At 38.3% G+C, this 144179-nt stretch overlaps 1 protein-coding gene across 1 annotated transcript; it reads right to left on the bottom strand.

Moving 5' to 3' along the window:
- Nucleotides 1–35807: 35807 nt before the first annotated feature.
- ADAMTS5 (ADAM metallopeptidase with thrombospondin type 1 motif 5) lies at nt 35808–119017 on the bottom strand. Its single transcript, XM_063448234.1, has 8 exons — nt 117476–119017; nt 89197–89329; nt 67332–67499; nt 48628–48911; nt 46729–46912; nt 43241–43416; nt 41484–41659; nt 35808–37487 (listed from the first exon to the last, which is right to left on the bottom strand). Exons 1-8 carry the CDS (start codon nt 118529–118531, stop codon nt 36926–36928), a joined length of 2739 nt encoding a protein of 912 aa, XP_063304304.1. The 5' UTR covers nt 118532–119017; the 3' UTR covers nt 35808–36925.
- Between the last annotated feature and the right edge of the window lie 25162 nt (nt 119018–144179).

The following is a 144179-nucleotide window of genomic DNA, read 5'->3' as shown; positions in this document are numbered from 1 at the left end:
TCCCGACTGTCCCACAAAATCATACTAATTACCCTTTCTATTTGTTGTCTGAACGAGAAAGACCTCACCTGTTTCATTTGCTCTCTGTTTTTATCTTGGTTGTTGTTTCTACATTAATTTAATTTAATTAATTTAAAGGAACACTTTGTGCTAGGAATACAATGATGTATTCCTAATACTAAAGTGTCCCTGTGATAAATAAATAGCCACAAGAGACAGTCTTGGTACTGCATTGTTTTAAATTGCACGCTTAGGGCAAGGCCGGATTAAGAGCCCATGGGACCTGGTGCTGACAATTATCATGGGCCTGAATACTGAATCTTATCAACAGAAAACACTAAAACAGTTATACCTCCCAAGCATCATGTATCTGGTTTAAGTGGAGCTGGAGAGAAACTCACAGTATATATCAGAAAACACGTACCCTATGCTAATCTCTCGCTTTCAGTTTTCAAGTAACTCTACACCCCCTAACAGCAGTGTCCAGTGAAGCAGGATTTCTGTGGGTGGGGTAAAAGGGTGGGCCACTAATGGGAATAACATAACCAGAACCGCCCAAAGGGATATGCGTGAATGCACGTCAGGCTGCCTGCCAATCATGCAGGATGACCAACCAAGGGCATACTGTGCAGACAGCACCCAGAGCTTGGCATAAATGCGTCTAATCATGCGCTAGCTCTACGCTTTCTAAGGACTGTTCCCTAGCACTCGCTGGTCCACTCCTCTCCTAACCTTCTTACTAGCAGGCAGAAGCTCCTGTTATACAGTCTGGAACAGAGAAAAAGTGTATGTAGTGAGTGTAGAAGAAAGGGAACATGCCACAGAGAGACTGAAGCAGTAAGAGCAGTTGCATAGTACGCAAAGTCAGCTTTATCTTATCTTTATCTTAAAGGGACACTATAGTCACCTGAACAACTTTAGCTTAAATAAGCAGTTTTGGTGTATAGAACATGCCCCTCACTGCTCAATCCTCTGCCATTTAGGAGTTAAATTCCTTTGTTTATGAACCCTAGTCACACATCCCTGCATGTGACTTGCACAGCCTCCATAAACACTTCCTGTAAAGAGAGCCCTATTTAGGCTTTCTTTATTGCAAGTTCTGTTTAATTAAGATTTTCTTATCCCCTGCTATGTTAATAGCTTGCTAGACCCTACAAGAGCCTCCTGTATGTGATTAAAGTTCAATTTAGAGATTGAGATACAATTATTTAAGGTAAATTACATCTGTTTGAAAGTGAAACCAGTTTTTTTTTTTGTCAATCATAGCCAGGGAAGGTGTGGCTAGGGCTGCATAAACAGAAACAAAGTGATTTAACTCCTAAATGACAGTGAATTGAGCAGTAAAATTGCAGGGGAATGATCTATACACTTAAACTGCTTTATTTAGCTAAAGTTATTTAGGTGACTATCGTGTTCCTTTAACTAATTTAATTGTCATCCAGTCCACACCATATCCCTATATCCCTCTTGAGTTTCCACACTTAAGCAAGAGCATGTGAAGAGTAGTAAAAAGAAAAATATATATATTTTTTTTCAAATTAATGGGCCTTTTTTTATAGGCATGGGCTTTGAGCTGCAGCTCCCTCAGCCCCTATGTTATTCCGGGCCTGGGGGAGAGGGACATTGCACCTAGACCAGTTCAACGAGATTAAGTAGTCTGGGTGCTTATAGGGTCCCTTTAACAATTTTTATTTTTCACACTGTAAAGCAACTAAGGCCAGCAGCAGAATGCATAAGTTTTAATACAATATTAATTCCTCTATCTTTATCTCTTGTCTCTGTTGATGTCTCTATCTGTGCATAACTCATAAACCTTAAGGTTTCACTATCCCCACATCTAAATACTATATCTGATATCAATAATTTCTCTCTGGATATAGTCTTCATCACATTTAGAAACTAGTTCTAATTAGACTTGTGCATGGCTATAACTTTCAGTTCAAACACAGTTTGTTTCAATTTCGCCCATTATTAGTTGATTCGTTTTGGACAAAATTCGCCCAATATTTTCGGTTCAGTATATTCATTTGGACGATCTCTGGCAATTTTTTTTTGTCGTTTAAAAAGCAGATAGGTCCCTTATTTGATATCCTTATGTGGGATTACCATATTTAAGAGTATTAAATTAGAGAGGGAGTTGTGTTGTGTAAATACATCCTTATTTGGCATCTTTAAATATGGAAATCTCACATAAGGGTACCAAATTAGGGAGCTATCTACTAGGCAGCTTAAAAAGATCAACTTTTTGTTTAGTATGGATCAAAAATATTTAGTAGATAAACTCCTATTATTATAGAAAAACCTTTTTATTCATTTTGGACTTTCAGCTGTTAAGAAGATGGTACCCTTATGTGGGATTGCATATTTAAGGATACCAAATTAGGGAGCTGTCGAGAGCTTTTTAGCTTGGTAGTGGTACCTTTTTAAAATATAAATTGGTAATCCCACACGAGGGTACTAATATTACACAAATAATTTAATTAATGATTTTTTTTTAATTTTGAGCAATTCATTCATCTTGTGTTTTCAAGACTGTTTTGTTCCAAACCGAAATTTGTCTAAATTTGGGCCACTTGGTTGTTCAGCCAAATTTCCAAATTTCCTAATTCTGTCCCTAAATATATATATAAAACAATTCATCCGAATAGCACGATGTCCAATCCATTTTAGTTGATTTAAAATTCTGTTTGCGGTCCCCACTGCCATTCAACACCAACTTTGTGTCACTAATTTGCAGGTTGATAGTTGTTATCAACTGAGTCAAATGGACACTACAGGCACCATTTGACCTTCATTTTGGGCTTCATAGAATTTTTTGATCAAAACAAACTTTTTCAGTCCAAAACTCTTTTTTTTTTTCCGAAAATTCTTCCAAGGCAAAAATATTTTCTTTTTTGACCAAATCAATTTGGTCAAATTAAACTTTTTCACCATGCAGACGTCTAGTGTTTTCCAAGATCTCCAAGATTTAGAAAGAGTACTTTGTCATTTTGTTGGATATCTTCATGTAAGATCCTAATATAATACATCTATTTTTTTTTAAATGTAATTATGTATATACTTTTATATGATTGGTAGTTATCACTTCTTTGTTTCAGTTTCCATATGGAGTCTGCACAATCTATTAGCGGGGGACAAAAGACTTCCTGTTTGAAATAACACCCAACATGACACCCACACTTATTATATATCATTTTGTTCAAAAGAAATAGAGCTTTCATGTCAAAGCAAATATTTATATCTGAAACAATTTAAAATAATGAAATCTAAAACATAGTGTGAGAAATGAAGACATTTTATTTTCCAAGTTCTGCATGGCATTTTAACTGTGAATGTCATAATATTTTATGCCCATATTTGTTTTCAGCCATCCCTCTCAAGTACAACAGTACCCCCCAATGGGGTTTCAGAAAGGTAAAATGTAAGGTATAGGGATTGCCCTAAGAATTTGCCAGGTTTGTTTGCTTTTAAATGTGCTAGCTTGTTTATGCCTTTGAGATCGTATGGTAGCCCAGGTATGAAAATTTCCTCATTATGAAATACCATTTGCAAGTAGACAACCCAGGGTATTCAAAATGGGGATTGTTCAGTCTTTTTTTGAGGCCACTTACCGTATATACTCGAGTATAAGCCGAGTTTTTAGCACATTTTTTGTGCTAAAAAACCCCAACTCGGCTTATACTCGAGTCAATAGTCTGTATTATGGCAATTTGCATTGCCATAATACAGTCTGGGGCTGTGGGGGCTGTCAGAGAGCGTTACTTACCTGTCCTACAGCTCCTGTCAGCTCTCTCCTCCTCCGCGCCGTCCGTTCAGCACCTCGGTCAGCTCCCAGTGTAAATCTCGCGAGAGCCGACTTACAGTGTGAGCTGACAGAGGGAGCTGCACGGACGGCGCGGAGGAGGAGAGAGCTGACAGGAGCTGCAGGACAGGTAAGTTACAGCTCTGCCAGCCCCCCCCTTCCCCCCACTGAACTACCAATGCTGGACCACCACGGAAGGAGAGCCCCCCTCCCTGCCATGTATCAAGCAGGGAGGGGGGACGAAAAAATAATAATTAGTAATAATACAAAAAATATAATAATTCAATAATAAATAATAATACAAAAATAATAATTAAATTAAATAAATAAAAATAATAATAAATAATAATAAAACAAAAAATAAATAATAAAAAAATAATAAAAAAAATTGCCCACCCCCCACCAAGGCTCTGCACCACACACACACACACACACACTGCATTCACACACACACACACTGCATTCATACACACACACTGCACTCATACACACACTGCACTCATACACACACGCTGCACTCATACACACACGCTGCACTCATACACACACTGCACTCATACACACACTGCACTCATACACACACGCTGCACTCATACACACACGCTGCACTCATACACACACGCTGCACTCATACACACACGCTGCACTCATACACACACGCTGCACTCATACACACACGCTGCATTCATACACACGCTGCATTCATACACACACTGCACTCATACACACGCTGCACTCATACACACGCTGCACTCATACACACGCTGCACTCATACACACACTGCACTCATACACACACACTGCACTCATACACACACACTGCACTCATACACACACTGCACTCATACACACACACTGCACTCATACACACACACTGCACTCATACACACACACTGCACTCATACACTCACACTGCATTCATACACACACACTGCATTCATACACACACACTGCATTCATACACACACACACTGCATTCATACACACACACTGCATTCATTATACACACACTGTAAATAAATATTCAATTAATATATTTTTTTTAGGATCGAATTTTATTTAGAAATTTACCAGTAGCTGCTGCATTTCTCACCCTAGTCTTATACTCGAGTCAATAAGTTTTCCCAGTTTTTGGGGGTAAAATTAGGGGCCTCGGCTTATATTCAGGTCGGCTTATACTCGAGTATATACGGTAATAACAAACCCTGGTAAATATTCATATTTCTTTTTCTGCATTTTTCACAGAAAAACAGCGCTTTCCCTGATGTTTTCCTCATCGTTATAGGTTTTACTGCTTTAAAACACTCATATTTGTGTCCAGCGATGTCTCTTAAGTACAACAATACTCTCCATGCATAGATTTTGCATGCTTGTGGTGCCCTAAATGTGTATTTTGAATACAATTAGGTCTTTACAGAAACACCACTATTGAAAAATACATGTTGCAGGTGTGACCCAATTAATTTGCACCGAAAAGATGGCATAACATTCTTACCCAAATCTCATTAATCAACAGTTAAAGTATGATGAAAAAAACAATAATACTTTATGTGTTGCTTTTTTTCTGTTTCAACACACAAAAGCAAGTACAAGTATAACAGCTAATTTATTATTTATATTGCCTTTCACAGTACGCAAGCATTGGTCAAAGGGCAGTTAATAAACTATAGCCCTTAAGGCATTTCTACCCTCCTTATAGTTACTTCTCTTTCAGTTTCAAGTTCTTAGAAGGCATTCTATAAATAACTTTTACATTAGCAAATCGTATTTACTTTTTGCTACATCTTACTTGGAATTATTTTGTTACAGTTTTGAAAAAAATAGCAAAGATGCAATGGTGATTCAAACTTGTTCCATTTTTTTTTTTTTTTTGTCTTGAAGTAGGTTTCTGAGAAAAATGTTTGGGAAAAAAAAAAAAAACCTTAAAGGCAGACCAACAAATTACACAATTGAACAAAATATTGAAAAACACTACTCGTGTGTTAACCTTTTTCCAGTGATGCTTCATTTTCGTAAATGTACACGAATGGTGTTGACTCAATCAGGTTCAGTTCAGCCACAACCAAGGCATAGATCGCACTGGAGAAGAAAAAAACAGAATAGCATCTACTCTCAAAGAAAATATATCTATAGAGCAAGCATAAATAAAACAAAAAAAGAGTTATCTGCGCACTTGCCCAAATCCCTATGCATATTTCAACAAATGGAGGCTATTTAGTAACTCCAATGGCCATTAGATGTAAGCCCACCTGCCACGTCAAGGCAAACCTCTAAGGTGGGTCCTACACTAACAATTCACTTGGTTTCCTTGAGCTTCAGGCAAAGAAATCTCTAATGAGACAGAGCGGGGTATTTTTCTAAACCCCTACATACTTATTAACCCTTAATAGGGGACACATGGGATGGGCAGCAGCATTGTAACACAGCTGTGTGATACAAAAGTGGATGCAAATACACAAAAATAAGTCCTGCGCTCAAACTCCCCCGATTCCTGGGTAGCAGCAATGACCATAGCACACATCATTCTCAATACATACAATAAAAAACAAAGAAAAAAAGAGTTACCTGTGCACTAGCCCAAATCCCTATGCACATTTAAATAAATGTGTTCCATTAAGTATGTAGGGGTTTAGAAAAATATTGCATTTATTAATGAATAGAGGTGATTGGTTCTCTCTAATTACATGCAGATATTCAGCATGTCTAGCTTATTTCATTATCAATTTCAGTGTCACAGCAGGAGAGATCACTCCATAACTGATATGGTTAAATCTACTGGTGGTGCTTGCCTACGTCTTATGTCTGATGTTACTAGACAGTTACATCAATTATTGAATAGCGTTTTGGCATAACTTAGATGCAACACACATAAAAAAACAAATTGAGCTCTTGTGAATCAACTTGATGAATTGCAATAAACATAAAATTTTTACTGTCAGGCCCAGTGGGCATGATTCATTGTTTTGTATTAGAATATTGTTATTCAATGTGATGTGTGTAGTAGTACATAGAATGGGTCATTAACCTAAAGTTTTGGAAGTGATTTTAGATGCAATTTTATTTTGGCGATATTATATATACCGTATATACTCGAGTATAAGCCGAGTTTTTCAGCCCATTTTTTGGGCTGAAAAACACCAACTCGGCTTATACTCGAGTCAAGGTCTGTATTATGGCAATTTGCATTGCCATAATACAGACTGGGGGGAGAGGGGGGCTGGCAGAGCTGTACTTACCTGTTCTGCAGCTCCTGTCAGCTCTCTCCTCCTCTGCGCCGTCTGGTCAGCACCTCGGTCAGCTCCCAGTGTAAATCTCGCGAGAGCCGCGGCTCTCGCGAGATTTACACTGGGAGCTGACAGAAGAGCAGAACGGACGGCGCAGAGGAGGAGAGAGCTGACAGGAGCTGCAGAACAGGTAAGTTACAGCTCTGCCAGCCCCCCTCTCCCCCCCACTGAACTGCCACTGGACCACCAGGGAAGGAGAGCCCCCCTCCCTGCCATATATCAAGCAGGGAGGGGGGACGAAAAAAAAAAAATATAAATAAAATACGAAATAATAATACAAAATTAATAATAATAAAAAAATTAATAATAACAAAAAAAAAGGGGGATAAGGACCACTATGGGAGGGGGGGGGTATAAGGACCACTATGGGAGGGAGGGGGGTATAAGGACCACTATGGGAGGGGGGGTATAAGGACCACTATGGGAGGGAGGGGGTATAAGGACCACTATGGGAGGGAGGGGGGGTATAAGGACCACTATGGGAGGGAGGGGGGTATAAGGACCGCTATGGGAGGGAGGGGGGTATAAGGACCGCTATGGGAGGGAGGGGGGGTATAAGGACCACTATGGGAGGGAGGGGAGGGATAAGGACCACTATGGGAGGGAGGGGGGGATAAGGACCACTATGGGAGGGAGGGGGGGGATAAGGACCACTATGGGAGGGAGGGGGGGGATAAGGACCACTATGGGAGGGAGGGGGGGGATAAGGACCACTATGGGAGGGAGGGGGGGATAAGGACCACTATGGGAGGGAGGGGGGGGATAAGGACCACTATGGGAGGGAGGGGGTGGGATAAGGACCACTATGGGAGGGAGGGGGTGGGATAAGGAATACTATGGGAGGGAGGGGGGGATAAGGACCACTATTGGAGGGAGGGGGGTATAAGGACCACTATGGGAGGGAGGGGGGTATAAGGACCACTATGGGAGGGAGGGGGGGTATATGGACCACTATGGGAGGGATGGGGGGGGTAAGGAACACTATGGGAGGGAGAAGGGGGATAAGGACCACTATGAGAGGGAGGGGGTGGGATAAGGACCACTATGGGAGGGGAGGGGGAAGTAAGGACCACTAGGGGAGGGGAGGGGGAAGTAAGGACCACTAGGGGAGGGGAGGGTAAGGACCACTAGGGGAGGGGTGAGTCAGGACCACTGGGGGGGGGGTGAAGGAACACGGGGGTGGGGAGGTAAGGACCACTGAGGGAGGAGGAGGGGAAGTCAGGACATATGGGGGGGGGAGGGGGCGGCAAAATTTTTTTTGCCTACGGCGGCAAATATCCTTGCACCGGCCCTGCACACACTGCATTCACACACTGCATTCATACACACACACACTGCATTCATGCACACACACACTGCATTCATGCACACACACACTGCACTCATACACACACACTGCACTCATACACACACGCTGCACTCATACACACACGCTGCACTCATACACACACGCTGCACTCATACACACACACATACGCACACACTGCATTCATTATACACACACTGTAAATAAATATTCAATTAATATATTTTTTTTAGGATCTAATTTTATTTAGAAATTTACCAGTAGCTGCTGCATTTCCCACCCTAGTCTTATACTCGAGTCAATAAATTTTCCCAGTTTTTTGGGATAAAATTAGGGGCCTCGGCTTATATTCGGGTCGGCTTATACTCGAGTATATACGGTATATATATATATATATATATATATATATATATATATATATATATATATATATATATATATAATATAATCTGGACTGAAAATATAAAAAAAATAAAAAAAAATAATTCTGGCACCCTACCCTATAAAACAAAAAAAAAATGTGTATCGGCGCTGCAATGCTGAGACTGAATCTCTATGCTGTAATCGTCTGTGACTGGATGGGAAGCGCTGTTTAGTAGATATAGCCCATTCTCCCAGTAACTGGATGACACACAGTTCTGGGAGTCAACTAACTTTTATTCTGCCCACACACAGCTTTTATTCACAGACCCCTACAAGGGGTCTCCAATACAATAAAACAGGGGTTTCAATCCCAATATCCTCTGTGCCTGAGAGATAATTCAGTGAGAAAAAAACTATAATTTAATTATCTCTCAGGTACAGAAAATCCATACAAAATTACAGTACCACAAAAGTGTACCCACCATACTCAGGAACCCCACAAAATGTACATCCCCGAAAGCTCAGATCTGAGTGTATAACATATCCAAAGATCACTCTGTTCGGTTCGGTGAAACAGTCTCTATTTGTGGAGTCCTTGTGTGAACACCATGCAAGGGTATCTCTTTATTTTGGGATACGGATGCTCCCCCTGTTCGGTAGTTCATATCTCCCGAATATCATTCGTATAGGTGGTCGGGAAATGGAACGGGTAGCGGTCTAAGTTTTACCGGCGTTCGTGCAAGTGTCTAGCCGAAAATAGTTCAAGGCACTCGACGACCAAGTACCACTGTCCACGTTCGGGAGACATGATGGGCACCATTCTTTTGTCGACCACGTGCGTTCGGTTATATGAAATGGTGGCCACCAAGGGGTTGCATTCATTAGTTACTTCCCTTGCGGTTTCGCTTTTAAGTTGCTGGTGTGAACGTTCTAATGGGGTACAGGGGTGGTCCTCGTTCGGGAGATGAATGGATATTGTTTGTATGAAATACTCCCAACGGAAAAAGGGTAAAACATACAAAATTAGGGTAAAACACACAAAATAATCAAATGACTATTTAAGTTTGCATGAATCAAATCAACGTTTTATCTTGATAAAGACCATTTTCAGTCGAAACTAATATATATAATGTCAAAGTTTAGATCTACTGTAGCCCAAACCATTATGGATAAAGCTGTTTCTCAGTGAAACTCAGAGTTACCTCTTTATTGGCAATGAGAGTTGAAACGGATAACATAGACAATGCAGTGCTGAGTGGGTTAAAACTATACCCAGGAACAGCCTAAGCTATTGTTGCCAATTAGAAACTAATTTGAGGGGTTTATCTGCTAAACTGCACTTGTATGCAGTGATGTTACTACCACAAAGGATTCTGGGTGGGAATATGCAAATTAGTCTAACAAAGAATCACATTTTTGCCTCATTCCATTTTAAACATGGATTCCTATGAGTCTGTGTTTGCTGTATGTAACAGCTTTGAAACACAGCTTAGGAAAAGATGCATTTAAATTGGTTTTCAAAACACAAACTCAAAGGAATCCATGTTTAAAATGGAATGAGGCAAACATTTGATTCTTTGTTAAACTAATTTGCATATGCCCACCCAGAATCCTTTGAGGTAGTAAACTCACTGCATATTTTTGATTTCTGTGGGAAAAGTAAGTCTTACAGCTTGACTGGTGTGCAGATTTTTGTAGACATTGACATTGTATTGACTATCCACTGACTTCAGGTGGAAGGGGTTTTCAATCACAATTTGTCCCCGCCATAACTTTTTTTGTATATATATATATATATATATATATATATATATATATATATATATATATATATATATTTATTTATCCAAACCAAGATCAGTATTTTAAATCAATCCAAGAGGTGATAGTTCGTTATTGAAAACTGTGTGTCATGTCCTGTTGTATTCTGCAGATATTTCTGGCCTTGGCTTCTGGTATCCAGTACTCTTTTTACAATTCTTGTTTAGCTTTTCTTGTTTTTTCTTGTTTTCTATTCTATGTCTGGTTTTCTTTATGCTGAGTGTTCTGGGTTCATTACTTTATTCCATTCCTGGAATTTCCAGTCTCCCAGATTCCTTTAAAGGTTTGTTTTTTTGTTGCCCCACCCATTCCTTTCCTTTGCCATTAATCCTTTTTGTTTCCGTCTGTTCCTGCAATCAGTGGTCTAATTTTTTCTGCTCCTTTCTTTGCAGTTAAGTACTGTGTGTGTTTTATTGCTGTTTATTTAGTCATGCATATCTAGACAGTTAGGACCCACCGTACTTGGAGTACTTTGGCGCAGTGGTGGGCTGCACATATCTTGGCCATTTATGTATGTCTAAATCTCCAATGTTTCTTACATATATAGTATTAGTTATGTCTCCTCTTGCTTTGTCTCATATCTCTTGTCTTGTTTTATTTTGTCTTGTATTCCCAGTTCATGTACAGTCCTGTCCAGCCTTGTCCATGTCCTGTTCATTTCCCTCATGTATTGTGTACATGTTCTGGGTTCTGCTTTCTATCCTACTCAGGTTCTGGGTTCTTCTAGTCTTGTTTTTTCTTGTTTGGTGCTTATTCTAGCCTTACCTTGTTTCTAGTACTCAATACAAATCTGCATATCATCTAGCTCCCGGCTTCTGCTAAAGCTGCATCAGGGTTTGTTTATGTGACCGCACAAACCCTGGTGCTCAACAACAGGGGGCATGTGGTTACCCTGCACCAGATCCTGATTGCCCATTTCCACAGTGAAACATCATCTACATCAGGCAGACAGGGGTCCCAGTCGTCGGACCGTCACCCGTGAAACCGTGTCAGCAACTACGTGCAAGCAGTCCAAGGAGTAGAGGGGATAATCCGGTGTCCAATGCCGAACTTATTAATAAAAAAGGTTCATCCATGGGGCATGCAAGTAGAGAGGCATCAGAGCTTTACTGAGTTGGTTGCCCCTGAATGATCCCAGAAGAGAAGGTTCAACGTATAGGAGCAGGACTAGGTACAACGGTTCAAACAATGAAATGCTACTTTTGTGAAGAAGTTAAAGCTACAGAGAAATAAGCTAGGTTATTCACCAGACTCTATAATTAAGCCTAGAAAAGAAAGCAATGTGAATAGAAGCTCATTAAATGCATAGTACAATACATAAAGTAACTTGAAGTATGTATCATTACAATATATCACATTTGGTCTCAAATTAATTGTCTGGATTCACAGAGATGATCTGACCTGGTTTATCTTTACATAAATATGTTACATTGTACATTTTCAGCCAGGTTTTCACAACATGAAGTGTCCCTCGTAAAACCCCTACCACTCCTCAGGAGGTCAGCCTAGAACCTGAGATGATCATACATTAGTATATAGCCTCTGAACCTAACAATGGAAATCCATTTTGAGAGTGAAATCAAATTTGCAATGGATCACCATTTCCTTGCCAAAAGCTCTCTTGGGACAGAAATACTAGTACTAGCATTGTAAGTATTACAGTTACTCTGCTAATTTTCTCAATTTTTGCTTGTCTGTTTTTTTAGCAAAAATTGTCATTTTTTAATTTTAAGCACTGTGGCTATTTTTTGTTCATTATAAATGTTCCTTTACTAAACACTGTCTTTGTCTTGTATAATAATCACATTACTGACAAGTTTTATATATAATGCTGTGGTTTCAGATACATTTTTGTTCATTTGTGTTTGGGGAGTTTTCCCTTTATTTTGGTTGAGGTAACCTAGAACCTCCCATTAGAGATGTCCCAAATAGTTCGCAGGCGAATAGTTCCTGGCGAACATAGCTTGTTCACGTTCGCCACGGATGGCGAACATATGCGATGTTCGGTCCGCCCCCTATTCGTCATCATTGAGTAAACTTTGACCCTGTACCTCACAGTCAGCAGACACATTCCAGCCAATCAGAAGCAGACCCTCCCTCCCAGACCCTCCCACCTCCTGGACAGCATCCATTTTAGATTCATTCGGAATCTGCATTCTTTTTTTTTTTAGATAGAAGTGTGTTATATTTGAGCATGCTAGGCTGAACGTGCGTATGTCATGGCTAGTTGCACTGAGGGTATGAGTATATAGCAGTACATTGTTGTGAAATATGGCTGTCATGTTTAGGGTGTTGCTTGCACATTATCAACTGTGTATTTATATCAGCAGCTCCACCACTAGTTATAAATCAAGTGTGAGTCGCCCCATGAGATGAGACTAGTGAATAACATAATACATGAACGGTTAAGGTAAAGGCATGTAAGGAACTACGACAATAAACTCTTTAGGAGGTGAAATAATGACATGTTTAAACGCTTGCTACTTTACGATTAGTTAATGTGCAGAGAGCAGTTCATGTGATCAAAGGCATGGTGTGGAGGATCGGCTATAGAGGGAAATGCTTGTTAGGCTGCTGTTTACTGCTTGTGCTCATCCGATCCCTTCTGGGCGCCAGGTGCAGACCCTGGGAGTCCCTGATACCTGGAACAACAAAGGCAAGTCTCTGGCTGAGTGCCGGGTTCGCGGCTTGAGGTGGTGGAAGCTTGTTTTGTCGGGTGGTCGGATCTGTCCCGGTAGTGCTTCACGTCCGGTGCGGGATTGTGGTGGCTTAAGGTGAAGGTGAGTGCTTGACGTGGGGCAGGCTCTGCATTTCTGTTTGTGCCTCCGGTCCCGTCTTCAACGCCTTTTGCGTTGGTGGATTTTAATGGGGACTGCTTCGCTTAGTTGTGGTGGAGCTTGATGGGGCTGTGGTGGAGCTTGTTGGGGCTTCCTGCTTGTTATTTGCTTCCAAAATTGATTAAAGAGTCTGTCCAGCTTAGACTCAATATCCTGCCATGCTTTGCTAGTACCAGGAGGACACGCGGCTGCCGCCATATTGGGAGAGTCGCAGATGAGTATGTCAGGATCGGGAGATCGGCCGCCTCTCCCGCCCATTGAGCACCAGGCCACACTTGCCACGCGGAGGTAAGTAAGACTCGAGTTGCTGACTGCTATTAAGCGTGTTGGGTCGGTCAGGTAGGAGCAACATTGCTGGGTCATCCCCTTCTGGGGTGAAATTCGCTTGTTGATAGCTGCTTAAAGTGAGATATTGAGCTCACACGAAGTGCGTCTTTCCCCCATGAAAGCTAGGCCCCGCCCCCTGGAAGCTGCATTCTTAGTGAGAGGAGGGACAGTGTAGCTGCTGATGATTTAATAGGGAAATCGATAGCTAGGCTAGTGTATTCAGTGTCCACTACAGTCCTGAAGGACTCATCTGATCTCTGCTGTAAGGACAGCACCCCAAAAAGCACTTTTTAGGGCTAGAACATCAGTCTGCTTTTTTTTTTTGTGTAATCTAATTGCAGTTGCCTGCCTGCCAGCATGTGTGTCAGGCTCACAGCGTATACTGTGCCCACTTGCCCAGTGCCATCACTCATATCTGGTGTCACAATAGCTTGCATTTAAAAAAAAAAAAAAAAAAAACTTTTTTGACTGTAATATAATAGCAGTCAGTTTCCTTCACACGTGTGCGTTTCAGGGCCTGCCAGGGCACAGTGTCACACCAGTGCAACTCATATCTGGTGTAACAGTAGTGTACATTTAAAAAAAAATTCAGGGGGCTTGTTGTCACCTTTCGGGGACCCTTGGTGTTGTACGTGGCTGGGTGGAGGAAGAGACCTTCAATGACATCAGTTAGGACAAGGAACGGGACATGGCTAGCTTGGTATTCAAACTTGTGCAAATGGGGAGTTTGCGGTTGTGCAAATGGACTGTTTGCGGTTGTTTGCGGTGCGTTAAACGGGGAGTTTGGTCTGTCACTGTGAAGCGGGCGTAACCCTTACACTACCTGATCGATACAACATCATACCTGATGTTTTAAAACACGTTAATCCAAACAATTTAGGAATGTTCGGTGATTTATGCCATTTATGGATTAAAACCAGACTCTGCATCAACTATGTAATTTTCCATGGGAGTTTTGCCATGGATCCCCCTCCGGCATGCCACAGTCCAGGTGTTAGTCCCCTTGAAACAACTTTTCCATCACTATTGTGGCCAGAAAGAGTCCCTGTGGGTTTTAAAATTCGCCTGCCTATTGAAGTCTATGGCGGTTCGCCCGGTTCGCGAACATTTGCGGAAGTTCGCGTTCGGAAAATTTTATGTTCGCGACATCTCTACCTCCCATATTTTAATTGTCCAGGTCGTGGCAGTCGTTACACTAAAAACAGGTGTGAGTGGTGTTAACATGTTTGTTTTTTTTAATCCTTATTTTGGGTCTAGTGCAGACAAACAGTGATTTGTAGCCCTTTCACCCTCTGAAGCAAGTCACGTGCACAGGGCCGGCCTTAGGCATTTAGACGCCCTGTGCGAAAAATCTTCACAGCGCCCCGTCCCGTCATCCATGTATGCTGTAATGTTTGTGTTGTCTGTGTATGTGATAGTAGGTGTGATGACTGTGTGTGATATGTATGCTATGTGTGATAATTGTAATGGGTGTATTAACAGTGTGTGATATGCGTGTATTGGTTGTATGTGACACACACACACACACAGAGTCAGACGGCCATACACACACACAGGAAGACATCCACACACACAGACAGTCATACACACACACACAGACACACAAAGGCAGACAGTCTCACACACACACACACAGACACACACAGGCAGACAGTCAGTCATACACACAGACAGTAATACACACAGACACACAGTCATACACACAGACAAACACGCAGACAGTCATACACACAGACAAACACGCAGACAGTCATACACACAGAGGCAGACAGTCATACACACAGAGGCAGACAGTCATACACACAGAGGCAGACAGTCATACACACAGACACACACACAGAGGCAGACAGTAATACACACAGACACACAGTGGCAGACAGTCATATACACACACACACAGGCAGACAGTCTCACACACACAGACACACACAGGCAGACAGTCAGTCATACACACAGACAATGACAGTAATACACACAGAGGTAGACAGTAATACACACAGACACACACAGTCATACACACAGACACAGACACACACAGGCAGACAGTCATACACACACACAGACACAGACAGTAATACACACACACACAGACAGTAATACACACAGGCAGAGAGTCACACTCACCTGACAATCCCACAGTTACCTGTGGAGTTCATTGTGGAGGCAGTGCAGCTCCTGGTGACTGTTTGGTGGGGAAGCAGGGACTCCTTCCTGCTTCCCCTGCAGCAGTTTTCCGGCGCTTTTAGCTCCGCCCCCGCCGCATGGTAAGCTTCGCCCCCGCTGCAAATTTGAAAAAAAAAAAAAAAAAAAAAAAAAAAAAAAAATTTTAAATCCCGTCCGGCTGTGCGGCCGCACGGCGCCCCCTGCTACATGGCGCCCTGTGCGGCCGCACAGCTCGCACACCCCTAAGGCCGGCCCTGCACGTGCATGCCTGGGGTAACCTTGTTCATGACATCGGATTCATTAATGCAGTGAATAATACAAATAAATTGGGAGCAGGTAGATTTCAGCTCCTTTCGGTTCAGATGAATTTAAGACTGTCTGAAAATGTAAACGTTTTCTCTGAAAGATATTTTATTCAAATCCTTCTGCTTTATTACTATTATTATTGGTATTTATCTAGCGCCAACTAATTCCGCAGCGCTTTGCTATATTATATATTATCAAGAGTTGGGTTATTTTAATTAATTTTGCAGTCTGTGATATTTATACATCCTGACCTGTATTTTTTTTCTCTTAGGACTGTCTTAAGAATTATAGCCTTGAGCTACTAGAATCTGTATGAATCTTTCTTTTCAATCCATCCTGCCTGCTTTGTGCTGTCTTTCAAGGTGGCCTGTTTTGTTTCTGCTAGAATGTAAGCACAAACTATGACTGCCATGACTACCCTGGAACTCCTGTGCTAAATAATGAAAACAGCTTTAAAGTTTCCACCATTTGTAGGGTCATATCCTACGTGGAACATGCATGCCTTTGTGTTTAAAAATTAGGGCATATGTTATGCAAGAATATCTGCAATCCAATTTCATATATAGAAAAATGCAGGTTTTAAATGTGTCATGTATTTGAGTCATCACCATTAAACAGAACTATACACACTTTAATTATTCTCCACGGAGGTAGTTAAAGGGACGCCCCAAGCACCACAGCTACTCCAGCTTATTGTGCTGGTTATATAGCTAGGAAACTGTTCTGGAAAACTTACCTTTTAAATCCTTGCAGTTTTCTGTTCTTTTATACCATTGGAATCCGGATGTTTTTTTTATTATTATTATTTTAAAATATAATACAAAATTAAAATGAAAAATTAAACAATTTCTGTTTTTATTACTGTCCCTTTAATGTGTGCATAGTGCCTTCAGGATAGACCACAAATAAGGGATTTAGTCAACACATTTAAAGCCTTATTTTTGCTGATCCTGAAGTTATTGACTGTGCTATTTTCTATTTTAGAGGCATTTCCAGGCATTTCCGATGTGCTCCGGGGCAGCCATGCTATTGTGTTCATTCATGAAGCAACATTGTAGCACGTAATGCTGAGAGAATGAACCTCTCTTGGAAATTAAATTTGGAATTTACAGGAACTTGAAAATCTACTTTACAAATTTACTTTACAAATTTAAATATAAAAAGGTTTTGTTTTGCTCTTTTAGTTTTCAGGGGGAAATGCTGTAAATGCTTTATATCACAGCTTGGGGATGTAATTAAGAGCACATTTTATATATGGATATTAAACTAAAAAGCACATTAATTAAAAAAAAATAAAATAAAAAATATATCATTAAATATGGGTATTGGTATCTCCGTACTATCCTGTACTGTAAATGTAACAATTGCACGTGTGTATAATGGGAATACACATTTCTCATCTATAACACTGCAACAAACTCAGTGGGGAAACCCTACGAAGTACTGGTGTTTCCCCAAAATCTAACAGATGGTTGTAACTGAAGGAAATACAAGATAATCAATGTTTTGAAAATGTAGGACATGATGAAAATAAGAATTTAAAATATATGTATATGTTTAAAAATGATTTACCTGTCAAATCTACTTGGAAGATACAGTTGTGCTCAAAAGTGTGCATACCCTTGGAGAATTGGTAATATATGTACCATTTTTAAAGAAAACACGAGTGAGCGGGCAAAACACATTTCTTTTATTTATTATTGGATTCATATTAAAATGTAGGTTATGAGAGAATGGCATAATCACAAAACAAAACATGACAAAAAAAAATAATGAAATGACCCTTTTTCAAAAGCCTGCGTACCCTTAGTTCTTAATACTATGTTTTGCCCCCTATAGCATCAATGACAGCGTGCAGTCTTTTGTAATAATTGAAGAAAAAGTGTCAGCACTGAAGGGTCTCTCTTAAATGTTGTTTGAAAAAAAGGAAAAATAGTAAAATATTTCAATTCTAAATTGCCAAGTCTTTTTACCACCTCCATAGTGGTAGATATAAAGTGTCAAAGTTAGTAACAATGTCTTTGGTGTTGTTGCCAAGAGTAAAAGTATACTTTATATCCACAGTTCAAAGTTCCTAAAAGAAAACTGCAAACAGGGTGGATTAAAAAAGTAATTTTATTTCGCTCAGTTAAAACCCTGGTAGTACACTTTAGCACATATAAAACTATTGGTTTTATATTCCATCCAAAATACCTAATTCCTCACAGAATTTAACCATATCTGAAAGGAAAGCACTTAAGGAACTAAATGATAATAAAATATTATTATAAAACCTGCAGATAAGGGTGGAGGTTGTTATTATGGATATCACGTATTATGAAGAAGAGTGCAATAGAATTTTAAAAGATACAACTACTTATCAAATTTTAACTAAAGATCCTACTAAAGATACCCCAAAAAACCTTGCAGATACTTTTAAAAAAAAGAATATGAATACGTGTTGGTCACGCATCCCATTAAACCAGTCTTCTATTTTCATAAACCTCTAGTAAGACCAATAATTTCCGGTATAGAATCACTTACTGCCAATCTATATATAGATACTCTTCTACAAACGTATGTAAATATGTCACAATCATACCTTAACCCCTTAAGGACACATGACATGTCTGACACGTCATAATTCCCTTTTATTCCAGAAGTTTGGTCCTTAAGGGGTTAAAGACAGTGGCAAACTTTTAAAACTGGTAGAAGTAAAAATCTGGCATAACATACTTTGACTTGTTACATGTGATGTTACAACATCATTATATACGGTCATTTAACACCATCTAGGTCTCCAAGCCATTCGATATATTCTTTACCAAAAAGGAGATATGTATTTAGAACAAACTGAATTTATAATAGAATGTATCAATTTTATATTAACCAACAATTTCTTTTGGCACAATAAAGAGATATATCTTCAAGTAACCGGCACAGCGATGGGGACTCAATTCACACCTAGCTACACTAATATCTTTATGACCTTTTGGGAAAATCTCCTTATTTGGAAAGGCCATGTCGAATATAGTCCTCTATAGACGCTATATTGACGACTGTTTTTTTATTCGGGAAGGAGAAGAATCTCTTTAAATAGATTTTTTACAGTATATTAACACTAATGATTTTAATTTATCTTGCACATACAAATATCATCGCAGATAAATAGATTTTTTTAGATTTGGTACTTTATGTGGAACAAATGTCTGAAAAACCAAAACTTTTTTTTTTTAAGTGTGGATGTGAACAGTTTTATTTTAATTTTAAGCTGTCATTATCTACTTCGGCTTAATAATGTCCCTTTAGGTCAATTCCGTAGGATCAAAAAGAATTTCACCGATGTGTCAGTCTACCAAACACAAATAGGAAAAATTAAACAGTTTGAAAAGAAAGAATATAATCAGGAACTCCTAAATAGGTCAATTCAAAAAAATGTACAGCCTTGATAGAAAAAACCTATTACAACCTAGAGACAAAAAAACTTCTGAAGATAATTTGAACCGTCCCCTTATTTTTTAACTATAGTTCACAATCCACACAAGTAAAAAGAATTATACAAAAAAATTGCCAATTTTTTACTTAAGGATCACATATTAGGTTCAATTTTACCCTCCAGACCAAAGATAGTTTTCAGAGGAGCTCCAACCATTAAGCAAAAAATTGTTCACAGCTTTCAAGACCCTGAAACTAAAAAAACATTCTTTAAACGAAAATAAAGGCTTTTATATATGTGGACAATGCTATATATGCAAAACCACAGGGCCACCTTATATAAAAATTACTAGTTTTAAATCAAATCAGACTAATAAGATTTTACAATATTGAGGAATGTATCACCGGTCACTCAAAACAGGTAATATATTTACTGGAATGTAAATGTGGATTCCAATATGTTGGACAAACCAAACGCATGTTAAAAACTAGACTAAGAGAACATACTTACAACATTAATAGAAAATGTGAGAACCACACTCTATCTAAACACTTTGCTGAAAGCCACAATGGTAATGCCTAAAACATGGTTCGTCAACCTGGTCCCTACCGCCCACTAGTGGGCGTTTCAGGATTCCAGGTGGGCGGTAGGGATTTACAGGTTGATCGGGCGGGCGGGTGCGAGCCGGCGGTACCCGTGCGACTGGGTACCGCCGTGACCATTTGCGGCTCCGGCCCGCCCGGTAAACCGCCGGGGCCGCCTTCCAAAGTGTCCATCGGGTGGCCCATGCTGTCAGGGCCACCCGATGGATGCGGATTGTAAGGGGGCCCGGTCAGCGCTGGGCGCTTTAACAGCGCGACCGGGCCCCCTGTGATGACATCACAGAGCTGGGAGGAAGTGATTCCCCGGTCACTCCTCCCAGCTAAAACTGAGAGCCACGCGGGAGGAACACCAGGGAGTCAGAGTGGGAACTCTGACTCCCATCCACCTGAGCCACCACTGGACCCCAGGGAAAGTCACCCTCCTGCACCTTAAAGGTAGGAAACAGGAGGGTGACTTAAATATAATGTGTGTGTGTGTGTGTGTTTGTTTGTGTGTGTGTGTCTTTGTAGGTATGTCTTGTGTGTGTGTATGTGTCTGTCTGTGTATATGTGTGTGTGTGTGTTTGTATGTGTCTTTGTATGTATGTCTTGTGTGTGTATGTGTCTGTCTGTGTATATGTGTGTGTGTGTGTGTGTCTCTGTATGTATGTGTGTCTTGTCTTTGTATGTATGTCTTGTGTGTGTGTCTGTCTGTGTATGTGTGTGTGTCTGTCTGTATGTGTCTTTGTATGTATGTCTTGTGTGTGTGTATGTGTCTGTGTGTGTGTGTCTGTATGTATGTGTGTCTTGTCTTTGTATGTATGTGTCATTGTATGTGTGTCTTGTGTCTGCATGTGTGTGTGTCTATGTATGTCTGCATGTGTGTGTGCATGTCTGTGTGTCTGTTTGTATGTATGTGTCTTGTGTGTATGTGTGCCTGTCTGTGTCTTTGTGTGTGTGTGTATGTATGTGTGTCTTGTGTGTCTGTATATGTGCCTGTCTGTGTCTGTATGTATGTCTTGTGTGTGTCGTATGTGTCTGTATGTCTTGTGTGTGTCGTATGTGTCTGTCTGTATGTATGTGTGTCTTGTCTTTGTATGTATGTGTCATTGTTTGTGTGTCTGCATGTGTGTGTGTCTATGTATGTCTTATGTGTGTGTGCATGTCTGTTTGTATGTGTGCCTGTCTGTTTGTATGTATATGCTGCGAGACTAAATATTTGATATCTGGTTCGATTTTCGTAAGGAACAAACGAAGGTCTCTTTCAGTGATATTCAGACGACTTCTCTGTTTGCGCATAATATGATTTCTCATTTGTGCGTCAGCTCATCTCCTCTCCCTCCTCAATTCCCCTCCCCACCTTTTTTTCCCCTTTTTTCTATTTTTTAACCATCCTTATAGCAATGCCCAGTAGGAAGGCTGAGCTAGGTAGCCCACTTACTATAGTCCACTATAACATACACACAAGACACACACACACACACAGGACACACACACACACACACACAGGACACACACACACACACACAGGACACACACACACAGGACACACATACAAAGACATAGACAGGCACACATACGTGTGTGTGTGTGTGTATGTGTGCCTGTCTGTGTCTTTGTATGTGTGCCTGTCTGTGTCTTTGTGTGTGTGTCCTGTGTGTCTTTGTGTGTGTCCCCTGTGTGTGTGTCTGTATGTTATAGTGGACTATAGTAAGTGGGCTACCTAGCTCAGCCTTCCTACTGGGCATTGCTATAAGGACGGTTAAAAAATAGAAAAAAAGGGGAATAAAAGGTGGGGAGGGGAATTGAGGAGGGAGAGGAGATGAGCTGACGCACAAATGAGAAATCATATTATGCGCAAACAGAGAAGTCGTCTGAATATCACTGAAAGAGACCTTTGTTTGTTCCTTACGAAAATCGAACCAGATATCAAATATTTAGTCTCGCAGCATCAACCTCAAGGATCTCATTAATCACTAGTAAAGGTAATTTCAATTTACTTTATTGTTTTCTCATTAAACGTTATAAAGTTAAAAACCTTATAAACCTGCATTAAGTAGAAATAAAAAGATAAATGTACGTACATTTATTTTTTTAAAAAACACCCCCCTTTCTTAAAAATATTCCGCATTTGCGCGAAAACTGGTGGGCGGTAAGGAAATTTTTTCAACCAAAAAGATGCATTAGTGGGCGGTAGGTAGAAAAAGGTTGACTACCACTGGCCTAAAACATTAAAGTACTGTGGGATTCAATTAGTCCACATACCATGGAGGGGAGGCAATTTAAGTAAAAAACAAGAAAAGTTCTGGATTTATAATTTAAAATCTTTACTTCCATTTGCATTAAATGCAGAAATATCCTTTGAAAAATAAAGCATAGAGTTTTGCCAATTCAATTTTAATAGTCTCTGCATGCCCTGATTTTGTTTTTGTTTTTTTAATCAATTGTTTAGGATTTTATGATGGTTTTTTCCTTTTTTACTTATATTGTATCTTCTGCAGTTTTTTGGGGGTCTTTCTTTTATCATTTGTTTAAATTGTTTAAATTGGTAATTTTCTAATGATACTTTTATCATACATATAAATATTTTCTGTATTTTTAGGCTCCTTTTAGTCTTCATTTGTCATACAATAGAAAGTGGAACACTGTGATCATCAATTCATAGGACAATTAAATTTCTTATCATTTGTATATTTTTGATGTCCAAAAATAATTTCTTTTTTGGGGTAAATATAATATGTATTTATTATTATTATATTATTATTATTATTATTATTATTATTATTATTATTATTATTATTATTATATAAATATATTATGTAGTTGTTGATCTTTTTCCTTTGCATTGCAATCACGATTTTGTAATCTGTTATGTTATTTTGTACCTCAAACTAATACTATATATACACTAACAAGGGTTAATATTCACCCTTATGTCCATATGTCATCTAAATAATTTCAAGCCAGTGCATAATGACTACTTCGGAAGACATTTATCAATTTGAGAGAATTTTATAAACTCGGGAGTCTATACATACAAAAACGCATCAAGATCGCTAATATTTTCTTAACCTTTTTTTTTATATTTTCTTTATCTTTTTTATTAAAGTAATCTCTATATTAATGTCTTTCTAACAAAGCAAATTCCCCTCTTCCAATTATCTATTTTTATTTGTTAATGTAACTTAATACAAAACAATTATGTGCTCTTTTTTCATTGTATTTTAATTCTATACAAGATTATCATTAAGAAAGCAGTGGCTTGTAATTAAAACGTAATCAGTAACAAAATGCTGAATTCATTGTCTGTTTCTCATATAATCATGCTCATAATCCCTTCTGAACATTTCAAACAAATATAACAATTGATGCTAAGATCCTATTTGCATTGATCTCATTATAATTATTTATCCTCTAATATGCTGTATGCATATGATGTTTTTAAAGATGTTGTATAAAAATGGTATATTCAGTCACATGTACTCAGATTTTATGTGAACCTTTCAATTGTATTTATTTAAGTTGGTCGTTACATGAAAAGCCCTGCCACAGAAGGGCATATGTACCTTTAACAGAAAATGATCGACATTGCAATTGTACAAGGTATATATATATCGGAAGAGAAGGATACCTCACTATTTTGACAAAACCCGCCGTGTACAAGCGAAACGCATTGATGAGCTGAGGAGAAAAGCCTTCACTCACGATTATTCACCGGTACCAGCAAAATCTTCCAGCGGTGTAAAGTCCCTCCGTTTCGGATTTCAATACTGCGGCTTGAAGAAAGGATTTCAGACCGGTCCAGTTGCTCCGATCTATACACTGCCCATCTGCATGGACTGGACTTTTCAGTGGTTATTTTAATATTTCTTGAACCACTTTTATTTTAGTTTTATATGTGCTAGGGTTTTAACCAAGCAAAGCAAAACTACTTTTTTAATCCACCCTGTTACAGTATCCTTTTAGGAACATTGAACTGTGGATATAAAGTATACTTTTACTCTTGGCAACAACACCAAAGACATTGTTGCTAACATTGACACTTTATATCCACCAATATGGAGATGGTAAAAAGACTTTAGAATTTAAGAATTTCCCAATGATTCCCTTTTTTCAAACAACATTTAAGGGAGACTCGACAGTGCTGACACTTTTTCTTCAATATTTGATTTTAAAGGCTTTTGGGAACTACCTTTTATGTGTTTAGCAGCTAAATATATTTTATCGTATAGCAGCTAAATATATTTTATCGTATATATACCGTTTTTATTTTCATTACTTCTGAATTTTTGCACTTTTTTATTGCATTGCTTTTGTTATAGTTGTTTATGAGGTCCTTAATTCTTGCAGGTAGTATAGTTGTCCATTCGTCTTGGCAAAATGACTCCAGGTCATGCAAAGTCTTTGGTCGTCTTGCATGAATCGCACTTTTGAGATCTCCCCAGAGTGGCTTGAATATTAAGATCGGGAGACTGTCATTGCCACTCCAGAACCTTCACATTTTCCTGCTGTAACCACTGGGCTTGGGATAATCAACTTGGCTTTGTGCTTAGGGCCATTGTCATGCTGGAAAGTCCAAGAGCCTCCCATGTGCAGCCTTCGTGCAGAAGAATGCAAATTATCTGCCAGTATTTTCTGATATAATGCTGCATTCATCTTGCTATAAATTTTCACAATATAGCCCGTGCCTCACCCCCCCCCCAAAAAAAAAACATCAGTGAGTCACCACCATGCTTCACAATGGGCTCTTGTTGACCCCTCTCCAAACATAGCGCTTATGGTTGTGACCATAAAGCTCTATTTTGGTCTTGTCACTCCAATTTACAGTGTGCCAGAAGCTGTGAGGCATGTCAAGGTGTTGTTGGGCATATTGTAACCGGGCTTTTTTGTGGCATTGGCGCAGTAAAGGCTTCTTTCTGGCAACTCGACCATGCAGCTAATTTTTGTTCAAGTATTGTCATAATGAGCTCCTTGAAACAACCACACTGTCTTTTTTGAGAGTAGCCTGTATTTCTCCTGAGGTTACCTGTGGGTTTTTATTTTTTGTATCCCAAACAATTCCTCTTGCAGTTGTTGCTGAAATCTTTCTTGGTCTACCAAACCTTGGCTTGGTATCAAGAGATCCCCGAATTTTCCACTTCTTAATAAGTGGTTAAACAGTACTGACTGACATTTTCAAGCCTTTGGATATCTTTTTATAACCTTTTCCATCTTTATAAAGTACCATTACCTTGTTATGCAGGTCTTTTGACAGTTAATTTCTGCTCCCCGTGGCCCAATTTCTAGCCTGCTTAGTGCATCCACGTGAGAGCTAACAAACCCATTGACTATTTATACACAGACACTAATTGCAATTTAAAAAGCCACAAGTGTGGGATTTTAAACTTTAATGGACATTTTAACCTGTGTGTGTCACCTTGTGTGTCACACAACAAGGCCAAGCATACAATGTAAACTTTTGATCATGACCATTTGGGTGATTTCTATTATCACTATGATTTTAAAAAGGAGCCAGAAATGTTGATAATAAATGGCTTCATACGAAGACATAGTTTTGCCTGATTAGTCAAATTCTCAAAATCAATGCCAAAATTTCGCAATTCCTGCCATGGTATGCAAACTTTCGAGCACAACTGTACTACTGTCACCTCAACACCATTTTTTATATAAAGAATGATCCTTTCACATTTTGAAAGAAAATAGATTCTTTGATAAATAAATAATATGTAAAAAAAAATTAGAAAAACTCAACCCTACCTTTAGTTCATGGATTCAGGATTCTCATTGATATACACACACCTTGGGTCAAAACAACAGTTAGTCTCTCTGGTCTTCCCTATTTGACTCTCTGTACAGTGTAATGACTTCATCATTGGTCTATATTAATCATTCCTGGAAATTTCATATGGACCTTAGACTGATAGGAGTTGAACTCATGGATTAATTATATTAACTAGATGTCCATGCATCTCTTTGCAGCAGGTCTACAAAGTCCTTCTAATCAACTAAACAGATACTCTATACATAGTCTATATAGTTTTTATTTTCATCACAACTGTTGTCTTCTAGGACAATGACACCTCAGTCCCCTTCAAAGGCACTCTTCAAAGGTCTCTTCGTCTGTTAAAAACACTCTGCCAAAATACTTTGTTGGAATCTCCGTCAGCTGCCTCGTCGTGTATACCTGAATCTCACTGATGGTCTGAAATCTCTTCTCTTTCAAAAGGTGGAAGGTGGAAAGTTTTGGAGAAAGGCAGAAGCTGCAGGGCGCCATATCTTTTCAACAGATTCTCGACTTTCTTTGAAGCATTTGTGTCCCACTTTTATTTGCGCTGCACTAATTGCATCATCCCGGAAAAGCCTTCCGAATCATCTGAATAGTTTCTGCGGAGGAATGTTCAAGCTTAATGAAAAATGTGATGCAGATTCGTTGCTCTACTCGCTCAGTCATTTTGAATGCGATGGCTATACAGTACACATGCTCACTCAATAGCATCGGAGCCCGAAAAACACTACATCTTAAACTGGTGGTTTCGGCTAATAGATGCTAGTCCTTTACTTGGACAAGGTAAAAAAAAAAAAAAAAATGCAATGTTTACATTTGTCTAAGGACAGAGTTCTTGTCAGACTGATAGCTACTAGAAATAGTTCCTCCTAATGATCTCCAATTTTCAAAGATCTTCACATTCAGTCCTGCAACTCTCATAATAACAAAAAAAGTCACTCAGTAAACACTATTCTAGCAACCTACTTTTCTACGCGACACCATTACCTTTTGTGTCACTATACCCCACTCCCTCTAGCATGTAAGCTCATTGAGCAGGGCCGTCAATCCCTCTGTTTCCGTGCGTCCAACTCATCTGGTTACAAATACGTGTCTGTTAGTCCACCCATTGTACAGCGCTGCTTGTGCTTTATAAATAATAATAATAATATACATATATATAAAATAAAAAAAAATCACAAAAGCATAAAGTAAAATTATAATATACTACATCTTTATTTTATTTTTTTCACTGAAACAACAAAAAATTCAAATGTCAGGGTTACACATTGTAAATACAATGTAATTGTTTTAGAAAAAAAATATGTCCATCTTTACATTTGCTACCTTGCTCATACAGTACATTTCTCCTACAGCGTTAGGTTATTGTGGTGCAAACTATTGCATATATAAAATAACATTTACTAGATGGTGCAACGATATAAACTATTAGTGGAGGTTGCAATGAGTATCATAAATTAGCACCGCTTAGTAAAGATTGGCCAAAAACGCATACCTGCCAAATGTATCTGGCTCTTAGTATCCTGCTGTTCCTGCATTTGTCATAGGTTCTTAATCTTAAAGTGTACAAACTATTATTTATTTCAGTATACCCTAAATACTGCTTACTTATATACTTTAAGGCAATCCTTTGGGTGAATACGGAAGAAATTGGGAAAGAGATAAAAAGTTAGATAGTGGAAACTCAGGTGAGAATGGAGTAGCTATTTTATGTCATTAAGCATCTGCTTCCATAAGATACAGGTTCCCTGCAATTAGAAGGAAACTCACAGTCCTCCAAATTCCCAGGAATGATAATTGCCATATTATTGCAATAATATGAACAAATTGATGGGCCGATAAATGATTACCCACTATTCGTTTCAACATGGCAAAGCGTGCCTGTAAATGTTTTTTTCTTTAGTTGTTGGAAAATATATTTTAAAAGGACACACCAGACACCATAACAACTTCATTGGAATGACGTTGTTATGGTACAAGGAGGTCCTGTGTGCTGGCTTGACTGAAGGAATGTCCAGTACCTTGTCGTTCTGCCCACAACCATCTGTCACAGTCAGAGGAAGCCTCGGAAAAGGGTGCTGCTGATAGGTTAGCAGCTCTCCTTTAAAAAAATCTAAGTATTTTTAGTATGTATTTTTAGCAATGTTGTGTGAATGAATAGCTACTGATTGTCTCAGAGCATCAGTTAGCACTCTGACCCTATCAGTGGCTCCCATGTCTGACTTCTTGATTTAGCCTTGGACTTTGGCGGATTTTGTTTAGCAGAGCAATTGGACACTGGATTCAACAGCTTGGAGTTAATTTGATAATTAACATTTTAATCCCTTGAGGAAAGCCAGCTGCCAGTGGATCTCCTCACACCATAACAACTTAATTCAATTGAAGTTGTTATGGTGGCCAGAGTGTTTCTTTAAAAATCACATTTTAATTTTATTTATACTTCAGAAGAGACAGCAATAATATATATATATATATATACATATATATATATATATATATATTCTTTTTTAATTTGCAACATCTGAAAGCAAGTTGCCACATTTTAATATATGCAAAAAATATATAGTGATACAATGCATGTTCAAGTGAAAATAATCAGGTGTTCATAAAAGTTAAAATGCTACAGTGCAATATAATTTAGTAATACATTAACACTGCTTTCTTTAGATTTATTGCGACTCCAATAACAGAGAGCAAAGCAATGCATTTACCTCTGTGGCGGGTAAAGGGTTATTTAAATCATCAATGTAACTTAGCAACAATAACAGAATTTATAAGGTGAAAATTCCAATATAGGGAAAATATTAGGTGACAGGAAAAAGGGATATGTTTAGTCTTTTATGAGGACTTATAATGCAAATTTGCAGAATATAATCCAAGACCCAATAAGTAAAAATATGCCATGCATCAGCTAGTTATATTGATATGGTGACTTTAACTGATTGATTTTCAGAAATGTTAGTTTGAATTGAAAAAGATTCACATATATAAACACAAATTATGTCAACCAACTGAATAATAAAATTTGTACATTTTTCTCTCTACCTAAAAAAACCCTCTAACGTTTTATTTTATTTTATGCCCTGCATAATCACTTATTGAACATGCTTAGTAAAAGTCCTGGCATAATTATCCTCAAAGGATTAAATATGGCCCTACTAGTTCTCCCAAAATATACATTTTAATTCCTTAAAACGATGAGCTCCTCCTCTATGAGGGGTTTACCCTAGGGTTTTGACCCAGCTCTTTTGAAACAATCTGGTTCCTTTATAAGTGGTTCAATTATATCACAACTGTCCGGGAAAATATATTTATCATTACTTTTTAAATATTTTTTCCAATGCTGTTGAAAAGTGAAAAAAGTGTCATGTACCTTTTAGGACGCATGCCTTAGTTCTCTCAGCAAATCTCACTGCCGATCAACTAGAATGGCATGCAATAAGGCTGTCGTTGGTGTCTCCACCAATTCTTCAGTGAAAAACCGAAGATCAGATTTGGAATCTGTATAAATGACTTTTCTAGAGAATATAGGAAAACAACTTTCTCTCACTTTGGGAAGAGTCAAGATTGCTGCCAACATGATCAGCATCTATGCTTCAAATTCAACTATACAGCTTTAAGAAAAACGTTAAAATGTTTCCCCATCTTAAAATGTGCACGTTCTTTCCACCTTCTTAGAGCATTGAAAAAAATTAATAAAATGTTTTATTTTGATTTTTTGACACTTTGTCGTGATACTCTAATGATTAAATAGAACAGTCTACAGTTGTTACATTGTTATTTAGAGTGATTTAGTAGAGATTATACAAAGCAAAAAGTTGCAGAACAGGTTGGATGGAATACATATTTGTGTGCAATCCACTATAACTTAGTAACCATTATATTACGTTGCTTTACTTGTGATCCGTTAAAACTTGAATGTCTTCTACAGCCACACAATTGTTAAAGTGTTTGTCAAGCAATTTTTCTTTGTAAGTACCCAATATAAATCAAATAAAGTTAAAGTATGAGGCTACAGTTTGGTTACGCAAACATTGAATACTAGACAATCCTGAGAATTTGTCTCAAGTAGTCTGAATGAAGGGTGTGCTATACGTTCCAGTATTTAATTGAGTGTTAATCAGTTTATTGGCTATTAGTACACCTTTCGTACAGTGTATTTCTTATTACACCCGAGCCAGTTAATGCTATTATAAATTTGTACATACTATTTTTTCCCAGGTGTTATGCGTCCTGGGAAAGAGAGGTTAAAGGGTATCTAAAGTACTAGAATAGTGAGTGACCTGTGTATTAAACTGCATAAATCATTTTTAGAGGTTACCGTTTTTATATAAGTTGGGCAATACTCCTGAAGCCAAAAGATGGGCATTTTTAAAATGTTGCTAACTGTCCATCAACTGGAAACAATGGGGGAGATTTATCAAAGTTTTGTGTTATAAAAAGTGATACAGTGATGTAATAGAGAAGAATTCAACAATGGAATGTACCTGCTGGTTCCACTAATTACCGTGGTGATGGTCCCACTTTTACTATATCATTTCATCATTTTTTGGCTAAGGGCAATACAAAAAGTTCTGCCTTGATGTATGTGGAATTCATATGCCGCAACAAGTTAGTCTATCAATTAATGAGTTATCCCTTAGAGGTGCTTTTATTGATTTCTTCAAAGCATTAAGCTTCATGTAAAAGATTTAGGTCCAGGAAAACATTTTTGATCTGTTAACCGTAGCCGCATTATATGTGGCCAACGTCAGCATTGCTTCTCAAATGATAACGAAGCTCTAAACATTAAATTAGCTGTCAGCATATAAAACAATTCTTTAATTGAAGATTGAATTTTAATTAAAAACATTTTTTTTCGCCGAAGCAGTGTTTCCATGTTTTGGACAGCATTTGAATCTTAAAAAAAGAGAGCAAATTCTGCTAAAACTCAAATGTCTGTCTTATCGCACTAGATTTTGAATTTCCAAACTAAAATAAAAAGTTCCAAACTAAAGACACATTGCCATTTATTTAATGTTTCCCAGAATAAAAAATAAATAAAATAAAAAAATAAAAAAAACATGAATTGGCTGAACTTTTCTTTAAAACCTCCTTATTTTATTTGATTTATATAAATATGGGGCCACTTGATAGGATCACAATGGGACAGAGCTTGATATATATTTGTACGAGCTTTTCAAACTTTAACTTTATAACATAGCACACAGTTTAAAGGTCAAATATGTGTAACTCGCATACATTTAATTTGCCAATCAGTAGGATTGCCTAAATACATAATCTGCAGCAGTCTTAACTGTATATAATTCATAAATGCCCAAGTTAAAAAAAAAAAAACAGTTATTTTTGTTTATCTTGTGATGTTGCAACTGGCTCAAATATGCATTTTCACATTTAATAGACATATGCAACTGTACATGTGTGAGAACTAACTTACAGTTGAGCTAGTTCTGTTATTGGTGAATATTTCAATACATTTATATTTATACAGACATATATCTTATATGTGTACACAATGTACATATACACAAATAATATATCAGATCTATGCATTAATAACAAAGTACACAAGCCGGTAATTCCTCTGAGTGCAGTACATTATGTGTGTGTGTGTTTATGTATATACGCACTCTTTTAATCAAATATAGAAATACTGAAATTCTATGAAAGGATATTTTATTTATTCTACGTTTGCATCTGATTAATATCAGATATTACATTCTTAGAAAAATAAAAAATAAAATAAAAGTTTATATATCTCCGATAACTTATTACCTTTAGTAACAAATATAATTTTCTTGTTGGGAAGAAAATTAATCTATATTTTTATTAAAAAATATATATTTGTTCTGGCGCCAACAATCTACAGTGTAAATATACTGTTAGCAACATGTTTTTTTTCACAATAGGGAAGTGGGTTTTGAGAATGGTTTATGTTTAAAGTCTACAATTTATACTTTTAAATATTTTTGTTTCGAACATGATGTCCATTATGGCATGTATTTTTGACCTGTACTGTATATATGTATGACCAACATTGCCATAATCAGATATGCTGGTAGGACACTAGTCTGTTATCTCCCCCAAATCCAAGCACAAAATAGATTGCAAGCACTGTAGGACCTACAATAATTGAATGGCTAGTTGTCAACAACAGTGCTGGGCAAAATATACCAGTCAGCAAGAATTCTATATCTTATGATGGTCCCACTGTTAATATTTGCTTTAAAATTGCTCTTTATACAAAAGACGTACAATGTCTGTGTGCAATGGTGACCATCTTGTCAATTTTGCAGACTATAAAATACTGGCCCTTTAAACCCTTCTAAAGCATGGGACATTCTTACAAAAATAAATGGCCAACTCAAAGTGGAAAGAGCTTTTAAAGCTTAAAAACAATCTGTACAATGAAGAACAAAGAAGAGCAGGTCTTTACGTGACTAAATATATATTATTTTGTAGAAAATGTATTTAATGACTGGCTTTTAGGAGTTTAACTACTTCAAAGATTGAGGGAGAAGCTTTGTTTATGAACAGTTCTCAAGTCACATTTACATTAGTCGGTTGAAAAGGGATAGAAAAAAACTAAAAATGTTGTTGATACAATTTCTTCCGTATAGTTCTTTTCAAGGTGAAAAACGAGAAAGCAATCTAATAGGGGCATAAGAGGATAAAAGCTAGAAGGGTCGAAGGAGTTGTAGAAATTGCTTATTGTACACACGCTGTCTGCCAACTAAGTCTATCCTACTTTTAAAGCCAGTTTATTTGTATGGGTTAAGCTCTTAAGCGCCATGTTCCACATTACAACTAGGAGGCAATTCTAATACTTTAGTATGGCATTTAACTTGGAGAAAATATAATACTGTGGGAATGGAAATCCGAGATGACTTCTTTGAATGTTCGTAGGTTAAAGTTTAACATTTGGGTTTATTCAGTAAATTGTGAATTGACAAAGCACATGCACAATATGGGTCAAAATGGTTAGTAGTAAAATTCATTCAATTTAGTTGTATTATTTTTTTTCAATTCAGACTTTTTTAATGTGAACTTTGCAAGTCAAGTTGTAAACCCAAGACCATTTAGCATTCATATAATAGTTCCTAACATGGTAATCGTCAGAAACCGAATATGAATTCAACATCAACTTCAAATTTTGTGATACAATTGACAAATCGAAAACATAACTGATTTGTTTTCAAATGTGTCTATTGTCAGCTAAAATGAGAAATTAACTTTGAATTCCCTATAACCGACACTTTATTGAATAACACTATGTGAATACAACCCCATAGTCTAATCTATACCATAAGTGTTCCGGATAACCTGACATTTATAAAGAAAATATAAGGATGATATATTCAGCAGTTCGATGTAGACCATTAACATAAAAAAAAAACATTGTTTACTACCTCTTTTCAAAGAGCAGACAAGCTTCTGTCAGAATATAGCTATATTATGAGAATATATATTATTTACAGTTTATATACATACATTTTTTTTATATTGAAAAGCTTTCTGTAAAACATAAAAAAGCAACCAGTGCTACACATTATGTAAACTCACACAGTGAACTATCAACACACACATACACGAAAAAAGCATAAATAATACAAAGACAAGAGTAACACATGGTAAAACCAGAGCGTATTGTACAATAGGTATCTGCGTTAAATAAAAAATAAATAAATGTATTACAGAATTTCAAATACCAATTGTAGAAATAATAAATTACTTTTTTTTCAGTGCTGTTCTTTTGTTCAAATCTCAATTTTTTTACATTTTTTTGTTTTGTTTTTCTGCAGGTTTTTTTTTTTTTTTTTAATGGAAATGCATTTAATTATTAATTTAGACAACGTTTCCACAGGGAGACTTTAAGGGTGTTAAGAAATAACAAAATGCCCAAGAGCTTGTATTTAACAATTATTATATATAATACAATCAAAAAAGAAGTCTAAACATCTGTTCACTAAATACTGAGTAATGATAAGTTGAGTAGCATTATGAAAATAGCAAAGTAATTTTTTTTTTTTTTTTTTTTACAATATCCAAATTAGATAATCTGGAGATGTTTCCCATTTATGGATTTTGGAATTGTAAATTTTACAATTTGATTATCAACTCACCACCCTGTTTAGTGGACATCATTTCTACTGTACTTTTCTGTTTCATACCAGGAATGTAATCTGGAATAATTTTGGGAACTTAAAGGGAAATTCCTTATCCTTTGAGAATATCTGAATGTTTGAGAACACACTTGACTAAGAATCATAGAAATGGTGCTCTTAATTATTTTAAAATGTATTTATTGACGTGATGCCAGGGTTATGCTAAAAGAAAAATGAAAAAAAAAAATAAGATATTTATATACATATACTCATGGACATTAGCTCCACCCTCTTGATTGCTACTTCTAAGAGGAAGTGGGGAGATGTAATAAGGCAACACATACAGCTGTAGGTTTCGTAGAAACCTACACAGCCTTTTTCTTATGCAAAAGAAGAATAAGAGTGAGCAAGCTAGAAGTGGTTACTGATTCACATATCAGAATTGTGAATGGAAACCATTTCCTAAGTCATCAAAAATATTAACATTTAATGCCCTCGTATTAGTGAATATCAATAAAATTAAATAAAGTTTATTTCCTACGTAATAAAGAATGGCCATTCTAAATGTGATGCCTATTATTATTGACTATATCTGGTGTAGCAATAATTTGTGTTAAGGAGAATAAACTTCATCAAGGTAAACACAATCCCTTTCTTTGTCTTCTGTACGTGAGGCAGTCAATGTTACTCACAAATAATTGCCAGGAATCTATTTGAAGCAGCACTGAAGGATTTGTAGCTAATTTTATAATGGTTCTCAAGTAGTTCATCTGCAGTTCAGCTGCTTTTAAATATTTTTCCCAAAGTTGACTAGACGCCTACATACAATTAAGATAAAAGATACAGAATGATTTCGCCCTGGAACCTAAAATATCATACAATGCACGATTATGTAGACTGTATATCGAAACAAGCAGGGTTATTGACTAGGATAATAATTCAACGAGAATGTAAAACTTAAAGCCAAAATAGTCAAACCGGAAACATTCTCCAAGCCATCTTGGCATCCAGTTCAATTATGAAGACCTTGAATTTGAAATTCACTCTGTAATCACGTTGAATTCTCACTTTAATGAATAACCCTGCAACTGATTATTTAAAAAAACTCTAAGTGCCAAAAACACTACACCTTAATGTAGTGGTTTTGGTGCAAAGACAAGTAGGGTTACAAACGTCAATACTTACATGTGTCTCTGCAATCTGATAAATATAAGTATTGCCGTTTGTGAGAAACGGCAATGTCTCCATGAGACAACCACAAGAGACACTTCCAAGTAAAGTCTTTCAATAAGTTGACGTAATCAAATTCTGTGAATGCATTGTATAGAAAAGATCTGGATTCAGTACTCTCAATGAAAAGCTCTGCTTGGCAGCATGTGTTAATTGTCAAGGTGCCAACATTTTTCTTTGAGAAGCATTAGACTGGTCCATTATTATCTGTCAGGTTTTCAGTAAAACTCTGACATAACAAGGAAAATTACATTTAATAAAATTTCATCCCTAAATAAATTGTAAAAGCAAAAAAAAAAAATGTGAATATATTTATTTATTTAATTTTTTTTTTAAATTATTATTTTTTTTATTTTTTTTTTATTATTTATTAAACCAATAGTTCTGGAGAAGTTATTCCACTGTCATTCATCCAAATTCCAAGTTTAGTGAATACTTTTATGTATAGGATAATCTTTTAATCAAAAAGTATGTTCTTTTCATGGAAAGTAGTTGGCTTTACCTATGATTTTTGGGCATGTTTGGGTAGACAAGAAAACAACACATGGATTCTGTAACCCACGATTCACCAATAATAACACAGTATTATCTGCAGAAAAACAAATACCAGTACTGGATCCTTTAGTATAAAAATATGTAACTATTTCAGCACAAAAGATATGTATATACCTCGATGTTCAATGTACATCAGGACTATTAAAAATGGTGGTGTAGAACTTCCTCCATGATAGAAATGATTGAACTACAAATCTTTGTTATGTTATTTGTTGTTCAACAATGTATCTGCACTAAGTTAAATTCAACACCATAAAAATAAATTGTTTGCTTTTTCCCACCCAAGCACTATTTTTATGAAGCTCCACCACCACCACTGTCAGATGTTTTACAGCAATCACTTGGCAGTTTTGCTTTTTTTTGGATGCCATTATAAGTAATTTTTTTTCCAGTCCACTTACATGTAACTCTGATTGGAAATTTAGAAAAGTCCTTAAGAAAGGCATCACACTTTCTATAATGAAAATCTGCTGTCTCACATTCATTGTTGTGGTACTCTTTTTTTTTTCTTTCGTTTTTTTTTTGTTTGTTTTGTAAAAACGATCAGTTAATAAAGAGTAGCAAGCTCTTGTTTTCCAGTAAATATCTACAGCCAGAACACAGTTGGTTAGAGCAGCTGCAGTAATACTTTGGTCAGTCACTGTGCTTAAATAAAGTATGGACACATCAAATGACATATATTTACAAAAAAACACCACAATTATAACCTACTGCATGCCATCCACAAGAACAAGTTAAAAGATATTCCTTAAGGTGTTCTTTGCAAGAGGTAGGTGACATAAGAGGGATTACTTGAAATATCCCAGGAACCTCCAATGCGTGATTTTTTTTGCAATAATCCTCTTGGTATTGAGGGTTGCACAGGTCAAATGGACTTAATGCAGCACATGTTTTACATCAATGTCTTCTTCTATACCCCAAATACCGTATAGCACTTGAGTCGTTTTGGTAGAATTCCACCATACTAACTTACATATGTCTTACTATGTTTACTGTAAAACAGTACTACAGTACTGTGTGGTTTAAGACATGGTAAATCCTTTGGTTAACACTTTTTCAACAAGCACTGCTTAAATGCCGAAGGTCTCTGAGACAGAAGACACCCTTTCGCTAATTTCCCATGTCCATCTTGACATTGGACAGTCCTGGTATGCCAGCCAGTGTCACATGTTCTAGAACATGAGAGCCAAGGTCCAGTCACCCACTGTGGCTGTGTTATCTTTGGAACTACATTGTTTATGTTGTTTATGCTGTTTGTGGTAAGCGCTTCTTTCGCAGGTACGAAGAAACTGTAACGCACATCTATTGGTTTACTAGCATCCGTTGCAAGGAGCTGTACTACAAGAGGCTCCTTTGTGGAAGAGTGTCCCATCGAATGCAACATGTCATCGGCATGACTCCAGCCACTGTAGTTCATAACAAAACCATCCATTTCGATGATAGTTTCTGATGTAGATATCATGTATTTACCATTTATAATATATTCTCCTGTTTTCTTTTTTAATGCCAGGTACGCAGTGAACCTTGTCTGGTCTTTGCCTTTGTACTGGCGAACCTTGATATGTGTAGCACCTTCTGGAATCTTCACCACATCAGTATACCCTTTACTGAAAGATAAAAGGTTACTTGTTAATGTTACTCATATTAAACTGTAGGGTCCTCATAAAAACAAAACATATACATTTAACGAAAATTAGCTGCAGTAACATATTGCATTTTAAATAGTTTAACATCATCATGTCAGAATAATGTTTATTGTAATACCAGTAGCTTAGTAGAAAGTGAGCTCTTGAATTGGATACCTTTTTAATAGTTTTCTAATGCAATTCTGACTTTGTTGCTGACCCTATTAAGGTACTGTTGCTTTCTGCAGTTTAGATCATAGAAGGGTATGGAATAGACAGGATTAATATCAAGACTAGCTATAGACACAGAATTCTCAATGTCCCCCCAATTAAAGGGACAATATAGGCACCCAGACCATTGCAGCTCATTGAAGTGGTCTGGGTGCAGTGTCCTAAGTCCCTTAATCCTGCAAATGTAAATATTGCAGTTTTTAATAAACTGCAATAAGTACCTATGAAGATTAACTCCACCTCTAGTGGCTGTCTACTTTTGGTAGCCTAACTAACACTGGATGTCCTCACGTTATGCATGAGGACTTCCAGAGTGATGCAATCCCCCTAGTAGAGCATTCTACATGCTTTCCTATGGGGGAAGTTCTAATGCGAGTGCGGCCATAGCCATGCATGCACATTAGGTCCCCTTTGCCAGCTAATGTCATTGGGGGAGGAGCAGAGGCAGAGCCTGAACTAGCACCGAGGGGCATCAGCTATAGAGCCAGGAAAACAACTTTGTTTTTATAGCACTATAGTTTCCCTTTAACCAAATTACAAACAATTAACAAACAAATACGTTATTTACCTGTCAAATCCTACTCTGATTTTTGTCCTAACCTGTTTGTCAAATTAGGACTGTTATGTATATAATTTTTACTATTTTATTAATATTTTATTATTATTTTGCTATTATTATGTATGTGTAATATTCATATTAATTACATTAACAATGTAATTGCTTATGTCACTTTATGCAAATAAATCTGTACAGAAAACAATGTTCTGTATATTTTGTTTTGTATTCAATGGAGACTGCCTACCTATTAATGCCTGATATTTGTGTTACAAGATCACTGAAGTAGGTTTACAGTCTAATTCATTTAGATGCTTTTAGCATACATGACATACAACCACATAATAAAATAGCAAGATTTCAGAATGAGTGACTGCACTAACCTCTGATTGGAGTAAGTACAAAAGGAATGCTTTTAGTGGAAATCTTTGAATTTTATTAGAAAAGACAGGCTTTAAATTATAGACTTACTTCCATCATGTCTGAGACGTCTGAGACGTTTTTGTAAAAGAAGTTATTTGAGCATTTATTTATTTATCATGCTAAAACAATCCTTTATAGTCTTGTTTTATTATCATTTTTATTTCAACTAATTAACATGTTCATTCTGGTAAGTGATGAAGCCAACTCCCTTGATAGAAAAGTCCCCCTTTGAAATATGTTTTCCATTCTAATTAATAGAATGAAACTTTGTAGCGTATGCAATTATTACGTCAAATAATATTTAAACTATTACATGTGTATTCAATAAACAGTGAATTTGCTAAATGATGCCCATAACTGCCAGACTAAATATATTTTGGTGAACGTTAGAAGTTTGCTATTTTAGATTATAATTAGCAAATTTGTGTTTTAGTTCTTTATAATTAGCTTAGATTAGTCGACTGGTCCTTTCTGCCCCTTTCTTTTACAAATAGACAATGTAAGTTAAATTGGCTCTATCATCCCACAATCAACCTACAATCCAAAATGAGTATGTAATAAAGATAAAATATCTACTAAATACTCACATTCACTGTGTTGGAATTTCACTGAAATTCCAATAGAGTCAAAAGACATACTAAGACTAAGTAGAAATTACGTTGTCTTATTATTTATACCTATGACCATATAACTGATGCAACATGCTGTGTCTCATCCCCTTATAATCAATTCTATGAAAATTACACCATTGAAAAAAAACATTGAAAATCACTTATAACTTGGGATGTGATACTTACACACATAAGAGTTTGTCTTTAAGTGAAACCTTATTTTTTTCTTATATTCACTTTTAACTTGTTTTAACGTTGTTGTTTTTTTTTAATGCAATGCTCATTTTTCTTTTACAATGTATACTATATATTTAGCAAGTGATATCACAATCTAGTTCAGTTCAGGCACAGCCAGGGCAAACTATGCAAATGAAGATGCAAATGAAGAGAACAGACAAAATTGTTCCAGTTTTGTCTCATTCACCATATTCAGCATCAGAAAAGCACTGCATTTATGATAATGATTGAAAAGGAGCCAACATGGAAGCACCACGTTTCAGGATAAAAATGTGGATTTCTACATTTAATTTTAGTTTTCAGACATCACAAAAATATATTTGCAACTTAGAAAGGGGTAAACATAAACCTCCTGAAAGTAATAGTTCTCCTTTAAATTTAGTAAGGTCAATGAATTATAACAGGAAGATATTTTTCTGGAATATATATATATTTTTTCTAAGTGTGTTGTGGGGTACAGATGTTATGTTACATGATCTTGGAAGGTTTCAGATAATCAAGCCTGCGATCTTGAGGTTTGAACAAAACACCGCAGTTAGTGTAACTGTTGGTTTAATGTTGATAGAGAAATTGTAATCAGCAGTCTATTAATTGTGCATTGTTAGAGAAGAGAGAAACCAAACTGTCTTTATGGTAAAAATATGTCATTGATTTAATTTCTTAATAGATGAAAAAACATGTTCCATTTGCCTTCAAACAAGCATTTGATTAGCATTTAGAAAACTGATTACACTAATTGGTTTGCGATTTAATATATCCAGCTTTTAAATGCCTACTTTTATGGGAATTATCTTTCAGTGAAAGTGGAAATTGGACATGAAGTTGCTTATAATAATGCACAACAAAATGGTCAGCAAGGATTTATCAGATAAATATTGCTCTTTCCTTCTACATCTGTGGACCATCACAGACATAAATCAGTAAGCTTGGAGGCACTTCAAAATAGATTTAACGACTCACTTTTTGTAATGGAAACAAAATCCAAGCAGGATGTTAAACGCAAGCAAATATTTATTTGATTTGATTAATCGCGGTAACATTCAATCTTGGCACCACCGATTTTAAGGAACTACTTTCCCCTCAACGACCAGGCAGCCTTCCTCAGACGTTTGAAAGGCTGTCTTCTGCTAGCCTGGACCTATGAACAGGCAAACTTGACTTGTCTGTTTACTTATTAGGAGTTTTGAAACAAAGGTATTATTTTATCTTTCGCCTTTAACATTCCGCTTACTTTCAATACGTACGCAGTAGTCTTTTATACTGCATTATTTAAACTTCAGGAAAGCTTAGTGACACTCCATTGCCCTCGGATTGGTTTGAATGCTGCAGCAATTTAAACATACCTGCAGTGTCGCTAGTGCATGCACTGGAAGTCAATTGGAAAGAAAAAATTTTGCTGGAAGAAGAAGGTATGTTTACTTTTGTTCATTTTAAAATTGCATTTTTCCATTAGAAGCACTCAGTCTTCCATCAGAGTCAGATGGTTCAGTGGTTGGGATGGGCTGCAGAGAAGAGGTGTTGCAGAAAATAAACTGCCTTCTACTCTGCATATAAAGTACTTTTTGAGAAAGTTCTGTTCTAGAGGGTTTCAAGCTTGATTTGGCCTCCTCGCAGTTTGATCTAAAAATGAGCGAGTCTATCTAACCTCATTAGTTTAAATTTGATTATAGGCAAGCTCACAATGTGATGTTATGTGCTTAGCACAATTAACAAATACTGCTTTGAAATAGAATCTAGCCAAAGAACTCTTAAACTCTCAGATTCTTTTTCTGCTTAAAAGGAAAGAATGTTTTCCTTGCATCAGACAGACTGGTGGAAGAGAAGAAGATTTAGAAGACCAATTGCAGAAACATGTCAGAAAGGTTCTCCGTCCTCCAAACAGACAACAACATTGACTTAGTTGCATGGAATGTGTAATACCTTCTAGTTGTGAAAGTGCCCATAACTTTTGTACAGCTGGAATTGTCCCCTCCACAAACTCCACACTTATCAAACTGTAGTTTGGATCCGATTATCCCGTCACAACCAGTGCGAACACATTTTCCCTTTACACAGACAGAATTACTGTAAGGTCTACATTCAGTGCCATCGGTAACCTGCAAAAGAAAAGAAAGGAAAAGAGCTTTACTATTGATATAAAAAACTTGAACCTAACATTTCGACATGGAAATGGCTTGTGACACGGGCATTAAAATCAGCCATTCCAGTAAAAGTAAAGTTTCATAATTTTTGTTATTTAAAAAAAAAAAATGGCACTTTTAAGGCTGATTGATTTTCCCATCAAAATCTTCAGTGGTAGCGTACAATTCACTTATCAAAATTGTCACAGAAGTTGTCAAAAACACATCTATATTCCCTTGAGTAATGTCAATTTTCCAGTCATATGCAAGATTTTACACTGTGCTTCTTACTGAAATGTCAGAGGCACCTTGCATCTGTTGCCAACATCTGGGATTAATTATCACTAAATCATTTTTGGACCATAGGTATCAAAACTGGCTATCCAACAGTTGATGGACTACAAAGCCCATAACTCTCTGCCAACAAATAAACATCACATATATACTTATATATTATACAACAAAAAACACTCCATTTCTCTTGTTGGTATAACCTTAGTGCTGAACTTTGGGTCAATGTACACAATCCAAGGAAGGTTGCACACAAATTATTTGTGTAAATGCAGTCTATCTGCAGTCTATATCCAGTCTACAGAGTGCATTTACACAAATCCTTCACGTGGATTGTATAATATATATATATATATATATATATATATAAAATCTCAGTTCTTATATTCTTTGTTTTTGTTGTGCTAACTTGACTCTCCTGTAGTTAAAATCGTAATCCAGAGGAGGTCACAGTGCTCACTGTGCCTAGCATGGTATCATCTACACCTCACTAATAAGGTCCAAAGAAGGCTGAAATGATCAGTCAAGGTTGCTGTATCTCTCATGCAGATATAACTTACTGGCCTTTCAGTTCTGGACTGCCCTTATGGATGGGACTGCCTTTATGGGTGGGATCAGTCTGATATACAAGTGGTATAGCTTCACTCTGTAATAGCACAAGTGAGCAAACGCTATTTTGAGACCTAATCGGGGATTTACTGAAGTGCAAGCTACTGAGTTCCTCTAAACTCAGGGTTATCATATTATTTGTTTTTGTTACACTAACTTGGTTCTCCCAAGTTAAAAGGGTAATCTAGACGTGCACTCCATGCTCACTGTGCCTAGAGGGGTATCAGCTACACCTCGCTGATGAAGCCCAAAGAAGGCTGAAATTATCCTCCAGGATTGCTGTATATCATGCAGATGGAACTTACTGGCATTTCAGTATTTGGACTGCCCTTATGGGTGGGATCAGACTGATATTCAAGTGGTATAGGTATTCTCTGTAATGGCACAAGTGAGCGAAAACTATTTTGAGACCTGAGCATTTACAGAAAGGCATGCTACTGAGATTCTCTAATCTTTTGTCTGTTCCCATATTCGTTGTGTGAATATATATATATATATATATATATATATATATATATATTTATTTATTATTTTTATATAAAATGTATAAATGTATGTACATTTGTCTATTTTTATTCAACAGTGGAGTGATGCAGTCTTAATGCAGCTCTTTGAAACTCAACAAATTAAGACAAATTAAAATCTGAATTAAATCACCTTTTGTGAAAAAACAACATAATAACCAGTTCCTTTAGCTTGGCATATGAGCTTGCACACATCTCCTTGCTGAACGCCGGCATATTTAGGAATCCACTCAACAAATGTTTTCACACCTTTTGCGTCAGATTGATAGCCATTTCGTGCTTCACACTGCTGCTGTCGGAAGGATTTAGCTAAGGAATTAAAATGTAAAAAATGCAATTTTAAGTATTTTTTACATTATATAATTTTTTTTCCCATTACTCATATAATTGCTTAACACATTCCCTGTCTAGATGCAAATATTGATTTCCAACGAGTGAAAATTTTAACAAACATATAACCAATTTTTTTTTTTAGTAAATAAAAGATCCCATGGCACTTCTACATTTGGTAAATCAGTTTAACTCTTTATGTAATCTACAAGTTGCCGCATAATATCTCTTTACTTATGATCCTGAGTGGATTATTTGATATTTTCCTTTTTTTTTTTAGAAAGTTTCACTGCCAACCAGCCTATTGGATTAGACTCTACTGCTAACTAAACTACATGCTGCTACAGGTTCACACAGAGCACACAGAGCAATAAGGTTGAGCAGCAGTTGGTAAGATAATAGTGTTATATGATCCAACATATCTGCTTAGCCATACAAAATAATTATACTTCATTTAAAAAAGTAAAATCATTAAAAGGCTCCACTGGGCATCACAAGAATTGTATTGCCATTTATTTGTTATGGTGGCAGGCCGTCCCTGATGGTGGCTTACCTTTAGGGGTTAGCTCTAAACATTTATTATTATTATTATTGGCATTTATTTAGCGACAACTTATTCCGCAGTGTTTTGCAATGATATGTAGGGGGGAATTTTACAATAAATGAGACAATTACAACATGTTACAGGAATAATAGGTTGATGAGGACCCTGCTCAAACGATCTTACAATCCAGAGCACGAAATGATTAAACCCCGATGTGTTCATTCAGTGAAGTTGTGATGGTGTGTAGGCAACCTTCATCACTCCAGATGTTGTGTACTAAATCTCCCTAAATGCTCTTACAGTCATAGTGTTGGCAAAGCATTAGGAGAGATGTAGTTCACAACATCTGGAGTTCCAAAATTTGCCTACACCTCCTTTAAGTTTCATTAAATGTAATAAACTTGTGAAAATTTCATAACAGTTGTCCTTTAAATCTCTGTGTGCATTTTTCACTATCAACGTGAGTTTGGACATTAAATGACCACAGAATGTGTCAAGAGAAGCAGTAGTTTTGCACATGACGACTGACGGAGAAACCCTGTTGTTTCATGCAGGTGCACACTTCCATGACAACAACACTGTATCAGTTTCATCTGTGTGGCATTGAGTGAGATGCTCTTGGCATCATTAAATTGTGGAATAACGGAATCTTTTACAAGTCTGGAAAAAACAGAATAATTCGGTTTCTTCTGGTATTTCTTCTGGCGTTGATGTAATGTGGTAGAAAATGTTTGAGAATTCACAATTGGAATGCAGTAGTGATGTCAGATTGAAAGCACATTTTTATATAGACTCTAAAATAAATAATAATTACACTATTTTAGCTGTTTCTGTATTTGTGTTTTTACTTGTTTTGGGATTGCCCTGTGTTAGTGGAAAATTTCTAACTACCATGTCGGACAAATAGTTTATAAAAGAGCTCAGTAGCTAAATAAGATAGCTCGATGCAAAACACATACTGTGGTATATTTCCTATTTAACGCCTCCTGACACACACACACACACACACACTATCTCTCTCTCTGCCTGGCCAAAAAGAAAGTCGCCACCTGGATTTAACTAAGCAAAACAGGTAAGAGATAGTTACTGCATGGGCGATTATCTTTCAGCTGGCGACAAGTTATTTAACCGTAACTGATGCAATGAGTAGCTTCTCATTTCTAAAACAATCATGTCGAAAGACACATCCCGTGGTCGTGGAAAAGATTTGAGTCTGTTTGAGAACGGTCAAATCATTGGCATGCTTCAAGCAGAGAAAACATCTGAGGAGATTGCAGAAACTACTAAAATTGGGTTAAGAACTGTCCAACACATTATTAAAAACTGGAAGGATAGTTGGGAACCATCGTCATCGAGGAAGAAATGTGGTCGGAAAAAAATCCTAATTGATGATAATTGGTGATCACTTAAACGTTTGGTGAAATCAAATCGTAGAAAAACAACAGTAGAACTCAGGGCTATGTTTAATAGTGAAATTACGAGCATTTCCACTTGCAAAATGCAAAGGGAACTCAAGGGATTGGCACTGAACAGCTGTGTAGCCCGAAAAAAAACACTAATTAGTGAGGACAATCAGAAAAAAAGGCTTCCATTTGTTAGGGAGCATAAAGATTGGACTCTGGAGCAATGGAAGAAGGTCTGATTAGTCCAGATTTACCCTTTTCCAGAGTGATGGCAAATCAGAGTAAGAAGAGTGTCAGATGAAGTGATGCACCCATCATGCCTAGTGCTTACTGTACAAGCCTATGGGGGCACTGCTATGATATGGGGTTGCTGCAGTTGGTCAGGGGTAGGTTCAGCAACATTGTGTGCCCAAAGAATGAGGTCACCTGACTACCTGAATATACTGAATGATCAGGTTATTCCATCAATGGATTTCTTCTCCCCTGATGGCACAGGCATATTCCAAGATGACAATGCCAGGATTCATCAGGCTCAAATTGTGAAATAGTGGTTCAGGGAGCATGAGACATCCTTTTCACAATGGATGGGCCTCCACAGAGTCCAGACCTTAACTCCATTGAGAATCTTTGGGATGGGCTGAAGAAGGCTTTGCACAGTGGTCCGACTCTCCCATCAATACAAAATCTTGGTGAAAAATTAATGCAACACTGGACGGAAATAAATCTTGCGACAATGTAGAAGCTTATTGAAACAATGCCACAACGAATGCATGCTGTAACCAAAGCAAAAGGTGGTCCAACAAAATATTAGTGTGTGACTTTTTTTTTTTTTGGTCAGGCAGTGTATATATGTATGTGTAAATATATATATTTTTTGCAAGGTCCATCTATATATATATATATATAGATGGACCTTGCAAAAAATAAAAACATAAAAATAAGCAACTTTATTTGGCACAACATTTTGTGGAGAAAACAAAATGAAAAATACTTTGGGCACTGACAAATGTAAAAAAAAAAATTAAAGATTTTGGTTCAGCTTTTCAAATGATCTAATATTTTTGATAAGCTTTTTAAATAATGTTTTCAAAATATAAATATATGAAAATATATATAAATATATATCAATATACAAATAATATCAAAATACTAAAATCTTTCTCAAAATATTAAATCATTTAAAAAGTTTATCCAAAAATATTAATGGAGGTCTTTCAGTCATATTTTGATAATTTGGCTTTAGTTCCCAACCTAATACAACGCTTCATTTTTTTTTTCACTTCGCTTTCAAATAGATGACAGTGTACAATCAAGGTCAATGAACTCTTAATATTATTTCCTTACCATTAGATGGGCAAGGGGTAACATTACATGAACGGTGGATAGCTCGCTTTCCTATACAGTACTTTCCGCTGTTTTTTGGAGCTGGGTTGTTGCAATGGCGATATGCAAACTGGACTCCACCACCACATGTTCGAGAGCATTGTCCCCATGGACCCCAAGAGCCCCAATTACCATGACTTGAAACCTGTAAGATATAGAGGATAAATAAGACTAATTTACTTAACTTAATTTACAGACACAAAGGAACAGACTGATTTTTAAAATGTCAAGCCTATATATTGGAAAGAACATGGTTTAATAAACTGAAAGAGGCAGATGTGCCTAGTAATAGCCTACATGGTCCAAAGAAGAAGACTAAAAGACATTTTTTCATTTTTGTTTTTAAAATCAAGAATAATAATTCTTTAGGAAACACCTGGACTGAGTTTTTTCCCCCACAAACATATTAGCCTATACTATTGAAAACATTTCGTGCTTGGTCCGAAACAACAACAAAAAAGATTGTAGTTTTATCATTCTGAGAAAAAACAACAACAAGTATTTGTATGTTTTTACACTGTCTGCAAAATGACTGGATCATGTATTCAACTCTCCCCATGCTTCCAGCAGACAGATACTTATTTACATCTAAGGTCTCAGAATGGAACATGGTACTCCCAGAGCACAACTGCATGGGTGACACTGACGAGAACAGACTGAGACATTTCATGATTGTTGTCTCTGGAATAATAAGAGAGTGGGTCTTAAATCTATCTTTAAAGACCATGGAGGTCCAGGATTCAGGGATTATGCATTACAATTCTAATGGGGAATACCTTTAACAATATCTGAATTGCTGGTAAGTGGACAGTCCTGGCGTGTTGCTTTGCGCGATGAAAATCCACCATTTTTCTTAGGGGCGATGTAATGGAAATCAATGTGGACTTGGGCAAAAGGGGCTTGGAAGATGAATGCAATGTTCTTCCAATGGACCGACAGTCCTGGCCTTTAAGCTTTTCCCCCTCCATCTATTCTGATGAAGGTGTTGGAGAAACTTTGCAGGGTAAAGTCCATTGCACACCCATTGTTCATCTAAACATAAACCCTATACAAAAAGTTCTATCTAAAACTACTAAAACTACTGTCCTTGTTGGACCTTTGATAAAATGTACCGAACATACAGGCTCACCCGCTGTCTGACAAATATTTTACTTAACTGGAATAAGTGGTTACATTTGTTTCCCACTGTGTTGAATGAACATGTGCTTTTCAATATAGAAATGCACTGGCAGAAAAATGTTTTTAGATGTCAGAGTAAAGCCATCATCCTATTATTTTACTCTCTTGGACATGTTATGGACAGTAAGTGGCTCTAGCTAACATACCTCGTGTTTTAAAAGTACAAAGGAAAATTGCTTAGCTTATTCATCTAACAAGCTGCAATTTTTATTAGTCAATATTGATTTCACTCAACAGTTTCCATGACAGTTAGGTACGTGGTCCATATGGGGCTGTGTTGTTCTGACTAAAGGTGAGATTTTGTAATGAGCCCCTGTGTGATCAAGATGTTCACAGATTTGAAGATAATCTTGTTCATATTTATTTATCACAAATCTCAGCATGAGCTTCAACTTCATTTATAACTACTGCTGATTGTATTTAGAGACCACATAAGGTGTGAAGATAGGTTGCACACACAGTAGGATAACTGAGAATACTGCACCCAGGTCCAAAGTCCAAGTTAAGTGTTCAATAGGAGACCTTACTTCTATGCACTTTGATTTAATAAATATGTCAATCATACACAAGGGACTCCTGTGTTTGACCTCCTTTCCAGTACTCATAAAATATTTATGCTTATTAGGGAACAGTAGGATTAAATGTTAAACAGTGTCAAATATCATGCATTATCATACATACCGAGTAATATTTCTTTTTGGTTTTATCAACACATTTGCCATGCAGACATATCCTTCCTTTTCCACATGGTGTTCCCTCCACAGCGGGAAGTTTCTTTGTTAGACATACCATCTGGCCTTGACGAACAACAGCACACCACAATCGAGAGCAAACGTCCATACCCGGACACACGGTATACGTAGGCCCAAACGCAAGCTTACATTGGCGGATGGCATCGTAACTTTGCCCAGGGAGTTCCTCAGGTCCCAAGATTGGATTTCTTGGCTGGTCTAGCAAACAGTTTCCTGAAAAGACACACCATTCCATTTTAAAATGTATAAATATTAAAATCACTTAAAAAGATAAGCAGAATCAAAGAAGAGTTCAACCCGACATGAGATCTTTAATAAAATACACAATAAACATCTGCAATACTGGTTTTTACACCAACAACCAAACAGGATACAACTTGATGATGCTACAACATGATGAAACAATTGGAAAATTACATAAAATGCATGATGGGAAATACGTCTTATGAAGAGAGATAAAATAAGCCAAGTGAATATTTGTATTTGGCAGATTGGATGCATGTCCATGCTATTTGGGATAGACTCAGGTCGCCAATGTTATTTTTATTATAACAGAAAGGCCCAGTAGAATAATAGAGTACATTGAAAAACATTAGAACATTAGAACTCTCAAAAAAAGAACTAAAAACCATGTGACCTATATTTATTATTCTCAGTGACAGTACACATTTATATACAGAAATATTGGAACTCCTATTACTTTTTGAAGGCATCACTGAACTCTCAAGTGTTTTATAAACTATTTACATTCATCTGATTGTGAAAGTTGCAAATACTCTTCCAATATGAATTTCCTCTTTAGATTCTCTCGAAATTTAATTGACATATTAGTAAGGATGGGCATACATGTTCACCAAAAGCAAAATGTGACCATCACTCATATTATCTCTCATTGGAACGTTGTCAGAATTTACCAAAAATACTTCTGTTTTAGTTTTAGTAATATGAATATTTACAAAAATCTCTGTAAATTAACATGAGAATGATAAAATGAGACTTGACGTGGCAGGTGGGCTTGCATGTAATGGCCAGTGGAGTTATTAAGTAACCTCCATTTATTTAAATATGCATAGGGATTTGTGCTAGTGAGCAGATAGCTCTTTTTTTTTTCTTTGCTTGTTTTGTATATATTGGGGCTGATGTGTACTATGGTCGTTGCTGCCACCCATGAGTAGTGTGAGTTTGAGCGCAGGACTTATTTTTGTGTATTTATATTCACTTTTATATCACACAGCCATGTTACAATGCTGCCGCCCATCCCATGTGTTCCTTATTAAGGGTTAATAAGTATGTAGGGGTTTAGAAAAATACCCTGCTCTGTCTCTTTAGAGATGTCTTTGCCTGAAGCTGAAGGAAGCCAGGTGAATTGTTAGTGTAGGACCCACCTGAGAGGTTTGCCTTGACATGGCAGGTGGGCTTACATCTAATGGCCAATGGAGTTACTAAATAACCTCCATTTATTTAAATATGCATAGGGAGTTTTGCTAGTGAGCAAATAGCTCTTTTTTTTCTTTGCTTGTTTTGTATATATCGGGGCTGATGTGTACCATGGTCGTTGCTGCCACCCATGAGTAGTGGGAGTTTGAGCGCAGGACTTATTTTTGTGTATTTATATTCACTTGTATATCACACAGCCATGTTACAATGCTGCCACCCATCCCATGTGTCCCCTATTAAGGGTTAATAAGTATGTAGGGGTTTAGAAAAATACCCCTCTCTGTCTCTTTAGAGATTTCTTTGCCTGAAGCTGAAGGAAGCCAGGTGAATTGTTAGTGTAGGACCCACCTGAGAGGTTTGCCTTGACGTGGCAGGTGGGCTTACATCTAATGGCCAATGGAGTAACTAAATAACCTCCATTTATATAAATATGCATAGGGAGTTGGGCTAGTGCGCAGGTAACTCTTTTTTTCTTTAAAAGTCCTAACTTGGCTAGCTGAGCCTAAATTTTGACATTTGGATTTTAATTCTGTACAATTCAGAATTCAGGTTTGCAGAAAATGTCCTGCATTCAAATTAACGTTAATTTTTGCCTCCTAGATTAAATAAATGAAAAGTAATTTCCTGATTTCTCCCCTGAAACACTAAAAAGTTAAGGGATTAATCCATAGAGGATCAAAGACTGTGTCATAAATGAAGAGGTATTATGCCGCAACCTGTAGAATACACAAGGGGTTAAACGGATTTACCAAAAGTAAATGTGACCAGAAAATAAACTTAGAAGCAGTTTCTTTCATTAGATACATCACAAATTAATTAAAATATTGAATATCACAGTATGAGTAAACCAAAGGAATTACTTGAAGGGTTAAGCTGAACATTTTTGGGGGGGAATTGAGAGCAAAAACCCTGCCGACCGCAAACTTAAAATCCATAATAAATATACTTATTATGGTCATATACTAACAAAATTGTTAATACCATGCTGAGCAACTCATTCTGTGTTAATGTTTTCCATATCCTTGGTTTTAACAAATTATTTCTAAATGGGGTTTCAGGGCTGTCAGCATTTTGTTAGTAAGAAAAAAGAATTGTAGAAATTCAACAAGCTCCTCTATGGAATTCTACAAAGTCGCCTGGCCATGGCTTTTAAAGAATTCAACTTGGCACCAGTCCAGTGGGAATGAAACAGCTAACACTTATACCCTTGTGCCCGCTGTTGGCTTTGAAAAGCGGTTCCTACTCAATAGGAGTAGTTGGCATTATGGAAAAAAAAGGCAAGCTTGTAAACCGGAACATTAAAACAGACGGTTGGTAGAAGCACAAAGACCGATGTTAAAACAGACCTCTGTAATTTCCAAAACAGAATCTCTGTGACCTCATCTACCCTCTGACTCTGTTGAGGAATTCGTCTCTCCGTTTGTTTTTATCAGTAGTTATTTGTTTTCGTTGCCAGACTGAAAACATTATATTACATTCTCCACGTTAAAAAAAAAATAAAATTATAATACTCTTTTCCTAGTCTTGCCCAGCATGTAGGATAAAACACTGAGCTGAATATTTATCAGGTGATAAGTCTCTCAGGATTGCCAATGCTGAGTATCTGTGAATGAGAACATGTTTCAAAAGCAACAAGCTTCCAAGTCTTTTACAATAAAATGACATCAGCATTGTACTGCGGAATGTAATAATGCAGCAATAATCTGTCTTGTCTCTCAGGAATGGATTGAGAGGAAAGTGGGGAGACATAGTCACAAGAAGCTCCGCCAAGAGGCCCTAAAACAGATATATATTTTATCTCTGTACAGCATTGCAATTACTTCTATGTGAAGGAATAAACAACAATGTACAACAAGACTGTAAATACAGATACATTTGTGCAAATTGTATGTCAGGCCAGTATCTAGCACCCAGCATAAGAAATTAATTTCGGCAGGAGTGAAGGGTATACTGTAAATTGTTAATAAATATATATTTGTAAAATATACAAGGTTTCTTCACATGATTCAAAGTAAATGAATGCCACTATGCTAAAGCCAATCTATTAAAATATACAGCAGTTAAGGTAAGCACTCACTGGACTTAATATTCATTCAAATACAAGGTTTTAATTCATATTGATCCATTGTCAATGCTTCAGTCCTAAACATGAATTTTTCTCAAATGTCCATGTATAGGACTGAAATGTTAATCATGGCTTTAAGTGGACCTGTCAATTAGGGGTCTTTGTCATTGGAAGAGGCTGTAGCAGCAGTGGAGGTGAGTTTTCATGCAACTGTCCCTTGCAGCTCGCTCCATCTTCACGATGCCGGCCTTCTGCGGCTCCTGGCGTTTCAGCTTCCAGAAGCTCTTGCACATGTGTGGTCTCCTGGGATCCTCCATAGACAGAACCTGAGTTCCACAGCTGTCACTAGTGGACTATTGGAGTGAATGCTTCCCTGAACTACTCTCTCTCTCTCTCTCTCTCACTCTCTCTGTCTCTCTCTCTGTCTCGCTATATAGGTTTTTGCTCTGGCTTGTGGCCCCCAATCTCTCCAGGTCTGGACTGACTCAGTGGGATATAACTTGAGCTGTAGCATCCAAACAGAAATCTGTGAGTATTACAAAAAAAACAACAACAAAAAAACTGCCATTGGTTGAAATTTGCCCCAAGTCCAAAAGTTGCCAACCCTCTCTGAACTTACAGACTTTATCAGAAGCCACTCTGCACTGTGGGAAGCTAAGAGACCAATTTAACATAGTGCTGTGCAACTGGGAAACCCAGGTCCTCCAGTATCCAACAAAGTAGCAGGTGGTCAACATGAGCTGATACAACGTGACATAAAGAGCTTAATGGATGGCACCACACTATATGGTGTTTGCCACTTCTCAATAAACTCCTTACTCCATAATGAACCTGTTATTATTGTTCACTTCCTATTTTGTTTAATGAACAGTAATCCTATCCTTTATAATGTATAGCATACAATGTTTGTCACCGCTGTACCAACAAATTGATCCATACCGACTCTGCATACATTAACAATGGTCGCATTATTTAAAATATACAGCATTTTCTCAGGTCAAAACAGTAATGTTATGGTCATTACATTAGCAATACAAAACCATCATGCAAATCTGTTTATCCTGAGTAAGTGGAAAAAAAAAATAGCTGATTATTTTCTCCTAAGCAAAATGTCCCAACTTTTAGTGGATTCCTTTTGTGTCCTCAAACAAACTTACAGCACAAGCCCAACTCAAAGAAATACTTGGCAGTGAACTTCAGAAGTGTGCTTCCATGGGTCTCGGTTATTAACTCTGATAAGGGAACACTCTTTGTGTTGTTTTTTTTTTTTATCAGAATAATTAACTGTGCCAGAAAACTAATATCGTTTGACAAAAGAAAGACTTGTCTTGTAAAAAATTAATGAAATACATTAACTTTGTTCTCTCTATGAATACAAAAAACTTTATTTGAATTAAATTACTTTTGCTAACATAAAAAGAATGTCACAATGTACATTTTTATTTAGGATGAATGATTCTATCCAAAGTAATCCTAAACAGCCCAGGAGGATGCCATCAGTGCACTAATGATCCAAAATAAACTATGATCTACAATGAAAGAACTTACAGAACAAACAGTTGATTGTAATATAAACTTGTACGCACATTAAAGGTTCAGGAAGTACATATTTTGATACAAAAATCATTACTTTGTTAATTTTTTATCCTGAGCAGACTGTAACAAGAATTATGTTAGAGCACCTTCCCTATAGCTTCCTATGATGTCATAGGGTGTTCGCACAACAAAACTGCTCAATGCCGACAGAATATAAACGTGTAAGCACCTACCAATACAAAACTAACACATGAAAACAATTGCAGAACAGTCTATATGTATTCCATAATTAACATTGTACAAAAGTGAGAATTATCTAGAAATTCAAAGTGAAATCAAAGTGAATTTCAAATTTTGGACCAAAATTGCTGAACTGGAAGCGTAGCTGACATCGAAAATTTTTCAGATTCAGCTATTTTGAGACATTATATTATGATTGAAACAAAAGCTGTGTACACTTAAAATGTGTCAATGCACCCAGACTAAACAACACTATAATACAGAAATAACCAATAATAACAGATGCAATGCTAAGCCACACTATGTACTTATGCAAAACAGTATGTTCTGCATAAAACACCTACAAAATGAACATAAATTACATATTATAAGGATGTCTTAACAAACAATACAACTTTAAAATACAGACAAGAATAAGGACTATCCAACGAAATAAAGGGTGAGTGTAGTTTACCCGTAACTGTTACATTGTAACATTCCTAATGAATTGTTACTCATTCTCAATAATCTTAACTAGAATAATTGTTACGCTTGACACTTTATTACACTGTAGCTAATAGCAAGTGTTTGATTGATTTTAGTTTACTTTAGGGATCTGAATATTGCCAGATATGATTATACCAATTATTTCTCTCTTGGGATAGTCCTTATTCTTTTCTGTATTTAAATTTAGTACTAAGGTTAAGCCCCTAGACCGTCCTGGTCTGTCTTTCTAGCCCACGGGCTCTATGTTTTTTTTAGAGCCTATTTCCTGTATACAGTGAGGGAAAAAAGTATTTGATCCCCTGCTGATTTTGAATGTTTGCCCACTGACAAAGAAATGATAAGTCTATAATTTTAATGGTAGGTGTATTTTAACAATGAGAGACAGAATCACAAAAAAAAAAAAAAAAAACAGAAAAACGCATGTCAATTAGTGAAATAAGTATTTGACCCCTTCGACTTGGTAGCAAAACCTTTGTTGGCAATCACAGAGGTCAGACGTTTCTTGTAGTTGGCCACCAGGTTTGCACACATCTCAGGAGGGATTTTGTTCCACTCCTCTTTGCAAATCCTCTCCAAGTCATTAAGGTTTTGAGGCTGATGTTTGGCAACTCAAACCTTCAGCTCCCTCCACAGATTTTCTATGGGATTAAGGTCTGGAGACTGGCTAGGCCACTCAAGGACCTTAATGTGCTTCTTCTTGAGCCACTCCTTTGTTGCCTCGGCTGTGTGTTTTTCATGCTGGAATACCCATCCACAACCTATTTTCAATGCCCTGGCTGAGGGAAGGAGGTTCTCACCCAAGATTTGACGGTACATGGCCCCGCCCATCATACCTTTGATGCGGTGCAGTTGTCCTGTCCCCTTAGCAAAAAAACACCCCCAAAGCATAATGTTTCCACCTCCATGTTTGACGGTGGGGATGGTGTTCTTGGGGTCATAGGCAGCATTCCTCCTCCTCCAAATACGGCGAGTGGAGTTGATGCCAAAGAGCTTGATTTTGGTCTCATCTGACCACAACACTTTTACCCAGTTCTCCTCTGAATCATTCAGATGTTCATTGGCAAACCTCAGACGGGCCTGTACATGTGCTTTCTTGAGCAGGGGGACCTTGCAAGCGCTGCAGGATTTAAGTCCTTCACGGCATAGTGTGTTACCAATTATTTTCTTAGTGATTAGAGTCCCAGCTGCCTTGAGATCATTAACAAGATCTTCTGATGTAATTATGGGCTAATTCCTCACTGAGTTGAGATCTTGCATGGAGCACCAGACATAGGGAGACTGACAGTTATTTTGTGTTTCTTCTATTTGCGAATAATCACACCAACTGTCACCTTTTCACCAAGCTGCTTGGCGATGGTCTTGTAGCCAATTTCAGCCTTGTGTAGGTCTATAATCTTATCCCTGACATCCTTGGACAGCTCTTTGGTCTTCGCCATGGTGGAGAGTTTGGAATCTGATTGAGTGATTGATTGCTTCTGTGGACAGGTGTCTTTTATACAGGTAACAAGAGTGCTCCTAATTTCAGCTTGTTACCTGTATAAAAGACACCTGGGTGCCAGAAATCTTGCTGATTGATAGGGAATCAAATACCATTTCACTCATTGACGTGCAAATCAGTTTGTAACTTTTTTGACATGCGTTTTTCTGGAATTTTGTTTTTTTGTTTTTCTGTCTCTCACTGTTAAAATACACCTACCATTAAATTTATAGACTGATCATTTCTTTGTCTGTGAGCAAATGCTCAAAATCATCAGAGGATCTAATATTTTTTTCCCTCACTGTATGTATTCTTTGCAACTTCACCCCCCAGTAATAAGATTACAAACACTTATCTCAACGCCTTTCATACGACTTTCCGTACCAACAGCCCACCCCCTGGCTTTAAGAAACAAAAAATACAAAGAAGCTATAATGTAGCTCCTAAGACTGGCTCTGAACTCTGATCACACTCAGAGTGAGGGACAATTCTACCAGACATCCAAATGTACTTCTATTCCACTTCTATTTGCATAAGACAGCAGGCAATAAAGAAAAGAGAATACAAGGAGACAATACAGCAGAAGTAACACAACTTAAAAAAAATTGGTGCTACGCAGTACTAATAACACTGACCAAGATGACCACCAGGTAAGGCTGCTTATACTCGCTCACGAAGGTCCCTAGTAGCTGTTTGAAAAAGGTGGAGCTGTGTGCGGAGAATATGTTTAAACTCTACGCTGATGTTCTATGTTATCTCTTTGGTACCTACAACCTCCCATTCAGACCTATTGATCATTTGGAAATGATCATCCACATTATCAAGTGCCATTCCATCCCGGATAACAATTTGCTATCCAGGATGTAACTAGAGATGTTTCTAGTCCAAGTCCAACAAGGCCTAGGGTGTCATGCATGGGTAGAGGCAGGATCCATTATTGCCAAAAGTGATTCCTTCTTTTTACAGCCACCTGCATAAATAGACCTAGTGAATTGCCAGTACCGACTGAGGGTGTAGTGGAATGACTTGTGAAACTGGATTAAAATAGAATGCAATAGTTAGTTTACTGCCACTGTAAGATCCACGGCTTAGTTTACTACCACTATGAAAGTATTAGTTGTTTGTTTCTACAAGGTCACCTGTTGTATACACTGAGCAGCTTGAGGACACGTGACGTGAACCATGCCACAAGCAGAGGGGAAAGAATTAAGGAGTCCCTGTTTCCCCACCACTAACTACCTCCTTTCCTTCTCCAGGTGTTCATAAAGGAAGGGTAGAGAAGTCATGGAGGGTAGAGAAGTCCAATGAATATATTTGTGTTTGAGTATGTGATTGTGTTTGATTGTATATGTGTGACTGTGCGTCAGTGTATCTTTACGACTGTGTGTATGTTTGTGTGTGTCTGTGTATCTGTGTGATTACATGAGTGTATGTCTATGTACATATGTGCCTGTCTTTTTAATTGTGTGTCTACGTATGTTGTGACTGTCTGCATGATTGTATGGCTGGCTATGTGACTGTTTGTGTTTGAGTGTCTATGTATGTATGTGCCCAATATAGGAGGAATATGCTGCACTAAGGCAGCCAAAAACGTAATACATTAAGGATAGGAATTATTGGGACTTAGTCATTAACAAGTAATTAGGGAAACTGAGGTACAAGGTAGAGGCTGCACATACATTTTGTATCTTTATTTTTGTAATGTGCTATATATAATCATTCATGCGCAGGCTGTTCCACAGAGATACTAGCTTCTACATGAAAGTAACGCGTTTCTTTAGGGGTTTGATCACTAAACAGTGAATCGTAGGAAACTGAAAATTTAAATTGCAAACTCAAAGACAAAATATCCTATTTAGAAAAAATCCCAATAAGATATTTTACAGCTTGGCTATTTTTAACCTGAATTTTTGCAATTTGGTTTTCAATTCAGCACAATGATTAGCATCTAGCACTCAAAGGGTTAACCTTAACAGTGCCCACAGCCGTCATGGAGATTCTGGGACACTTGTACTGCACAGTAATCCCTTTTGCTTGGGGAATGAGATCAGATCGCTCACTCCTGTCACTCTCTATCAAGCTAGAGTATTTTAGAAGTAATTCAAACAGATGCTTCTCTTGCATGACAATCCATGCTACAAAAATAATAAAATAACCAAAGCAGAAACATTTTCATCTAGGAAATAGCTGCTAGTTCTTTCATTTTGCACCAAGAGAACATATCTGTCCTTGCTCACATTAATTGAGATTGAGGAAATGTCCTGTTTGAGCAAAATTATTTTGCCGCTCGCTTTGTGTGATAACAATATATTTACGTACACGTGTGCTAACGACAAGTAAAACAGACGAGGCGCTCAAGTACTGTCACATGTATGTCTTAATGCACAGTCTGCTATTATCCATTTGCATATAAACATAGGCTGATTGGACAGAACAGGTTTCTAACGTGAAATGTATAGATTTATAAAGTGCATTGTTTCAAATATATCTATTTACAAAAATTATATATGTAAAAACCTTAAAAGGTATTATTTAAGCGTAAAAGGGCTCCATCTGTAAATGTGGATGGAAACACGAATCTCTTTTCCTCATCTGTTTCTGTTTTCCCTCCTTTTCTGCTTTTATTCCCTTTTTGTCTATTTTTACTGTATTTTGTTACTCTGTCTCTACTTTGTCCTTCCCTTTGTTCTCCCTCTGCCTCGTCTTCATCTCTCCTGTGTTTGTCTCTGTTCCCTGTCTTTCCTTCCTCAATGCACATTCATTTTTCCCCTCTGTTATTTTTCTCTTCTTTATTCCCACTACTACCCCCTTTTTTTCCCTCTGCTTTTTTTTTAAAATTTTTCCTCTTCTGGTCCTCTCTTCCTCTCTCTGTCCCACTAATCGCCCATCTAGAATCGCCCATCGCCCTACATTGACTGGACCTGGTAGGAGGATAATTATAAAGACTACTCGATTAAAGCTGACGTATTATTGCATCCTGGCCTACATGGATTCTACACTGATGCAGCATCTATGATCCAGGCAGCTACATTCTAGTCCAGTGCTGAATATTAGCTGCAGAACAGTCAAGTCTCCAACTGATAACTGCTTTGCAAGCTGTCAGAAGCTATCATTATCCCATTCGTTTTTTAGTTTAGTTTTGGGCCATAATGTATATTTTACAAGAGCAGAAATTGGTTATGATACTGAAAAGCAAAGGTTTGGTTTCTACCCTGATCAGATAAATGGTAACAAACTGGATTCAACCCTCGGAGAGCTAAATACATTTACCAACTTATGAATTCACGTTTAAGATGATGGATGGCATGTTCGTATGCAGGCAAGTAGGACAAATACTTTTTGCTCATTCTCTGTCAGCAGAATTGAAACTGATGCTTGTCCAAAATTGTAAGATAGAAATCAATAAAAATGAATTAAATATAAGATATATGAAGGATAATCGTTTACAACAGAATCAACCTATGATATTGCTGCTATACTTAGAGTTCTAGACCTTTATCTTCTATGTAATATTGTATTTTCTATATTTTCTCCAGTTATAGTTAATCCCTTTAAAAAACAAAAACTTTAAAGCAACACTCCAGTCACCATAACAACTTCATCAAAATGAAGTTGTTATGGTGCCACAATATCTCTGGAACTGGCTCTGGTTAAACTGTCGGAGAAAAGAAACATACCTTTTTATGTCAGTTTTTTTTAATAGGGAGTCATTGATTGGCTGATTGCCACTGACCAATTCTCCAAGAGCCTTTTGGTTTCCCAATTTTGAGAAAACGGAGGAACAGAAGGCAGGGAGATTCAGCATTAAAACACAGACTTTGGGGTTAAATCGTTTGAGAACCTTAACCCCTTCAGGTGAGTCAGCTTCGGGGATCTCCTGGCACCATAACAATTTTATTTTGATAGAGATGTTATGGTGCCTAAACTGGCTTTAAGATTTGTAAAGTAAAGTATTTGATGATGTTAACATTTAAAAAGCCATGCTTATTTATATCTATGATCAAAAATAGGGATGGAATATAAAACAAAAAACAAAACAAAACAATTGTTCCTATTCCTAATAAATGTAATTAAAATAGAGTAATTTTTGTCATATGCCAACATTTAACCCCTTAAGGACCAAACTTCTGGAATAAAAGGGAATCATGACATGTCACACATGTCATGTGTCCTTAAGGGGTTAAAAACAGTCGCCAATTTGCAGGTGGAAATGGCCTACTAGTGTACAGATTATTCTTGTTCTGATATACTGTTTATGTTACCAACTTGCCAGCTCTATATAAGCTGGGTTTTCTAATAACTAATATTATTAAAGGGACATTCTACACACCATAACTACTTCAACTCGTTGAAGCTGTTATGGTGCCTGGCGTCCCCAAGCTACTGTGCCCTGTTTCACTGTTAAAATGTTTTTAATCAGTTTTACATGGCCCTGGGCATCTGTAGTCCAGCCCCCTTTAATGAAATAGCTAAGAGAGACTTATGTCATACCAAATCCTAGCATCAATAGCAGGTAGTGATTATATATATTTATGCTATGAATACACCTTGCAGAAACAAATGAGCAGTAACTGCCCTTTTCATAAAAATAGTGCTTTCCTAGGGGACATGTTTTGTCTATTCTTAACCCCTTAAGGACACATGACATGTATGACATGTCATGATTCCCTTTTATTCCAGAAGTTTGATCCTTAAGGGCTTTTTAAACAAACATCATATTATTTGTTTTCATTGGGGTTAACATGAGGTTGACATGTGAATTGCACATTACACACAAAAAAAAGACCGACTGGAAAAATTATTCAGCCCTTCTATTTTCCAATTCAGTTATTTTGGGTTAAACTATGCATTCCCCCTGTTGGCTCTCTGCGAGTCACAGTTTAGTGACTCAACCCTTTGGAGAATGTTTTGTTACATTGATATGTGCTGAAATTATGCATCATACTCTGGAATGCAATGGAGATGTGGCTCTTTTCGGATCTGTCAATCTGGCGTTCCTGTCTGCCCCTGTGAGCATCTTCGTCTACTTGTTTGTTGTCATGCAGGTTCTCTTTAAAGCCAGGAGAAATTGCTTCCCAGAGAAAAAAGCATTTGCAATTTCACATATGTTCAACCCTGTCATGGTATGGGAAGCTATAAATAGTACTTTATTTCATATGAGCACAAGTGGAATTTTACCTACAGTTTTCCCTTTAAAGAGACAGTAAAGGCAAAATATGTATCTGCAATGCTTTGATATTTACTATGAATTTCTACTCTAAATTATATGAGATTCTAAGACACAGTAATCTATGCAAGCAAATACAATCTACCGCAGCTTGAGGCTGTGCTCCAAGACCAGTTTACAGAGGTAGAAAAGTGGATCGCAAAATACAAAACTCTTCCTAAACACTGACAAAACTGTCACAATGATCTTTAGAACTCTACCTAAATTACACAAATTACACAATTCCCACCTATTCATCAAAACAAATTTAAATAGCACACTGACCGCAGTCCACTCTTTCAAATACTTGGGTATGTTGTTAGACCCTAATCTATCTTTTGGCCCCCACATAGAACAACTTGCATCTAAACTGTATCCAAAACTAGGTGCCCTGTACAGAAATAAATCCTGCCTAAGCCCTACAGTAAATGTAATTACGTGACATGCCAAAAGAGCTAAACTGGCTGTCACTGCAATCCAGGTGCACCCTTCATATTTCCAGCCTTATATTTAAGAGCTTTTCTGGGAAGCTTCCACCATACCTGAGCAGAATGCTCTCCTCGGTTGTTCCCACCTCCTATAACCCCCGATCCGGTACCAGCACTTTATTTAGTCTACCTCAATACAAAAAGAAAGTGTCCCAATCCTTGCAATTGTGGAACGACCTCCCGCACACTTTAAAATCTTCCCCATGTCTAAAGTCCTTTAAGAGATCCCTCTCTACATATCTCAAAACAGAATGCACGTGTTATGGTTGATTATATATTTCCCACCTGTTCTATATTAAATTTCGTATATATTGTGTATTAATATTGTTTTTGTATTTCATTGTACCCTAATGTATCAATGCAATGTTTTGTGGACCCAGGACATACTTGAAAACCAGAGAAATCTCAATGTATCTTTCGTGGTAAAATATTTTATAAATAAATACATTTGCCAGCTATGGATTGGCATAGAATACCATTTAAACATGAATAAATGCTATTGCTGTCTATTGATGTCTCTGGTGTTTACTGATATAAACAATAGGCAATACAAACTACACTGATAACAATGCAAAGATTTGCTGTGTGAATGGAAATGAAGTCAAACACACAAACACGTTTGGTACTTATCAACATTTTCGCACCTTTGAGAGACTATCAACTGCAGCAGCTAGGTTCAGTGATATTGCACCTGGTTTTACCATCTCCCTGTGGAATGCCTTTGATACATTTGCTTGGAAGATCTATATAACAAACCATTTCCAAAACCATTATGTTCAACAGCTGGAACACATGAGACATTGATGGGATACCATGCTGGACTTGAACCCTACTGATGAGGCTATCACACCCAAATTAGGACATTTGGCAAATGGAGGCTATCATATTCGAAGACACAACTGACAAGTAGAATGGACAAAACCTATTCTACAGTTTTCTGAAAAATAGCTTTATAAATAACATAAAAAGGTTCCTCTGCTAAGTTATACCCATGCCCAGCCTTGCTTTTCCTGTGCTCTGTACTGGTTTGCATAATTCTTGTTACACCCCTGTACATAGTCTTTTTTGGGTGGTTATCCTTTTTGGGTGGTTATCCTTACTAGGAGTATTACCATGTCATGTACGTTACCATTTTTCTGTTACTTTGTAAGTCTTATTTCTCATCTAAGAATGAATACCGCATAGAAATGGGTAATTTAGCACTTATGACATAAACTTCTATGAAAATTCACATTTACAAAAATATACCAAAGCAATTTATTACGAAGAATGAGAAATATTTGTTGTTTCCTTAACCCTTCAGACTTTGGCGTGTAAGTAAACTATAAACTATGTCCTTTGTCTCTATATCTTGTTTCTAGTTAAAGGACTACCCCACAACCCAAAAGCACTTCGGCTTGCTGAAGTGCTTTACGGGTGAGGAGTACCCTCATTTAACCCCAGTTTATAAAAGTGTTGATTTCTATGAGAAATAAACCCTTTTATAAATTAATTGGGGAACCCCCAGTGGCTGTCAATCAAACAGCCAGGGAGGATTCCTTCCTACTTCTGTTTTCTCCACTGAGCTAATGGAAATGGCAGGCACACTCAACTCCCTCTCCCTCCCTAACAGACCACAGACCAGCTTCAGCAGTGCACAAGTGGCGGCCACACGTGCACACCACGGTTCGTGAGTGTATACGAGCCGACTCACGTGCACGGGCGAATCTGTTCGCGCAAAGGCTTCTCATGGTTAGTTCCCTGTGAAGAGATTGAAAGTCTATTCTGGGGGAATAGGGGGGAGAAGTTTACAAAGCCTGCAGTCTTTGTAATCTATTTTTGACGATACTCCCAATGAATACATGCATAAAAATATGCATGCATGTATTCATTGGGGGTATATCTACTAAACTGTGGGGTGGTGGTTTAGGGGGGTGGGTTGGAAGAGTGGAGTGGTCCTTTGAATGCACACTAAAGGGACTATAACCATTTCATCTCACTAAATTGGCAATAGTGCCTGTAGGCCCTTTCTTTTTAGGCCTTGGTTTGTTTCATGTGGAATTAAATATGACAGAAATATACACGCAGAATCTGCATGTTTACATTGTCTTATATTTAATCATAACCAGTTGGTAGGATGCACTTTCAGAAAAGAAAAATGATTCTTCCAAATAAATGTTGTTGACTTTGGTTCAGATGTCCAGATGCGGACACTAATTCTTCTTTAATATTCTATCCAACTGTTTGTTTTTCATTTTCTGTAATTAAATTGTATTGTCTCCATAAAAGTATCTGTCTGTTCTCCACCGATTATTCAAGGATTTTCTTCACTACATACATTCTAGTTCTGCACCTGTTCTTTTTTTTTTTTTTTTTTTTTAAGATATTCTTTGTATTTGAGTGAAATAAAATGAACCTTTTAAGAAGTTAGATTGATAGAATGTTCATATCTAAATTGAACCATATTGCTGTAATGGCTTTAAAGGTGGTAAACAGTTAATATTTTTGATATTTAGAAACAATTAAACCACACTACTTTTGATCCTAGTTTCCACCCTGTATGTCTTAAAACCAAGAGAAATCACATGAACCTTAACAAAGATTTTACATATCTCACGGCAAAATGCAAACAAAACATAGAAATGGTTTTCTCACTGAAGAATGGAATGTATATCAATAACAAAAAATAGTTAAGAAGGTGAATCTTTATTCAAGTCCTAGATGCATATAATATTTTCAAGATAATATTCTTAGACTGGTGTGAATGTTCATTTCAGTCCCACTCAATCCATTGCTGCTCATTTATCATTTACTCAGCAATTAACAAGAAGAAATGTATTAGATTACATCTGGGAATGTCCTTGGTGTGCATTTGTACATCTGAACATTTGCGTTTCAAGAAGATGCTAGGTACGTTTTCAAACTCAAAATTAAGGACCTTTTCTTATCATTTGTCAATTATTTATTATATTTTCCCCTCTTACTAAGTGGTATTAGATGAGTTTCTGACCAGGTCTGCTGAACAGAAGCAGAATATTCTTCCATTTTCACAAACCTTGAATTTTATTGGACCATCTCTAATTTCTTTGCTGGGTATAGTTTTTTTGGATGTTTTTGACCTTGACTGAGGTGGCCAAATGATATAGCATGTCTCATAATTCTACAATTCCAAGTTAGTCTTACTTGGTTCCCGAGCTACGTTCTAGATCGAGTCCACACCTTGCATGATGCCATGATGTTGAGATTTTCCAGATTCTATTGAAGCACATTTTTTTAATACCTCTCTCGGTCTTGTCTTCTGGGCTTCCATAGACACATTATCTCCCAATACTAGCATCTCCACATCTCAGTTTCTTTTTTTTATGGATAATCTAGCAAAATAAGCTTTGAAGGTAATTGGGCAAAACCTTCTCAAGAGTACACTAATAATCTACAAGAATCTATCACCCTCTAATTCTGTTTGGCTCGGCCTTCAAGACTTACCATTATTCTTAATACCGCATACTTTCCTAATACAATATTCCCATTTTATGCAGATTAATTGCCAATATCTAGACTCTAAGCTCATTTGAGCAGGGTCCTCATCAACCTATTCTTCCTGTAACATTTTGTAATTGTCTCACTTATTGTTAAACTTCCCCCTTAATAATACTGTAAAGCACTGCGGAATTAATTGGCACCATATAAATACAACTAATAAAAAAATGCTTTTGAGAGGACGTATCAATTTACCAAGTCTTGTTCATAGACTACTCCTATATACTTTGTTGATAAACTGGGCACATTGTGTCAAATGTCCATTCCTCTAGCTACAATGTATTAACAGAACTGCATGTGGCCTGCTGTAATTCCCCTTTCTGGAATTTGTGATAGGCAGAGTTATATGAGCCTTGCTCGTTATGACTGTTACATTCTTGTTTTTTCTGTTTACAATTTAGTTTTTATTGCTTTATACACTGGATGCAGAGGGCGAGTTTGATTAAAATGTTTGTTAGTTGTTTCTTTCAGCTGATTAGGGAGATGCTAATATCCCATGTAATAACATGTAATTTGCTTGAAGTCCATCAAGTTCAACCTTTAGCACGTCCCTATTGCTTCTGTTGCTGCTATTCAATTCTAATGACAGATGTCTCCATGGATCAAGAAGTTATTAACGGTGTCTTTATTAACTATTAAATCCACAAATATACTGCATTTGCAAAACATCATGTCAACCTTTTATAAAGACATCTACGGAATTAGATGGATCTATCTCTCCCTCCTTGTCTCTTTCTCTCACTCTCTCTCTTTTCATGATGATGACAATGATAAATCATAACTATTAATTTTTTTTTTCTGCCAGGATAATTTTATATATGTAGGTGAATAAAAAAGTAAGTAATTTAAAAAATAGTTTGTTGTTAAGGAGCAAATTGTTGTAAAGGAGCAGAAAAAAATATATCATACATGAAATAAATAATATATGATCAAAAAATATTTCACAGTATTTAAATCAGGTGTTAGTCACGAATGCCGCTTACTGTGATCCTAATTGTGAAAAAACCCAGGATAATCGAGGATACAGCGATCTGAGCTCTTGATCGCTATACCGCACGCTTCCAACGAGATGTAGGTTAAAGAAAAATGTCGGGAAAGTGTGAAATGCTAAAAGCCATTTTAAAATAGCCGCCGCGACTGTTGCCGAGGGCGGAGACTCAGCATCAAGGAGACTCGAGCAAGGAAGAGAGCAGGCAGGTCGCGGTACTTAAGTGCGGCTGGCCGAAATAGCGTGATAGGAGGAGCTTCAGCATCTGTTATTATATGATATCTACTCTGTGATTGGTTGATTTTATTTTTTACATTGTTAACCATTTATTTGCTGCTCTGAGGTTTGAATAAAGAAAGTAAAGCAAATAGTCGCCTCCTGTCTTTAATAAATTTTGATTATTCGGTCAAAATTAATGTGCAGTAAATAATGATATTGCTCAGATAATACCAGAGTTTACTGTGCTAATATCTGTACAAAATAAAATTGCACAGATGCCAACGTTTTAGGATTCTCAAATGAACGTGTAATTACATAATCAGTGTTGGGTATCACTGATAAATGTGTTGATATTCTGAAAATCTACTGAATTTTATTTTTACCTCCACAACAGATATTACCAACCATTGCCCATGACTTATATTTAAGTTTATAGTGCTTTTTACAGCATTCATAATTGATACAAGAATTAAATGAAACACTCACTAGATCACACTGCATTTACATTATAATGTCTATGGTACATATCTATAATAAAGAAGGGTTATACAGTGTGACCAGAATTCAATTTATGCTTTCTTGACACATTGTAAGTTATGTATGTATTTAATGGTTGACAAGTTTACTCTTACACTGAGAAAATGTCATGCTATGGACTCATATATATATATATATTCATTTTTATCCCTGATACATATTCCAAGACAGTTTTGCAATTTATTTTTCTTTATACATAAAACAAAATGTTATATACTCTTAAACACTATAGCCTTGATTTACTAAGCTTTCTAAATAATTCAATACTTTCTAGATGATTCTACAAAATTTCCCGTAGATTTTAATAGTGACTTCTGCACATAAATGATTTTGAAAATATTTTGGACAATTTAGGCTTATATACTCAGAATTGTAACAATCACAGATAAACAATGCCATGTAGACAAAATCATTTAATTAAGAACCATAAGTCCTTACCATGACCATCATCCAAAAAGTCAGTAATTGTGGCGGATGTGCATTTTGACCATGGTTTCGAAGCATCAATACTAGTAAGGACAGATGACATAAGACGTTTGTCTTCAAGAGAGCCAAAGTTCTCCTCACAGAATTTGGAGTCATCATGGGAAAGTCCAAGCAGATGTCCTAACAGAAAAGTGAAACATATCAACAGACTGTATGACCAAATGTGTATCTCTTTCTACATCTTTTCAAAATTAGCATGCATACATTACAACGAATAAATAAATAACATACAAATTAAAATATTTAAGGTATCAAGAGGAATCGCATCAGCATCAGTAAAGATGCCACTCAACAGAGAGAGGTGAAAGGTCTCAACCAGAGGGAAATATGGACTATCTCAGTCTTCAATGGGCATTTAGGGAAATTATAAAGATAAGATATGTCTGTAAATTTAGAGGAAATAATTCCTAACATGTTTTAATTGGAATTTTTCATAAATCACATGGAAGACAAACTCACCTTTAAATAGGTGATAATTGAATCCACGCATTAGGTGAGATTTATCAAAGCAAAACAGGTGCTATTCTGGCGCAAAATACTAAATGCTGTGACACTCTATTGGTTTCCATGGTGATTGCTCCTTATTTAGCACTTTGCCCGTTGCGTCCACAAAATATCCAGCAAATGTATTGAGTGAACGTAGTCTACTCCTAATATAAGACAGTTACTAGGTAAAGGCAGCATGAATATGCTTGTTAAAGACTGAAGAAAGGAGACAATTACCTATGAAATTAACATTTCATCTAAGCGTATGCTTGCAACTTGTTAGCGCCATCATATAGACTAAATGTACCCCTTGCACAGTGATATAGAGTCATGTTTCGAGAAGACAGCTTTGTGTTTCTAATGTCAATCGTTAGAGGATTGGTGTCACTGGAACAATGAAAGCAAAGGCAATGAGACAAAGAAGTGTTTTATATTTTAATGCATTGATCCTCGTTATAGTTCATAATCACCTTCAGCACACTGAAATATATAACAACTAATCTTTCCAGTGTTGCACTCTTCAGCAAATACAATCCATTTGGGCACCTAATTGTAATTTAGAAAAACTCTATCCAGCAACTATAATCACACACCAAAACAGTATGTGGAGCTCTAAATAATCTAATTTGCAGATTTGTACTCTTTTACAGAAACCTGTGAACAACATATGATACATTCATAGTGCAGGTGGTATATGCAATAATAGGTGAGTGTAGGTATAACGATTTCCAGCTCACAGGTGTAGAGCCAAAAGGTCAACTGGCTATATATATGACTATACTCCCACTATTAGAGTCTTCCTGTTTATCCCTGCCAACCAATTTTTGGATGTGAAGGAGGTGAGAAGGAGAACAGAAGAAGGCTGTGGATCTACCTTAAAGATCCAAGAGTGCTACACACTAGAGCCAGGTAACCTTTTGGCTCTACACTTGTGAGTTGGAAATTGTTATACCTTCACTCACCTATTATTGCATATACCATCTGCACTATGAATGTATCATATATTGTTCACAGGTTTCTGTAAAAGAGTACAAATCTGCAAATTAGGTTATTCAGGTATTTTTTAGAGCTCCACTTATCTTTGAAGTATATATTGAAAATAAATTGTTAATAAATAGAAATTAAAAAGCATATGAATCAGAACGGGGTAGGAAGCAATAGTGGTAAACCAGAAAGGAAATGACCATTTAGATTGAGGCTATAGGCAAGCAAATTAAGGCCAGGCCCTTTTACAGATATAGGGTAATTCATTACTTAGCCTCTTGGAAAAACACCAGAGTGGTTACACTTTAAACCTAACATCAGATTAATATAAAAGCAATATAGACAAACATAAAATCCCCACATTGCACAATGACTAAACCCTGCCATTTTAAATTATTGAAATATTGATTGTGTTTATACAGTGTATTCCCATGTCTATTCTTGTTTAAGCATAACTACCATCATATCTTTCTGTCCACCTTCCTCTAGACTAAACAAGGCAAGTATATTATTTTCAAATAGTTTTATTGAATTTTAAAATAACTAAGGGAAGAGGAGGCCAACATATTCTAGCATGAGATTGTAAAGAACCACTTTGGACTATTTATGGGGAAAAGGAATGTTAAACGGAAACTGTGATGACTGTGACCCCTATTTTAAATACAATATCGGTATATGGGATTTATGGGATAAGTAGTTTAACCTCAAGAGAAGTTCCACTCATCACTTTGAACTGCTCTGTTGACTGGTAGCAGAGGAAGGAAGGCAATGTCATAATGTGTATGCCACTATCGCTCCTACTAAAATTAAAGGAAAATGGCAAATGCCATGAGCGATTCCCATGTTGTAGACAGCCATGATAGCAGTCAAAAAATGACTTCTCCGTTTAACAAGTTTCCTGTTTGGTGAACTCGGACAAGTGCACCAAGGGGCAGAGCTGCGGTATGTGCATGCATGTTGTGTGGGGCTTGGCTCCCTCTCATGTTTTTTTAAAGAGAGCTCAGAACATGTTGTACAGGCAGAATGTGCAAACTGCACACAAAAGTTGGACTAAATTGATCTTTCTACAAGGAAATCACTTGTCCAGCTATATGAATGACAGTTGAGGGATGGAGCAACACTCTCCAAAATAAACCTTGTCATAGGCCTTACCTTACACTCACAGACACAACAATAGCGAAGCTGGGCATTTAACATCTAGCAGAAACTACCACAACCTCCAGGCCTTACCTCGCACTCACAGAAACAACAATACTGAAATTCTGCATTTTACTTCTAGCAGAGACTCCAGGTACTGACTGAAGCTTGGAAGATACTCCACCTCATTTCGTCTTACATTGCTACCATATTATCATGTGTTACTATGGAATTGTTACCATTTATACCTGTAGTTTGCCACTGTAATTTTCTGTGCATGCAGTTTTTATTATTGTCACTTAATGTTTTTGACCAATATTTCATGTACACAGGTATTCATAGTTTGGGTGTTAGAATTTAGTTGCTAAACTTTTCAATTGTAAACAAAAACATTGTTACTCTCCCTTCCTCCCCTCCCCCCTCCCCTCTTTCCTTTGCTCCTCCTGGCTGTAAATACATTCATATAACTGTTCCATCTCCACCTCACAACAATACTGAATCTCTGCAGTTTTTTTCTCAGGACTACCAACCCACCCACTCAGGTTACCCCTGAATATATAGCATGCTCCTCCAGCTGTTTGAGATTCTCACTCAATTACCTCTTCATTCCCTTTATATTTTACCAATAGCTGCAACTCTCTCTCAACTCCTTTCAGCCATCACTTCCAAATTTCTCCTGCTACCTCTTATCTCAAATCCCCGGTGTGTCCTTTAGATTGTAAGCTCAAGGGATATGTAGCTAAGCACTTTGTATAAAAGAGCTTCAATGGCTAGATTTCAGCTTACGGGCAGGGCCCTCTCTACCTTTAGTATTTGTCTGTCTATATTGTACGTCCTCCACTAATTGTACAGCACTGCAGAATTTGTTGGTGCTTTATAAATAAATAAATAAATAAATAAATAAAATAAAATCTCAAAAGATGAAATTGATGGGGAAAAACGACTGTAAGAACACAGTCCTTGCACCAGAATATTTTCACCAGCAATTAGAGATGCTCTACAAAACAGTTAACAAGAAACGTGACATCTCGGATAACCTGTGCTTCATTAAGATAAACATATATAGCTTATAAAAACTTTACATACTTTAGCACATGTTTTGGAAAAATAACATATTAAAAGGAGTCACAAATATCAGACTTACTAAAATTCAAACCTGTTATTAATGTCTGTGGAACCTCGGATATTTGTAAACTACATTACCCATAATGCTTGATTACAAATCATTACAGAAAATCTTTTGTGTAAAAGCCGTGGACAGAAAGTGCTATATATTTTCTGCTTGTTTCTAAAAGGACCCAAGCAGCCAGGAAAAGTAAACAAACGTCCAAGTGCAGACACGTTGCAGGTGTGTTACTTAGTATTTAATTAAAGAACGTCTCACAGCACTAATTGGTTGAAGTGAATTCCCTCGGTAATAGTTACGTAATTGCTCCTTGTCACCTTTTTATTTCCATGTGTGCAAAATGCTTACATTACCCTGGATTCAGCAAGAAAATATACGCTGATGTCGATTAAAACCCTGAATTTAACCCGTGATACATATTCACCTCCTAGATTCTTTTTTATTTAACAATAGTTTGACAGTTTTAGAATTTTTATTAATTCATACTTGGAAAATAAGAAATGATTGTTGATTTGAACACATTGTACGGGTTTACTACGGGGAATTCAGAAACATAAATATCTCTAGGTTTTAGGTGTATTACAAGAAAGGTAAAAATAATATATACTAACCTGTGAATGAACCTTTATTAAATTCCACACAACACATATAAATTGTAAGAATTAAACATTTAGATTAAAGGGACCATCATTAATGCTGTATGAATTAACCCCATTCATGAGTTAATATATACATCCACTTAAAGGGTCACTATGGTCAAGCAGACCACTACATCTCAATGAATTATCACACAACTGGCACTATCCATCCGCAACACAAAATGATTTATTTTTCAATGACTAGGTCTACCTACAAACCATGGGCACTGCCATAGGCACTGTGATGGCACCCCAATATGCTAATCTGTTTATGGCAGATCTGGAACAGCGATTCCTAGAAATACAGCACACCAAACCATACAAATAGTATCGCTATATCGATGATATCTTCATAATTTGGACTTAAAGCAAAGAAAAACTGATATGGTTTCATGATTCTTTTAACACGTTCCATCCATCAATCAAACTAAAAATGGAATATTCCACTAGATCTGTGAATTTTCTGGACACCACTGTGACATGTAACAATGGCACAATTCACACCTCGGTTTACAGAAAACCCGCAGACAGGTGCAGTTACCTTCACAGCTCCAGCTTCCGCCCCTCCCATACAAAAGAGGGCATCAGCCAAAGCCAAGCAACTGGGTACCATTAAATATGCTCAGATCCTAATGACCGTAATTCACATCTAAATGTACTCTCCAAATCTATGAGATAGAAAGGCTACACACCAAAGACTATTGAAGCATCCTACTCCTGCTCATCCAGCAATGTGATAAACATGATTCAATGCAGCACATAACACCTAGGGTGCTACATTGGGAAAACCACCCAGCAATTAAATGGCAGACAGTTTTTTGTTATATATGCATGTGTACATATGCATATATGCAGGCTTATTTATGTGATTGAACATTTGTACATGTGTAGGTGTATGTGTTGGTGCTTGAGTATGGATGTATGTATAAATGTGCATGCATATATATATATATATATATATTTGTGAATTTGAGTGTATTTATATGTATTATGTGTATGTATTTGTGTCTATTGATATGTGCATCTATATGTGTATATGTATTATTATTATTATTATTATTATTATTATTATTAGTATGATTATTCTATGCATATATATGTATATGTATGTGCATCTTGTATATAGGCTTTCATGCATATTCTGGATTCTTGGATGTGGATTTATGCATTCTTAATCTGTGTAATTACTTTATTTTAACTCTCCCCCTTCTAGTACCACCTCTTGCACTGTTTGTTTGTGTTTCCCTTTCTCTCCCCCCTCACTCTGGAATGCTCACACAAGATATTTACGACCCTCTGTGAGAATGGAGTCTATTTTCAATCAGACCTGTGCCCTATTTGCACTCATATCGCTTTAACCCTAGTATCACAACTCAACTTTAAATTCTATGTGTCGTTTCTTTGCTCAGAAATGCTTTAGACTTAAGAAAGGGAGGTTCTCTCAAAAGCCTGTTATTCCAAAATTCTATTAGTCTAATAAAAAATAAAAACTACAATCTCTCTCTCTCTCTATTTATGCAATATTACTAAATTAGTAACCATAACAACAATAATATGTTGCAGCACGTTAACTACAATTTCTGTGAGCAGCTACCAAGCCTTGTCATACAATTTATTACAGGTTACACCAGATGTTGATCAACAGAAATTGGTGCTTATGTTAGAATGACCACAGTATCATGCAATTTGCACTAATAATAATCCTTAGAAAATACTACATCAAAGAACTTTCAATCTTATCCCCACGTGATGTAAAATGACTACGCCAGTAACCTTTCACGGTGGAATTACTTAGATGTTAATTTGTATCGAGGTACTTTACAGCTTTCAAAACAAAGCCTTGTTTAATCCATCATTCATTGGGGTACGTGTTTCCATAAATCAACGAAGAAGTAAAGAAAAAACCCAAACCACAGCAAAGGAAAGCGGAGATAGTGTTGTGTCTGAAACACTTCCTTATTTTTTGGCTGAACATTTTGCTTTGATTTTAGATCATTTAACTTATGTTTTTCACTTACTTTACCAGCCACACAAGAGTAGGCGGTGGAAAGGCCAAGTGCTTTAATATAATAAAACATCTTAAAAAAAACAGCAACGCATCAAGTAGGATTATAATAAAAAGTTCAAATGTAATGTTCCTTCATTTGCAGAGCCAAAATCCTAGTTATTTTTCTTCTCAAAATATATTTTTTAAACAGGAGCACGTGATGGTTATAGCTGTTATAGTCACTACCGTTTTGCACGATTAACTGTTAATATGTTATAGTAAGAGTCAAAGTTATGCTTATTTATTCATTTCTTATGTAAAGTATACAACTGCCCAGCACCCCGAGGGAGAAACGTAACTACCGTTTTAGGAATTCTCTAACTAATCCCCAATAATCCCCTTTATGACAGTCCTGGTACGTCATCCGTCATATGAAGGGGTTACCAAGTGAATTCACGTATTAGCACTAAGTTATATTTAAAAATGAAAATCTGTGATGTGTCCCTGTACCAATTGGCTCACCCACTATACTCATAATTTGTTATCATATGTATCTTGATTGTTCTTAAGATTGGTCTGAAGTAGAATGATGACCTATGTATTTACTACCTCTCCAGTTAAATATTTACTTATTTAGACACTCAACTTCAAATCATATTTATAGTGGCTTTATTTTTTTTTTTTAAATTAACCCTTCAAGAACACCAGTGAGGTTTTCCAAAAGTGCTAAATGTTTTCCATATAAAACAATAAAGCTTCCTATTTTTTAATATAAACATTTCCATTGATAAAAAATATCCACTAATCCACTTACTTAGTGATGTAGAGGATCGTTTAGAAAACTCAGTAACTCCTTATTATGGTCTATTTATGATCAGCGGGAGGTAGTTTATAAAAAGCAGTGGTGTAGGCCTTTAAGTTGCCCTCTGTTGAGCCAATGATGTTATTAATCAAGACATTCATTGGTAGTTATTGGTCCTGACTGAGATGAGAGCATGGGACCTCTATTGGCCTTTAATTAAAACCTATCATGTGTTTGAGTGTGTTGGCTGTGCTCACACCATGAATTATGTTACATAGGTTATAGAGGTAGACTGTGTTCTAAACTGGAGATGGCAATATGTGGATGAATAAGGATTCTGAAGCATTTACAAATTTTTATGAACAGAATTTGTAACTGTGGATCACAGTCCACCAATGTTTTTGGTATGGGACGTGTCTAGATAAAGGTTTTATATAAGAGAACCAATATATTGGTCACCTGTAATTCCCATTTATAGCATATATTTCTACATTTGAGTACCCCAGAATTCTACATACATACACCCATCCATCTAACCACCCACAACCCCAGCCATCCACATGTAAATGATTCAAAAAACAGCATTATATTCAGTTTATCTAAATGATGCTAAATTTACGTTTTGTGTATATGCACGTTTTCTATGATTATGTAATCTGCGGACAATGGTTTTACTAGAGACTGAAACACTAACTGCCACATTCAATTTAATCAAGATTTTCTGCTTTAAAGCAAGTTGTGTGTACATATATTTTTGTTTTGTATACATAGTTACAAGTTACAAGGCTAATTGGACAATGCCAAGTTACATATTGATATAAATCTGAAAACCCTAGTAGAGTATGGCTTTTGAGGTGAAACAGCAGAAATATAGAGAAATACATCCGTTTAAAAAAAAATAATAATAAAAGATTTACTGTAAGTATTGGAATTGTTAAGCCAATGTTTCTGAAATTCAAAACAACAATATTTGAAAACATTTAGAATGATTGCAGTCCCCTGCTTTGATTAATGTATTTTTCACACTAATGCTGAAATTAGTGAAAACGTTCTTACTTGTGGTTTTATGCATTTAACATCTATCATTTTTTCCCCTATTGTTCTCCTTTTAACAAAGTCTGATTTTTGCTGACCCCTTCTAAACTGACTACTCAGCAAGGCCATTGTATCTTTTGCTAACATGCAAAGCCAAACATGACCTTAAAATACTTTCAGCAAATTGTTTAGATTTTTATTTCCTTAGCTATCCTTAAACATCCTGTGCACAATTACTGCAACTATAATATTTTTATACAGGCTATCATCAAAGTAATAATACCGCCATCTGCACAACGATTCGACTCCTGCCAAATTCACGCAACAAAATAAACCCAGTGCTGGCCTATCTATTATATACATAATCTCAATTATCTATATCTGTGAATAGGCTGGGCAGCTGACACCATCCAGATGTTGATGAATTGAGGGCAATTTTATCCAAAAGACAGTCAGGAACATGGCCAGTGCATACAACCAGAAGGGGACTTCGCTGTAAAACCTGCTTTAAAGAGAATGGATGATATATGATTGTTAGAAGTCAAGAAAATTGTCTATTTGTTTTGCCTTTTTGATATGTATGGGGGAGGGGGAGGGGGAACTGTTACTATGCAGACTTGGATATAAAAATTTATTTATATTATGTATTATTTATCTGTTCTCTATATTGAGCAAATGTGTTTTTGTGAGGTCTGAGATATTAAATTACATGTAGAAATCAACACTACTGTATTTACATATTTCCTGGAATTAAGTACATCCACCTTGGCTCTGTGTTAATCCCTGTTATAAACTTGAATATTTTTGGTCTTCTTGACCTCTCTGCTGCCTTTGACACAGTTGACCATGTTCTCCTTCTCCAAACTCTTCAATCACTCAGTCTCTGTGACACTGTTCTCTCTTGGTTTTCCTCCTATCTCTCCCAATGCTCATTAAGTGTCTCCTTTCTTCATCCTGGCTCTGTTGGAGCTCCCCAAGGCTTTGTACTGCGTGATAACACAGAGGTCGTTATCAAACCTGCCGACAAGGGGGGTGGCATAGTAATAATGGATAGGGAGTACTACATAGAAGAATCATTAAGGCAACTGAATGACGGGGTCACATACACCAAATTGAAAGGTGACCCAACTAATGAGAAGAAAGAGATATTTTTGGAATTTTTAGGGAGGGGCCTAATGATGGAGGTCATATCAAAAACGGAGTATGAATATCTGGCGGTCTTGCACCCGAGGATACCTGTGTATTACTTCCTCCCTAAAATCCACAAACATGAAACCAACCCACCAGGAAGACCCATCATTTCGGGCATAGGTTCAGTGTCAGCCCCCTTGTCGGAATATATCGACCTATGCTTGCAGCCTATAGTTAAAGAGACCAAGGCTTACTTGAGGGACACCAGTCAGATCCTCCGACTGTTGGGGGAGGTAGAGTGGAGGGATGGGGATATTCTGGTTACAGCGGATGTCTCATCCCTCTACTCGATCATTCCACATCAGAAAGGCATTGAGGCCGTCAAACATTTTCTGTCCACCTCCAATTTATCCTCTAACCATCAAGCCTTCATTTTAGAGGGCATCCATCTCATATTGACTAACAACTATTTTCACCATATAGATTCGTTTTATTTGCAGATCCTTGGGACGGCGATGGGGACCAGGTTCGCACCCAGCTATGCAAATTTATTCATGTCCCATTGGGAGGAGTCCTTCGTTTATGCGGGACATAGCTGGGTGCAGAATCTGGTCACCTATCGCCGTTACATCGACGATCTGTTTTGGATTTGGAGAGGCTCTAGGGAGGAGCTTACTGCATTCTTTTCATACTTAAATTCAAACTCTTGGGGTGTTAGACTGACCATGGACCATAGTGACAGCCAGGTCAATTTTTTGGACCTACGAATTTTTATTTCTAATACCAAGATCTGCACTGAAACCTTCTTTAAGAAGGTAGATGTAAATAGTTTTATTTTTTACGACAGCTGCCACTATGGTCCCTGGTTGGATAACATCCCCAAAGGACAAATGATGAGGATTAAGAGAAACTGTACCAGTACAGACTCTTATGAAACCCAGGTGCATAAGCTTATGAATGACTTTACAGTCAAGAACTATCCAAAAGCAATATTGGACAAGGCATATAAGGAAACAAGCATTGTAAGTAGGGACGATCTTCTAAAGAATGATAAAAAGCAAACCAAAGGGGGAGAGAATAAGACTAATGAGGTCCCGCTTATTTTCGATTATTCAGGGAAAAATAAAGAACTGAAGAGAATTGTAAATAAGTATTGGTTTATTCTACAGGAGGACCCTCTTCTGGATCAAATAGTCCCCAAAAAACCTAGGATCATCTATAGAGGGACACCCAGTATTAAAAATCATCTCGTGAGAAGTAGCTTTAAACAGGGTAATCGTACCAAAACCTTTTTGGATCAAGGCGTGGGTTTCTTTCAATGCGGATACTGTCTAGCCTGCAGGACCACAGGAGCACCGAAAAGTGTGAAAAAAGAATTAAGAGGGGGAAACACAAAACAGATATACCAAATCAAACAGTTGATAACGTGTCATACCACTAATTGTGTCTATGTCCTCACATGTCCATGTAACATGCACTATGTGGGGAAAACCACTAGACAGATACATATCCGCATTGAGGAACACCTACGTAATATTAAAAGGGGCTTCAAAGAGCACCCTTTGTCTTCGCACTTCATACACAAGCATCAAGGAGACGCGACCAAACTCCAGTTTATCGGTATTGAAAGGGTTAATAGAAATTGGAGGGGGGAGAATTTGGACAATAAACTAGCAAAACAAGAGATGAGGTGGGTTTTTAAGTTGAAGTCGTTATTCCCTAGAGGTTTAAATGGGGATTTTGAGGTCTGCCATTTCCTCTAATGGATAATTAAATCGCAAAGCCTGTTATGTACTTTTGTTATGATGTTTAACATCTTTTTCCTTTTTCTCTAGAGGAGAAGCTGCCAATACTTGCATGCCAGTTAGATGTGTGCTTAATATATACCTCTTGATAATAGGTTTTGAAATGGGATGAATTCCTTTTAAATGTATACATTTTTTGCCATATCTATAGCACTCCTCTAGTATGAATATGATTTGAAAAGATATAATATAGTGTGACTGCATCTATGCAGAAAACTTTTTCTCCAAGTTAGCAGAACTTCTCCTATAGATCTAAAGTGATTAGAGCTGGTATCCATTACTCTCTTGGGATGGATAACTACAGATCCTTATATTACAATGAGTCATATATCGGTACGTAACAATAATGCGTGATAATTTGGAATGAATATCCCTTTAAATTATGTAATATAGTAATATAGATCTTTTTACTATTTAAGCATTCCTTACAATTATCATCCAGCTTCCTACACTTGGATCTCTAGGTGAGGTTCTGCCCACATAAGCTATATATTATACTGCATTGATCTTATATTTTATGATATAAGTTTTTTATTATCTATTTTTATTACATATTCTTTGTATCAATGTAGTCTCAACATGATTTATATATAACATTCTGTATGAGTAGTTATGTGCAATAATAGGTTGGATACTAGCCCTGTAACGTGGGTTACCTGTTTGAAAATTATATACATATAAGTATGCTGGACTAGAGATTTAAAATCTATTAGATGCATAATACCAGCCTTTCCGAGGAAACCACGCCCCCGGACCAATGAAACAACAGAAGGGGAGGAGCAAGACACTTAAAAGACAGGGCTGGACACCAATGACGTTGTCAGAGGAAGCCTGTGGAGGCGGGCGAAACGCGTCACACATACGTCACGAGAGAGGCGGACCCGGAAGTGATCACGTGATCGGGACGGACGAAACCAGGAAGTGATTTCATATCTGCTGTTTACATGCTTTTATGTGGGTAGCTATGTTAGCATAACCCACCACTCGCAAAGTAAGAGTTTTTAACCATTTACTTTTAATAAATTGTCTTTGATACTATTCAATTGGAGGTCCTGCCTCTCTCTGTCCTATATTGCACAGCTTTATCGGTATCCAGTGAGCTTGGAGCCTAATCAGTGTGGGAATTTTCCCTCTCAAGTGGAGCATTGCAAACCCAGAGCCTGGGGTGATAGGGCTCTGGTAAATGTGAGTTTTTTTCCCTACATCCCCCTTTTCCACATATTTTGGACTTTGTCCAGATAGTCTGCACTATATGTTGTTATTCTCTATTTACAGATCAGTTTAGCGCGCTTTCTCTGGTAAATATATGTTATTTAATCTGTTTGTACTTGGTCCCCTACTATTTTTTTCTTTATACTGCCTCTCTTGTCAAACGTATTACCTCATTTGGATTCCAATACCACCTGTACGCTGATGACACTCAGATATACCTCTCCTCCTCGGACCTCTCCCCTGCCATCCTGCAATGTGTCACTGCTTGCCTTTCTTCCATCTCTGATTGGATGTCCTCCTGCTTTTTGAAACCCAATCTCTCTAAAACGGAACTCCTTGTCTTTCCTCCGCCTAATACTGATCCCCCTCTTTTGTTCTCTCTTTAAGTGACATCAGTCCATCCTTGCAAGCACGCTGTCTTGATGTTATACTTGATTCTAGCCTCATATTTGAGCCTCACATCCAATCTGTTACCAAATCCTGTAGATTCTACCTTAAAAACATAGCCCACAACCGACCCTTTGTTACACAAGATGCTACTAAGGAGCTTGTCCATGCTCTAGTAATCTCTTGCATGGATTATTGGAACTCTCTCCTAATAGGTCTTCCCACAAGTCACATTGCCCCACTACAGTCTGTAATGATTGCTGCAGCTAGACTGATTTTCCTCTCCTGTCCCTCCTCTCGCACCTCTCCCCTCTGTCAGTCCTTACATTGGCTTCCTGTATCCTATAGGAGTCAATTCAACATACTAATCCACACTTATAAAGCACTGAGCAATTCTAGCTCCTCCTATATTTCTTCACTGATCTGCAGGTATGCCCCTTCTCGGTCTCTCCGCCCTGCCCATGACCTTCTCCTGTCTGCTGCTCGCACCCGTACAGCCAACTCCCGCTTGCAGGACTTCTCGCGGGTGACTCCTTTCCTTTGGAATAGCCTGCCTACGACTACCAGACTCTCCCCTCGTCTTCAATCATTTAAAAAGTGCCTCAAAACCCATCTATTTAGGAAAGCTTATTGCCTCCCAGAGTAACCTCTACCTCACGTACCTGTCCCTTGTTCTCTCCTATAGGGCAGCACTCTACTCTCTCCTCCAGCTCTGCTTCACTTCACCTTGTTTGATTGCTACCTCCTTTTCTGTTGGGTTTTATACCCCACCTCCTATAGACTGTAAGCAGGGCCCTCTTCAACCTATTGTTCCTGTAAGTTTTTGTAATTGTCTCATTTATTGTTAAATCTCCCCCTTTCATAATATTGTAAAGTGCTACGGAATATGCTGGTGCTATATAAATGTCGATAATAATAATAATAATAATAATAATAATAAAGGGAGACTACAAGCATCAAAACAACTTTAGCTTAATGAAGCTGTTTTGACTGATAGATCATGCCCGTATTTCGTTGAAGATGATGTTTCAATGTTTTATGATCTAATTTAGTGTAATTTCCAAAGACGTTAGGGGGCTCTGATACGTATAGAGTCAAAGAGGACATAGACCCTTTAATTACATTTTTACCACCAGTTCGTAGATATTAGATAAAAGCAGCCTTGGTTTGAATAAAACTCCAAGGCATTGGTTGGGTAAAATGAGTATTATTATACCACTATAGATGTTAACCAGAGAACAGTAGAAAATATTGGACGGTATGCAGGCAGAGCGCATATTAAAAAAAAAATAACAACCTTTCATTTAACTGTGTCACATGAAATTGCTGAGATTAGCTAATTTCACAGCAGCAGCAGCTGTCAAAAGATATGCTATCCTAATATATGCAGAGCAGAGGAAGTCAAGCTGTCTGTGAGATGTTTGTAACTAGATCCTCTCGTCTAAGAGCAGCATCTTAAAAATGAAGACAATCAATATGCCTGGTCACACTGCATGTCACATCTCAAATCAGGAGAGTTCACAAGGAACTGCATTAACCCCTTAAGGACCAACCTTCTGGAATAAAAGGGAATCATGACATGTCACACATGTCATGTGTCCTTAAGGGGTTAAGAAAAATATTTGGGGCTGGGAGGGATGTTTTCCCCTTTTTGTACCTAAAAGATAAACTGCATAATCATGTTTAGAACTGAAGATGAACCAATGTAACCTTTACAAGTCTCCAGTATTTTTCATTTCATCATATCTGATATTACAAGGACAATTTACATCAATTAAGCTACAATAAGACTCCCCCCCCCCCATGTTCTTCAGATGGACGTTGAAACCTCTATTTGATGTTTAAGAATATAAAAATGCAATATGACTAGATGATATATAAACTCAAAGCAAGGATCTTACAGTGGTTTTATTTTTTCATGATCTGATTTTTTGTAATGTTTTAACAATTCTGCATTTGTTGATTAATGCTAATATAAACATCCCTCTCCCTCTACGAGACTCTCTCCACCTTTAGAGTTCCATATATTCTTTAAAAATCCATCTGTCTAATGATGCTGTGGCTAGCCACTTCCAAACTCTAAGAGACAACAACAAGCACAAGTGCATCTATTAACAAATCTAGGTCTCGATTTACCAATCATCATCCTCAAACTCCCACATATATATTCACAATTATCTTTAACTGATACTCTGTAACATAATTGTGTCCAGCTAGGCTGTCAATAGCTATAGAAGCATTGGGTAGAACAGAAAACTCTCCGATAGTAGAAATCAATTTTCGGATACATACATACACCAATGGACTACAACAGGAAGATCATTTATTATTTCAATATCCATCAAAACACTATTCTTTGCTCATAATTTTTTTTTTTTGTTTATTTTTTTTGATTGTGATAACTGTATCACATTTATTTTCCAGGTTTAAACCCTGAAATACAATACCATGCACAATCCTTCGTAGTTCAATGATTTTGCTCTCTTGCAAAACAAACACAGGCAGATGCTACAAATGCTAATCCACCATTAAAAAAAAAAAAAAACCTGGGACCTTCAACTTAAATTTCCTGTCTGGGAACTTTAGGAAATTATACTCGTCTCTGATCTAGCCATTCAGCAACTTCCCATTTGGAGTAAGTTATTCTCTCCAGTTCAATGCCACAGGACCTGGAGAGCTGCCAGTCAATCACTGCTAGGTTATGTCACTTGTTGTTGATGATTAGATATTGGAGACTCAGACCACAGCAGGAAGGCTGCAGAGTAAGAAACAAAAGAAATACAAATACAGCGGACGATTTTACAGCTTCCGCTCTCTTTTGTCATGACAGTGTTGCAAGTCTTCTACTTTGTTTACCTATGTAGGTATTACACTGGAGCTGTATTGAAGCTCCAGGAAAGTGTGAGTGCACATTTTTTACTTTACTTATCACCACTACAGTTTTAAATACTACACTATTATTTCTTCTCTGGTTCTCTTCACAGATACCTGAAGCGCTGCCCCTACCCCCCTGTTTTTATTATTTAAAAAAAAAACGCCATGCAGTGTAAAGGATCACTGTTTGGGTCTAACCTTGCCCACATACACATGAATATGTATAACTCCCCTTGTATATGTACATTTAATTGAACATGTGCACGTGTCAAACAACTTGTACGGCTGAAGGGAATCATTGCATATGTAAAATTATATTTAGAAATTAATGCTAAAATGTTTATTGGACACAATCTAAAAAAGATCTATCACAAATTCTTTGTTAAAGAAATTGAAAACCATTCCTACTATGCTTAAAAAAAAAAAAGTAGAGTAATAACTTTGGTTGCTGACAGTTCCATTTAATTCCTTGACAGGTAATTTGGGCATTGGTATACTTCATATATTACAGCTCACCCAGATCCTTGTTTAGTATATATACCCCAGCTATATTTCCTTTTTTAAAGAATAAAACCCAAGCAATGTTGTATCAGGGTATTGGTATGCTTCACATATAACGCCATAGTCAAAGAAAGGACAATGAGACCATACTGGTCCGGTGATTGAATATAGTCATATTCACATATTAAACAATATTAAAGGCCAACGTTTCTGTATTGCTGCTGGGGTTCTAGCTGCATCTACACTATCCATCGTGTTTAGGGATCCATTGTGTCTTCCCCAACAATGGTTTGGAAGTTATTTTGTTTTCAGTCTCTGGATTGGGCTATCCGACCCAAAATCCTCTTTAGGTTAATACAATTTAGTATACTTTCTTTTTCTATATTATTCTGCAATTAGTGCTCACAGAACAGTAAGATATTGCTCTATTTTTACCATTTCCTTTAGAACCTTTCCTAACAAGACGTATTGTAACAATCTCTTTGTTAGCGTTACATAACCTCACATTATTCTATTTTGTTTCTTATCTGAAGCTTTCACAGCACTTTGTTAAAATCTTGAACCATTAATTATCAACTGTATGACGTTATCTGAATTTAGAGAATATGTAGATAAAAACATGGTTTGTTGCAAAAACAACAGCACAGAGATTTTAGCTTCTACTTTTAAGAAATATATATTGGATAATAGATAATAGGCATATTACGTTTCTACAGATTTATTTGATGAACAGATAAAATGGTGTCACAAATGACTAACTAAAGGTGTGCATGTCAGACAGAAGGGTGAAAATAATGCCAGTGGAGGGCATTGGGGTTCCACTACTAAATCATGCCCCACACTGCCTGCATGTAGCAACTGATCATAGGCCCCTCATAACCTGCATGTAGCAACTGATCATAGGCCCCTCATAACCTGCATGTAGCAACTGATCATAGGCCCCTCCTAGCCTGCATGTAGCAACTGATCATAGGCCACTCATAACCTGCATGTAGCAACTGATCATATGCCCCTCCTAGCCTGCATGTAGCTACTGATCATAGGCCCCTTATAGCCTGCGTGTTGCAACTGATCATAGGCCCCTCATAGCCTGCATGTAGCAACTGATCATAGGCCCCTCATAACCTGCATGTAGCAACTGATCATAGGCCCCTTATAGCCTGCGTGTTGCAACTGATCATAGGCCCCTTATAGCCTGTGTGTTGCAACTGACCATAGGCCCCTCATAGCCTGCATGTAGCAACTGATCATAGGCACCTCATAGCCTGCATGTTGCAACTGATCATAGGCCCCTCATAGCCTGCATGTAGCAACTGATCATAGGCCCCTCCTAGCCTGCATGTAGCAACTGATCATAGGCCCCTTATAGCCTGCGTGTTGCAACTGATCATAGGTCCCTCATAGCCTGCATGTAGCAACTGATCATAGGCCCCTCATAGCCTGCATGTTGCAACTGATCATAGGCCCCTCATAGCCTGCATGTAGAGACTGATCATAGGCCCCTCATAGCCTGCATATAGCAACTGATCATAGGCCCCTCATAGCCTGCATGTTGCAACTGATCATAGGCCCCTCATAGCCTGCATGTAGAGACTGATCATAGGCCCCTCATAGCCTGCATGTAGCAACTGATCATAGGCCCCTCATAGCCTGCATGTAGAGACTGATCATAGGCTGTGTGGCTGAAATGGCCTCTGCTAACACATGGGGCAGACACAGAGCCATCTGCCATTGTTTTCCTGTACTTTGAAAGTCTTAGTTGACCTCAGTTGACCTTAGTTGACCTCAGTTGACCTCAAGTATTATTGCCTAATCAACAAGAGCTATTGATACAGTAATGGATGAATGAGTGCTATGGATTTTAGTGCTAATACATCATTACCACTAAAAACAAAATAGTGGTGTTTTGTTAATTAGACATCTGAAGTGTTTAAATTAAGATTAGAAACTGTGGTAAATCTAGCTCACTAAGGCTTTTTTTTAAGCTCAACAATTTTGGCAGAAATGTTGCAAGCAAGCTGTCAACTCACACTGCTCATTGTTTAATATATATACCCCAGCTATATTGACATTTTCAAGAATAAAATCCAAGCAATGTTATGTTGGGGTATTGGTATGCTTCAGATATGACACCATCGTCAAAGAGAGCCCAATGAGACCATACCAGTCCGATGTTTGAATACAGCCATATTCACATATTGAACATCATTACAGGCCAACATTTCTTTATTGTTGCTTGGGTCCGAACTTCATCTACACTACCCATCGTATTTAGGGAACCATTGAGTATTCCCCAAGAATGGTTTGACAGTTATTCCTGTTTCACTCTCTGGATTGGGATATCTGAACCAAAATCCTGTCTAGGTTAAATACAATTTAGTATACTTTATTCTGTAATTAGTGCTGCTGAACAATAAGATGCTTCTCTATTGTTTCGGTAAGTACAAATATTTCAGCGAGTACAGCCTGAGCTCTGCTTTACTTTGTTTCCATTTAGTTTCCGAACCTTTCCTAACAAGGCGTATTGTAACAATCTCTTTGTCAGAGTTACATAACCTCACATTATTCTATTTAGTTTCTTATCTGAAGCTATCACAGCACTTTGTCACAATCTTGAACCATTAACTATCAATTGTATGACGTGATCTGATTTGGTGAAAATGTATGCAAAAACACAGCTTGTAGCAAAAACAAAAGCATAGAGATTTTATCTTTTGATTTTAAGAACTGTCTTTACAGTATGTGTGTATGTGTGGGGTTGCTTGTGGTATTTCATGTTAAAGGCTGCTTGTGGGGTTGAGTGTGTGTATTTACATTGTCAGTGGTGTTGTGTTTGTGGGGACTGTGTGCGTTTGTTTGTGGGTTGTTTGTATTATTTGTAGGAGGAAGATGATTTTTCTAGAGCTCTGAGTATATCTAGCAGTGAGGGTGACTTCCTCGGGGTCCAGTGGGGCTGGGCTGGCCAGATACTGGTCAAGGGAAGGAACTACGATAGCTGCTGTGGGCTGCTCTACTACAAAGTGGATTCTGCTCACAACTGCTGGGAGGAAGCGATTTGAGATCACTTCTTGTAAGTTTTGCAATGTGTAAATTAAAGATTGTCCCTCAACACCTGCAATCACCGCTCAGTTTATCTGAAGTCCCACTGGGACTCCTGATAGGCCAGAGCGCGTTTGTCTCTGGCAGCCTTAAGTGCCGTTCAAAAGCACCATGAGTACCATGCAGGGCACACATGCCCTAGGTTGCTGACCCGTGCAGTAAGGGATTAATGAGTGCTATGGATTTTGGTGCCAACACATCACTACCACTAAAAACAAAATGTTTTGTTAATTTGACATCTGAAGTGTAAAAAATGTAGAAACCATGGTAAATATAACTCGCTGATACTTTTTCAGGTTTAACAATTTTGGCTGAAATGTTGCAAGCTAGTAGTCAACTCACCCAGATCATTGTTTAGCAAATAAATCCCATGTATATTGTGCATTTTCAAGGATAAAACCCAAAATGAGCTAAATTTCAGCGGGCCTTTATGAACATGAATCTCTCAATCATTAGTATGTTGTATTTCTGGGATGCCCTCAAAAACTTTCATTGATTCAACATAAGGACAAACAATTCGTTCTAATTAGTTGCAGGATGCTTCAGAAGATTAATCAGTTTGAAAATCAAAAAGCCACAACACGTTCTTCTCATGCTATTTTAAGAGGCTTGAACTACTGAACTGAGATTCCAAAGCAAACTCTCTTCTGATTTGGCAAGAGCGGCTAAGTAGTTCTCAAGCTGGCAAGTTCCAAATCAGTTTCCCTCGTGTTGTTTTCTCCTGCCAAGAACACAGCATAATATTTTTTCTCTCTCTCAATCTTTTTTTAGTAATATGATGTTCACGCTGGAAAATAATGTTTGTTTCGGTGCCCTATGATGTTGACTTACACAAAATATACATCTTATATAACATACATTCAAAATAAACACAATACATTCATTAATGTAAACATACAATTACATAAGCTTCAAAAAAAACCTCTATTATTCTAATATTAACCCCTTGAGGACACAACTTCAGAAATAAAAGGGAATCATGACGGAATATTTCCGTCATGTGTCCTTAAGAGGTTAAACATTTTTCGTTTTGGGGATATTCCTCTGTGTATGATGATTGCAATGAATGATGGAGTATGTAGTCTAAAAGAACCAGACAACTGGACACTGTCTATCTCTGCTTTAAATATGTTTCAATGCTCAGACCATTCTTCCAATTCTGTATTAATTCGGTACAGCAGGAAACGTCATAAATGCATCAGTCTCGGCAATGCACAGTTTGACATATACCATACAATACAAGTCTCTAACCGAGACCTTCATGTCCCAATATCCTGAGATTAGTGGGGGTTACGCTCGAAGGCAGCCGCTGCTATTTGCAGGTTCCACCATTTTAATTATGCCTTTTCCTGTAAATGAAATATATGACTGAAAAGGAGCTGAGGAGACAGAAACAGGATGATTCTCTCTCCCAAACACATCTTCCAGCATATCATAATAAATATCAGTTTCTCTCTTGTAGTGTAACTCCCTGACCACAAACCTTAGACTAAAGGAACCCTAGCCTTAGGCCTAAATCTAACCCCCAGCTCTAACCCTAAAACTAAGGTTAAGGAAACAATACCTTTTTTCTAGCCATCTAGTTTAATACAATTATTGATATTGTGGTTTATGATAATATCTCCAGAACCCTTTGATAGCATTAAATGAACTATTGCATGTTGTAGTGGTTATGGTGGTAGGAGTGGTCTGGTGCCAACCCCCAAATGTAATTAATTAAATCCTTTGCTAACGGTTTGATTTCTTACCTAGTGACCAGTGGGCTACCTCTCTGGAAGCTCTCTGCCTGAGCTGGGACTGGCAGTGCAGGGTTTAGCTCATTGGTTGAAAGCTATCAGATGATGCTCTCAGCCAAAGTGACCCTGAACTGAAGGACATTGCTCAAGAGAGCTAATGGAAGCTCCTACTAAGAGGAGAGGAAGAGATGGCAAACATTGGGTAAGAAGTCAAACTTTTTGGTTTTGGAGTGTTTCTTTAATTTCCTATAATACACCATTCACTGTTATGCAAAATGAATGCTAGCCCTAACCTTCATTAAATAAAAGATACATAATGCATAGTGCTAAAGTAACTTTGGTCCTGAACTTGCATTTGGAAGGACTTCCCTGCTCTAGATGCAAGTTTACCCTTTCTATTACAGTCTTTCCCGATAGCTGGCTGCTTGGATCACTTCCCCAGTTAGTTCCCAGGTACTTCCAGTTTGGTGCCTGAAATATCCCAAGCTACAGGCATAAAGCAAGCTGGCTATCAGCTTACAAAAAACACACACACACACACACACACACACACACTCTCTCTCTCTCTCTCTCTTTTAATGAAGTAGAATATGCCTTTATTTAAACCCCTGTGTGCATTCTAAACCTTGGCATTGCAAGTTTTTGTAAACTACAATTCCCATGAGGCTGTGAGCTTCCGTGAGCTTTTAGGCTCACAAATAACTAGAGTGCCAGGGGTAGTCGACAGTGCTCCACTACTCCCACATGAGACCAGTTTAATCCGTTTGTTAATATACGGAACAGCCTAAACCTGGAATTCATTGCCGGGTATTTTGGTTACTAATGCAGCTGTTTAAAGTGTTTGATTTGGCTAGAGAACAGAAAAAGCATGACATACCAATTTCGTGAGCGACAGTAAAAGCTGCATGTAGGCCGTCATCCTCAATTACTGCACAGCTGCGTTCAGGAGAGCATATGGTTCCAACGTCTGCCATTCCCAGGGTATCACATGAATGATGCCCACATAAATCCTGTACAAGAAGGAAAAAATAAGTAATGCAAATCATTTTTTACACTAACAGTGAGCAATAACATGTTGTCAGCCACTTACATAGAGCAAACCTTTGGCTCAAACTCTGAATGATAGTTTGGCAAGACTGGAGCAAATTGCAAACATCACCTGTCCATACTAACACTTGGTTTCCTGCCTTCATACAGACATACATCGTTTACAGCACTATTTGTTGTTCAAAGCAAGTTAAAGACATACGGATAGGATTACACCGTTTCCCTTAAAAAAGCATGCATTCCAATAGAGACACACCATCGTATAGATAAAGGCATTTTTTTGTGAGGTCAGTGATTGTGCGAGTTGCAGTGAAACTTAAAATGTATAGCCACGGTTAGAAAATCCAAAATGTTGGTGTTTATTCATCAAACATATGCTTAAAAAAATTCTGTTTCGTTTTGGCCACTTTGACGTACTTTTTCAGACTTGGCAGTAACTTTGTTACAATGCATCATTCAGGGAATATTCAGGGAATAAATTCACGGCATGTATATTGTACGTTTTTCTGGAGTTTAGTCACACGCAGTGGAATGTAGTAAAATGAAAACTAAATTGCAAAAAAAGGGCAAAAATGTGCTGATTTAGCTATAGTCACAGTTGGCGAACTCTAGCTTAAACTTTGCAATTCAGTTTTAAATTCAGTACTATTTGGAGTAACGTAAATACCTTTTTCACAGCTTTGGTTAAAGTGGAATGGGGGTAGGATAGGGGCATGCACAAAAACTGGGTCATATCAGCACAGTGTGTATTTTGTTTTCCGAAATATGCATTTTACTTGTCTAACCCATGGCTATTGGGAGGTAATGAGTTTTAAAAAAAAAAAAATGGCATAATTTCTCAAATTCATGTTTTCACAGAAACAGGATAATTAAATTAGATGCCATAGACTGGCAGAATTAAAGGAACATTGCCAACCCCTAAAGCACTTTAGCTTGCTTAGCGTACAAATTGCGAGAGAAATTGGCACTTTTATAAACCCTTCTTTGTAACACCACCCTGTGTTAAGCAGACGGCTAGGAGGGTTTCCATTCTCACCCGCTATGAACTATTGCTTCACATAGAGAAGGTGTTGGACAACTGCAGGGCACTCATTTCTTTTATAAGAAGCATTGGATTGGCTGGGACATCATAACTAGTGATGATCGTCCAGTAGCAGAGCATAACTAAGGCGAGAAGCTGGTCTTGCCACTGGGTTAGAGGTCAGTAACTTGATTTTCTAGAGACGGAGTGTGGGATATAACGAATGGAACAATCAAAGGACAAAAACATGTCTGTATTTGTGATACTGGTTTATCCCTTTAAGTTTTCTGCACTGGATTCAATATATTTGTTTATATGCAACTTCCTCAAAATATTTCCAGTTAAATAGTGCCATTACTGTACAATGCCCCAGTTCCCCTGAAATTCACTGATAGAGCGAGGTACCGCTGGATTAAGATATAGAGTCACTAAAGCACAACCGTCACCTCAACAATTTTTCATATACTAATCCTTTCATCAAGCTTTGAAAGGAAATTGATTTTTTAAATGAAATATAGCTAAAAAAAAGAAAAAGAGAAAAATGTATCTTTCAGTATGTAACAAGATCATTCAGCCATATATAAGGAAATTTGGTCGGACAGTGTTGAAAAACCTGCAGTTAGTCTCTATGGTCTTCCCTGTTTCTGTGCAGGGAGTGAAGCAGGGAAGACCATAGAGACTGCTGGTTTCCAAGGTGTATGTATATAGAAACATAGAAACATAGAATGTGATGGCAGATAAGAACCATTCGACCCATCTAGTCTGCCCAATATTCTAAATACTTTCATTAGTCCCTGGCCTTATCTTATAGTTAGGATAACCTTATGCCTATCCCACGCATGCTTAAACTCCTTCACTGTGTTAACCTCTACCACTTAAGCTGGAAGGCTATTCCATGAATCCACTACCCTCTCAGTAAAGTTATACTTCCTGATATTATTTTTTAACTTTTGTCCCTCTAATTTAATGTCCTCTTTTTTTTTCTTCTTTTAAATATAGTCTCCTCCTTTACTGTGTTGATTCCCTTTATGTATTTAAATGTTTCTATCATATCCCCCTGTCTTTCCCCCTGTCGTCTTTCCCCCTGTCGTCTTTCCTCCAAGCTATAGATGTTAAGATCCTTTAACGTTCCCTGGTAAGTTTTATCCTGCAATCCATGAACCAGTTTAGTAGCCCTTCTTTGAACTCTCTCTAAGGTATCAATATCCTTCTGAAGATACGGTCTCCAGTACTGCGTACAATACTCCAAGTGAGGTCTCACCAGTGTTCTGTACAATGGCATGAGCACTTCCCTCTTTCTACTGCTAATACCTCTCCCTATACAACCAAGCATTCTGCTAGCATTTCCTGCTGCTCTATTACATTGTCTGCCTACCTTTAAGTCATCAGAAATTATCACCCCTAAATCCCTTTCCTCAGATGTTGAGGTTAGTAGGGTATCAAATATTCTGTACTCTGCCCTTGTGTTTTTACATCCAAGATGCATTATCTTGCACTTATCCACATTAAATGTCAGCTGCCACAACTCTGACCATTTTTCTAGTTTACCGAAATCATTTGCCATTTGGCTTATCCCTCCTGGAACATCATTCCGGTTACATATGGCTGACAGATCCTGTCATATACTTAAGCATGGGTTTTTCTCATTTTTTCAATTCATAATTAATTTAAAAAAATATATTTCCTTTCAAAACTTGATGAAAGGATTATTATATATATATATTTTTGGGGGAGATGACAGTTGTCCTTTAAAAGGACACTATAGTCACCTAGACCACTTCAGCTCAATGAAGTGGTCTGGGTGCCAGGTCCCTCAGGTGTTAACCCTCACATGTAAACACAGCAGTTTCAGAGAATCTGCTATGTTTACATAGCAAGGTTAATCCAACCTCTAGTGGCTGTCTTCCTGACAGCCTCTAGAGGAGCTTCTGCGATGCTGGATGCGAAATTCACATCCAGAAAATTCAAAGGAAAGCATTGAGAAATGCTTTCCTTTGGACTGTTAGAATGTGCGCGTGGCTCTTGCCACGCATGCTCATTCCGCTCCACTTGGGAGCTGACATCGGCGGGGGAGGAGAGGTCACCAGCGCCGAGGGAGCGTGGCGCTGGATTAAGGTAAGTGGCTGAAGGGGTTTTAACCCCTTCAGCCCAGCGGGAGGGGGACCCTGAGGGTGAGGGTCCCCCAAGGATGACATAGTGTCAGGAAAACTAGTTTGTGATCCTTTAAGTCTACTGACAAACAAACCGTTAAAAATATTGTATATAAATATTGTATATATTTTTACATCACTTGAGCAATTTCTACTTTTGTGAAGTATTTAACTAGTTCCATCCTGTTCACCTAAGACAGAGGAAACTCAGGGGAGTCTGAGTCCACAGCAGTATCCAGACTTTGCTTGTCCCTGTCTTGGCAGACAGAACATTCATTAAATACAAGGTTTTATCTACACTTAGCTGTTACACCCATCTCTCCAAATGATAAGGATTTTCTCAAAACCTGTAAATAGTATCTACTGATTTTTCTAGTAAGAGCTATGGGCTCTGAATTCTTTATCTTTATAAAACACTTATAAAAACACTTAACATCAAGTAAAGACAAAAATTAATTTTGGGTGTAATTGCTAGACAGCAAATTGTGGTGACATAAAAGGGTCAGAATAGTTTTTAATATTTCACTTTTCCTTGGGCTAAAACTGAATTCTTTACCATCATATGCTATTTAAAACATTTAAAAGTTAAAGAATCTAGATTTCATTTTGTTTACAAAAGTTACATTGTAAAACAGTTTTTGATAAATCTGTTGATGACAGCTAGTCCTACAGAAAGTTGTAAGCATGTTAAAATCTGCCTTCGCTACAGCTGCTCCATGTTGAATTTTCGTTTTACTTTTTTTTTTTGAACGGATAGCTGTCTTTGCTGAGTGCTTTTTTTGTTTTTTTGTTTTTTAATCTTCATAGAAATCCAGGATCTCTTCATTCATAATTTTAGTCTAAATAATTACTTGTCAATTAAGTATTCTTCTTATTCTTGGATAATGAAGCCTGTCTTCGAATCACAAACAGAAACAACGTTCCTTTTCCCAAAACTGCAATTCTTATCCAAAGATATTTTTACAGATCCAAGGATCACATTCCTTTTCAAAAGATTGATCCCCTTTTTTGAGGATCACTGCCTTTAATTAAGGATCATCCACGTCTTAGCCAATTAATAGATTCCTTGTTAAAAAATTGCCAATTTATCAATAGGTATCTTCTGTCTTCCTAAAACAACTTAAAAAAAAAACAAAATAAAAAGCAATGGCAGATAGATGTCTAAGTATAACACTCCCTAACTAGGGCTTAAGGATCTGTACACACCTCCAAAGCTTCACACTCCTTAAATTATCCGAAGCCATAGTTCATCTCAGTGTCTTATTCCCACACAGTATGGAAAACTCTTTGATATAGTGGATGTTCTCATCCAAACTAAACTAAATCAGTCTCAGGGCAATCAGCCAATTATTGACTCTGACAAAACATATTTCAGAGCACACCAGCTGTCTGCAGAAGAGTAATACTCAATGAGAGCACAGAAATTTAGTAATGCCTTCAAGATTGTGAGATATATGCTATTGTCAAGCCTTCACTATCTATCACATTGAACCCATGTACTTTTGAACGTATTTGGTGGACTAAGTGCTTTTTAGTTTGTTTGAATCATGTAATCATAGATAGATGTCCGAATCCAGAACAAGAGAGTTTAATTTCAGAACATTCATGGCACCTGCACAAAATAATACATTGGGGAATAGGTTTTTGGAACACATGGAGAAAAAAGTCCACTGTCTGATTAAAACAAAGCTACAATTTCACTAAAGCTTTAGATGTTTGAAAGGTTAGCTACAAGGGGCTAATCCTTGCAAATCAAATTTTACACATCACATAACCAAATTGGCCTTTACTGCCACTTACTGACATTATATACGTTCGACACATTAGTTCTTAACAGTTTTTCCCAAGATCTTCTCATTTACTCATTTACTTACCCTACAAAGCAATATAATGTTTATTTTTTTATCTCAAAATATTAAGAATTAATTCAATTTGCTTCAATTTGCCTCTTTAGTGTCACACTGTAGCTTAATCTACTGTACATTAACTTGACGTCATTTTTATTATGCAAAAGATCGAGAACCTGCATTTTCTTCTTAAATGAATTGAGAAACTACAACATTTTCTTCTTGATTGTCATATAAGAAGAACTAATGAAACATCTTGCCATCGACCAATATTCATTAACCAAATTATTTATTTGAGATTTTAGCGCACTGTAGTGGTTATGGCGTAATACGTACCCTAGTGGTCCCGGCATGTAAGTTGTCAAACTGTTTAATAATGATTTCACTTTTTACCTGCTGGTCACTGCTCCCTAAGTCCCCTCAGCCAGAAGCTCTCAGCTAAGTGCAGGATTGCAGGCCTTAGTTCACGGGCAGAGAGTGATCACCAAGCTATGTTTTGAAACTATACTCTTAGCCAATAAGCTGACCCGGCATGACTTGTAGATTACAGTTAGAAGTCAAATAATTACTAAATTGTTTGACTACTTACATTGTGGAGAGGGTGCTAGGCCACTCTTGGCAGCATAACTACTGCAGCACTCTGCAATGGTCACTGTGCTTGAAGTGTTCAACTGTGTCTTCACCCTCTGTGTGGACATTCGTTTCCCCATAAATCAAACTAAGGGCTACAGTGGTTAAGGTGCTTGCTAAGCATATCTATCTGTAGGTGTAAATTTAAAATACTAGCCTTTACCTATTAACTTTTAAACAACTCTAGCTCCTGTTATATCTCTTCACTAATGCGTATGTACTCCACTTCTCGGTCTCTTCACTCTGCCGGTGAATTTCTTCTGTCTGCTGCTCACACCCTTACTGCTAACTCGCGCTTATATGACTTCTAGAGCCGCCCCTTTCCTTTGGTACAGCCTGCCAAACATTATCATACTCTCCCCTAGTCTTCAGTCATTTAAGAAGTCCCTCAAAACCCATCTCTTCGAAAAGCTTATAGCCTCCCAGAGTAAATTCTATTTCACAAAACTGCCATTAGCTATCTCCTAAGGGACTACACTCCACTCTCACCTCCAGTTTTGCTCTTTTCCCACCTGGTCATTTGGTTGCTACCCCCCTTCCTTTTGTGTTTTATACTCCACCTCCTCTAGACTGTAAGCTCGTTTGAACAGGGTCCTCATCTACCTATTGTTCCTGTAACATGTTGTAATTGTCTCATTTATTGATAAATCCCCCCCCCCCCCCCCCATTTTATAATAATGCAAATAGCTGTGGAATAAGTTGGTGCTATATACATGCCAAAATAATAATAATAATAAAAAGGTGATACTTTTTTTGTAAGTACCAGTATTTAAGCACCATGCAGCATGTAATAGTGTGTTGATGACTAAAGCATTTAGATTACATAATGGAAGATATTAACAGGTTTCATTTAGTACGTTTTTTTATTTTCATTCGGCAAATAGACATACACTCCATCTCAGCCACAGACATTGGCTAACAGAAGAGGATGTTTAAAAGACAGATAATTCTTTGACAATGACAGCTGACACATTTGGCACAATGGGAAGAGTTAGAGAAAGGGAATATAATACAATGTTATAAAGAAAGGAAGGAAATGAGGGAAGTTCAGGAGTTAACGTCTAGTGGGAGCATCATATTGGATATGTGAACACGTAGAATATTATCTGTGGGAAGCACTGTCTTGATACAGCTGACATTACCCAGTTAAAACAGATTCCAAATTGGCATAGAGAATGATCATACTATTCTTTTATCCATACATAGACTGTAATTGAAATATCGGTGAATCTCCATCTCCCAATTCAATTATACTATATTCATTTTTATAGGGATATGAAATCGCTATTGGAAAGATTGCATAGTATTAGAAATGTGTGCTACAATAACAGACATTTTCTCCTTTAGTAATATTTAAACAAGTCAGTATAAAGAGCACTTTGGAAGAAGTTCTGAATATGAAGCAATCACCATGGGAATAAATGGAATGTGATTGCTTTTGGAGCTTTGGTCCGGAGTTACTTTTAATATATAAACCCAACTAAGAAAATCAAGCTGCGCAAGGTTAGCTGTAACAGTTGATAAATGGATTTAAATAGATCCATTCTCATCTTGGACAGCAACATTTAATTGAGTGAATTTATCAATTGATAGATACCATAAGTTTCATGCTTGAGCAAAAAATCTGTTTATAATTAAATCCACAAACAGCTACAGCCTACAGGTATATGTTTGTACCAAATACTATGGGAAAGCCAATGGAGCAATGCTGAGAGTCTTAGTTAAACTCAATCACAAAACACAATATTGTATTATTTGTCAAAATAGACCAAGGCACCAAGTTTTCTTACATGAAAGCCACTCATTTTGACAAACTTGCCAGTCCTTTGATTACTTAGAACACTGAACTCAAATTACAGCCTTGTCTTCATACATACTGTATCCACGAAGCTAGATCGTAGAACCAATGTTTCAGTTATGTAGTAGTCAGAATTGTATATATAAATTAAAAACACAGAGCAGCCAGAGAAAATCCAACAATTAAAGAACAATTATTTTACTACAAAAGTCTGATAAATGCTAACCATCCCAGTCATTGCATATACTAAGCATGATAGGCATGTTTATTATAATAGAGCAGGGATAGAAACTCCAGATGTTGTGTATTGCATCTCCGTAATGCTCTTACAACGCATCAAGGGAGATGTAGTCCACAACATCTGCAGTGCTGAAGGTTACCTATCCCTGTAATGGAGGAACACTGTGTTTCATAAACACTCCTCTCTGTTCTAATTCAAAGATAGCATGATCTCTGGTAACAGAATACCCTATTCCTATTGACGACCATATTCTATTACCATATTCTCAAGGACAATAAAAGGGAAAGAAGCAGTTATACTTTTATCACAAATAAAACAACCTTATCCCATGTAAATCATAATTACAAAACCAAAAGGGTGCAAAACAAGAACCAAAAAAAATAATATAATCTGGGTCTTCACCCAATGTATACATGATTTAAGTATGATTCAGACAGAACAATGTTTCGTTATTCACTCAAATCATTTGACGGTTAGTAATTATTTTACTACTATCTGTTCAAAAAACATTGTCCCACGATTGACACATTTCATATAGTGGCAATCTCTTACATAACAGAGAAACGTAGCACATGTTACAAATGACCGTATACATAATACACAAATAGAGAAACACTCAAGTTATTTCCATACCATAGTACAGCTAAGGTCACTTGGAGGACCGGCATCGTGTGCCTGCCAAACCAAACGAAACGCACAACACAAGTTAACAAGGCCAGAATTTCCATCTGCACCAAGATAACTTAAAAAGCGTGCATTTTCTGTAAGCTGACTGCTTTGAGATGGTAAAATTAACCAGCATACTTATCCTTAAAACATGCGGCTGGAAATAATTATTATTATTAAAAAAAAAAATTTAAAAAATTAGGACACTTGCCAAAAAAAAAAAGAAATCAATAAAAAAATGCAGTACTAAAATCATAAAAAATTCTAGACACACGATGCCACACTACCTGATAACAATTAACACAATAAAACTGCATTTATGAATACATTCAATCATTATTTACTCAGCTACCCAATGCATATTGATTCTAACATGTCTAGAACAAAAATAACAGTGGGACAAGTGCATAATAACCGTGCAGCTGGTGTTCTACAATGCCAAACCAAACCAAAAATGAAAATAATCATGTCAAACTATACATGTTAAAAAACAACAACCATACTCTACATAATAAAAGAAACAGAAAATTGAATTCACGGAATGGTCTGAAAATAATCCTTTTGATATTGTACAGCTTCTCTGTGGTCAGACACTGACCAATGTCTAATTACACGGTATCGTTCCAACATAACACTGGAAAATAACAAGACTGGGTTAAAGAAATATGATATAGAACAATTGTGTTCTCACTTGTGCAATGTCGGTTTTATTCCTTGTCTTGTGTCCTGTTGGCAACAGTGAGGTAGCAAGCAGATATTATGCAGGGCCTTTTCTAGCCAGTCACTCTGTGGGTTTGTGCATTAACTGGTGGCCTACTATTTTAATGACCTTCTCGACTGGACTGGTCCCAGGGTACATATTACAGGCCCAAGGGTATATTTTACAGGAGACTGCAATATGTGGGTTTGACCAGATTACCAAACAATATAAGCATGCCTAATGTCCCTGGAGGGTTTAGAAGGTGACCTCAAGGTGAGAGGAGACAGTACTTGTAACAATCACATGCTGGTTGTCTTTGGTGTCAGTGGAGTTTGTATCTCTTAGGCATGCACAGATCTCTGTGAATGTTCTTTTACACTGAATTAGAAGTTCTACCAGGTAGAATAAAAACACACCAATAAAGTTTAAATACTTTGTATACAAGGGAAGAACGGATTACGTTGATCAACGATCACAAAGGCAAACTAACACAGGGTCACCTAATGCATAGTGATAAAATAGTGAAAATTATAGCACATACTGCTCACTGAATTGTAGTATATACAGAACTGCAGAGGTATCCTGACTGGTATGGACAGCGACATTCTTACACATTATCTACTTGAGAATGCAGGGTTCACCAAGTATACAAGGTTACAATGAGTGTGAATTAAAGGGACGCTATAGACACCAAAACAACTTTAACTTAATGAAGCAGTTTTGGTGTATAGATCATGCCCCTTCAGTTTCACTGCTCAATTCTCTGCCATTTAGGAGTTAAATTACTTTGTTTATATAGCCCTAGTTACACCTACCTGTATGTGACCTACACAGCCTTCCTAAACACTTCCTGAAAAATAACCTAATTATTGTAGGTTTGTTTATTGCACAATCTATTTTATCTAGAAAGTGTATCTCCTGCTCTGTTTAATAGTCTTTTAGATCCTGCCGTAGCCTTCTGTGTGATTAAAGTTAAATTTACAGAGAAGGAGATAAAAAAAAAATTTCATGTAGGCTCTGTGAGTCACAGCCATGGGAGATGTGGCTAGGGCTGAATTATCAGAAACAAAAGTGAATTATCTCCGGCCGCCTTATTAACAACTTTATAACAGCTCTCACAATTACCGTAAGAACTTTGTGGTCAAACATAATACAGAATAACAAGCGTCTTTGAATAAACAAACTTGGCAGGATTTTTTATGGAAAATACTCAGACAGCATCTTCACATATTTAGAAAACCTTAATGAATAAATGAGGTTTTAGCAGAGACTTGTATCTTAGAAAGATTGGTACTATAAATTGTAAAGATATCATGTCCACCGTGGTAACAAAATCAGGAGAGAACGTCCTATATACATACATATATAATATTTGGCCTATGGGAACATTTCATGTAAGCGACTGATAAGAAGTTCTTTGCATGTCTAGCTGCAGGTAATTTCACACATCTTCTCTGTCTTTTCTTTGATACGTATTTATGTTCTGTATGTTTGATCAACCCTCTCACATGTTGCATTCTTGACACCTTCTGTGATACTGTTCTTGCATTCTAAGTGGCAATCAAGTGCACTTGAGATGATTAGAGATCCCCGAGGTTATCAATCAAATATGCATATTAAGAAAACAGAGCAACATCACACAAGGATTTGAAAAGCTGTGACTATAGGAGTCGGGGACATTTGGTAAACATCTCACTCACCTTGTGTCTTTGCAGTTTAGCTTTAGTGTTTATTGTAGGGTGGTTTCGTATAATATTTGTAAAATGCTAAATTATTATGAAAAGCCATATGTAGACTGTCAATGTCCTCATTCAAAACAAAATTACATTACTTGTAGATTGCTTCCCTCTTTATGGATTACTTTCTCTGTATGTATTTACTACTGTAAACGTACTTGCAAACATAGCACAGGTTGGAGATGCATTTACCAGAAATCGGAATTAAAATTAAAAGAGGGTTTGTTTATGAAAACACGAATGGCTGGTCACTAAAATGGGTGTATGGTCAGTAGGAGAGGTAGGACACCGCAATGAAAAATAGTTAATAGAATGTTACTGCTGATGGCAACTTGGACATTTCCACTTAGGGCTGTATTCACTTTTGTTGCCAATGGTTTATACATTAATGGCTGTGTGTTGAGTTATTTTAAGGTTCAGCAAATTGACACCATTATACAGGCTGTACACTTACTACTTTACATTGTAGCAGAGTGTAATTTCTTCAGTGTTGTCACATGAAAATATATAATAAAATATTTACAAAAATGTGAGCGGTGTACACTTTTTAAAAATAATGTATATAGGACATCACCACTAGGCCCTTTCTGTGTTTTTTTCCACCAGTGCACCATTTTTTACTTTGTTACATTGGGATATTAGCATTTTTAGATCCCAGTGTAGTAGGCTATCATTTGAAGTAGCTGAGGTAATAGCTAGAAAGCTGGAATCATGAATCTTTAGGCAGGAAGGGCCGGCCAAGGAGACTACAAGTTCCCGAGGTAATTGTTAGGGTGTGTGCAGGTATATTCTGCTTTTACTCAAGAGGATAGCAGGCCATGTAGGCTAGTGGTGTACATACTGGGTAAGGAATAGCGTTCCATGACTTATTTTAATTTCGCCCCACAAGTGACAGGTTTCCTGGGGTTATAGCTGGGAAACTCCTCAGCGCAGAGTAAATTTATTTTTATATCTTCATGCAAGTCCTGCAGCAAATTGTCCTCTTTCGTAACTCTAAATGTTTTTGTGTGTGTGACCGGTCCATAGAAGGTAAGAAAGGGATTAGGACATGGATAGACAACATATGACACCCCAGATGATGTGACTACACCTGCCATAATGTTCTTGCAGCCATAAGGTTGGAAAAGCAGCAGGGGAGATGAAGTCCACAACATCTGGAATGCCTAATGTTTTCTATTGCCCTAGGACATCACGTTCCCATATTCATCATGAAGAAGCTCAATTGTTCAATGTATTTAATACTCAGAGTTCTCTCCCTCTGCCACAGGCAATGTAGCCATTATCCTGAAACAATACACAATAAGAAGTAATAGAGACAGAACGTTCTGATTTGAAAATTGTAAGATCTCACACTTCCTTGCAGATGACAGTGACATAGGGGAACTTGAAGAGGACTCCAGCGCAGTGCATGAGTGATACCACCAAGCCATTGTAGAGATGATTCTCAGATCTGCTGAACTAATACTGATCCACGGTTGGGGTACTTTCATGCCTGAACCCCTCACATGCCAGGCTATAATAAACACTTAGGTCGCCTCATGAGTAATTTTCCTTTGGGTGGAAAAGTCATAATTTATTGAGAGACCTCCATGATTAGCTTGGAAATTGGTTTACTTTGGCTTTATTTGTTTAATTTCAGCAATAAATAATAATCTTACTGTAATGGAAATGTAAAATTAACCAGATGTTAATTTTAATTAATTCAGTGCACTAATTTACTCTAATTACTAACATTTCTGCAAAACAATAGACACTTGTCTAACTCATGGTCAGAGCTTTTCAGCATGGATGAAGTCATAAAAGTAATTTATGTGAAACTGTTTGAAATCTAGTGTAGGCACCTAATATGGTTCTCTAAAATTGCTTTGTTAAGACATTTTATTAAATAGTATTAAATATAAGTCATTGTGATATATCAAAATGAAATTTTTCATTTTTTTTTAAATTTCATGTATATTATAGCTACATCTGCTAAACCAAATGTTCTTTCTTATGTACTCCTTATAATTAAAAGCTAGACTTGTGTTTTCAGAAATGATACAATATAACACATTGTACAAGTTATCAAACACTGGATCGCAGATAATAAACTTATCACAGCCATGAGTTGGCGCACTTAAGGTGAAAAAGCATGTTTAGACATAACTGAGTAAATCTGCCATCATTCATATATCACATAAGAATGCAAGTCGCGAACAACATTCCTGTTTTATATTCAAAGATAATGTTGGAGCATGTCTATCAACAATTGGAATCAGTTTCTTGAAATTGAATCATTACACTTGTACCAGTGGCAGCTTAAAGACAGGTGAATTTATTGACGAACATTTCTTAATAACAATGACTTTTGCTTATTTGTGATAATCCACTCACTCAAGACAGCATATGCCCTTATCCTTTGCTGCTTATCATCTTGAGAATTTCAAGAACACTGCAAATGAGTGAAAAGGGTCCTTTGATTTCAGGGAAAAATAACTTCAATCTAAGAGTTTCTTCGCTGTAATGTCAAATGAGATTCTTAGTTGTGCTCGTGGCATGGAAGATCAGACTTTACGCTTTTTTTTGGTCAGGGACTAATTGTGCCTTTTCTAAATTCTCTGTGCATCATGTCAGCTTTAAATAAGTTAAAACATTATTATTAAGAACATTCTTGTTATTCCAAGAAATGTTACTTCCCCAAAAGGATCTATAAAATTGCAATGAAATAATTTCATGTAGTAAAAAGGGATGTTATTTATTTTTTTAGGTGGTTTAAAGAAAAAAAATATATATATATATATATTTTTTTTTGTTGGTAGAGGAGTTTGAATGATTTTTAATGGAAATATTCAGAATTGTGTGCATTATTAAAGAGAATGGAATTTTCTGAAGTACGGAAATGTATTTGCATGAGGTTTATACATTTCAATAAAAGTTGTAGTGAGATGGTCTCCAGTTTACACAATACAAGTTAAAAAAGCACATTTGGTTAAAATCTTTACAGTCGTTTAAAGGGACACTATAGTCACAAGAACCACTACAGCTTAATGTAGTGGTTCTAGTTTCTATAACATATCCCTGCCGCCTAAGCACTGTAAATGCTGCCTTTTTAGAGAAATGCTGGCTAGTAACAACTCCAGTGGCAGTCCCTCATATGGCCACTAGAGATGATTCCTAGCTAAGTGCTGCACTGTACTCTTTGCATGGAGGTTCTAAACATTCCCCATAGAGATGCACTGATTCAATGCCTCACTCTGAGGAGATGTCGATTGACGCAGGGCTGCATTTTGCCAAGCATGTGTAATAGCCTTCCAATGCCTAACCAATGAGAATGTATTGGATAGGTTGAGATCATCAAAACTGATGATCTCTGCCACTGACGCAGGACCAAGTAAGGCAAGACCAGTGCAGTGTGGGAAAAAAGGTAAGTGAACTTAGGGCAGGGGAGGTGGGGACCATGCAGAAAGTGAAAATATATACTTCATGCTTGGACTCACAATGTCCCAAATGTAAAAACAAAATAAAAAATACTAACAGAAATTATGACAAAGGGACTCTGGAATTGGTTGTGTTTCAAAGCACTGTTTCATCTGTTTCAATTTTGTTTATATATTTGAGGTAGATTCCAACAGGCAAGATATACTGCAAGCGGTTTTCAAAGGTCAGCATCTATCTACCATATGTTGCTTGGTTATAAAATAGATGTTGACCTTCGGAAAACTGACAGATACCTTCACTAGCAAGAAAGCTACAGAGAAACCTTGAATTCCAGTTCTTTGTTGTACAGTGACTTCTTTCTTTGGACAAGCTTATAAAACAGGGATCCCATACTCTGGTCACTGAGATGACAGAATTCTTTGAATGCACTAGATGGCTAGAGAATCAAAGTTCTGCAACATCTTGGGGGTTCAGAGTTTGAGATGCCTGTTATAAATATTAATAGATGATTAACAGACTAAGGTTAGTGTTGGATAATATATTTTGAGGATTAGGCAGAGTTCGAAATCAGTTGATTAATATGTTGTTGGTAGAGTTACAGTGAGTAGTAGGGATGCTATGAATGAGATCATATCATGGCATCTGTTCCCTGTTAAAGGAGAAATAACATTGTAGTTCTTAGGTCTCCTGTGGCCCAATACTAAACACCTGGTAATCAGGTCAACAGAGGCACTCTTCCTCTCTCTCTTTCTCTCTCTCTCTCTCTCTCTCTCTCTATCCCTCTATTTCCCTGATTAATATGTTTACAGGGAATTCGATTTAGAAAGTGTATCTGTGCATGTGTCAGTTAGACTTGCGCATAGCAAGAAATTGTGGTTTTGTAGAATATTTTATTCCCGAGAGACAATTGTTAGGCTCGGTCAAAAATCAAATTGGGGAGTTGAATCCGAACAACAAGCAAAAAAGCCATGAAAATTGAGTGCTGCAAAATATATAAGCTGTATAATATTATGTATATATTGTGCAGTACACTGATAAGAGCATTTTCCTGCCATTTGGTGAACAGATCAACCAGTAAACAAATTAACCAATAGAGGTAAAAACAGAAGGACCAGTAAAAAAACAAACAAACAAAAATATGTTTTACTCTTCCTCCTGTTTTACCCTCTTTTGTTTAATTTTTTTTTAAAAAATCATCTTTTTCCCATCAGTCTTATTTTGGCACCTTGGGATTAGAATAGTATATTGACTCCCCCCCACCCCCATCACCCCCTCATTACAGTTAGTCCATAATTCAGGTTTATTTTGACTGCAGTATATCTGTTTGGTCCTAATTTGGCCAGTTCAGTGCAAAACAAATCTCCAAGTCTAGTCAACGGATGTGAGTTAGTTTGTTTATGCATATGTTAGTGCATATCTCTGTATGTCTACTTGTGTGTGTGTCTTTAGGGTGTGTCAGTGTGTGTTTATGTATGTGTGCTAGTGTGTCTGTCTCCTAGTGTGAAATTCCTAGGTATTTGTTAATTAAACTCCCTGCGGGCAGTATAAAGATGCCTGTCAGTTAACAAGACGTCTGCAGGTGAACAGCTCTCTTCTCCTGTGTGTTTTGCTGAATTGATATATTAATCTAAATTTTGCAAGCTGGTTCTCAAATCACTATATATTTTTGTCTAGTAAATACATTCCTTAGTTTTGCAATCACACAAGTATGAAACATATATTCCTATCTGTGATCATATTTTCAAACATATAATAAATTTAAAGGAAAACTATAGTGCCAGGAAAACATACTCTCATGGTCCCACTCCCGTGGCGCTGAAGGGGGAGGATGGGGTTAATCCCTTACCTTTTTTCCAGCGCCGGACTCCATCGGCGCTGGGACTCTCCGCCCTCTTCTTCCGTCATCGGCTGAATGCGCATGCGCGGCAAAAGCCGCGTGCGCATTCAGCCAGTCTCATAGGAAAGCATTATCAATGCTTTCCTATGGACGCTGGCGTCTTCTCACAGTGAAAATCACAGTGAGAAGTGCGGAAGCGCCTCCAGCGGCTGTCAATGAGACAGCCACTAGAGGCAGGATTAACCCATAGGTAAACATAGCAGTTTCTCTGAAACTGCTATGTTTACTGCAAACAAGGTTAAACCTAGCTGGACCTGGCACCCAGACCACTTCATTAAGCTGAAGTGGTCTGGGTGCCTATAGTGGTCGTTTAAGTAATTACACAAAACAGTAGTCAATAATTATGGGACTTTAGTACAAAAATATATTTAATGGATTGATTATTTTGGAGAGTCAACAAGAAAATAAATGTTCTTTACAAGTTTGTTAATTTAAAGAGACACTATAAGCACCATAACCATTATAGCACACTGTAGTGCCCTTCCCCCTCCAATGTATGTAGTCATATAATTTTAGAATGCTTTGAATTCTTACCTGGGTTATGCTTGGTTCTGCACCCTGCCTCTCTTCATCCTCCATCCAGGAACTCCTGCTCAGAGCTTCAGTGAGATCTACTGAGCTAAACCTGCAGTGTTTAGCAAACCTGCAGGGTTTGTTCGTTGGCTAAGAGTGTTAGCTGCTCTCTCTTAGCCAATGAGCTGAGCCCGTCACAACCAGTGTAGCTAACACTAAGAGCTTCTAACTGTACTGAAGGCTGCAGAGAGACAGGAAGCAGGACCCGTTGGAACCCAGGTAAGAAGTCAAAACATTCTAAATTAGTTCTACAACTTACACTGGTATAGTGGCTATAGTGCTTGGAGTATCCCTTTAATGTTGCATTTCCTGCACTTCTTGAAACCTATCTACAATGTTACTGTCTAAAAGATGACATTTAATATAGTTTAAATAAATTATCTTTTTACAGAATGATATAGTGAGTGCAATTTAACCAATGTAATAAAATGAAAATGTGCCTTTGGGACACATTAACTCTATTTTGATAATATATCACATGAATAACTATAGATCAGATATATCAGCTTTAAATGTCATCTATGTTCTAGTATAATGTAAAAACAATCTTAATTATTTCATCAAAGGACAGGAATTTGAAAGAAAGATCAAATCCGGTCACCATGAGCTCAAATGTCACATAATCTCAGGTATTAACCTTCTTTCAAGAATATGGGTATGGTGTAAAATGACATCACTACCCTAAGATGTGTCAGATGTACATTAATAAGAGTTGCTTCTGCTCTGAAGCCAAAGAACGGCTTTCGATGTGCTGCCATCCAGTTCAATCAATGTATTACTTGCTGCAGGAATCATTTGTATGGAATCCAGAATAATATCTTATTGGCTGCTACTTACTCCATTTTTCTTGCATTGCACTACCACACTCGAGACAAGAGTATTTCACAATCCAGAGCATCCCAATGCTATTGAGTTCTAATTTTTCTCATAGATCTTAATTTTATACATTCCGTATTTAGAGGTATCCACACAAATATAACGAGCCTTGTGTTCCTCTGTTATAGCTTGGTTAGGGTACAGCAGAATTGTGTACATGATGTTCCCCTTGTTTTTGTGAGCTTGTCAGCATTGATCCAGCTCTGACTGCAATGGCAGCTTGGATCTTCGGCCCAATTTATAAGCAATTGGAGAAAGGACTCACTTGGCACCATTAAAATAACATATCATGCTTTGAGGCACAATCTCACAGTATCATTCAAAAATGATAAAGGAAGATGATTTGCACTAAGTGTCCTGCCTAAGTCTATTTTAAAGGCAGGTTTTATGAGAGAACAAAATGTTATTATTCAAAACGTACAAATGTCAGACACTTGCATAATGTAATGCCTGTTGTAAGTGTTGCAGGAAAAATATATTCAGAAACATTTCATTAATGATAGTTCATAGAATCACCCCAAAAACACAACTGTTCTTTTGTTATAGCAAAACATACAACAAACTTACTTTTGCAACTCTTACACATCTACCAAAAATCTGCCCAAATAACCCCATAATGCATTCACCGTTACTGGACATTATTCATTACATATCATGCAGAGCTACCTACCACTTTTCTTCCAGAAAATGTGTAGTGCAGGTTTGTCCAATGAGCAGCCCTAAGGCTACAGTATTTATCTACTGCAACCGATTCATGTTTTTCTGTCCTATGGTAGATGTGGGGTCTTAGTTGGATAACTTTAGTTCAACAGACCCTGCCAACAACATATGGCAGTTAATTATAAATTCCTTTTCTTCCAACAGGGCAACTTTAGAACCTTTTACTTTAGGCTTTCTCAATTACTTTATATTTCAAATCAATAGTTTCCTGTGAGAAAGACTTGCAAATCAGACACTTTGATTTTCCTACTATAATAAGGGGCACATTAAACTGTGCAGATAATTGAAAAAAAAATGAATCCCTAGACTTTTCCCAAAACTTAAATTTGGTTCTGGATGTCCGATGCTTGTTCGTGTTATGTTTCGGTTTGACCGAATGTGGTCTATTGAAAAATATTTGGTTTAACAATCAGACAAACCAAAAGGGCACCAAAATGAACTAATTAGCATACTGATAAACTATATTCATGGTGAATATTACATATATGTTATGCCGTAAACTGAGAGGAAAATTGTCCAGCCATTTGGTGCACACATCATCACATGCCCTACAGAGGCAAACGAGGAGGAGCAGTTAAAAAAAAATCTAAATTGTGACTTTTTGGTGCAATGGGCAGAACTCCAAACAATTAATCAAATGAACATGTTCGACCATTGAGCTAGACATCTGGTTGGCTCTTTGTCCGTATGACTCTTCGGAGATATGCAAATCGGAAATTGACCGAAATTCGTTGGAAGAATATGAATGCGCAGTCTGATCTCTACAGATCTCTACTCTAAAGTCACCAACCCCAAATAGTAAGCTTTCAGTTTTTAGTTGGACTACAGGGTCCACAGCCAGAAATAGATGACAGGGACTCATCGGAAATTGACCGAAATTCGTCGGAAGAATCTGAATGACAGCCAGAGGAAAGGTATTTGATTATCAATGATCTAAGCACACAGATGAGGTCAAAACCTTGAAAGAAAAAGTTGACCCTCATCATGCTAGCTTTCTCGAGATATGAATAATTCTATTTGCATTTATAGGAGCTTATTTGCTTCAAAGGAAATCCTACAAATCTGCTTTCCGTATTATATTTGGCAATTGCTACCCCAAGCACATATTAATGCATGTACAGATAAATTGTATAAATGTATTTATTGCTTTAGTGTAATTTGCCCGATAGAAAAACTAGGTAACAAACCAGGTAACAAGTGCTACTGTCACACAGTAAAATCATGAAGAACACACACTCAAATGAGAATTGCCAGGAATTCAAAACGAATTTCAAATTTATGGCCAAGAAAGCGGAACTGGAAGCATAGCTGATGTCAAGCATTTTTTCCATTTTGTCTTTTTTGGCCTAAAAAAGACATTACAGGCACTGAGACCACTTCATCTCAATGAGGTGGTCTGGGTGCCATGTCCCTGTCGTTTAAACTCTGCAACGTAAAAACAATGCTATTCTGAAGAAACACCAATGTTTACATTGCAGGGTGTCAATGACTCTGACAACCACTAGAGATTCTTCCACAAAAATAGCCGACTATAACTTTTTATTATCTTTTTCAATGGGCTTGTCTCACAGAGACCAACTGATTGGTGCAGCGCGGCATTTTGCCATTTATGCCCACTAGCCTCCCAAAGCTTTCCTATGGGAAAACATTGTATTGCTGAGATCACCAACCTTGACGGGAGCAGTCAGTTAGACGCTGACTAGCAAACTACAGGGTTAGTAATACACATTTGTAGTCCTAACACTAAAGTGGTCCTTTATCTTTGAAATTAACTTTGAATGCCAAACAATTCTCACTTTAATGAATATCCTAACAGAAACATATCTAAATTGTATCTAGGCTGCATAGTCAGTCCGTAAAAGAGAACGATAGGGAAGATACATGACGATAAGTTGAGTGACTCTGATTCTGTTACAAGTTATAATTTTGTTTATGCAAATCCAAGAGGCATAAGTGTTAGCACCTTGACTTTTCCCAAATGTGTATTTCAACTGTACTCAGCTCACCCAATGAATTGTTACTACCCACTTTGGCCAATAGAAGTCTGTGTATCCATTGGAGTGATGTACTGCAACAATCAGATGGTCTAAGAGCAACTTGCTTTGAATTAAGTTATTCTTGAGGTCATGTTTCAAATATAAATGGAATGTGTTGACATATGAAATTCAACTCTCTCCCACCATTCCTCATCAACTTCAAGAACTACCCTAAATCTCACGGCATTAAAACCATTCATCGTACAAAATATCTGCATCAAAGACAGTTCTATCGTTACCCCTCTTGAACTAGCCCCCTACACATCCTTATTTTCATATTGTATCTCACTTGTCAAATAGAAAAAGTTAAGCTTGAATGCATTTGTTCTTTTCAATCATTCTTTTCAAGTTTTTTTATATTCTTATATAGTGCTGCTAAATCAGTAGGCACTATATACATAATAATAATAATATTCATCAGCACTATAACTAATAGTATCTTCTTTACTTTGCTTTTATTATGTCTAGAATTATCACTTTGTAATTATATTCACTGCTGATACGTTTATTGGAAATAAATATATAATAGATAGACAGACAGATAAAATATAGAAGTACAGATGATGTAGCATTAAAGGTTTGTTCCAACTAAAAATCAGTGTTCCGGTGTTTTCAGAAACTGTTTTTAGTTAGTAATCCTATCCTTCTACCCATCCCAAATCTTAAAAAAACATAAACTGACCTCTGTTAAATTGCCAAGACCAAGTTCTCTCTTCAGCAAGCTCTTGATCCACTGATGACACTCCCCCTAGGTGCTGAGTGAGGGGTGTAGAGGGAGGATGGGTGAGAGGAGATATAGGGGAGATAGGGGTCAGGTACGGCTGATCATTTGTCTATGTAACAGTACAAATCTAGGATTCTCCATATATTTTCTGACTTGAAAAGAGAGATGCTAACAAACACCTACACCAGACAAACTGTCTTATGAATGTCTTTGAATCTAAAAGCAGTTCCAGGTTGTTGTGTTTTGCTATGTGTGTAGGAACTTTTGTCTGATACCTCTTTTTAAATCATGCTCAGTATTTTATAATCTGTGCACTATGATCTTAAAGGGATGCACTGCAGTTTATTGTAGTGGCTATGATGCAAGTCGATCTGCTTTTTGTAAAATCCTTTTCAAGGATGGTCTCCCCGGAACTCAGATCCTAACCCATCAGACACCAACATTTCAATAAGGAAGTCTCACTTCCTAAATATTTAACCAAAACGTGTTGTGGCTAACAAGATTTAGTAACACAGATTCACAGCTATCTCTTTCAGCAAATCTAGCAAAGGCTTCTTGCACTCCTGGAACAGGTTACAATATACCATTATGAACCAACCAACTTCAAAGTACTTAAGAAGAAAAAACAAATAGCTTAGTAATGCAATTTAAAAGTCATTTAACCAGGTAGTCTATTGAGATTGTTTTTTTATTACTTTCCTGGACTTACTAAATATAGCCTTCAATGATGTGTATACTGGAATAAGGGCTTGGAATGGCTTGTATTGATTGGTAAAGTAAATATACAGCGCTGTTATATATGAACTGCTCATTTTCATTGACTTACATCCAATAAAACATGAATCTCAAACTGCACTACTTAGAGAGCTAAAACACATGTGTGACTGTACTGACCTTATAAAAATGTATCATATTCACTAAATAGTGAGTTGTGGTGAGATAACCATATTTGTAAGGTTCTATACTAAACAGAGTAGTGTGTTTTGTGGCTAGTTCTAGATAAATGAATTGTAGACAGAAATTTAAATTCATTTTAAGTCTCTCTTACACCTCCCAATGTCGCTGTCCCCAGAGATGCCCATTTTTTGTATTTTCCCTGGCACTACCACAAAACATTCTAGATTTACTCAAATGGTTCTGGCGCTTGACAGAAAGACCATTCTCCAACTTGGATTTCATCAGATAAACCCACATTGGTGCTATGCCTCTCCAAATAAGCCAGTGTGGTTATTATTATTATTATGTTATTTATATAGCGCGATCAAATTCCGCAGCGCTTTACAATGGGTGGATATACAGACATGTAGTTGGTACCAGACAAGTTAGACACACAGGAACAGAGGGGTTGAGGGCCCATCTCAATTAGCTTACATGCTAGAGGGAGTGGGGTAAAATGACACAAAGAGGTAAGGATAGTATTAGACTAATGACAGTTGCAGAAGAGGAATCAGTCAGGAGCTAGTAACAGTTTAATTGATACACTTTTATGAAGAAGTGGGTTTTTAACAATTTTTTTGAAGGAGTGGAGACTGGGTGAGCATCTAACGAAGGAGGGAAGCGAGTTCCACAGGAACGGTGCAGCCCTCGAGAAATCTTGAAGGCGAGCATCAGCGGTGGGAGTACGGACAGAAGATAGACGTAAGTCTTCAGCAGATCGCAAGGGCCTAGACAGGACATACTTGTGTATTAGGGAGGATAGATAGGTGGGAGCAGCATTATGTAGCGATTCGAAAGCAAGAACCAGAATTTTAAACTGAGCTCTTAAACTGGTTGTAAGGAACACACAGTTTCCCAGTTGTTTATTTATTGGGAGTTCTATATCCACTCTCTGGATTCGCAGCATAAGGCTGATAATTGCAAATCCTTTTTGGATCACTAAATGGTATTCTCTCCAAATCCTTAATGGGAGGCCTCCACTTTAAAGGACCACCAAAGGCATTCCGACCATTTCATCTCATTAAAGTGGTCTTGGTGTAGTGCCCCTTTAGTTTTAAGCCTGCAATCTGAAACATTGCCATTTAGAGGATAAGTCAATGTTTTTAATGCAGGATAACAAACCTCTAGTATGTCCCAACAGCCACTAGTGGTGCTTGCCCTGGGAGAACCGAGTCGCTTATTTAACAAATGCTGTTCCTAAAGACCGGCGGGTGTGGGGGTGGGGGGGGGGGGGAGGGAGGGTGGAACACTTAAACACTTAGGGCAACGCTATAGAGTTAGGAGTACACGTTTAGCCTTTTCTAACACATTATTCGTTTATTGAATTTTATTTATTTTATTTAAATTTTGTTCTCCTTTTTATATTATTATATAATATTTACATAAAAAAAGATGAAATTTGTGTGAAACAGTGAATTATATGGACCTGACCAGGGAATCACATTTTGTTTTGTTAAAATCACCTAACAGGAAATGCTACATTGCAGCGTCAGAGAGTTGTTTTCCATTTTGGACCAACATTGGGTGATTTCCTGACAATCCATGATTTAAGCCAATCTAGGTTGCAAAATTCAGAAAAACTCCAACTCCACTATTTGTGCTGACTATTTAGTATATATGCCTATAATGAAAAACATTCATGTATTTTATTATACATTGTTTCACTGAGATTATATCTAAAACAGCTTGAAAAAGCTGCAGATCTCTCGTCTGCTGCCCTTACAAGCCCTCCCCTTCTAACCCTGCCCAGACTTTCTGTGCTGTCCAATCAGAGACTACCCAATTCAGCTCAATGAGAAGTCTTTGCAAGACAGGTGTTCTGGGCAATTTTTTGCCTCTTGAGTTTAGCTCCTTTTTCTATTAAAATCGTCACTTTTTGTAACATGAAAAAAGAAGACGTACTCTTTGCACATAAAGTACGTCAGTAAGCTGAAGTGCATTCGGGGGTCTGGAGTATGCCTTTAAATTTTCCTGTTAGCTCTCCAGTTGACAGCTAACTCCTTTTTAATTAAAAACCCCAAGTAATCACTAGATTATCCAAAACTACTGTTTAACTATGTTAAGTTGTGTCTGTCTGTGGACGATATGCATTGTACTAATATAACAGCTGGAAGCACATTAGTCTTGCCTTTGAATGCGCTACTCTCTAGGAATTGTGTGTTTTTTTTTTTATTTCCCTGACATCATTACCATCAGTGTAATATATAAGACTGAAGTTCTTGGCAAGCAGAGAACAGAACGTACAAGTCATTCTGGGTAGCGTTTCTGACAAAATGAAATATGTTTAAGCCAACAGGACCCTATCTGCATTGGCACGTTATTGCCTAATGCATACCTTCACTGAGTTTCAGAATTACCAACCGCTTGCTAGATGTGCTGGTTTGACAGCTGAAATGCAAATATTATTCCGTTAACACATAGACATGAAGTTCAAAGTAGCCTTAGCTAGTAAACAGAAATGGAAAAAGTACATCACACGTTTGCCTCATACGGGATAAACAGGCCATTAGGAGAGGACATCTGGGTGTTCAAAACTTTGAGTTCGAGCAATCACAGCCCATCAAAACAGAAAGATGGTGGTTTGGCGTCTAGTTGCTCAGTAACCAACTTTATACATTCCAAACACATTTGAAAAAAGTCAGACGACTGTGCTAAATTACTGTTATTTTTTTTTTTTATTAGCACGGTTATTGAAAACAAAAATCCGCTGAGATCAATTTTGTAAGAATGTGTAATCTTTATTTACGTTGGGTCTTGTGTAATCTTTAGTTCCACGAGGGTCTGATTTTACTTTGCTATAAAAGCTTCACTTTCTTTTATTTTTTTTCTTACTCTTTGTTCACTTTGAATAAAAAGGTTAATTCAGGCCACTGGTTTAGAGTGTAAATATCACTTTACAAAAAGTCGTACGATATTACAATGCACCAGCAACATACATCATTATTTCAGATTCCAAACACGTTGCCTCATTGTTTCAACCCTTAACTTTTTACTTTCTTTCTTTTTTTTTAAGGAAACTGACATCTCGAGGGGCATAGTTACTGTTGAAGTCAATCTTTGTTACATGTGCTTCTACTTAGGTTATTGTAGGTAACAGCTGCCTGTCCAAAAATTGATCATGGAAACAGATATTGTGGGTAACATTTGGAATGAAAAGCTAAATAATTAGTTTGATAAACTGATTGTTTACGTCAATAAAACAAATCTGACCGAGGGACTAGACAAACACCTTGTAAAAGGATGGGCCTTAACAATAGCTATAAAATATGGTCTTGGCAGAAGCGGGGTCTTAATTAGACAAGACATCCAACATCCCACAATGCACTATTAATAGCAAACTGCAGGGAGGGTGGTAGTGTCTACAGACAGAAGGAAATTTTCACATGTGCAGAAAAACAAAATAGTACCCACCAAGAGATGTATTTCTAGTTATAAAAGTCGTGCCATCTGGAAGAGTGGTTTCCACTGAGCATTCCAGAGACATTTTTCCAGACCTCTGATGTGGAAATGCATTTATAAACTAAGGATTTGGGCCGCAACATGAAATGAATAAAATGCAAATAAGAAATTCTATCCATTTGAAAAATGATACAGATGGTATAGGTAAAGATTCAGTGTCACGGTCTGGAGGGTAACTGTGACATTTTGCGTAGGCTGGCACTGATTTAACCCCCTTGAGCCTCATCGGAATATCACTTGTCAATCTCATAGGACTAAAGCTACTGCAGGACATCTTGGTGCAGACGCTGACATTGTGGAGTTCTAAAAGATGTTGTGGTTGAGTGCACTAATAGGTTTCTCTAACACAATTATACCTGAGAAAATAAGATTTTCCCTTCAGCCAGGAAATCTACCAGCCAGCAACTCTTAACCTGTCCATACATAAGCACATGGATTATGTTGTGAACCTTGTCAAAGAGCATTTCATTCTCTGAGTGCCTTAGGAATCAGCAGTGCATTGCCAAAAAACACAGTCAAATTGTTTTGAGCCAGAAAATACACACCTCAACCAAAGCAGAAATATCATTAAATGACCCTGCGTAAGGCTAACATTTCAAGATGGTGCTGCGCTATACCACCTGTTACCAACAGATAGTTTCCAGTTGGCTGAGAGTGATGGTGTTTGCAATTCATTAATCAAGTAAAGGGTTGCTGGTAGTCATTGGATTCAGCAAGTTTTCGTGGCCAGATATGGTGTCATCATGTTGATGGGCACCACTTGAAATATGCTGCCCTGCTGTATGTGGCACGCATGTGCTTCAGGAACACTTTTGGTGTTCTGCTCATCAGGATAAAGATGTGAAATACATTTAGGTAACCATGGTGAATCTGTCAAGCCTAGCTGCACGGTACCTAACCCTCATGCAGAATCTAAAAAAATAATGATAACTGAAACAGTTATTTTTTCTCTACACATTTGTCATGTAAGGATAAGTTGTTTTGGTTTTTTTTAACCATGTAGCGCATTTATAGGGTTAACTTGGACACCTCTCTGCTAAAACTTTGCTACCCATGAACCACAGAAGCAATGTGGAGACCCACGCCTTTCCTCAAGGCTTGGGACGCCCTCTTAAATATAAATCAGTCATCCAAAAAAAAAAAAAAAGTCAGCTGAAGGAATTCTCTTGGGCCTTGTTTAAACTTTCAGCTGCAGTTCTGACATTTGTGACTCCCCCCTCCACCCAACCTGTGTAACTTGGTTATAAAATACTCAATGTGACCCCAGGCGAATCTAAGTTGCCAAAAATAAGTAGAAAACTGGAATATTTTGGACAATACTTCATAATGAGTGTGCTGTGTTTTTCAACGGAAGAGAGTTAGACATGAGCACTATTTTGTAAGATGAATTGGTTTGATATATCATCATGTTTAACAGGATAAAGCCACCAGTGAAGCTTGCATCATTCCACAGAGTCTGGGTCAATGTATCCCTGACTCATGTCAAATCCTGTAATTACAATTATTGTTTTTTATAATGACTACATGCGGTACTTGCTATCTATAAATATGATGGCATTCCGACATGTTGTGCCACAGTGTGTTCCTGGGTTCATATTTTCATAATAAACAGGGACTGGAAGTGCTCTCCTGCAGTATGTAGCATTCAGGAGCTGCAAAAGCAAATCATTGATCATCTCTCTGTAGCATATGAGTGCCTCATTCTGCAGGGCAGCACTTTTCATGCACTGTCCAAGATCATTTAGAAAAATAATTATGTTAGGGAACATATGATGAATGTGGCAACTCTAGGAGGGGTTGGATTTTACATAAAAATGCTTTAAATTGTAAAACTCAAAATATATATAATTCCCCAGAACTGACACACATTTCTTTGAGGAATCCTTAGATACTCACAAAGTACCTAGTATCCAGTACCCTCAGGCTCTTTATTCTTAACCACACATCACATACAGTTAATATATAAATAAATCATGATACATCTCTAATGTTAAGCTACTGCAATATGATGACTAGTAGAAGTACTGGGAAGAGTGATTAAATGTCATTTAAAAGTGCTGTGTGTGTAATCCAGAGGTAAATGGGGCACCTGTCAGATGCTGCAACAAAGGTCTCCTGAGTCCTAACAGCCTATTCCAAAGATTGGTGCAGTGTAACAAACTCAAAGTTACTGTCAGCCAATAGTAGAAATATTTTAAGAAGCACTTTAGTGGGAGGGAAGGAATCGAGGCTTATTAACCTGTTAAGAGCAACATGGCACCTTTATAATACAGCAATGACGCAAAGTTCTAAAAGTGAAGCAATTGCCATGGACACCAATGGAACGTTCTTGCTTATTCCAAGTTTCCATGGTTACTGCCTCACGTTTAGAATTTTGCACCACTTTAAAGTCATCTCTTACACATACTCCAAACATGTGCTTAATACAATTAAATTAACCAATTAACTAAAAGCATGATCTATGCTTGTATAGAGAGAGGTAAGTGCACTTTGTATAGATGTTTGTTTTTTTATGAACAATGTATTTTAATTTATTTATTGAATAAGAATATTAGCAACATTGTGGTTTATCATCTCTGCCAGTTAACCCCTTGGATGCCATAGAGAGTTATATACGTCATTGCACAGTATACTAATGACTTTGGACTCTGCTTAGCAAACACTAGAAGCACACAGACTTACCTCTCTGGTGAAGAGGATGGCTGCATCATAGTGTTGGTCATTCTCATCGTCCAGCTGGTTGTGTTGGTGCTGCCACTTGCAGAAGTTCTTTAGTGTTGTGGCTGCATTTTTGCTCACCTCCGGTCCCTTCTCTTTGTCAGTCACCATCACCACTTTGACCACTGCCAAGCGGATGTGGTTTTCAATGCTTGGATGACTGTAAAGCCGCGAAGCTATGGATGCCAAAGTCAACAGATAATGGTGGAGGTCCTTCCCGTACTTCTTCTCCATAGACTCATCCGCTACCAGGAGAAGTTCCACATGCCTGGACTTGGAAACCGATCTCCTCTGGCGTCTCTTCAGGCTGCCTCTTTGCAACAATGTATCTTTGAAGTTCTGGTCTGTGGCTGAGGATGTCTGGTTGGCTTTCTGGAGGCTAGCTCGGGTCCTCTGCTGGTTCTTTGGATGCCTGGCGGAGCCTTTCCCATGTTTGTGGTGCTTCCTGCCATGGGTCTCACAGCTGGCTCTGGAAGGCACAGTCTCAAAACTGAAGCGATCCTTAATAAATACATGAAGTACCCTCTCAGAGCCATCATTGTACACCTGCCCTATCCCCGCCTTCCCTTTGATTAGGGGTTTGATGGTGTAATGGGCATGTTTCACTGCAAAATATCCATCAAGCCCACCACAAAGGTTAAACACTGCCAGGGACTGAGGGCTGGAGTCCACGGTCCCCCTGTAGAAGCAATGCCTGTGCAGCCTATGCTGAGGATGGAGACGTCCCAGGTACTTGGTGCTGATGTGGGGGGAGAGCAGCATGTCATCCCTTTCCAAGTCCAGTATAAACTTCTTGCCATCTGCATAGAGAATGTATCCCACCTTCCCTCCTCCAGCATAGATCTGGTCAATGTTCTGCACGATGCCACTTCTCCTCTGGTGCTCAGCAGCGGCAGCCCCCATGTGATGATTATAATGGGCAGGTGGATCTCCCAGGCTGGAGTCTGCAGTCCTATTAGACAGAGCAGCAGCTGTAAAGTGTAACTCAGCAGCCAGGAGAACCAGCAGGATGAGCACCATTGTCTGCCTGCAAATGTGGACAGCAGGAGAAAAAACTGCAAATTCCACTGGATGGAATGTCAACAAAACCAGCGACCTGTTCAAAGTTTTTTTTTTCCCCCTGTTTTTATTTGTATTCTATTTTTTAACATACAGCAGCTTTGTGGACTTATTTCCACTGTAGCATAAGAGAACCTGATCTTCAGCAAGCATTAGGCATTAGGCACTGGGAAAGGGAAAAAAACAAAGAAAAGGAGAGAAATGATAAAAGCCCAAGTTTGTCGATGAAGCAGCTCCTGTGATGATCTGTAAGGTGAGTGAACTCCTTGTTCTCAGGGTCTCTCCTGCAATGTAAGTGCCAGGGTTCCTCCTGGTGTCCTTTCTGCTTTGGAGTTGCCCTTGGCAGGGCACACGATCCAGGCTGGGTCTGGTAGCAGTAGCTGCCTGCCTGGAGTCGAACCATAGACTGTTTGTAGTTTATCTCCAGCCGGTGGATGTGAACAAGAAGAGGAGAGAGAGTGATGTGAAGATGAGGAGGTGGAACAATGCATTTATACTGGAATGCCATTTTCTACCAGTCGTCACTGTATACTGCCTCTTAAAGGGAGAGCTGCTGTCCTACCACTCCCACACGTCAGGAAAGTGTTACTATGTGTTTGGTGGGGGGAGAAGAAATCTGACTTTTTTTCCCTTTCATTCTTTTCTAGTCGCAACTAGCATCCTGCTATTTCACAACTGTCCTGACTAACAGCTGACTTCACCCCCGCTTGCAATATCTTTATTGGCTTTTAATGTCTTGTCCTGGAAATGAGGACAGATCTGGGTGATGTTTACAGGGCACTCGCTGGGCTGGTTACATTGTGTCACTCCTGGAATGATGCACGGCTTCTGGATACACAGCATTCCAGAAACATTGCACTGCTGGACTACCATTCCCATCACACTCAGCCAGACTGGCTCTTACCGCCTGAGAGTGATAAGGACAGCTTCTAGATACACAGCATTCCAGATACATTGCACTGCTGGACTACCATTCCCATCACACTCAGCCAGACTGGCTCTTACCGCCTGAGAGTGATAAGGACAGCTTCTAGATACACAGCATTCCAGATACATTGCACTGCTGGACTACCATTCCCATCACACTCAACCAGACTGGCTCTTACCGCCTGAGAGTGATAAGTACAGCTCCTAGATACACAACATTCCAGATACATTGCACTGCTGGACTACCATTCCCACCACACTCAGCCAGACTGTCTCTTACTGCCTGAGAGTGATAAGTACAGCTCCTAGATACACAACATTCCAGATACATTGCACTGCTGGACTACCATTCCCACCACACTCAGCCAGACTGTCTCTTACTGCCTGAGAGTGATAAGGACATGCAAATCATCTAACCCTGTATCCATTTACATGTCTGTAAAATAGCACAGCTTCTGGATACACAGCATTCCAGATACATTGCACTGATGGACTACCATTCCCACTACACTCAGCCAGACTGGCGCTTACTGCCTGAAAGTGATGGGGATCATGGGGGCATGCAAATCATCTAACCCTGTATCCTTTTACATGTATGTAAAATAGCACAGCTTCTGGATACACATCATTCAAGATACATTGCACTGCTGGACTACCATTCCCATCACACTCAGCCAGACTGGCTCTTACTGCCTGAGAGTGATAAGGGCATGCAAATCATCTAACCCTGTATCCCTTTACATGTATGTAAAATAGCACAACTTCTAGATACACAGCATTCCAGATACATTGCACTGCTGGACTACCATATCCACCACACTCATCCAGACCGTCGCTTACTGCTTGAGAGTGATGGGGATCATGGGGACATGCAAATCATCTAACCCTGTATCCCTTTACATGTATGTAAAATAGCACAGCTTCTGGATACACAGCATTCCAGATACATTGCACTGCGGGACTACCAGTCCCATCACACTCAGCCAGACTGGCTCTTACTACCTGAGCATGATGGTGACATGCTAAATAAGGGGCAGTATCTATAGAAACCGATAGAATGTCTACCAACATTTAGGCTTTGCACCAAAATAGAACCTGCTTGGCTTTGCAGTATATTAATGTGCATGCACACACAGCACCTTACTGGGGCAATGTGCTAAATATGGGGCAATCACCATGGAAACCAGTAGAATGTCTCCCAAAATTGCACCTGTTTTGCTCTGTAGTATGTTGTGTGCATGCACCTTCCACATCATGCATTTTCTCTGACATTAATAATATTGCCACGCAGGCTGTCTGGTGATAGATAGTGTGTCAGTTAATTGTTATTATTGATGAGAAATGTTTACTTAGAAGGTCTCAATTACTTGGCAGTGTTTATTCATTGGCACCTTGAATGACTTTTGATGCAGCTGAACAAACACTTGCTAACCATTTGTTGGGTAGAATCTTCATCTGTATTTCATCTGCAAAAGCTGAGATTATATAACCTTAACGTAGGTCATGGGCACGTTAACAGACAGAGCAGACAAGCAAAATATCTCGATTTGAGTGATGACAACTATTGCAGCAGTTCTTTGGGCAGATAAAGTAATGGCATAGCATGGGCACCCGATTCAAGTATTTAAAGTCACACAGGAGCCAAGCAATTACATAAACAATGCATTACCAAAACAAGTTTAAAAATAAAATATAAAAATATACACAGCATCAAAGTTCCTTTAGCTGCACAGGTAACACAGGATGTTTGCTGAATGACAGTCTGGCCCTTCCTAGGCCTGGAAGAGGCTCGACCAATCAGAAACCTCATAATTTTTCAGGTGTATGGGATACTTACAGGGGCGGACTGAGAACCCTCAGGGCCCCCGGGCAAAATAAATCAAGGGCCCCCTTACAGGCCCCACCTATACTCCGCAGAAAGCGCCACCCATGTCCCGCCTCCATGCACCGCCTCCAGCCACACCCTACACAATCTTTAGACACAAGGAACAAAAGTGCAATAATCCCTTCAAGGCCCCAGTAGAGACTACAATTGAGGGCTAATGGGCCATGGAGGGGGGTCTTTCTAGCAGAGGCTATCTCAGTGTCCTTTAGAGAGTGTGTTAGAAAGAATCCCCTCTAGGCCCTATTAGAGACTACAATGGAGTCTAATAGGCTTGGAAGGGGGTCTTTCTAACAGAGGCTGTGGCTTGCTGGCTGGCAGGCTGTGGCTTGTTGGCTGCGGTTGGCAGGCTGTGGGCTTGCTGGCTGTAAGCCTAACTGGTGGCCTGTGGGCTGGCTGGCTGGCTACTGGCCAGCCTGTGGGCTGGCTGGCTGGCTGGCCAGCCTGTGGGCTGGCTGGCTTGCTGGCTACTGGGGCACTTGTAGATTATTTAAAGAAATAATCCATGCACAATAACCACTACTGCTCTGTGTAGTCGTTATGGTGCCAGGAGGGCCGGCCCCCCTCCCAGATTAAGTAGTCAAACCGTTTAAGAACAGTTTGACAACTTACCTGGGGTCTGCTGGGATATGAGGCTGTAGTAGGGTATAGGAGCAGTGGTGCAATGTGTAAGGGGTGCAGTGTGTGTGAAAGGTTCAGTGTGTGTGAGTGGGTGTAGTGTGTGAATGTGTAGGGTGTGTGGGGCAATGTGTGTATGAGGGGGCTGTGTATGTGTGTGGCAATGTTAGTATGGGGGGCTGTGTGTGTATGGGTGGGCAGTGTATGTGTGTGTGTCTGAGGCAATGTGTGTAAATGTGTATGGTGTGTGGGGGCAGTGTGTTTATGGGGCTAGAGTTCACTCTCACCACTGCGACCACCAGGAATCCCTGGTGGTCACAGTGTTGAGAGTGAACTCTAGCCCGTAGCTCCAGGGCTAGAGTTTACTCTCGCAAGAGCCTTAACGTTGCCGTGGTAACTGCGGCAACGATCTGTGCTCGCGCAAGAAGGACCCAGAGGAGCTGCAGGCTGAGCTCCCGGGTCCTCTCTTCCTCCCTCCCCTGCCGGCTGCCCGCACGGTGCCTGCGGACAGGGGAGGGGACAATTGCCTTCCTCTTACTCCCCCCTCCCCCTCTTCTTACCCCCCTTCTTACTCCCACCCTCTTCTTACTCACTCTCTTCTTACTCCCCCCTCCCCCTCTTCTTACTCCCACCTCTTCTAACTCCTCCCTCTTCTTACTCCCCCTCCCCCTCTTCTTACTCCCACCTCTTCTAACTCCTCCCTCTTCTTACTCCCCCTCCCCCTCTTCTTACCCCCCTCTTCTTACCCCCCTCCCCCTCTTCTTACCCCGCTCCCCACTCTTTTTACTCCCCCCTTCCTCTTTTTACTCCCCCCTCCCCCTCTTCTTACTCCCCCCTCCCCCTCTTCTTACCCCTTCTTACTCCCCCCTCTTCTTACCCCCCTCTTCTTTCTCCCCCCTCCCTCTCTTCTTACTCCCCCCTCCCTCTCTTCTTACTCCCCTCCCCCATCTTCTTTCTCCCCCTCCCTCTCTTCTTACTCCCCCCTCCCTCTCTTATTACTCCCCCCTCCCTCTCTTCTTACTCCCCCTCTTCTTACTCTTCTCTCCCCCTCTTCTTACCCCCTTCTTACTCCCCCCTCTCTTCTTACCCCCTCCCCCCTCTCTCTCTTCTTACTCCCCCCTCCCTCTCTTCTTACTCTTCTCTCCCCCTCTTCTTACCCCCTTCTTACTCCCCCCTCTCTTCTTACCCCCTCCCCACTCTTCTTACTCCCCCTCCCTCTCTTCTTACTCCCCCTCCCTCTCTTTTTACCCCCCTCCCTCTCTCTTCTTACCCCCCTCCCTCTCTCTCTCTTCTTACCCCCTCCCTCTCTTCTTACCCACCCTCCCTCTCTTTTTACCCCCCTCTCTCTTCTTACCCACCCTCCCTCTCTTCTTACCCCTCCCTCTCTCTTCTTACCCCTCCCTCTCTCTTCTTACCCCCCTCCCTCTCTTTTTACCCCCTTCCCTCTCTCTTTTTACACCCCCCTCTCTTTTTACCCCCCTCCCACTCTCTTTTTACCCCCTCTCTCTTTTTACCCCCCCTCCCTTTTTAACCCCCCCACCCCACTCTCTTTTTAACCCCCCCACTCTCTTTTTAACCCCCCCTCCCACTCTTTTTACCCCCCCACTCTCTTTTTAAACCCCCCCACTCTCTTTTTAACCCCCCCACTCTCTTTTTAACCCCCCCCCCACTCTCTTTTTAACCCCCCCCTCTCTTTTTAACCCCCCCCACTCTCTTTTTAACCCCCCCACTCTCTTTTTAACCCCCCCACTCTCTTTTTAACCCCCCCCACTCTCTTTTTAACACCCCCCTCCCACTCTCTTTTTACCCCCTCCCCTGTAGCGTGGCCTTGCTGCTGTGCGGTCCGCGGTGCCTGGCCGGAGTGATAGGAAGGTGCACACTGAGTGTGCACCTTCCTGTCAGTCCGGCCGGGTACAGGAAACAGAAACTCCTGTTCCGCGCGGAACAGAAGTTTCTGTTTCCTGTACCCGGCCGGACTGACAGGAAGGTGCACACTAAGCACCTTCCTATCACTCCGGCCGGACACCGCGGACCGCACAGCTACAGGGGAGGGGAGGTGAGAAGCTGCAGCCGCCTGAGGCTCTTAAGAGAGCGCTCAGGCGGCTGCAGCATTTAAAGGGGCAGCCGGGCCCCCTGATGGCGGGCCCCCCTCCCGGCCGGGCCCTCGGACCATGTCCGAAGTGCCCGACCGGTCAGTCCGCCCCTGGATACTTATTATTTCCCTCAGCTGCAGTTCCTAACTCATAAGAGTAGTGGAACTGCTCAGTAAAGTCTTTTATAGACCCATCTTGGCTGCTATTAGTGAAGCCTGGTTGATGGTTTTCTGAATGTGGTTGTATGAAATCTTCCAACCCTTTACATAGATCTTCCAAGTTAGCCATGGGTCAGCTCTCATTGTGGAGGAGAGATCCTTGTAGACAAGTGCGTGGTATTCAGATGGACAATATTGACACAGCAAAGGAGGATTGAAAACACCTGGATTTAAAAATCACTGCAGTTATAAGCATAAGAGTGCATGCTGGGTAGTAACTGTAACATAACCATTTCAATATTGCCAAGCTGATATGGTGCTTAACCCCTTAAGGACCAAACTTCTGGAATAAAAGGGAATCATGACGTGTCAGACATGTCATGTGTCCTTAAGGGGTTAAAGTGACCTATTAAATACGAACGTGGTATTACTATTCCTATCTAAATATACTGTTTATTAAATAAAGTTTTGTTGAGTTCTAGGCGACAGACATTTTAGAAGCGTGCATATCACGAGATGGCTAAAAACAAAAAGCACCATAAAGTTTGACAAAAATTGAAAACAAAAATCGCCATCGAGTTTTGTAATTTCCCCCAGCTTTCACTAGTGAAATATGCAAATACCCCTATTTGGGGAGATAAATGCATTAAAGGGACACTGCAGGGTCCCATTTGCACTTAGTGTTTACATTGCAGCTCTAAGTTTGCCCACAGTGGCTGTCTACCAACAGCCACTAGAGGGCTTCCTGAATCGAAATGGACCTTTGGTCCGGTATCAGACGCTGGACATCCTCATGCTCTGCATGAGGACCTCCAGCGTCAGATTTTTCCCCATAGGAAATCATTGAATAATGCTTTCCTATGGGGAAATTATAATGCGAGCGCGGCCATTACGATGCATGCGCATTAGGTCTCCCCTGTTGATGGGGGAGGAGTGTGGGCAGAGCCTGATCCAGCACAGAGGGACATTGTTGCTCGATTCAGGTAAGTGACTGAAGGGGTTTTAACCCCTTTAATGCCACGGGAAGGGGACGCGAGGCAGGGAGGCACCTTAGAAACCTACAGTGCCAGGAAAACGGCTTTGTTATCCTAGCCCTATAGAATCCCTTTTACACAGTGACTACAGAGAGACAAAATGGCAAAAGAGTCGTCGGAATCAAGCCAAGGTCAAAGAAGTACAAAATACAGAGAGTCGAGATGCCAAGCTTGGTAAAGGGTTCCAGAGAACAAAAAAAAGTGAGAGCAAACCAGGTCAAATACAAAAAAATATATACAGAACTTTTATGAATGTCAGGAAACCACAACAGGGCAATGACTTGAGCAACTGAAGTTTTATATAGTCACCAATGTTTCATTCCAGCTTGCTCATAATTTACATGTGCATTGATGCAAAGAAAAATTGCCACATTTGTGCATATTCTTTTGAAAAAAAGAGCATTGTGTATCCCATGTCCGAATTGTCACCAGTAATTGTCAACAGTAAGGCACCAAAGTATCCGCCATGGCAGCACACACTGCAGGCAATCAGGGTACCCTTACACAGAGTTACAACAAAAAAATAAACCTTTCGAAAAATGTACTATTTAGCAAACCCATCAGGACTACTTACCTTCATGGTGTAAATCTAGCATAATCAAGAAAACCTTCTTTCGATAGACTTGGGTCTTTCGCAGTCTATCATAGTTTATTAATATGTTACAAAATCAGCAGCTAATCAAAATGTATATGTTAAATGTTAAACTATATCTACTCTATGATTTACGCTTTCCGTAACATCAGCTGGATGTTGGGAAGACTTAGAAGAGACAGCCAAATAAAAATTAAAGAGCCAAAGTATTTTTATGAAGATATATATATGTCTGGAACATATCGGTAAAAAAGTAAACATAATATATTACATTGTATCTTTTCATATTTATCTAAAAAAAACTGTGCTAAATTTAGCATGAGAAGTACCAAAGCTAATTACTCAGGAGTGCTCTAAATATGCCTAGCTACAAATGGCACTTCATGGTTCACTGATAGATAGATAGACACATAGACAGATAGACAGATAGACAGACAGACAGATAGATAAATAGATAGATAGTGGATAGACAGACAGATAGACAGATAGATAGATAGATAGATAGACAGATAGACAGATTGATAGACAGATAGACAGATAGATAATGGATAGATATATAGATAGATAGACAGATAGATAGATAGATAGATAGATAGGTAGATAGATAGATAGATAGATAGATAATGGATAGATAGTTCGATAGATCATTTTAATGCAACTATGAAATGCTATAACAGTATCCCTTATTTACATTATGAATTGATGCTGGCTCTGGGATTCTTACTTGGATTATCATATATGGCATTTAGTGTGTCTGAAAACATAACTAGTAATGGTGTACAGCTGTAAGAATTCCTGTTAATTTAGTAAGCATAACTATAAAAAAACATCTGCTCGTGAACAAATAAGTGGTAAACATCTTTCATACAATGAAAAATGAATTTGCTGAGTGAGAAATGCAATCTCTATATATCAAATACCCACATGCCTATTTGTTCTTAAAAAATGCATTTGGAAATAGCCATAAATATAAAATATTAACATCGTAGGACTTGTTTCTCGCATTGTCAAATATCAGCTGTGAGCTTTTGTTATAACGAGATGTTGATAGATATTTGCGGCTGAAAAACACACGGCTAGTTTCGAAGCCACAGGCCTATGTTGTGTGGGCTTTCACTAATAATGATCACCACTTTAGATATCGTCCACCTCTTAGCATTCACCTATTAATTAATTTAAAGCAGAAATTAATTAATTTATTTAATTTGGAGCAGTAATAGGGGCACTTTCTAGTTTGTTACCATAGCAACCACAATAGGACAATATAAAAGGTTCATCCTGTGTGTGTCACATAACCTGCAAATGTCTGTGAATGATGAGTGGGATACTCACAGGCCTCAGGATCACACATAGAAACATATAGTTTTTGTCACCAACACAACAAGAAGGCTCGCAATTTATATATCAGGCACTCCATTTGAAAAAGTAATTTGCTTTTCAGGGACCATTGGTAGTTTCTTTGGCTGCCGTTGTTGTGTCACCTGGCAATTACAGAGGTCCACTCCCTATTACTATTAGTGAGTGCCTACAAAATTATGATCACTGGAAGCAATTGGCAGAGCTACAATATGCAAGATCTAGGGCACTCACTCACTCTCTCACTAAACACAAACTTCAAAACTTCGGAACTTCAGGAACTTCAGGAACTTCAGGACTTGAGGTAAGTGTCGGGTTAGGGGTAGGGTTAAGTTAGGGTTAGGGTAGAGTTAAGGTAGGGTTAAGGGTAGGGGTAGGGTTAGAGGTAGGGTTAGGGTAGAGCTAGTGGTAGGGTTAGGGGTAGGGTTGCGTTAGGAGCAGGGTTAGGGTTAGGAGTAGGCTTAGGGCTAACCCTACTCCCACCACTAACCCTAACCCTACCCCAACCACTAACCCTACCCCAACCATTAACCCTACCCCTAACCCTGCTCCAACCACTAACCCTAACTCTACCCCATCCACTAAGCCAACCCCTAATCCTAACCCTACCCCAACCCAACCCCTAACACCAACCCTCTCCTGTTTTGCCACTTTTCAGAAATCCAAAGCACTTTGGAACTTCCGAAATTCGGCACTTCGGAAATTCAGCAATTCGTTTCGGAATTCCAAAATTCGGAACTGCGGCACTTCAGAAATTCGTCACTATGGCAATTCAGTTCAGTTCGGCATTCTGAAATTTGGCACTTCGGAAATTCGGCACTTCGGACATTCGGAAGCATCCGAATGTCTGAATTTCCGAAATTCGCCCGAATTTGCATTTGGAACTAAACGAATTGCACATGTCTATTGGCTATGTTTTTTCCTGACTTTGTCTTTATCTTTCTTACATTAAATCCTCTAAGGTCCAGTACTCTAAGGTCTAGTACGTCTTACTAGTACCTCTTTTTGTGGGATTTGCATTTGTGTAAGTTGGGATACCACCCCATGACAATGGGTGCATTGGGCTCATTCTCTCTTGTCCATTTAAGCCTCTCCGCCATCTTGTTTATATCCCCTCAGATACCATGTAACCCTACGTTATACCATAAATTCATCACATGATATGAATTATTTAATATTTTTTGGATAATCTGTTCAAATTATTTAATACTATGAAAATATTTACATTTTGTGATATTTAGATTTTACATATATATATATATATATATATATATATATATATATATTATCTGTTATGATATATTTTTTGTTATTTACATTTTTTTCATGTATCCAAAATATTAAATAATTTTAAAAATGTATCTAACAATATTAATTGGAGAAATGCACTTAGATACTCAGAGATACTCATATATTTGTTAGTTAATAAGTCTGTTTTTAAGAGTTAATAGTGTCCTATTAATCTCTATTGTAGACGTAAAAAACATTGCCAGACAGGAATTACCAGACCCAATTGGAAACATAAAATGTGCTATGTTAAGAACATTATTTCCTGGCTATCCAAGGCAGCATTGACAATGGGTAACAACTCCATAGCTGACAGGAGAGTCATTGTCAGAATAAGGACAAAGGTTCTATTTATCTCTATTTTTCTGTTTTTCTTTGTGACTTAACTTTGGTGTTAATGTATCCCCTGTCCTGCTAGAGGATCAAAAACATAGATGTGAATCTGTACCCCTTCATCAGTCTCCCCACACGCACACATACAGTGTATTCCATATGATATACTGTGACATATTTTAGTAGTTTGGGGGTTAGTAATAGTACCTGAAGTTGCTATTAGACATTTTCCGTGCCTTCACTGTGTGCTCTCCAACAGGTATAAGCAGCACTCACAGAATTTTGCCATAGTTGCCCATTTTCACCCACTTGGCAAGTGTTTTACACACGCACAATGGAATCCGAAGGATGATGAAATCCCAGAAATGATGAAGGCAGAGCTGAGGCCTGGCTGGTGCTCTTTCATGTATTTAAACCAGAGCTGAATTACCCATGAAACAGCAAAGTTGAGCTTCATCAAGCCATGGAGCTCTATGTGGGGGATCCGCTGATCTGACAGGGAGAGAGCATTGTGGTCTGCACTTCTATTGAATGGAGATAACTTAAATGGCTCCCCATGTTCCTGGTGCTTCTTGATGACTCAGAGTGCCACATAAAACCCATTGAGTCATTGACTGAGTGCTCGGACTACTGCTAAATCGAATCAAATGCAGACCACAATGAGTCTCCACAATGCTCACACACATTTACTAATCCCAATGATCACTAAATGACCTTTCAATTATCTTTTTGCTCCCGTGTCCGTTGGTCCTTGCTCTCTACTAATTGTTTTTTAACTTTATACTGCTATTGGCATTGTTTTATTGATGTTTTGACTCCTAGTTTGTGTGTACGTGCAGCAAGATGTCACTTCCTATGATATCACTTTACTAAAGCACAATTGGCATTTACTCGAAGGTTATCCTAAAATTCCAGCACATGCTATTACACCCCAACTACTTCTGAAGATTTTTGCCACTAATGTTTATTATGTTGGGAGGAGATTTGTTCAGAAAACATACTATCTTTTACAGAAAATGAATCCCTGTCTTAGAATCTGATGATAAAGGAAATGAAAAGTCACTGTCGTTGATTGTTTGCTGACAAGTCTCATCCAGAGCATCAATAATGAATAGTTTGTGGTTGATGGAATGATAAACTATTGCTTGTTCTAGTTGTCATAATTTTAAGGCTTACTATAGCTATTCTGTTCTTTTTCTGAATTTTTATGTTTTCCTTGTCTTTGCTTCACTGATTTCAGATAAACCTATTATTTATTGTCTCTATCCCGAACAGGAAGCTGTCTGGATCTACTTTGATTAAGCCACGTATTCTAGAGAACTCCAGTGACAGCTGACCCTTATCAAAATCTTTATTCACTGAAACATGATCAAATGAGAAGCTGCAAAGAGCAGAGATTGGAAAAATCCTCCATGTAATATAAACCATGCATTAGTTCATACTCTGCCAAGCAATTGCAAAAAGTGTGAAAGATAAACAATTATATTAAAACAAACAAAGACAGTGGACAAATCATTATGTAGTAATGGGGGGAAAACTGTTTAAGTCCATGTTTTCTCCGTTAAATTTTTTTTTCAAGAATTCTACTGTCCTTAAAGACTTCAGAATTGTCAGTTTTGAAAGGAAATAAATGAAAATTTGCAGTTATAAGATTACCATGGACGTTAAATAATAAAATAAACAGTATAACACATTGCATGTTGAGCAATCATTTATTTCACAGGCTCTCTAGATTGGTGTGAATCGCAGTCATCCAATCTGTGTCAAAGCTAAGAAGGCTGATAATAGCTTTTTCCAGTATGACCCTCACATGGGAATTACAAAGTAATGTTTAATGTTTCATTTTATAGACAATTTGTGATCTTGGGAAATTTCAGAAAGTTAAATTCTTATCTATGGTATACAATTAATAAGTCAGATTTTTAGATGAGTGAACAAACATTTAATTGGAGTTTCAAATTTAGCAATGTTTAATATATAAATTGACGTCATATAAAGTAATAAACATTTTATGCCAAAGTTAAAAGATGTCTGTAAAGGTCGTGAATTTTTATTTATTTGCTGAACATTCACTGTCCAATGAAACTCCCACCACTCAGAACGGAATATGTCCTCCCAAAAATGACCATGTAAAGGTCACAGCACATCCGCAGGCAAAGGGAAGGACTCTGCCAAAATACCTAGGTTAACCACCCACACTCACTTAGAGGATTTGGATCCCCTAGCAGAGTCTACTTCATACAACTTAGTGCAGTGTTCTGCAACCCAGTCCCCATGGACCTCCAACAGTCCAGGTTTTATCAGTATCTCCATTGGAATAAAACAGGTAAATACATAAACTTGGTGGTCCACGAGGACTGGGTTGGAGAACACTGACTTAGCGGATATTGACAAATACTGCTATGGTTATTTAGATGACGAATAATCCCACCTATCCAGAATCTGCATGCCACCATCACACCCTTCATTAGGGATATAGTGGTTAGTAGATCACACAAGTTTACTGATACATCAGCAATTCCTCCTTTGTCCACAGACAAACATCTTAAAGGATTGCTGATACTGAATGTTTTCCTCTGTATGACCCCAGACTAGTTCAACATCCATGTTAAGCTGAATGGGCTCCCCAAGCTCATACATTTCTGAAACTGTGGCTATGACAACTACTCAACAGAGAGTTGCAAACTCCTTTAAAGACCATATGTCCAAGATCAACTTTTCCAGACAAAGTGGCTAATACACAAGAGTTTGATCCTACAGTAATCACCTTCCTAAGCAAGTCAGGTTGCTACCCAAGTCTGCTCAATACAAAGGTTTGTCTGGTCAACCCTTTGATACCAGTTTAATTTGAGAGTGGGCACACATGGCTCTCTATTTGCTGGGCAGTTCTACCTCCATTACATCTTCCGATCAAAATGTTTTTCTGCTAGGGCTGTTAGACAGGGAGGCCTCGATTCATTGACAATTGAGGTTCCACCAACTCAAGGTACTTCAGACGCAAACCATTCCCATGAGGGTCCATCAGAAGACATGGTATTGATTCACAATGTAGAAAGTAGGAACCACACTCAAACCACAATAATTTAGCCAAGGGTGCTAAACCAGACCATGGGCCAGCACAATCCCAACAACCAGAAATGTAGATAGTAGTAAAACTGTCCAGGCACTCCAATAGCTTCTGGCACATTTATTAGAACAAAAGAAGCAGTTCCTGGACAATGCTTCTACTATCTACTTTTATGGTTCTGATTCACTCCAAGGCCACATTGCTTCAGGTAAGCTACCAAGACTCTTCTCAACCTCCTATTGCATGAAGACTAACACATTCTTACCACAGTGGTCTCTCCTCATTCAAAATCTGTGGATCCTGCAGACAGAATTAGTCTACCACTTCAACTTCATGTTGACTCTGTTCCAAGGCAGTCCTCAAATTCACTCACACATGGCAGAGACTGATCAAACAAGCCTTCATGTGAATCTACTCTCCCTGCGCGACCAGATGGCTAATAAGATGTAACTCCATCCTCAGTACCTTATCAGCAATGTCTTCTTGGTGAAAAAACAGACGAGATTGCATCATCAGCAAAAACATTTTCAATCTTCAATCTTCAAGATGGAGAACATCCATCTACTACATGACCTTCTCTGCAAGGGCAAAATATAGTGATGTCGCGAACATAAAATTTTCCGTTCGCGAACGGCGAACGCGAACTTCTGCAAATGTTCGCGAATGGGCGAACCGGGCGAATCGCCATAGACTTCAATTGGCAGGCGAATTTTAAAACCCACAGGGACTCTTTCTGGCCACAATAGTGATGGAAAAGTTGTTTCAAGTGGACTAACACCTGGACTGTGGCATGCCGAAGGGGGATCCATGGCAAAACTCCCATGGAAAATTACATAGTTGATGCAGAGTCTGGTTTTAATCCATAAAGGGCATAAATCACCTAACATTGCTAAATTGTTTGGAATAACGTGCTTTAAAACATCAGGTATGATGTTGTATCGATCAGATAGTGTAAGGGTTATGCCCGCTTCACGGTGACAGACCAAACTCCCCGTTTAACGCACCGCAAACAACCGCAAACAGTCCATTTGCACAACCGCAAACTCCCCATTTGCACAAGGTTGGATACCAAGCTAACCATGTCCCGTTCCTTGTCCTCACTGATGTCATTAAAGGTCTCTTCCTCCACCCAGCCACGTACAACACCAAGGGTCCCCGAAAGGTGATAACAAGCCCCCTGTATATTTTTTTTAAATGTACACTACTGTTACACCAGTTATGAGTTGCACTGGTGTGACACTGTGCCCTGGCAAGCCCTGAAATGCACACGTGTGAAGGAAACTGACTGCTATTATTTCACAGTCAAATTTCTAGTTTTTTTTTTTTTTTTTTATGTACACTACTGTTACACCAGATATGAGTTGCACTGGTGTGACACTGTGCCCTGGCAGGCCCTGAAATGCACACGTGTGAAGGAAACTGACTGCTATTATATCACAGTCAAAAAAGTTTTTTGTTTTTTTAAATTATTATTATTATTATTATTATTATTGCCATTTATATAGCGCCAACATATTCCGTAGCGCTTTACAATATTTTGAGAGGGGGGGATGTAACAATAAATAGGACAATTACAAGAAAACTTACAGGAACAATAGGTTGAAGATGACCCTGCTCAAATGAGCTTACAGTCTATAGGAGGTGGGGTATTAGAGACATTAGGATAGGAAATATCAAGAAGGAGTGAAGCAGAGCTGGAGGAGAGAGCAAAGCACTGTCCCATAGGAGAGAGCAAGAGACAGGTATGTAAGGGAGAGATTACTCTGGGAGGCCATACGCTTTCCTGAAGAGATGGGTTTTAAGGCCCTTCTTAAATGATTGACGACTAGGGGAGAGTCTGATGGCAGTAGGCAAGTTATTCCATAGGAGAGGAGCCGCCCGTGAGAGGTCCTGCAAGCGCGAGTTGGCCGTACGGGTGCGAGCAGTGGTCAGGAGGTGGTTGCGGGCAGAGCGGAGGGTACGAGGAGGGGCATACCTCTGGATCAGTGAAGAGATATAAGAGGGGCTGGAATTGTTCAGTGCTTTAAATGTATGGGTTAGCACTTTGAATTGACTCCTATAGGATACAGGGAGCCAATGTAAGGACTGGCAGAGGGGCGAGGTGTGAGAGGACCGATTGGAGAGGAAAATCAGTCTAGCTGCAGCATTCTTTACAGACTGTAGCGGGGCAATACGGCTTTTGGGGAGACCAATCAGTGCAAGCTATTGTGACACCAGATTTGAATGGTGGCACTGGGCAAGTGGGCACAGTATACGCTGTGAGCCTGACACACACGCTGGCAGGCAGGCAACTGCAATTACATTACACAAGAAAAAAAAAAGCAGACTGATGTTCTAGCCCTAAAAAGGGCTTTTTGGGGTGCTGTCCTTACAGCAGAGATCAGATGAGTCCTTCAGGACTGTAGTGGACACTGAATACACTAGCCTAGCTATCAATTTCCCTATTAAATCAGCAGCTGCACTGTCCCTCCTCTCACTAAGAATGCAGCTTCCGGGGGGCGGGGCCTAGCTGTCATGGAGGAAAGACGCACTTCGTGTGAGCTCCCTCAATATCTCACTTTAAGCAGCTATCAATAAGCGAATTTCACCCCAGAAGGGGATGACCCAGCAATGTTGCTCCTACCTGACCGACCCGACATGCTTATTAGTGGTCAGCAACTCGACAGAGTCTTACTTACCTCCGCGTGGCAAGTGTGGCCTGGTGCTCACCAGGAGGGAGAGGCGGCTGATCTCCAGATCCTGGGATGCCCAGGAGCAGCTACTTCCCGGCAGTAGCTCCGTTACCCCCCCCCCCCTCGGACCGGTGGGGGTTATCCCGGTCCACCCCTGAGAGGTTGTCTGGAGCTAATGGACGCACAGAGCACAGCCGCCCATGCTGACTTACTCATCTGCGACTCTCCCAATATGGCGGCAGCCGCGTGTCCTCCTGGTACCAGCAAAGCATGGCAGGATATTGAGTCTAAGCTGGACAGACTCTAATCAATTTTGGAAGCAAATAACAAGCAGGAAGCCCCAACATGCTCCACCACAGCCCCAACAAGCTCCACCACAGCTAAGCAAAGCAGTCCCCATTAAAATCCACCAACACAAAAGGCGTCGAAGATGGGACCGGAGGCAGAAACAGAAATGCAAAGCCTGCCCCACGTCAAGCACTCGCCTCCACCTTAAGCCACCACAATCCTGCACCAGACATGAAGCACCACCAGGACAGATCCGACCACCCGACAAAACAAGCTTCCACCACCTCAAGCCGAGAACCCGGCACTCAGCCAGAGACTTGCCTTTGTTGTTCCAGGTATCAGGGACTCCCAGGGTCTGCACCTGGTGCCCAGAAGGGATCGGATGAGCATAAGCAGTAAACAGCAGCCTGCCAAGCATGTCCCACTATAGCCAATCCTCCACACCATGCCTTTGATCACATGAACTGCTCTCTGCACATTAACTAATCCTAAAGTAGCAAGTGTTTAACCCCTTAAGGACACATGACGTGTGTGACACGTCATGATTCCCTTTTATTCCAGAAGTTTGGTCCTTAAGGGGTTAAACATGTCATTATTTCACCTCCTAAAGAGTTTATTTGCATACATGCCTTTACCTTAACCATTCATGTATTATGTTATTCACTATTCTCATCTCATGGGGCGACTCACACTTGATTTATAACTAGTGGTGGAGCTGCTGATATAAATACACAGTTGATAACGTGCAAGCTACACCCTAAACATTACAGCCATCTTTCACAACAATGTACTGCTATATACTCATACCCTCAGTGCAACTAGCCATGATATACGCACTTTTAGCCTAGCATGCTCAAATATAACACACTTCGATCTAAAAAAAAAATAATAATAATAAAATAAAAAGAATGCAGCTTCCGAATGAATCTAAAATGGATGCTGTCCAGGAGGTGGGAGGGTCTGGGAGGGAGGGTCTGCTGCTGATTGGCTGGAATGTGTCTGCTGACTGTGAGGTACAGGGTCAAAGTTTACTCAATGATGACGAATAGGGGGCAGACCGAACATCGCATATGTTCGCCATCCGTGGCAAACGCAAACAATCTATGTTCGCCAGGAACTATTCGCCAGCGAACCGTTCGGGACATCACTAGCTAAATATTCTCTTGCTTAGATCTCAATGATGCCTACCTGTCACAGGAGCCATCCAACTAGAATTTTGCATGTTTCTCCAATTTGTATGGAACAAAATATGCCAATTCCTGCCTCCCATTCTGTCTCAGCTTGACCCCTTGATGCTTCACCAAACTGTTGAAACTAGTCATGTCCTTCCTTCGAGCACGGAACATCAAGTTCATAATTTATTAGGATGATATCCGACTTCTGGTGCAGGATACATAAAAACTCAGACGACATTCGAAGATGGCGATTACCATCCTACAAAACTTTACTTTTGTCATCAGGAAAACCAAATCGGAACATTCCAGACTGTGCCATTCCTGGGTTTCTCCATAGACTCAATTTCAGCGGTTTTCAGATGCCCACAATTCAAGATAAAGTCCATCAAGAAGGACAGTCAAAGATTACTACAATCTCCGCAGGTTCACGTCCGAGATCTCATTATTATTGGTCTCCTCTCCTTCTTCATACAGCCTATCTGGGCTTCTTCATTACTGAGCAATACAATGGTTGAAAGCAAGCTACCTGAGGACTTCAACTTCTTAAGTAAAGTTGATATTTCCGACCGACAACGTGCACTTCGAGCTACAGTGGTATCTATGAAATATGGAAACTTTCAATGTGAAGGAGATTGTTGTGTCTCTACTAGATTTCATCATTATCCCTCCCATAATGTCAGCACCCTGGACTGAGGAGCAACCTGTTCTTGAAATTATACAGGAGGCACCCAAGGATCTGTCCCTACATATCAACTGCTTAGAAATGATAGTGAGCTCATTTACACTACGCAGTTTTGCAAAATGCTTATCAGATTGTTCACTGGTCCTTTGCATGGACAACACTTCTGCAGTCCATTACATGAATCAACTGGGAGGTTCATGCTCTCAACTTCTCACTGACCTTAGGAAGGAATTGTACCTCTTCTGCATGGACAGGATTCTATCCATATGGGCAGACTACCTCCCTAGTTCTGTCAACCTGGTGGCAGATTGGTTCTCCTGCCAATGGAGGGACCACAGAGACAAGCGAGATCCCAGATATTTCTTTCTATCCAATGACTTCATTGACCTCTATCATTAGACCTTTTCATGGCCAGACTCAATTGCCAGACAGACCAATTCTTTAGTTGGCTTCCAGATCCTTTTTTTGCTTTGTGGTTGATGCCTTCGTTCAACAGTAAACATATCATACTCTTTTCACTTATTTTTGATGAGTCCACATACTCTACATTACCTCAAACTTCTAGTAGTAGTACTGATCACCCCTCTATGACCAGCCCAACAGTGATACCTTGGAGATGTCAGTAGATAACACTCTCCTTCTTCCTCTGATCTCCTTTTGGCCCCAGACAGCAACTTCCATCCCCTTGCTCTACAAGAGTGAGTTATTTTAGTGCCCTGGATCATTTCAAGGGATCCTTACCTTTATGCATGGTGGATTTGGGATAACCGGTGGGTGGAATGGAACCTTGGCCCATTTAAAAAAATTGTCATAGACATTTCAATATGTTTTGTCATTCCTGTACAAACAAGGAAAATCTTACCGAACTATAAACATCTTTAATTTGGCTTTTTCAGCAGTCCATGATCCTATTGATTGCTCTTGTGTAGGTAGAAACCCCTTGCTTTGTCGCTTGCTATATTCATGGAGACTTCAGTCTATTTTCACCATAGCTTTTCCTCCTAATGGTTTCAGGTGTGTCAGGATATTTATATCAGGAGTGATTTTGTGCTCTGATAGAAATTAAACCACAGGTGCTAGCAGTCTCTGCTTACCACTCTCATGTCATGGTCATGTGAGCAGTTTCACATGTAGCCACAACAATGGGTATTATCTCCACTCCCAAAAGCAGCTACAGAGTTCATGTTCCTTGTAGTCTGCAGAACCCCCATACCTTGCTGGGCCTTTACTGAAGTAAGGTGACCTGTCCATGTACTTGAATAACTGCAATCTCTATACTTAAAGATAGCACATTGCTCACTTCTGTTTCTAAGTGAAAAGAGGCACATGAGACACTGAACATTTAGTGCAAAAAGTACTTTAATACTTTCATGCAAAATAAATTAACATGGTGCAACATTAATTGATGTGACAAATGAGGCAATATACCTAATTGACTGTAACTTAATATGCATATCTGTGCACCCTATATATGTTGGAAATTGCATATAATCGAAACATATACCACTTTGTTAAGGAGCTCTGTTCTCATAATTGTTCTTGAGGTCCAGTGCTCTTGAAACTATCCAGAGCCTGAACAGCCTTCCTTCTTGTAGACATTATTGGCCTTTTGGCATATCAAAAATTGCATTTCAAAAGTGAGCTAAGTAAAAAGGGACAATCGATCTACAGTATCATTATAAAACCAGATACGATATGTTTGTAAAAGCCCTTTGTGCCTTGTATGCACTTTGTGACATTGAATGCACTTTGTATTTCAGCTGCCATAAGTTCTAAAGTCAGTGAGATTTCTAGATGCCTTACTATGAAGTAAATGATATATTTGTGTTAAAAAATATATTCACTGCAATAGCAGTTGTTATCCATTTTCATGACAGGTTTTCTCAGCACGTAACCACAACAGAACACTGTAGTGACTGTGGTACCCCCAGTCCTGCGTGAAACCATTTTGTTCCATATAAGCACATATTTCATACAAATTCGCACAAAATTAATATTGCCAATGATAGCGCTTAGAGTGTCTCTTTAAATAACAAATGCAAAAGAAAGCAGTAGGTCAAATCAGACAAAATGTATTTGTCATCTGGCTTCACACGTTTCGATAGCCCTTGCATGACAAGAAAAAACTATTAAACACAAAAACACAGCAACATACGTACATACACCATTACATGTTTAATTGCATAACCCGTAGTGCAAAATGTTACATAAAACTAGGAAATCACGAACAAATGTATAGAAATACTGCAATATTCAACAGCTAATCTTGCAGGTGATAGCTATAAAGCTATGAAGAGCTTTAACAAAATATCTTTACAAGACATGAGCACGTTCTAGGCAAATGCTCCCATGAGAACTCATATTTGATACAAGTAAACACCCCAAAATAAAATTCTCCCCTCCATAGCAACAGTTTCCTGTTGCTTCTGAGAAGAGGGAAGTGTTGGCAGGAAGAAAACAAAGTTGACTGAAACAGGGAAATCATTTGTTGGAAACAAATTTATAAAGCAACAACAAAGTAAATACATGAGAGGTACAGGCCGACCTATGACGAGGGCAGAATTTCTCATTAGGCAGAGTAGGCACCTGCCGATAGGGGGTGCCTTTTTCAGCACTTATAATGCACCTTTTTGAGCTTAAAGAGGCTGGTGGGGAGATATAAGTACCAAGAGCCTTGGCCAATGTCCTTCTGTAGTCAAGTCAGCCTTAATAACAGAGCTGCAGGAACAGTTATAGAAGGTATAAAATATGCATGCTGGAGACAGACATAATATGATTCTCCTTTGCAGGCAAAGCTTTATGTCCCCTCCCTCACCCCTCCCCTTGCCGGAAGAGAGCCTGCTAAATATTCTAATCAAAGACCTCTATATGAGAAGGCTTTATTTGGACTGCTCATGGGTGCTGATGACATCATGTGGGAGCATTGAAAAAAGTGCTGGGTCATTTGCCCCGGTATTGGATAAAGGTAAGTTAAACTTATTTAAAAACTATTTTTAATGTGATCAGGGGGGGAGGAGGAACCTACAGAATGATGCCTAAAAGGGCACTATTCACTATTTAATAAAATATTAATAAGTTTGGAGTAACACCTTAAAATTAAAATTCACTTTGAAGTCTCACTTTAGTGAAAAACCCTGTATATGTTTTACTTGAACCAAAAGAACACACAACTTGTCCCCTCAAGAATCTTCAGAAAAATCAATATTTATCAGCCTTGGAACCATGTAAAGGATGCAAGCAGTTAGCCATGAAGCATATGGTTTTATGAGTAGTGAAATAGGTATGTTCCAAATGGTGAAAGACATCTCACTGTGCTTGTGGTGTTCATTCAGCTTTATCCAAACGGCGTCTTACGCCTATTCCTACCAGTGGTTTTCTTCTTGGTCAAAGCACAATTTGAGAAGTTTGTGCACAAACATTATCTCAGTGTAGAAGAGCAAGTGTGGTAGGCTACGGAAAACCAAAACTTCCCTCATACAGATTCTACAAACTTAAAAAGTATAATGCAAATTTCAATGGCACTTGCTTATATAAAATACTATAGCTCATTTTCAAAACACCTTATTCCGACTCCTACTCATATTCCACCTTTATGGTGTACAAAACCAAAAATAATGCAGAACATGAATACACATGGGTGCTGCACAACATATGCAAATAAAAACATATATTTTTAAAATTCTTTATTTAATGGTTTTTGCATTTACAAAGAGAAACACGCATTTTTAACAAAAACAAACAAACAAACAAAACAACAAGTAGTGCACAGGCCCAGACTGGCCATCAGGCATACCAGGCAAATGCCCAGTGGGCCGCGATGGCCATGGACTGAGGCTAGTTTTGGTCGTGTGCACAGAGGTGTGGGGACCATTGTTTTAAATAATAGATCCAACTATCTATCTTATTGTTTTTTTTTTATGGAAGTGAGCAATCAACACTTTAACTGCAATGGAACAGTGGGTATTTAAGCATTGATTTGTTTTTTTCTGAATTAGGTCAATCAAGGTGGAGTAGGGCTTTGTTTGGGGTTTTGGGTAGGTTTTTAATGCCCATATCTCCTATTAAAGCAAATATCCAATACCACGTTCTATGTATACCTGTACAACCTCTCCAGATATGCTCATAAGTACCCACCATTTGATTGAATCTCCAATAAATCTCAGAATATGTTGGATAGATCTTGTGTAGCCTGTCTGGAGCATAGTACCACCCGTTAGTTTATCAAATGTTTCTACGTAATTTAAGCAGTGTATATTTTTTTGTAACATAGTTGCTATGAGGCTATCCACTATCTTTGTCGATATTGCAACCCAGTTCATTTTCCCACTTAAATTTTGCTTGCGGAATAGAGGTTGGAGAAATTAAATGTATCAAGTCTATGGCTTTAGAGATGGGCCTTTTGACACCTTTGTAATTGAACAATTTAAGTACAGGGAAACTAGGAACAGGGAGGATCTCTGGCCATATATGTTAAAAAAAAAATTGAGTCTTAAGTAGGTAAATAATTCTTGGCTACGTAGGGAGAATTCTGTTTGTAGTTGGGGGACGGTTTTAATATTATTTCCCTGCATCAACTGTTTAATATAACTTATCCCAGCTGTTATCCAAGGTTTTCTGTTAAGATTCTCTATAAATTGTTTAATGTATCTATTTTAAGAAAAGGCAGGATTGCTTTATCCATTTTCATAGTTCATTTAAGACATTCCCACTCATGTAGTAGATTGTTAACTACTAAACTATTATTATAGATCATCTCCTTAACTTTTTTCCCTTTGAGATTCCATATTAGAATATCCCAATTTTTTACCCCTGCGAGATTGCACTCAATTTGCTATCAGGAGTCCTTTCTGGAGATCAGCAATTGTGTTCTGTAGATATGAGTTTTCATGGTGGCTATTTGTATTGTATATATGTTTAATCAGGGCATGTTAACTCAACCATTTTTTGTTTTAATTCGCTAGGACCATTCTATTGATTCTTGTTCTCTTACCCTTCCATATGAATGTGCCATTTAGATAAGATATACACAGGTATAGTTTCACTACAGCCAGCCACAAAGTACCCTCTTTTCTCCACTCCCTCAATTTTGCATTAGTTTGTTTGTATATATTGAGAAATGTATCTCTGTTCTGTGTGCATCTTTAACAATTTTTACTCCTACATAGTCAAAACTCCTTTTTGCCCAAGAGAACTGATATATGCACATGAAAACATAAATAGTATATACCCTTTATTTAATAGAACACATCTTCTGGTGTATTCTAGAACAGTTTTTTGCAGTTTTTGTTTTTAAACACACATGCTTATGTAATGTAATTATAACTGACACCTTTCTTCCAGTTCCCTGGGATCCTTCCCCTCAAATGTCCTGTTTCTGTCACTTCTGGGTTTTTGGAGTTAGGACATAGGGAAGTTAGTGACATTCTGAGGCCTCACTCCAGTCATCTTAACCAAAGCAGTCATCATTCCCGAGATTGCATTCTTTCATATACATGCCTTTTTAAAGTGCCCGTTTTCATATGTCAGGATCATTATCTCAATGCAACTCACACTAAAACCATCACCACTCTCCAAAATCAGTCTTCAGTCACTCAAGCCAAGGTAACAGCCAATGATAAAATGCATTAAGTTGGAGGGAGATAATAAATCCTGACCATGGCACTCCCACCACCATGCTTGTAGGCAAGACACAGTTGTCTTTGTACTCCTCACCTGGTTGCCGCCACACACGCTTGACACCAGCTGAACCAAATAAGTTTATCTTGGTCTCATGGGACCACAGGACATGGTTCCAGTAATCCATACCCTTAGTCTGTTTGTCTTCAGCAAACTCTTTGTGGGCTTTCTTGTGCATCATCTTTAGAAGAGGCTTCCTTCTGGGACGACAGCCATGCAGACCAATTTGATGCAGTGTCTGGCATATGGTCTGAGCACTGACAGGCTGACCCTTCAACAGTCTGCAGCAATGCTGGCAGCAATCACACGTCTATTTCCTAAAGACAACCTCTGGATATGACGCTGAGCACATTTCCACTTAGGGGTGTACTCACTTTTGTTGCCAATGGTTTAGACATTAATGGCTGTGTGTTGAGTTATTTTGAGGGGACAGCAAATTCACACTGTTATACAGGCTGTACACTTACTACTTTACATTGTAGCAGAGTGTCACTTCTTCACTGTTGTCATATGAAAAGATATAATAAATTGAGCGGGGCGGATATGGAAGGCTTGAGGAAACTGATCTCGGCAGAGGAAGTGGATGTGGCGATCTCTACTTTGAAGAGTAACAAGGCGCCGGGACCGGACGGTTTTGACGGCTCATATTTTAGAACCTTTAGAGAAGACCTGGTGATGTATATGGTAGCTTGGTTCAACGAATTGATAGATGGAGGTACCCCTGATAGGGACATGTCACTGGCTGATATTGTTTTATTACTGAAACCGGGACGGGATCTGTCGTTCCCAGAAAACTTCCGCCCAATCTCCCTTATCAACCACGATTCCAAAATACTCGTGAAAATTCTGGCCGCCAGGATAAACCCGATGCTATCTCAATTAGTTCATCCAGACCAAGTGGGATTTATACCAAATAGACAACTTTTTGAGAATACCAGATGTAATGTAGACCTCATTTGGAGACAAACCGTAAGGAAAATACAGACGATGTTACTGTCGTTAGACGCCGAAAAGGCGTTCGACAGGGTTAAATGGCCTTATTTATTTGCAGTTCTGGATCATTTTGGCTTCCCAACTCAGTTTACGACGGCGGTACGAGCTATGTATACCAATGTCAGGGCACGAATTCGCATCGCGGGTGCGAGGATTCATCCATTCGAACTGAGTAACGGCACTAGACAGGGCTGCCCGCTGTCTCCCTTGTTGTTTGCATTATCATTAGAACCACTCCTTCAGGCAATACGCATGACCCCGGACATTAAAGGAGTGGACGTCGGAGGGCATAGATATGTAGTATTGGCGTTCGCAGACGACGTATTGCTGACTCTGACTGAGCCAAGGGGATCAATGGCGGCGCTGACAGATGTATTGAAGGACTTCGGTGACTTGGCTGGTTACAAGGTTAATATGGACAAGTCCAGTGTGTTGCCTTTAGGTATGCCAGAACGGGACATCACTTACATTGGGGCAACGTATAACCTAAGAATAGCAAATGATCACATAAAATACCTAGGCATACAATTGACGGCAAACCCAACTCAATTATTTCATCAGAATTATACGACGCTGATAAGGACATTGATGACGGACATGGAGCGATGGACAGATAAAGCAATCTCTTGGATGGGGAGGATTCACTCTGTGAAAATGAATGTGCTCCCTAGAATATTGTTCTTGTTTCAGGCACTCCCGATTAAAGTAACCAGATCGGACTTGGGTCCACTTCAACAAACAATAGGCAAATTTATATGGCAGAACAAGAAACATAG

The sequence above is a fragment of the Pelobates fuscus genome, chromosome 1 (genome assembly GCF_036172605.1).
Source record: "Pelobates fuscus isolate aPelFus1 chromosome 1, aPelFus1.pri, whole genome shotgun sequence".
NCBI lineage: Eukaryota > Metazoa > Chordata > Amphibia > Anura > Pelobatidae > Pelobates > Pelobates fuscus.
Note: the sequence above shows the minus strand (reverse complement) of the source record. Positions and strands in the feature narration are given on the sequence as shown.

What these genes read in the sequence shown, in the direction of transcription:
- ADAMTS5 (XM_063448234.1), bottom strand. Translation starts at nt 118,531, where the DNA reads ATGGTGCTCATCCTGCTGGTTCTCCTGGCTGCTGAGTTACACTTTACA. An exon ending in CCAAAAAGAAATATTACTCG is followed by an intron (nt 46,913 to 48,627) that starts GTATGTATGATA and finishes TATATCTTACAG; the next exon opens with GTTTCAAGTCATGGTAATTG. An exon ending in GGCACTTTCACAACTAGAAG is followed by an intron (nt 37,488 to 41,483) that starts GTATTACACATT and finishes TTTATCTTTCAG; the next exon opens with TAAAGGGTATACTGATGTGG.